The sequence below is a fragment of the Megalops cyprinoides genome, chromosome 2 (assembly GCF_013368585.1).
Source record: "Megalops cyprinoides isolate fMegCyp1 chromosome 2, fMegCyp1.pri, whole genome shotgun sequence".
NCBI classification, from domain to species: Eukaryota; Metazoa; Chordata; class Actinopteri; order Elopiformes; family Megalopidae; genus Megalops; species Megalops cyprinoides.
The window spans coordinates 55997875-56109427 of record NC_050584.1 but is presented as its reverse complement, the minus strand read 5'-3'; the positions used below and the strand labels follow the sequence as shown (position 1 = coordinate 56109427).

At 40.6% G+C, this 111553-nt stretch overlaps 5 protein-coding genes and 2 long non-coding RNA genes across 8 annotated transcripts; 4 read left to right on the top strand and 3 right to left on the bottom strand.

Moving 5' to 3' along the window:
• Positions 1–4596: 4596 nt before the first annotated feature.
• On the top strand, positions 4597–15996 carry zgc:163022 (putative ferric-chelate reductase 1). Its single transcript, XM_036555385.1, has 17 exons — positions 4597–4976; positions 5080–5198; positions 5441–5630; positions 6935–7068; positions 7432–7529; positions 9020–9152; positions 9779–9973; positions 10328–10429; positions 10888–11032; positions 11242–11346; positions 11746–11861; positions 12599–12685; positions 13266–13357; positions 13443–13501; positions 13952–14089; positions 14530–14555; positions 14708–15996. Exons 3-17 carry the CDS (start codon positions 5441–5443, stop codon positions 14795–14797), a joined length of 1710 nt encoding a protein of 569 aa, XP_036411278.1. The 5' UTR covers positions 4597–4976; positions 5080–5198; the 3' UTR covers positions 14798–15996.
• A 2945-nt stretch (positions 15997–18941) lies between these two features.
• Positions 18942–20369, top strand: LOC118796518. The gene is made up of 4 exons (XR_005005895.1): positions 18942–19141; positions 19622–19755; positions 19849–19937; positions 20253–20369. It is a non-coding gene; the product is annotated as an uncharacterized LOC118796518 (long non-coding RNA).
• Positions 20370–22954: 2585 nt separating this feature from the next.
• Positions 22955–23713, top strand: LOC118772386. Its single transcript, XR_005004697.1, has 3 exons — positions 22955–23019; positions 23404–23462; positions 23642–23713. It is a non-coding gene; the product is annotated as an uncharacterized LOC118772386 (long non-coding RNA).
• A 5832-nt stretch (positions 23714–29545) lies between these two features.
• si:dkeyp-82a1.6 (torsin-1A-interacting protein 2) lies at positions 29546–33763 on the bottom strand. Of its 2 annotated transcripts, XM_036522156.1 has the most exons (8): positions 33596–33763; positions 32549–32674; positions 31992–32213; positions 31688–31813; positions 31475–31591; positions 31159–31308; positions 30983–31033; positions 29546–30710 (listed from the first exon to the last, which is right to left on the bottom strand). In XM_036522156.1, the coding sequence occupies exons 1-8, from the start codon at positions 33663–33665 to the stop codon at positions 29941–29943; spliced, it is 1632 nt and encodes a 543-aa protein (XP_036378049.1). In that variant the 5' UTR covers positions 33666–33763; the 3' UTR covers positions 29546–29940. The 2 variants fall into 2 exon arrangements, with proteins under 2 accessions (XP_036378049.1, XP_036378048.1); XM_036522155.1 differs by having other exon boundaries at positions 31475–31813.
• Positions 33764–34136: 373 nt separating this feature from the next.
• On the bottom strand, positions 34137–37604 carry LOC118771888 (torsin-1A-interacting protein 2-like; the record flags this gene model as incomplete). Its single annotated transcript, XM_036520030.1, has 6 exons — positions 34137–34985; positions 35256–35739; positions 35856–36038; positions 36412–36639; positions 36967–37194; positions 37523–37604. Coding segments are annotated over 6 exons (1479 nt in total), but the record flags the coding sequence as incomplete, so codon positions are not given.
• A 3707-nt stretch (positions 37605–41311) lies between these two features.
• Positions 41312–48466, top strand: olfml2ba (olfactomedin-like 2Ba). Its single transcript, XM_036521406.1, has 8 exons — positions 41312–41736; positions 42179–42442; positions 42643–42750; positions 43691–43846; positions 44697–44898; positions 45670–46869; positions 47131–47307; positions 47394–48466. The coding sequence occupies exons 1-8, from the start codon at positions 41557–41559 to the stop codon at positions 47993–47995; spliced, it is 2889 nt and encodes a 962-aa protein (XP_036377299.1). The 5' UTR covers positions 41312–41556; the 3' UTR covers positions 47996–48466.
• Positions 48467–49081: 615 nt separating this feature from the next.
• Positions 49082–101184, bottom strand: atf6 (activating transcription factor 6). The gene is made up of 16 exons (XM_036522295.1): positions 100969–101184; positions 99162–99238; positions 97386–97473; positions 96650–96747; positions 95906–96026; positions 94575–94769; positions 90190–90404; positions 82162–82347; positions 81446–81537; positions 79461–79601; positions 77532–77648; positions 76783–76882; positions 69884–69951; positions 67942–68053; positions 62570–62654; positions 49082–51809 (listed from the first exon to the last, which is right to left on the bottom strand). The coding sequence occupies exons 1-16, from the start codon at positions 101072–101074 to the stop codon at positions 51613–51615; spliced, it is 1998 nt and encodes a 665-aa protein (XP_036378188.1). The 5' UTR covers positions 101075–101184; the 3' UTR covers positions 49082–51612.
• Between the last annotated feature and the right edge of the window lie 10369 nt (positions 101185–111553).

The window sequence follows — 111553 nt, the reverse complement described above, 5'->3', positions numbered from 1 at the left end:
GTCTCTGTGGCTCTGGGGTCACTGTCAGCAAGACTAAATCAGAGACTGTACAATCTGACTCAGAATTGAGGCACAGGTGGCACAATGTTAATGCTGACATTTTACCTGTGTTTGTACTGTTTGTGTTCAAAGTTCATTCCCTTAACCTCCTCACAGCCTCATATCCAGATTCACATCCCAAAAACATACAATTTGGACACACTTTTCTTTATTTTTAATAATAAAGATAATACATACATACACACACTGCCTTGAAAAAGTATTCAGCTCCCAACCCTTTTTTCACACAAAATGATTTCCACAACCTGAGATTGACTAATTAGACAGGTTTTTTTATTATTTGTGAATCACTCAACTGTGCAACAGTGCAGCCCAAAAAAAAGAAATTATAAACTATTAAAGAATTGAAGAACTGAAATGTCAACAATTAATAGGTATTCATCCCCATTCTTTATTATTTGGTTGAACAACCTTTTCACATAAGAACATAACAACATATTATGACAAGAACAGGCCATTCGGCCCAACTGAGCTCGCCATTACAATTAATGAGTATCCAAAACTGAATTAAGTCTGGACTTGACCACAGCAAGGGTCTCTGCTTCAACTACATGACCTGGCAACCTATTCCGTGTATTGATAACTCTTTGTGTATAATAATACTTCCTTATATCAGTGCAGAATTTACTCTTAACTAGTTTCCATTTATGTCCCTTTGTTCCACAAGCTGTACTCACCCTAAAAATGTATTGTAGTTAACCTTAACCTTGAGCCCTTTTATAAATTTAAAACCCTCCATTAGATTACCCTTAAGTCTCCTCACTAAATCTAAATAGGTTAAGTAACATGAGTCTTTCCTGATAGCTTTTATATTTCATGCCAGGAACTAATTTGGTTGCCCTTCTTTGAACTTTTTCAAGAACCTCAACATCTTTCTTATCGTGCAGTGCCCAGAACTGGACACAATATTCCAAGTGAGGTCTGACTAAAGTATTGTATAATTTCAATATAACCTCCCTAGATTTATAATCAATATTTTTGGCTATATATCCCAGCATGCCACTCAAGTATGTCAATTTTCTTCATTTCTCATTTCTTCAGCCAGTCCAGTGTTGCTCTAGCAGTGTGCGTTGGGTCATTATTCTGCTGAAACTCAAACTTCCTCCCTAGTTTACACATTCTGGCAAAGGAGAATAAGTTTTTAATCCAGAATCTCCATGTATTGTGCAGCATTCATCTTTCCATCAATCTTGACCAGATTGCCAGTCCCTGCTGCTGAAAAGCACCCCCATAATATGATGCTACAACCTGTGTATTTCACTGTGGGGCTGGTGTTTCCTGGCTAATGTGTAGTGTTAGCTTTACACCACATATACTACTTTGAGCCAGAAAGTTCCACTTTAGTTTCATCAGATCACAAGACCTTTTGCCATATCTCTGTAGTATCTTCCAAGTGACGTTTTGCAAAATCTTTACAGGCAAGCATGTGCCTTCTTTCGGCATTCTTCCTTGCCACTCTTCCATAAAGGCCCTTTTTTGTGCAACAGCTTGGAGACTGTTGACCCTTAGAAATCATTTTCAATTGCAGCCACTGACTTCTATAGCTCGGTTAAAGTGACAGTTTGCATCACAGTAGCCTCTCTGACAAGTGCTATTCTTGTTTAGTGGCTAAGTTAAGGGGGGCAGCCTGCCCTAGGCAGTGCAGCTGTAGTTCCATATTTCTTCCATTTTGTAAGATGGACTGTACTGAGCTCCAAGGTATATTTAGTGCCTTTGAAAAGTTCTTGTAACCTTCCCCAGATTTGTGCTTCTCCACAGTTATATCCCTCAGTTGTTTTGAATGCTCTTTTCTCTTCATTTTGGTTTGTTCAATGGAAATCCAACCATACACATCCCTTATAGAGAGGGAAAGTATTTATGCTCATGAAGTGATTCAAAGCAGGTGATCCACTACTTTCTTACATTGTTGGAGACCATCAACAAATTGTATGAGTTGATAAGACAATATCTTGCACCGGAGTAAGGTTAGCCTTATAATTAGAAAGTGTATGAATACATCTTAAATCTCAAGGTTTTAGTTTTTTTTTCTTCTATATTTTTCCCAAGCCCCTAGGGAGAATCAGTGGTGGCCAAAATCTCTATGGCTATACCATTTACAGGATACAGACATCAATTGGTGCTGACATCATACATACCGTGTAGGCACCCATCCCATCACTGAAATGGTGGCAACACACCATTTATCTGATCACTAGTTGTATCCCAGCACTTCTTTGAATGTCTCTGTGGCTCTGGGGTCACTGTCAGCAAGACTAAATCAGAGACTGTACAATCTGACTCAGAATTGAGGCACAGGTGGCACAATGTTAATGCTGACATTTTACCTGTGTTTGTACTGTTTGTGTTCAAAGTTCATTCCCTTAACCTCCTCACAGCCTCATATCCAGATTCACATCCCAAAAACATACAATTTGGACATACTTTTCTTTATTTTTAATAATAAAGATAATACATACATATACACACTGCCTTGAAAAAGTATTCAGCTCCCAACCCTTTTTAAGGTAAGTTAGAGTAAGGTTAGCCTTATAATTAGAAAGTGTATGAATACATCTTAAATCTCAAGGTTTTAGTTTTTTTTCTTCTATATTTTTGAAAGGTTTTGGACGTTTCTTCTGATCATAATGTCATGATGTACAATACTGTGTAGACCAGCTGGAAAGAAATCTTACTTTAATATATTTTAAATTTGGAATCTGAGACAATAAATTGTGAAAACAGTATTTGGGGCTGAATACATTTTCAAGGCACTTTATGTAGATACTGAAAACACTATGAAACCACACAAACAGAATTATGCAGTGACCAAAAAGTATTGGAAACAAATAAACAAACATCTAATATTTTAGATTCTTCAAAATAGCCAAAAAATATTTTTCAAAATTAAAAATTCTTTTGGAAAGACATTCATACATAGGCATCAGCGTGATGATTTATATTTGTCTTAGAAAAATTCAAGCATTTATGCATAAGTCTTTAGATCAAAATGTCTTTGAATGCTTGTTTCCTATTATCTTAATTGGGTGTGTTCAAACTTACTGTACTGTGTTCAAACTTACTGTACGGTACTGTATCTGAAAGAAATTTAACATAAGGAACCAAAACTGACACAAGACGGACACACATGCACAATACACCCTCTGTGAATCACTAGCAAAGAGTATTGCAGTGCAAAAGAGACAACAGGTGTGCACCAACTATACTAACAAGCACTAAGTGAAGATGATTATTCTGTTGGCACACCCAGTTTCTCTCCCAGCCATGTCCTCACACAGCCCCTGACAACCACATGAACAAAGTGAAAGCCTCCTTCCATTACTAGCATGTTACAGAGCTAGCCAGCTAGCCTTTATTGACCCTTGTCAATATAAACGGAGAACTTGAAAAAGGGGTCTCTTGACAAATACAGTCTGTTTGATGATGGTAAAATGACTGTGCATGGAAGGAGAAAAATAATCCTCAGGAAGGGAAGTGAGCTAAAAAAAACATAATGGCCCAATTTTGTTTTGCTGTTTTATGTTCTTTTTCCATTCACAAATCTACTTAATGAGAGAAGAATACATTTTCAAAGTCGCCATTATCAATTTATACATTTTTTTAATCTACATACAGTGTAATTGAACTTTACAAGTGTACATAATTCAAATCACTGAAACAAAGTGTTAATGTGAGGTGATCAAGTGGAACACAACTAATAAAGTCATTAGTTAACCTGTTAACAAGTTAACCCTGTGCGAAGTAGCCTATTCAAAATGTTAAGGCTTATCGAGGTTAATTATTTTTCGATAAAGTTAAGTTAAAGTTAACTATCGAAGTTAAGTTAGTTAAGTTAAAGTTTTCTATGAATACCCAAGTACTCAATTTTTTAAAAATGTGTATCTTATGAGAAATTCATTTTACTTAATGTATAAATTGTACAAAGATATGTTTTAAGATGTCTAACCTCAAGAAGAAAAAGCACATTGAGCTTTAAAACATTAAAATTAAATTAACATTGGTACAATCGATAAGCACTGCATAGTATATAAGGCATGTATTTTATTAAAGGTTCTCTAGGTATAGGTTATGCTTAGTACCTTACCTACAGTACCTTAGTACTGTAGATTCATTACCGAGCAGCTAAACCATGTGCCTTTGTTTAGCTGAGTCATTGTATCGCTCAGATTTCAGCTGAGTCATGGTGACTTGCGTTTCAGTGTAGCCTACCTGCGAATGTTTTTCCAAAAACAAAAAACAACCTCTAGCAATGTTACCTCTCATTAACGGGGAATTAAGGAAATCTTGTACACCCTGAAAACAAGGAAAAAATGAAAATGTTAAGAATGTACGACGGACTGGTGTAGTTTTAAACGAAAGATTTTTCAGATAACTCCTTCATTTATTACTTCGACCCGCTGAACAGGTTTTCTTCTCTCTGCATGTATAAAATATACCTATGCCATTTAAGGTGAGCTATTGTCGTTGTTCCGACTCCTCCCCAGCTTTTTTCCATGATACCCCACAGGAAATACCCTCGTCCTAATGTCATATACGATCTCGATCGGAGACTCCAAACTGGTTGAAATACGTACACGGATTAGTCACTTACCTGCTCTATTTAAATCCACAACGAAAGGCTACAATCTACCCACAATCTATTAGGCTAAGTTTAGACACGTCGGTATATTAGTTGCATTGCACGTTATATGTCTGCATTGTTCCAATAAAGCCAGTTGCAACGTTGAATGATTTAGTCGCCTTTCCGAGAGTGGCAAGTCATTATTATTACAGTAGCGCACCTGGATTTAGACAAGACAACCGTATGTCAAACGATTTGACACATTTTCGACACATTCGTTCTAAAATCGCTGCATTAATCTGCACAGTACAAAGAAGCCATTCTGTAATTCAACCTCGATCTCCTTTACATTAAGCAGGTAAGGTGAATACAGACCACACCTACGTAAACAGCTGCTGTTCGAGCAAATGCCAGCATCTTTCCGTTGTATTTACTTCACGTGTCATGATGCTTTTGAACAGACTGGCTTTGAAGCCGAAAGATACTGCCTCATTGAAGCAAGTAAGCAAAGTATAACGACATAAACGAAATCAACACACGAAGACTATTCATCTTTATCTATCAACCTTAAAAGGACACGGTATGTGCAACTAAACAATTAAGATGAAGTTAGTTTGTTATTGGTTGTAGTCTTCTGAATACACATGCAAATGTACAGAGTACGACGTATTTTATAAAACAAACACAAAATAGTCTTGACATTATAACCAAATGGAATGGAATCTGAAATACGTTAAAAAGTGGTGTCTCGTTTCAGTGTCCGCACTTTTTTATTCATTGCGCATTGCCAATCCTCTGTTTTGTTTTGTTTGTTTGTTTCAGATGTATACCTGCATATTACTCATAATTGCTTGTGTTGTTCGGATGGTGGAGTGTTACAGCTCAGGCCAAGTTACCGCCAGTTGTGGTAGTATGACACCCCAGCATTCGGGGGGCACCACACAGACGAGTGCCAGCCCCTACTCTGTCACCGCTAGTCAGAGTACTTACAAAGCAGGAGATACTATCACAGGTAAAAATATCATATTTAGTCTCAGTATAATATATGTAATTGTCATTTACACGTAGTTTGGTCTTTTTGATTTGTTTTGTCTAGTCTTGTTTTACGGTTGAGGTGATGTTTTTCTTGCTTGTGGGTCGGATATGTTACAAAGTTTGAATCAAGATAAGGCAGATGACAGAAATGTCATTAAAAAGACGTGGTTATGCCGTAGGATACAAATCATTGCAACGGCAGTAACAAAGTGACTGTAATCTTGGCTTTATTCCGTTTAAATTGCCTAAAGTAGGAGCGACAAAGTCCATGCTTCAACAAGAGCGATGAGGAACCACTTTTAAGGCAAAAGTAAATTCCCTTACTCGGATTTTACCTTGACAGAGGTAGCCTACCAGATAACGATTATTGGCGCAGGAAAATGCTTTTGGAACTTTGTATTTATGGTTCTCAAACCTTCATCCTGTCGGTTTTAATGTTTTACTAACGTTTACAGAAAGTTATGTTTTAGTCGTCTGAAAGTTAATTGCGGCTGTTTCATGAACGTGGTTGTGAAACGATTCCTTAGTATTATCCAAAATTCTTTATTAAACTCTTTAATTTAAGCTCTTACAGAATCGTTTTCATTGGGATCTCAGAATGTTATCTGTAAACTGTGGCAATGTTAACCTTACCTGATTACCTGAACAGAATGTTGCTGGATATGGGGTAGCAAGCTACACTGAGCATTTTTTCCCACTGAGGTAAATCTATGGTAGCTAATCCCTAGGCTGTGAGAATACTGTATGACAGTATTTAGGGAGACTTCACAACCCAGTGGGGAAATTCCCATCTGTAGGAGAAAACCGGAATACTGTGCAAAATCAGTATTGTTTAAATCCGCTACTACTTTATATGTGCGCTACAGTTGAGATTTATTTGTTGAAATCAAGTGGTGCTTTTCAGGCTCATAAGATTAAAATGCAACCCAGTTGCAGGTGTAGATCTCTTATGTAGGCTACCTGTCTGTGTGAAAACCACTGGGGAACATTCAAACGTCCTCCCTAGTACCAGCTCAACATACTTTTTTTAAATATTTGAACGAAAATACACTATATAAAACCAAACTACAACCATTAAGGAACGTTATGACTTTATTATAAAATGGATAGTTCCGACCATGCACTCTCATTGATCAACTTGGCATTCCATTCGGTAGGCCTATTCCTGTCAGAATTAGGTGTGATATATTAAATGTATTCTAAATTATATCAAAATATTCATTACTGATTTTTTTGTTGTTGTAGTGTTGCAATCTATATTATGTATTCTGTGGTTTACAGTGACTCTCCAGGGAGGCTCCACTGCATTCGCTGGTTTCTTGTTACAAGCTCGTGAGGTTGGAGGAAGTAGTCCTGTTGGATCTTTTACTGTGAGCACTGGACAGGCCCAGCTTCTGACCTGCAGTGGGTTGCTTGTGAGTACAGTCCCTTTACTTACTTAATCACCATTTATCAGTCTTCAATTATTGGAATGAAATCTTGCTGCCAGCTCTGTCCAGAGCTGGAATCCACTCCCTGCTGTGTAAAAGAAATTCTATTGGTCACCTGTGCTGCACGTGTTCAGCTGCATACAGAACAAAGATTCAGACACTTTTTAAATCCTGTACATTTCAAATGCCAAAAATGTTCAAACATGATGAAAGTACTGTAGGTTCCACTTCTCATCATTTCAGCTTTCCAGTTACGTACGTAAGCATTGACATGTTGTTCTTCATTTAATCATTCTCTTGAAAATGAACCATAAATGCTTGTGAGCTGATCCTCTCCTTTCCTCCCAGAATTCAGCAGTTAGTCACACCTCAGATGCAAGTAAAACACAAATCCAAGCATTGTGGAAGGCCCCATCATCAGGAACTCTCAAAGATATTGAGTTCAGGTAAATTTGCTGGTAATTGATATCTCTTCTGTGTACCCCCTGCTGTAATTGTGTATTTTTCTTCAGTTCTAAATAAGTGTTATATGAAACTGTTTAAATGCATCAAAATGGTAACTTCACAAACAATGTTACGTTCATGTTCAAAATAATTTATTATGCTTACTGATATAGCAATTCCAATATTTGGGCGAGTGTCTTGTTTTCACTATGTACACCCTTGGCTTACAACTGAAATAAGTACGCTTTAGTTGCCTTTATGTCGATTTCAAATGCACAAATGGAAATATTAATAATTTCTTTTTAATGTCCCATTAGAGGAAATGTCACTATACTGTATGTCCTGCCAACTGTAAATTTGGTATTACTATCCCTGTCACAGCATACCCTGTCTACACCAAAGCATTCTAAACCCTTTTTCACACCATTGCAATACATGCATGTGTCCCCACTATCGTATGTTCCTCCCGTGCAGGAATGTACCATAAAATTCTTGGTCCTGTAATTTATCTTACACAGTTTCACTGGGGCAGAGACCATAAGACCAGCATTAAAACCAACTTAATGACATCAAATACACTGATAGATGCACATTGTAGTCATTGTAAGTTTCTCCCACTGTGAAAAAAATGAATGACCATGCAAAAGAAATCAAATTGCTTTCAGACATTTTGGAAAAACCACACCCCCTACCATTTTAGCATACGCGCTAAACGGCTAATCACACCGGTGTGACCATACGTGCGAAGGGGTTAATAGATACCATGTCCTTAGCGAGGTAGTGCGTTACGGTGTTCGTTACCTCACGGTGCCTTCGTGAGCCCTTTTCATACGGAATAAAACAGTAGCAAACGACTCTGAGTATGAAATAATAGTTTGTTTACTAGACTGGGCTAGAGCATCACTTCTTTCACTTGATTTTTTGGCCGTACACTCGTCATATAGCTGCCTGTGGTGCTTTTTCAAGTGCTGATATCAGTTTGTGGTGTTGCCTTGTGATGTGGCGACTGTTCAAACCCGAAATACTCCCATACCACCGAAGTGCTGCTTTTCTCTGGGACTAAATTGTGCACCGTTGCTTCTGGCTCTGTGGAAGCCGTTTTTCCACACCACGAAAGTAACATTTTCCTTGGGTTTCACGAGTTTGTTGTTGGTGAGCATATACGCAGTCCCTTGGGCCACTTCTGATTGGTGAGCATGACTGTCACACAAGGGGGACAGCATGAATTTGTAAAACCATTGACACGACAGTTTAAACCCTGGGTCAGACGCGCTGCATAACGTATATCCTAAATCGCAGCCTTTGCGATTTGCTAATCACATTGTTTCAAACCGCGGTTTCGTGAAATCGATTAATCGTTCAGCCCTAACTCAGAGGTACACTGCTACAGGAAGTGTTAAAGTACTTTAAGATGTCTGTAGTAATTCTCCTGAATTTTGTTATGACTTTCCCGTTTAAATGAGATGAATGTGTTTCTCCACCTGTTTTATAGAGCAACATTTGTAAAAGTCTTCAGCACCTTTTGGGTTCAAGTTAAAAGTTCTGCAGTCACTTACAGTGGTGCACAGTCTTCTGGCAATACTCCTGTGTCCAGCACTACTGCAGCACCGTCGAATCCATCCACAGTAAGTAAACTGGGCTAATAATCATGAAATAAACCATCTTATGAATAATCGAACTGCTCAGTGGTATTGTACGTGTTTCCAGTCATGTTGAATGACCTGTCAGAGAAACTGTATTCAATCAGGATTTTTTTTTTTTTTTTTTGGGGGGGGGGGGGGGGGGGGGGGTGTTTCTCTGTACTTGGCTTGACCTCTGTGAAAATAACACATCTCTCAGTGGAATTTAAGCATCAAATCCAAGATGCTTTGTTGTCATGAAAAATGTATTGCAAAAGGACACACAAATTAGAAAGTATTTTGATAAAATACTATTATGATAAAATACGTTTCCTCTCCATGATATTTTTGACCGGATACATATTTTTTGACATGTATATAAAATTATTTTTGTAGCAGTGTTTGTATTTTTAGTGGATGCAATACCTATCCTTACAGCCCAAACACACTGGTACAGTGCAATCATTTTTGCAGTATCATGGAGTTGTACAGTTGTACAGTTGGAAGGATTATGAAGGAATACCCTGAGAAATTATAATACTTTTCAATTTGTAAAACGTAGTCTATATATTAAGCATAGAAATGTATAAACTTTGTGTTTAATGAAACTTTCCAATATCTCTGTTGAACAGGGGGGCATATCCAGCACTGGGTGTGGAAACAGTAAAGTCTGCTTCAGTAAGCCCAACAGCTGTGACCCTTCGACTACTACTAACTGTTACTTCATGTCAGCATTGACATCGTCCACTGATTCAAGCACTAAGTTTGAAATAGCTGGCCCCTCCAGTGGCTATGTCGCTATTGGCTTTTCAGATGATCAACGAATGGTAAGGATCTGATCATGATAGGGTCATGACAGTGACTCTCAAGTTAAAACTCTGTAAGCCATTACTCTATTGGGAAAATTCCAATGTATTTGTTATTTGATTTTCTTAAGCATTATGAATATATTAAACAACTGCAGAATACATTTTACATCTATTTAGTGAATGTTTCTCTATGTATGAATTCTTTTCTAGTATTTTTTGTCTTACGTCAATGAAATTGACTAAAGGGCAGGAGTGTGCATTTGATATAAAAAAAACTGAAATGAATATTATCTTTGGGATTAGTGAGGTTTTTTCTTTCCTTCTCAAGAGAAAGTGAAATATTTGTTTCATTAATCATTTTTGTCTTTTCAGGGAAATGATGATATTTATATCTGTGGGCTAGACAGTAACGGCAATATTCAAGTGCAACATGCCTATTCCACTGGAAGATATGCCCCAGAAATATTGCCCCCGGTACAGTACTTCCATTATTCCAACTTGCAAAGCATTCACTCCTGATTAAAAAGGTTTAAGTAATACTATGAGCTAATTACATGACATTGTACGTGAGGGCAGTTGTTGTTTGCAATAACTAATGAGAAACCATATTTAGCCCTTCATTTTGCTTGAGGTGAGGGGGGCGGGATTTGAATTGTTACTGTCATTTGATGTTGGTCTTAGTTAGAGAACATTTACTAACCTGTTTTTTAATTCTTTTATTCTTACTTTGAACTTAAAAAGAAGTAAACATTGAAGTTTTAGTAAACATCGACAGATCTGCAGTATCCATTTTATTTTTTGCGCACCTGGCAGCTTTCCATGTGTGGTCTCCTATTTCAATGTGTGATGCTCCTATGGTACTACATTAACTACTTTAGCAAATCACTTAAATGCTTAACACTACTGACAGAGGCATGTTTCGTTTATCACAGGGAAATATTTCTGTCACAGAAAACTCTTTCCAGAATGGAATCATTAGATGTTCTTTCACTTCTGGAAATGCCATTACAACTCAGCGAAGCGCCACATCGAGTCCTGTTTACTACATAATGTATGCTTATGGACCTTCTAGTAATGGTATGTAGTGTTTACTAAGGAACGAAGCTAATTGTTACTGTCAAACCTTCAATTATTGTACCTCCTGATTTATGAAATAGATTGGTTAGTTAACATTTTGTGTTGAACATATAATACACCGGTGTGCTTTAAAAAGAAATTCATATGAGTGAGTCTTTACATGGTTTTGTCTTTTACTGAATGGCATTTATTTCTTTGCTTTCCCATAGGTGATATTCTAGAACACACTGGAACATTTATCAGTGATTCAAAAGTGGACCTTTCAAGCCCTCTGTCGGTCAACACAAAAGTCCCTGACATTGTTAGAGCACATGGTAAGTGTTGTTGTTAACATTGTAAGAGTGTTGGTAATAGTTCATGTCATGACTGCAATCAAAATGGCAGAATTTCAAGGTAGCTCGTGGGACACCAAGCTACTGATATGGGTTACAGGTACCGAATAATGCACAAATGAAAGCATTGTACATCACCTTCCATAAGATCATGTAGTAATGTGAAGAAGAGTGGCGAAGTCACTATGACATTTGTGTTCTGGATTTTCACAATGCGTATACATTGTTTTAGCCAGCCATGCAGTTCAGCCAAGCCTGCCTCTGCAAATACCCCCAGAGGAACAGAGAACAGCCTCATGAACGTTGTGCATAAATGCCACAGTAAATTCATCCAGATGGAGGATTTCCAGTGTGGAACTTATGAGTGCTTTCACCCCGCAGGTGCTCTGATGCTCATTGCCTGGATGACCACTGGAAGCCTGGGCATGCTCATTGCCAGGTACCTCAAGTCAGTCACCAGAGGAGTAGGGTGCTGTGGTAAAGACCTCTGGTTTGTGGTAAGTTGCACCTGGAAGGCGAACAGCAGAACAAAAACAATTAGTCTCAAGAGATTCTTAATAGAGTGTAGATACTGTACTGCTTATTTATAGGCACTTTTGCAGATACTGCACCGAAAAACTAATAAAATTATCCAAAGCAATATGTGGGGTAACTCATTGCCAGTTTGTTGTAAGAATTTGGTGCAGAATAAAAGAGAACAGAACTGCATACCAACAGCAAGTTTATTAGGTGAACACAGTCATATGTCTCCAGTCACCTTCGTGTCTACAAGTGGTAAGGAGCAGGACTCGTAACCGAAAGGCTGCCGATTCGATCCCCTGCTGGGGCACTGCTGTTATGCCCTTGAGCAAGGCACTTAACCCAGAATTACCTCAATAAATATTCAGCTGTATAAATGGATGTAAAAATTGTAACCTATGTAAGTCCCTCTGGATAAGAGCACCTGATAAATGCCTGTAATGTAATGTATGTAATGTAATTACACAAAACGATTGTTGCAGTACAGTGGTGCCCAATTGACATCACTGCCATCTAGTGAAGTAAAGTTGCAAAGCACTGTAATAATAATGGAATGCAACTAAATGAATATGATGGAATAGAACACAACACCATGGTTGGGTGCATGACGTCTGACTTCTGGAGTGTGTCTTTAAGACCTAAATCTGAAAATCACATTTCCATGATAATTTCTCATGTCATACATTTTCTGCTCTTTATTTTGTGCTGTCTTTAGGCCCATGTGTTTCTTATGGCGATCACTGTAATTGCAACAAGTATTGCCTTCATTTTGATCTTCTCATATGCAAGGGACTGGAGTGGGGTAAGTATATTACTGATACTCAACATGCCAAGAAAGACTAATGTAGAGTTATAGACACCAGCTCCATTTGTAGCAGATTTAACTGAATCTTTTAAAAAGCATAAGGTAATAGGGGTGCATTTTTTAGAAATACTAAAAATAATTTCATCAGCAACTTAATAATCTGTTTTTTATGCTCCACAAATGCTTTGTGTTATTCATGTCCAAGCCTGGCTTATTTTATGTGTTTAGCCAGTTGACTGCCGAACTGCTTGATATACAAATGTGCCCCCTAGAGAGCATACCAGGTAATTGCAAGGCTGTTGTCCCTATCTTGTGCATATAATGCCAATCTAATCTGAATAAACTGCCATTATGAATCAGTTCACGCAGGGAAACAACCCAAAGGTCACAAAAGGGTACAATATTTACATAGGATATAAGGACCAATGTCATCATTAAGTGGGCCATTGTGTCAAGTGTTTGTCAGCGCAGTGGCTAAATGACCACTTACAAATACATTTACCCTTATATCCTATGCAAATACTTGCAGTACAGTGTAAGTTTGTTTGAGGTACCTAAACAAAGTTTGTGTTTGCAGGGAGCACATCCAGTTCTGGGCTGTATAGTTATGATTCTGGCCTTGGTCCAACCGATTGCAGCTGCCTTTCGATGTGGTCCAGACCATACCTGGTTAGTGAATTGTCATTGTAATTACATGTACCTTAAACCTGTTTCTATGATACAAACATGACTGTGTGACATTCCTCTCTCATAGGAGGTTCATTTTCAATTGGGCACACACTTTGAATGCTGTAGCCATTAAATGCCTGGCAGGTAAGAACAGTAATGATTTCAAATAATTCACATAAATGTTGCTGTATATGGGAAATATAACTTTTATCAGCATACTAGTCTAAATCATGCAACAGTTTCACAAAATGTAAAGCAGAACTGTTGAAACAGCTTACTGCAACTGCCCATTACCACACAGAGCTTTTAACAATTAGCTAACTATTCACACATATTTGTTGCACTGTAAATCTGTATTTTATACCTTATATATTATTTTACTGCTGAAACAATGTGATCCAAGGAATCTGTAACTTTTACAGCACATCACTCTAATCCTCTGATTTTAAGAGCATCCTTAAGATAAATTTCCTACTACACATTTTCCATGTGAATGTGACTCGGGTTCTTTTGAGGGTCTGTCTGTACATACAGAATAGATTTCCTGCCTCAGCAAGCTGGCACATGACTATGCCTATTCCCTTCTTTTTTTAGTGGCTGCCATATTTACTGGCCTGTCATTCATTGACAACACTCCAGACATGTGGATCCAGAAAGTGATGGGAGGCTTTGTCGCCTGGGAGGCCTTGCTTTTTGCACTCCAAGATTTACAGTTCAGGTGTAACCAGAAAGGTGCGTTGAATAGTAAACTAGATTTGTTACAAAAAGGGTACTTCTTGTGAATTCCTTCACTTTTAATCCTTGTTTATTTAACATGTACTATGACTGATATATTTGGCTTCCCTTGTGTAGTGAGAAGTTAACTTGTGGTCGGGCTTAAATAGTGTAATGCTCATACTCACTGGTCTGGGAGTGTTGTTAGCCTGGTCTGCCTCTGTTGCTCATTCAATTTGAATGGATACACATCTGTTCTTTTGTGCTAGAAGTCCTTCTGAATAAAAGTGTCTGCTAAATGAATGTAATGTAATTTAATTCAGCCCTTTATGCAGTCTCTAGAAAGTTACTCTGTGAGGTCATCTGCTAAACAACTGAATAAAGCCATTTCAGTAATCGATCCTATAATGAGCCTTGTGATCATACAGTATGTTTTCAGTTATTTTGTCTTTTTTTAGATGTACGGGAGACCAACCCAAACTCGGTAAGCATCCTTTGCCCCATGTCATCGTAAGCTCTATGAATTCCTTGTCCTAGCTCACATGACCCAGTTGACTGTATTTTTATCTAAAGGGTTTTGAAATGGAAGTAAGTGCATAATCTAAGTGTTTATCTTATATATCTTATTTTTCACAGATGAATGTGGAAGTGACACTTCTAATTGTGTTCTTACTTGGGAACCTGGCGTTTTTGGTGGCCATTCTTGCTGGAATCGGCACGTCATAAAGGTTTATAGAGGAAACGACAGTGAACATATTGTAGGAATGCCAAATTCATTACTTTGTAATGATTGTGGTCAACCAAAAAACAGCAATGATCTTCTGTCTTTATTTTTCATGTGGATTTACTTTATTTTGGGTCTATGGCTGTAAATATAAAATGGTGTTGGCAACAAATTGTATAAGGGTCTTTTTCATATTTTTATGAAAACATTTTTAGGTTTAAGAAACCGTCCAAAGAAACAACTCTTGCAAGGTTACTGCACTTTAAAAAATGCAAGGCCAAGAGGAAATGAGTCAACTTCCTATTGTTTTTTTTTTTTTACCCCTTATATAGGAAATAAATTCTTAAGGTGATGGCACCATCAAATACAAAATATGTGTGTGGCTTTGTCCATGGGGTGAAATGGGCCTCATTCCCAGTGTGTGGCAATGGCCACAATCTCATATTGAAATGCCATTATGCTTATCATCAAAAAGGTGTGTATCAGTAATCTTCAGTCTTTATAATATGGATTCATTCACTGGTAATGGATATTCCAGTTAACAGTGATATAGTGTAAAAACTCCCACTAGTTCCCTCTTCTGTTGTGAACTTTGCATTCATTGTTCTGACTCATATTGTTTTTGTCTGATATCGCTTCCTTATCTCCCCTGTATGCTACATATAAAGCTAAGCTAGTTATTTTTTAACATATCATACTTTAAGGCCTCCATTTACCTCTAGTTAAATAGGTCACTCAACATGTTTTTTTATTTGTACAAGTTGTATAGTTTAGCATAAGACCATTCTATAAGTTTGTTCATGCTGTTACTGATGATGGTAATGGTCTCAATTTTTTGTGACTAATAGCTGCATTTAAGCATACAAAGAAATCTTAAAGACTACATCATCAGTGGATATAACGCAGTTAAATTAATACAGGTCAAACAAACAAGAGTAAAAAATGAATGGGATATCAATAGGGAATATTGTGTATGCAATAAGTCTTTCATAAAGCCTTCCTTTACAATGAATGGAAAAAAATATGTACAAAATTCATTTTTCAGGTGTTTTCTTTGCTTAGAAAATAATAAATGTCTTATTCTTTACAAAAGCATTGTTATGTTTGGGTGTATTAACTCTGGTGTCCTCTTGGATATGTCCTACATGTTGTAGCATGGAGGACTGAGACGTGGACCCAGCACTCCCCACACTTGAAAGCATAACTGTGCTATAATTCATAGGGGAGGGGGGGGGGGGGGGGGGGCAACATTCAAACCTGTATCCTAATTTTTTTATCAAAAACATTAAAGAATCTCTTTAATCTCTTCATCATGTCACTGTTATTTTTGTGTGGTTGTTTGTACTTGAGTAATTTTAACCCATTAACAAATCTGGAGACTAAATTCAGGAATTCCTAACAGCTAATTATTTCAATATAAATACAATATGTCTAATACAAACAAAGGCTTGGTGTATTGTTTTAGGTCCTTATTTGGGGTGTCAGATGACTACAAGACATTGTAAGCTGAGATGTGGGACTTGGAGCTTGGTGACTGAATGGCTTGTGTAAGTTGGAGTTTAGTGCAACCCATCACTTACTTGCTCAGCTGTTTCATATCTCCAATATTGTGGAAGCATCTCCACTGATGTTTTATCACAGTGTCCCTGTTTTGCAGATAAACAAATTTTAGGTTACTTATGCCCGATGATGCTCAGTGTTCACATTTGCCAAATGCCCCAAAAAGTGTGGATTTCAAAGGGTGAAAATGTATTAGAGCACTTTATCCAAGTTATGCAATAGAATAAAAAAAATCCTAAAGGTTAACCAATCCTAAAAGCAGGTCATACACACTGATTTTAAAACAGCTCCCCATGCATGATTGAACATACTGAGGTACGTTTCATCTCAATGCATTGGAGAAGGGTGGTCACTGACCCCCTTCTCTCCTCCTTCTCACTCAACAAGGAAACAATTCTATAGGAATACATTACCCAACTAACCAGTTAGCATGGGACTGCACATGTGATTAATACTCTTTTATATTTCATCAAGAAGCTATAAAGCATTTTCCCTTTAACATTTTAAATATCATTAATGATTAATGTTTTTATTGCTTGTATTAATCAATGAACAAAGAACATCACAAACTGCTTGTGCTTCAGAAAGACTTCAATCCTTTTGCATCAGGTCCTTCCACAAAAGGGGAACATAATATCTGTCATGAACCGGGGACCATATCCAGCACTGGCTGTGGGAACAGCAAAGTTTAATTGCTTCAGTCAACCCAACAACTGTGACCCTGCTGCTACTGCTTACTGTTACTTCATGTCAGCATTGACATATTCCGCTGATTTGACCACTCAGTTTGAAATATCTGGCCCCTTCCAGTGACTACATTGCTACTGGCTTTGTCATTTCTACATTGCTACTGGCTTTGTCAGTTCTCTTTGTCAGGTATCCAGTTCTAATCTCAGATGAGATTAGAACTGGATACCTACAGCAAATTTACTGAGTTAAAACAAGGATATGTCACCGATTACCTCCACATCTACAAATCATCAACATAATCCTCATACATAGACAACAGCAAAATGGTGCCGTCTAGTGAAGTTAAGCAGTAATGTAGCCTATTGTAATAATAATGGAATGCAATTTAATGAACAGTTTCTTATATGAAAGACAGGAGTGGAGTAAGTATGTTACTGATACTCAACATGCAAAAAGCCCTAATACAGAGCTACAGAGACAAACTTTTTTTTGTGCTGTGATAGACAAAAATTGTGTGATACTCTTTACAAAAGCATTGTTATGTCTGGGTGTATGAACTATTTCTTCTTGGATACTGTATGCCCTACATGTTATAGTAATGGGTGGATGATGAATGCCTTTTGATCTAGGATGTGAAAGTGTGGAGGATTAAACCATGGAGCCAGCACTCCTCACACTTCCCATAATCAAGAATAGGAACACTCCTGAGATCATAATTGTGCTATAAATTATTATTTTAAATTTTGCAATGTCCACAATAGTCATAGAAGAGGTTGGGAGGGCAAAGTTCAAAGCTGTACATTCAAAATTGTTCACAAAGGTGACAAAGTTATAAAGGAAACTAGCCTATTTAACCTTCTCATTGTGTTACTGTTATTTTTATTGGATGTCATTTTAATCCAAAAACAAAAAATCAAGATTGTAATTTTCAGGTGTTATTATTCTTGTCGTTCTTTATTATAAATGACTACAAGACGTTGTAATCAGAGATGTGTGCCTTGGAGCTTGATGACAGATCTCTAACGACTCTCTCTAGTATAATACATTTTAAGTATATCTTTGCATCCTGTAGAAGGCATATTTAATTCAAGAAAATCTTGGCAATCTCAGTCTATTTTTAATCAACGCCCTTGTCTCAGCAGGTTTCCAATAGAATAGACTATTGGTCATTCAGAGGGTGGTACCGTTGTTAAGCATTTTTAACTTCCTTGAGTTTACATGTATGAGTTCCAACCTTGAGCGAGTCGTTTCGTCGTGCTTGGAAAGGTACGTATCCGTCTTTTAGTTTTAACATACTTACAGGATAGTACTTGTGGTCGTTTTCATTCCATATATATATATATATATATATTATGTGTTACATCAATTTAATCTGTATGTGTAAAATCTTGATGGCATCTTGTTGTTGCCTTCGACAAGAATGTTATTGAATCTGATAATCAAACAACTATAACTGTTCAACGCGGCTATCGGCATATTCGTAAAATCGTGAGAGATTTGAAGTACTCTTGGCTCTGTTAACTAGAAAGTGTACATTGGTGAGAATATAAGTGAAATACAATAATTTTAGAACACAGTGCAGAATGCTTAACTCTGTTTAACATAAAAAAGGTTAACCCTGCTGTATTGTGATCTGTTTGAGGAAGAGGCATTCAATGCTGTAACGTCATTTCAAAAACGCAACTCTAGATTTCGCACATCTGTTGGCAACTGTAGAGATGATTTTGCTATAAATACTCATTTTTTACTTCACATATATTTTTTCTTTTAAGAATTGCTGCTCACTTGTCTGCTATATTCTTTTTTGCAATAAATCGCACGTTTAGTGATCTATATGTGGAAGCATCTCCACTGATGTCTCAATTATAACAATGTCCCTGTTTTGCAGATGAACAAATTACGGTTTGTTTTCCTTGTTCTGACTGCGGCAAATTCATTTAAAGTCACTGTGTCCTTTTCTAATGGTTTGGTTACAATGGCCTGTGATTCCATGAAGCCCGATCATTTTGGCTTCTCACCTCAAACTGGTCAGCCACCATATGTAATCGATCCTAAAAGATATGATGTCTCCGGCTCCAACAGGGCAGAAATCACAGGTAAATATCACAAGACAAGCCGAGCACTACATTCAGTTTCTGTGTTTAAGGAATCAACTTCTATTTATCTTTTTATTTTTGAAAAGCGGCGAACAGTCTGAATGTATAAATGTTACAGAATGCAACACAGTTGCATATGCCTTATCATAGTAATTTCTGTGTATCTGCAATTAGATTGATACAACAGGATTTGGTAAGATTTTTGCATTTTTATTTAAGATCTCTTATGCCATGTGAAGCTTGACTAATATTGCCAAGAGACACCAGGATGTTTTGATGCTATAATCATTGTGTGGAAAGAAAGATTTCCTTAAAATTAATTTATTTCAGAAAAATGTATACAATGTGCTGTATTGGTTTGCTGACATAACTGAACTGAAATATTGTCTCCGTTTAGATTTGCAATGTCAACTAGTACAAACTGTAGAGATTGCTTTTAAGTCCTGCGTACGTTTACGTCTTTTTTTTTTCTTGGTACAGTGACACTTAGGGGCAATCCTGATGAATTCAGAGGTTTTCTGTTGAAGGCCTCAGACCAAAATGGAAATGACGCCGGCACTTTCACTTTAATAGATACTTCTGAGACTCGGCTCCTAGATTGCAACGGAGTGTCAGTATGTATGATCATTTGAAAACATCTTTGCCTTGATTGTCTTTAATATTTTCAGTCCTGTTGTAACTAATAAGACTGATACCCCTCCCTCAAGGGTTCAGCTGTTAGCCAAACACGCAACATTAACAAGAAAGAAATCAGTGTCAAATGGAAACCCTCAATGGATGGACATTACACATTCAGGTTCTTTAATAATCTATTTTTTTCTTTAATAATCTACTAATAATCTAATTACCAAATGAAAATTGGTTATAGGGTTAATTCAGATACAATTAGGCTATACAGGCTTATATGTAATAGGGCTTATGCTCTTCTGATTGCTGCTTTATTTTTAAATTCAACATTCATCATTGCCAATATTTACATAATTTTGAGTGATATATGTTATTGAATATTATTTTTAAATGCCATGTCAGTGCACAGTTTTAAAGTGCTGGTAAGCAGACTTAATTTTAGTGATCTAAAAACCAAAATTTTGCCTCTGAACATTTTTTTCAGAGCCACATTTATTCAGAAACTAGAAGTATTCTGGGTTGCAGAGCCCGTTACTCCTCTACCCACCACCTCTGCCCCTGCTAGCACTTCAACAACATCAGCATCAACATCTACCGGGTCTGGGTCCACCCCCGGCATTGCAACATCAGCATTGGTATCCACCAGGTCTGTGTCCACCAGCGGTACTACAACATCAGCATTGACATCTACCAGTTCTGCTTCCACCACTGGTATTGCAACATCAGCAGCAGTATCTACCAGTTCTGTTTCCACCAGTGGAACTACAACATCAGCATCGGCATCTACCAGTTCTGTTTCTACCACTGGCATCGCAACATCACCATTGATATCTACCAGTTCTGTTTCCACCAGTGGTACTAGAACATCAGCGTCTGCATTCCACAGTTCTGCTTCTACAATTTCTACAAACTCCACCACTAATGACAACATATCACCTTTTTCAAGGTGTCCAAATCATAAGGTATGCATGTATTTAATATTTATAAGAATATTGCATTACATTGCATTACATGCATTTCGCAGACACTCTTATCCAGATCAATTTCCATCACAATATAACATTAGTGTATCTGTTCAGTTAAATGAGCAACAGTCTCAGAGCAGGATAACAACACTCCCAGAACAGTCAGTGTGAGCATAATACTATGCCTTAATACTCAAGCCTTACCACAAGTTAACATGTGCAACCTGACGAGGCAACAGAAACCAAGTATACTATGATACATCAGTTACTAGAACACAAAATCCAAAATACATCACAATGCTGTGCGTAAAATGAACATCAAATGCAGTGTAACATACAGAGTAGATTGTTTAGAAAAAGAGTAGTATATCTACATTATCCTGGAGGCCTGTGAGATGGTTTGTTCACTGTATGGATCTGAAAGTTTTCTGGCTGAGTATACGGTAAAGGCTGTCAGCTCATGTACTGTGTTCAGGCTGCTGAGCCTTCACGACTCCCTTTCTTCTTCACAGTGGAGCACAGCAATGCAGCTGGTCAGTGGAGTCCTTGGGATGTATGGCTGTCTGGCCAAAATGGCATGCAATTTCTGCAAAGAAGTTTGGTTTCGGGTAGGTTTCTGCACATGATACAAAGTGGGACTCAGAATTGTCACTGGGGGCATTTAAACACAAACGGAGAAAAAGCAGACCAGTAGACCCATCATGGCCAGTTTGAATAAGTAATCTTTAAATTCTTTTTATATTCAGAGGGATGGATATGGTGTGGGATATGACTCGTACTTACAATCTTGTGTAATGTCAGGGTTACTGTAGTGTTGTAGTATCTCAGTTGCTCTAATGAAACATGCAGTTGAAAACAAGGCTGTTTACAGAGTAAATAAATCAGTTATGGTGCTATATATTCGAATATGATATATATTCATTGCATACTTGCTGTGACACAACAGATAGGGTGTGCTATAAAATGTCTATGAATCTGTTTTATGGGCATTTAAAGGGTTTTCAGTGTTTTAATGTGCTTTCCAAAATGTATTGGGTACTGCTTACTTTAATGATTTCTTCTTATCTTTTGTTCATTGTCTCAAAATTTCTATTGAACACAGTGTGTAACCCATTTGTACCATCAAACTGTACTGGAATCAAGAAAACGTATTTAACCTTGTGCCCCTCAGGTCCAGCTGATGAGTACTATTTAATAGAATGCATTACCAGTTCCTTTTACCTTTGTACTTTCCGTGACTTGTTCGTCAGTTGCTGTCTGTGTTTCTCCTCAGGTGCACGTGACTCTGGTATCACTGACTGCCACTGCGACTGCCATAGCCTTTATATTCCTGTTTATACCGTGCTGGCATGCTGTAAGTACGAAATTTCACTATGCAAAACATTTTTTTAGTGTTTGTGCGAGTGCTTACTCTAGGTTCACACACATTCTGCTGTTACTTATTTTGTACAAGGTCACTATTTTCCTTATGTGTCAATGAGTCATCTTGATGTGGTTATGAACCGCATGCAGGCAAATCATTTCCCATTTAATTTCTACAGCGTGTGATGTTACAGTGTCATTATTGTGCAACTAAAAAAAAAAACATTTTTACAGAAGTAAAGTAGAGGCATGTAGGATGGCCAAGATTTAAACATTCTAAAAATGAGTTGTAAGAAATGAATGATAATTAAATAATAATGTTGCATGGCTGTGTTAATTTTTCATTTACTTACCGTTTTCTTGGAAAATACTACAAGCTGGAAGCCCAAAACATGTGTACTGATATAAGACATGGACTTTTTCATGGGAACAAACCAACCATTCATATAAATTGTTTATGCTTGTCATTTTTCCTGTGCATTAAAACACTAATTACTCTATAAATGATTTACCATTTCAATATGCAAGCCTTTTTGTACCTTTGTGAGAGCTAAGTGTCTGTGTCCCTTTACATCACCAGCATTTGCTCATGCTTCCCTGATTGTCTCCATCTCACATCACAGAGGAAATGATGGTGCATTGTGGGTTATCTGAGAAGACAACACAATCATTCAGCTGTTCTAAAAGGCTGTTGTAAAAGGAGAAGTGGATTTTTCAGTTTTGCCATATGAACAACAATCATGTAGCAGGAGCTTCTACAACATATTAGCATATCAGTGTATCTTTCTCAGCTGCAATCTAATGTTTGTATGTGTGTGTGTGTTTTTTTCAGTGTACACATGCTGCTTTAGTCTGTGTAGTTATGATCTTGACCTTGATTCAAATCATCATAGCCGTCTCTCGCTGCGGTCCAAGTCATGAACTGTGAGTGCAACATGATATGAAAACTACCTCCTTTTCTACACTGAATTTGCACATATTAATCATGTCATGGCTGGAAAGATGTACTACTTTCCGTGCCTACCATGGCAGTAGATAAATGCCTATTGACCACCTGTGATAAATTTTAAAAGACATTTTTTCCACTCAAAACAGTATAATGCCCACATCCTCTTCTGTCACTTATTTGAGATGACTGCCTACATCTGACCAGTGATCATGAGCGCCAGCCATAGATTAAACCCAAGTCCCCAGATATCATTGTTATTTGCAGGTTTTATTATGTACATGATAATCCCACTGTGAGTGGAAGATACAGTCAAGAAAAACTGAAGGCCTTAATTGTCATAAATGTATTATCTCTTTTAGGAGATTCATTTTTCGTGGGTTTCACAGACTGAATGCCTTGGCAATTTGGTGTCTTACAGGTAAGGACTTGTCAGATGTTTATTTTTGAAACATATGAAAAAAAAAAAAAACTGCTATCAGTGAAAAGTCTGAGTAGTGTTAATATTTAATTAGAATTCAGTGCTTTTCATCAATATCTGCACTTTTCGTTCTACCCAGTTTTCCGAATAAGTAAGATGCTGTCCTCATTCTTTTTCAGTGGCTGCCGTATTTGCTGGTTTGACTTTCATTGAGCGTTCTCCCTCTCGTGTGCTTCAGAAAGTGATGGGAGGTTTTGTTGCCTGGGAGACATTATTTTTTTTACTGCAGCTCTTGCTCTCCCAGAGGAGAAAGAAAGGTAATTACAAAAGTCATAAAAAATTTATTATTTTTATGTATCATAAAAATTATAGAATGTGTAAAGTTCTATGAATTAGAAAATGCTCAATAAATGGATTATAATGTAAAGTTTTTAGAGTTCTACGAACTAAAATTGTATTTGTTTTATTTCTTTGACAGACTGGGATGAGATGTTAGACGAAAGGGTAAGCTAAAGCCTGTTGATATATCAGTTCAGGAAAAATAAATACAAAAGTTACTTTTGTTAAAATGCACCACGATTCTTCAATGTTCAAGTGACATTCTCCCTTGCAGGTACATGTTCAAGTATTGCTCCAAATTGGATTTCTGGTTGTTTTCACTCTGGGGAATACAGCATTTTTGGTGTTCCTTCTTGTTGGAATTGCTATGACATGAAAAACTATGATCAGAGGCATCAACATTTTGGTAACATCATACAGTATTGTATTTTATTAATGTACTTAATGCATGCACTTTATTTAGTATTGTTGGAGTTATGTTTTGATACTAGAAATAATTTTGCAATTTTATGTACACATTTTTACTGCACATCTCCATCAAATCAAAGTTGGCCTTTACTTGTTGAGTTGTGCAAGTTCTGCTTTGGTTTAGACTGGTAAAACTGTTATTATGTCAATAATTATTAACAATTTACTATCTTTTACTATCATTACTTTTCACTTCTCTTGACTAGTATACACTGTGCATTCTGTTATGAAAAAAATGTAGTGTTTACACAACGTAACTGCAAGGGTTAACAGTCACACCTAGTCAATATAGTGTTCCAGGGAACTGGCTTGTTTTGCTGTGCAGTTCCGTGACCTTATATTATCATCTAACCAATCACCAAGTTTGTTTGACAGCTTACCTTATTAGTCATTGTTTCTTTAGTGACACAGTGGGAAAATCAGCATCAGAGTTACTGTTCTGCCTTTTCTGAGTTACTGTAAATCAGTGGAGCTTCACAGAGAACAAGCCTCTGCTCTGAACACTGCCTCTCTCTGCACCAAGTCAGCCACCAAAGGGGCTGCAGGAAAACTGCAGTCAGCTTCAATTCAGTCATTTCAGTGAATGAACAGAAATTCAATCAAAGAATTGAATATTCTTCTTGGAAAATTAAGGGACATTTTTAAATGTATGTTTTGAATGTCAGTTCTTTTCTTGAATTGACAAGAATAAATATGGAATTGACCACAACTTTGGGCTTCAGTGCCAATCAACACCATCAACCCATTTGATTAGCTAGCTATGTTTTCACAGTAACTTGAAATAAGTACTTGAGTAAGGGAGGCTAAACTAGAGAGCAGGATAGAGCGCCAACATGGTTAGCAACAACATGGATATCCATTCCAATTAAAGGTTTTTTTGACTTCACCGACAAATACAGCCAAGGTGAAGAATGCTGCTAAGTTGCTCCACAACAAGGAGATAAACAATTAATGATGTGTCCAGGAAACGCAGTATATATTTTAACGGCTGAAATGAGAGACGAGTCCCATCATGCCTTTAAAGAGGCCACAAGAGGTGATGTGTTCTTGCCATCCTGAAAGGATTCACAAGAAATGACAATACAAAACATGCAACATGCAAATTACACTAGTTGGGAGTATTCCACCTGGCATAGACAGATAGCTTTGTAAAATACATAAAACGTTCTCATCCTCAAGGTCTTGTTAATTTTCCTTACTGAGGCTGACAGGCAATCCCGAAAAGTCTCAGATACAGCTGCTTGACAAACAAACAAGGTATCAAATCTACTCTTGCCAATACCCATGTTTTATTAATGACTTAATAGTTAAATTAATGACATCCAAAAACAAATACATGCTGTTGTGCCTACAATACAATAAATACAGTTTGTATGTCTCACAGTAGCACCACTTTCTCACCTGGGCCAGAACTATTTTTAAAATGTTGTCTGTGATAGACAGGATAGATAGGACTGTCCTGTATATGTGCATGTTTACTGGTTCCACTCCCTTTAAATTCCTTTAAAGGGACTTTAACTTGCTCCTTTCCACACTATTCTTAAAATATTCTATTCTCTTTTTTGAAAGACTATGTGTCCGGGTTACTTCAACACTGTTGCAGCAATGCCCTAAAAATCCAAATCTAAGAATTACAGCCCTATTGATAATCTTCCCTGTCTGCCAAAAATCCCAGGGAAAGTGGTGGCACACTTTTCACAAATATTCCATGACATTTGTGAAAAGATTCAGTCAGGCTTTTCTTCGGGTCATAGAATAGAAACTAGTCTTACACTGTCATTTTTTTACTGTCATTTTTTGTGTGAGTTGTTTCGAACTCCAGTGCTGCATTTGGCACAATTGATCACCAAATTAGATTTGGGAGTATTGTTGGCATAGCAGGAGCTGTGTAGATGATTTTCTCTAAGATATTAGTACTTGGGAGATCCACTGTGATACATTCTTGAACCTCTGCTTTTCTCAATATCCATCATACCCCTTTGTGTGATTGTGTGGAGAGAGAGGTGTCAGATTAAACTGTTCCTCAGAAGATATGTAACATTATGTGAAACTACCAGTATGTCTAAATGACATAAAATAGTCTTGAAGACATATTAGTAAACAGTAATAATATGATCGCTGGTGGCACCATAATAGAATACAACAATTCATTCAAAAAATGGATGAAAGCACAGTTCAGTTCACAGTTCAAGTGTCCTTCTGAAGCAGTCTGCAAAACTGGCTTCCCATTACATAATGTGCAAACTTTAAAATTCCGAGCCGGCACCATCACTCCTGAGAAAAGTCAAAAAATGATCATAAAAGATGCTTTTTTTGTCTCAGCAAGCAAGTAACGTGCTCATTCCCAAATTTCACAGGATGAAACAGGCACCGGGATAGTGTTCTAAAGGGTCTGAAACTGAGAGAATGTTTTACCCTGCCATTCTCTGAAATCACAGAATGAGTCAATACTCCAGAACAGTAAACCTTTTTATCTCAGGTCTGTTATGGATCAGAAAGGCTCTTCCCTGTAGTGCTCACTTTTTTGCCCATAGCAATTCATGCCACTTTGGTGTAGGCTGAATTTTCATACCATACAACTATCACGCCTGTACAATCAATCACTCACCGCACGGTGGCTTCTAACAATAACAGTAACAGTAATAGTCGTAGCTGCAACAGTAGTAACAGTAACTTTATTTATATAGCATCCACCATGCACACAGCTCAAAGTGCTTTACAGTCCAGATTAAATCAAGACAGTATAAAATAAAAACCACTGAAGTCACTGCATCCCAGGTAGGGTAATGCCTACTTTTATATGAGAATGGCTATTTATAAAAAGGCAAAGCCTCATCAAAATAATATTTTCAGCATTTGTATTTAAAGATACAGACATAATATATGCATAAAATCATACCAAGTTAATACTAACTAGAAAAGCATCAACTATATCTAAACAGCAGCCTCTAGTGGCAGGCAGTGGGCTTGCACACAGCAGATATGGAGGAGATTCATGTCTTTTCTCTTGACATGTTCATCTCTCTTCTGACATATTCTGGTTAACCACAACTGACTATTAGAGGAGGACTTGTGAATTAGTGACTTTTCCATTTGATATGTTAGAGTATAAAGTGATGCTGTTCCATATTTTGGACAGTCAGTCACATCACCTTGTTTGAAAGAAAAAGTTTTCTTGTTCAACAATATTTTGATTAAAAGTCAAAAACTGCTTGAGACAGATAATTAACTAATAATTTCACAGCACATTTATCACACAGAACTCACTGGACAATGCCATTAGGTATCCATATTACAAAGCCCTCTCTGCTATCTGCCTCCTCAAGATCTAAAACAACCATTAGTACATATGTACACGTAAAATATGTTGTGTGTATAGTCTAAAACCATAAAACTGCCAAAGCCTTTGGCACTGAGGGAGGAACATGGATGCCATTCAAAGAAGATTGCATTGCAGGACATGATTGGGAGAACAATCCAGAGACGGAAGGGAGAAAAAGTTTACATGACTCTTCAGTTCACTCAAACTGAAAGGACAGGACAGAAAAATAAGGACAGAATATCTTGTCTGTTAAATTACCAGTGCCATTATAATAATATTATGTTAATAATATGATTTTAGTTAATACGACATTTTGTTTTTGTTCTTATATAGAGGGGAAAAAGGAGCATCAGAGCTGAAACAACTAAAATATACTTTCAAAACATATTTCTTTATTCAGAAAAAAACTGTTTTACAAAACCTCTACAAGACTGTTGACTCAAAAGAGGACCTCCCCAGTGGAATTCTACAGGTTCAACTGTTGAAACAATTTCAAACAAACACAATCTGCATAGTTCATTTAATGGACCACATGAAGGTTTCACCATAGCTGCCATGAACAACTTCAGGAGACAGTTAAATGTATGACTGAAGCAAATTAAAAGCATGAACAGAGGTACCCAGGAGGTGATCCACTATGGTGGGGAAGCACCCCGTCTATGGTCACAAAAACACCAACCTTAGTTCAGTATGGTGGAAATTAAACTCAGAACACAGCAATACTAAACACAGAACAGTTGCAGTACCCATGGACCGCCACAAAGAACAAATGGGACAAAATACAGCTGATGTATGAAAAAGGAGCAAAGTGCTTTCACTGAAATGTTTTGACTTTGAATGGTATATAACAGCCACATGGAAGAGGCTTGTGATCAAACTGATGAATCCCAGGACAAACACATAGCGTAATTAAGACATCGAGATTTTCGAATGAAGACGTGAACTGAAGAATATTTGCAACCGTTTGCCAATATACAAGCAATTAATGCAATGCTGCATAATCATATTACGCATAGAAGGGCACGCCATGCAATCCAGTTAACTTACATGGCAAAATTGGCAGAAAGAATTACTGAATAGCAGTGTTAGCGCAACTTGATTTTGGCTCACAAAAAATGGCCAGATTACTGGTGATGCACATTTCTGTGTCTCTGCCGTTTCTACCACTGCAGCCTGCAGCAAAGACTTGCATGTCAGACTTCACTGTTTAACAGAGGAATCTGTAATTTATCATATTGTAACATAACGCCCATTCCTTTGGACTATAGTTGCAAACTTTTCTGACTGTATACTCTGAGCCCTTGAAGTGATTTTCTGATAATTCAAGCTCGAGTCTTCAGCTTGTTTTACTTGTCCTTCACATTTTATGGCAATTTCTGTGTTCCCTCAATGAGTTCTATAAGTGATTCTGTGCACTTAAGAATATAAATAGATTCACGTTCAACACAATTTAATACAGTGCCTGTACAATAATACCCATCATACCCCTTCTGTTTTACATAATTATATCAATGCAAAAAGCAAATACCACCAAATTCAGAAACCACTTCAGCGTCAAGCCTTTTTTATTATACAGCGCTGCTAAAAACTGTACACTTATGAGAAATCTTCAGCCATGTCACACATGTCATTCAGCACTAGCCTGCACAGCAAATAAAGCAAAAACACAAAAACAGCATTCAGAACGGCAATTACAAATTTTCTTCCATCGGGTATGCTGATAATATGCAGGCTAATGCCAAGTGGAAATAACTCCCCTCTCTATCCTAAGAAAATTAAAATTTATAGAATAAAAATACTTAATTTTTTTTTAAATCAATGGAATTAAAGGCAGTAAAAGTAAGGACACACATGCCAGACTGAGATTAAAACACATCAATAACATATATTACAAAGTTTATTTTGATAGTAAAAAAATATATATAAATTTGGAAAGCAATTTTTGAAGGGCATTTTCCAGTAGTACAATGTCATTTTTTTCCTGTCCCTCTAAGTGCTGTCCCTCAGGTAGAGAGTGCAACTGAAATATGTGACAACAGGTATGGTCGAGACATAGTAAAAGCATGTTATCAAATCTACCGCTTTAGAGAAAAAAGCTCAGAGGTTTTGTCTCCTACAGTACATTCAGCAACTCAGAACAGCAACAATGTGCTTGGCTGATGTGCAACCATGTGTGAATCTGCCTGAAACTCATGAGTAGGACCTGGTAGTTTTTATAGCAGTACCACACCTTTGCAGATATACTTCACCCATTCCGTAATCCAACATGTTTGAATTTAAACAGAGGAACAGAGTGAGTAAAATCAGGCACACATTGCTTCTCACTGTGAAGCTCGGGGGGGAACTCCCTCAGATCGCACAGCCTTGCTCCTCAATGCCCTGCTCTGCCACCACCGGCAGGATCAGATGTGAGATTCGACTCCAGAGTCCACCAAATTTATCGACATCCATGTGATTGAAGGAAACTGGCTGGGACGAGGAGAGGAACCTTTTCTGCAAGTAGTCCTGCACCACCTCCTCCACGGCCTTCAGACTAAGCTCAGCGCTGACCTCGTCCACTGGCAGCAAGATAGTGAAAACTAAGAACACCTTCTTGTAAGCTGCGTTCTCGTGGTCACAGTACCTGTAGAAAATAAGCGTGGACCCTGGGGGGAGCTCCTCGAACCGATGAATGACGGCTGCCCTCTTGTCCCCTTCAAAGGCGTCTTTAAGCTTGTTGTCAATGTCCAGCTTGGCCTGGTCACTGTCCAGCTTGGCCTCGCTGATCCCGTCTATGTGGAGGACGGTAGCATTGTGTGCCTGGGAGAAGGCAGCAGCCATTTGGCTGGCCAGGCACTGCAGAGTCCTTTCAGCCCTGTGACCCGAGGTCAGGATCATGCTGACCGGCTCCGTGGGCTGGGCCGTCTGGAGATGCTTCTCCACGTGGATTTTGCTCCGCTTCCACAGTTCAGCCCTCTGGCTGGGAAAGCGGGATTCCACAGCCAGAAAATTGGCCTCAAAGTCTTTTGTGTGAGTGTCTGCTCCACTCTCAGGCTGAGGGACTCTTTTGCCAATCAGAAGGAACAGAACAATGACACTGACCACAACCAGACCTAAACAACAGAGCTTCCAACAGCATCCTGTTAAGGGGAAAAAACAAAAACAACTATTATTTTATTATTATTATTTATATAAACTCTCTCTGTACATCTCAGTAAAGGCAATAATAAACCAAAGCCAGAACATACATGCAACTTACATATCACATGCTACAACAATAAGAACAATTAGGTTAAGGCACAGTATTGTTTTAGAATTAAGAGCAAATGCATTTCAGAACATGTACTTTATAGGCACATGTGAATTTAAATTGTATGCAATTATCTCCCTTAAAAAATCAAGACCAAAGTACCTGCAAAGGATGAGTACGACTTTGCCTTTATCGCAGTCTGTTCCCTTAACGCTTTACAAAAACAGAGATGAGCAGATTATCTTCAAGCAAATACTTAATGTTTATATAATACATATTTATTTACAAAAAAAATAACAATGTATGTATAAACTCCTATACATATTGCCATTTATTACCTTGTCTTCCTCCTTTGGCAGCTGGCTTCTGAGAAGGAACTTTGAAGTCATAAGACACCATTGGCTTCACATACTGTTGACTTGGACATGGTACCCTTGCTTCTGACGAAGGGTTCCATTTCCAGCTTTGATAGTTTTCTCTGGGTGACTCTAGAAAAAGAAAAAAAGTTTTTAATACAACTACACATTAGTACTATATTCTATCCTACATAACAATCATCCATTCTAGCACATCAAAAATAAACACAGAAGAAACATAATTTACAGTACACAACAGGTTTGTGCTGTAGCATGAACTCTGTGTCTATACCAGTACCTTTCTCCCGCCTGTACTGTCTAATGCTCTCCCTTGCTTTAAGTGCCCCCGCAGTCTGATGGCCCAGAGTGTACATATCTCTCTCCTTAAGGTATTCTTTGTGTCTTTGAAGAGTGTCTGAGGATGAAAGGAACATGATTAAAATGACATATTCATAGTTTAAAGTGTCACTTTGCCATACTACAGGCTTATGTTCTGTGATATATGCAGCACCATTATTCCCAGGATTTTCCAAATGAATGGGAGTTCGGCGACTCCTTAGGGAAGTGGGAGGTTGTTGAGTGTACTGGTAAGGGACACTTGTCCTCAACATATGTGCTCGAGGTTCTCCAGAGGAATCTAAAACAAAAAGAAAATGTGTCACACTCATATCTTCTACATACTGTGTGCTCACTAACATAATATACAACAAAAATGTAATCATGTTTAATCCATGTTTCAGACTTTATGAATTATTATGAACACAGTGAGGAAATATACCCAATTTGCAGAATGGTCCAAATAACTGGTCTCTTACATTTTTCTTGCTGATGTCTGTCACAGTTGCTTGAATCCCCCTCCTCCTCCTCCTCCTCCTCCTCCTCCTCCTCATCTTCTTCCTCCCCTGCCTCAAGCATCTCTTGGTCCTGGTCTTCAACCTTATCCTCACCCTGGTCTTTGAGCTCCATGTCCTCCACACTGTCATTGGTCTCCACTCCCCCACCAGACAGCTTCCTAATCTTGTTAGGGGAGTTTTCGTCTAAGACCATGAATAACGGTAAATTCTTTTATTAAAATGTCAAAATTACAATTAACAATAGCAAAAATACTCTTATTTTGCTTATTACAAGCGTTTTCTTGTTTTATTGCAATATCATTACTCAATCACGATCTACAGTGACAGTGGCAAAACATACGTCCTTTGGAAAAATTCAAAGCAAGTACTTAGGTCTGAAATGATCTGTGTTAAGTCGGGCAGACTAATTAAACATACGATAATGAAACAGAGCTGCATTTACGAGTCTCATTCCATGTCTCCCGATACACCCTTACATTTCACACACCCTGAATTTCAGCATTTGTCTTCTACTGTACCTTCATCGTTCTCGGTCGCCTCCGCCTGATCACCATTGGTATCTGCGGCTGGAATTTCATTTTCTGTCACTCTTCTCTTTCTCTTTTTCTTAGTGGTAGCTCTTTGATTTTTCTCAGCAGGGGCAACTGACGTTGAAACAAGGAACACGTTTGGCTAGCTGGACAAAGACTTCCTATTCCTTAATTTAGACAGAAGCTAATTTTCCACGTTGAAGACAAATGCACATGAAACATGTTTTTAAAAAGACTCGGACTACGGCTAGCTATTCTACCAAAACATCACATCACTATAACAACGGTTGTAGTGTTAACTAGCTGTTGTTGCGAATGAGCTCATTTCGGTGTCAAAATCTCATCCAACATTCTAACCTCCACTATTTCACTTTACTTCCCTACTAACAGCCCACCAGCGGAACGCGGGAGGATGTTTCAAATTTCCGGTTTAATTCTTCAGCTATTCTACCAACACTCTGCAATGTCTTTTACGTAAGATACCAAGGTAGTGGTGCTACATAACATGCACTGCAGTAACCTTAAAAATCAATTAGGCTAGCAGCTAGTAAATTAGCTAGCTAGGTACTCATCCTGAAACGACATAATCAGTAGCTATCGCGAACTTACTGAAATGTCTCGAGCAGGCTAGCTAGCTAACTCACTCACAAAAGTTTCGAGCCAGCAACCTTGCGATTTGAAAGTGAAACTAATCCTCAAGCCCGCAAATACTCAGGTAATACAGAGTGAAAGCGACTCCCACCAAATTAGGTGCCCACTTTATCTAAGTTAACTAGGTACTCACCACTGTACATTTCCTATATGACTTAGCTTGCTAGCTTCCTTAGCTATTAGCAACAGCTGATTAATCACCAATATAACGGTCTTATGCTTCTCTATCCAGCTAACTTAGATAGCAGTCTAGCCGTTTTCGGCGTAGATTGCTTGGATAGATAACTTGGGTCTTCTATCTTGTTGGAAGCGTTTGTTTTATCTTACTATAACAGCTAACAAGGTGGCTAACAAACCATTTCATTCATAATCACAATTACCGACCTTTTGCCGTTTGTCTTGTTACCCTCATAGTTGTTACATTTGCCATCTTTGTCAGTACAGCAGGATCCATTCAGTTATGCACTACGCTTACAAGATTCTTTGTGCCCGTTAATAAAACTTTTAGTTCCAGTTAACGTTAGTCATCAGACCTGAAAGACCTCTTCTTTGTTTCCACGGGTCTATTTTAGAAAACGCACCGACATCCGGACACCGGAAACATGCGCATGACGTACAGCATGGACACGCCTTTTAAAAATGCAAAGGCATAACATTCTACCGTTTGTTGACAATGACATGACAGCTGAGTTGGTGAATTTTGTTGTTTGAACAACGAACCAATAGCCATTAAATGTCAAAGTGCTGTACAGTCCATTCTAGAGCGAGAAGTCTCGCAAGTAGTTACCTTAGAAACGCTAAGCATTTAATGCAGCGCGATGTAGTTATTTTTTAGACACCAGTGTTACAAGATTATGGTTCCTATTTTTAAGATGGGTGACATCTTGCAAGCACTTACATCCAAAAACGGTGTTTGCACATCACACATTTTACATGTATTTAATTTAAGGCACAAATCGGTCAATGAAATAGGTAAAACAGACTGACAAGGTAAACCTCAGGTTACAACAATACAACTCCAGGTAGAAGACTGAGGAGATGTGAAGAGGTGTCAAAACAGTGTTGCAAAACAGGTATCTCCAGCCCTTACAGAGGAAACTGTTTATATGGAGTCCAGCTCTGGAGGTATTTTTATTGACTTTCTAAAGTATTATGACTTGGATTAATAAATACACAATTAAAGATTGGGAAATTAAACAGTATTTTCCCTCACCCAAACAAACATGTTATGACTTTTGTAGCTCCTGTAGTAACTTCACTTTGAACTGATTAAATTTTTCTGGGATAATCTCATTTCTTTTATTCTAAAAACTGTAAGAACAACAAGAAATATAATTTTCAAAAAAAGTGCAAATCTTATGCAAACTATAAGACATTTTCAGAAATGATCAATAAAACAGACTCTTAACCGATCAAATTATGTTCTGCTTCTGGATAGTTCAGTGTTGAGGATTTTTTGTTTTTTTGGAGTTGTATTTCCACTGTCAGAAAGTGCCGTTTTCAGATCGCGCAGCCTCGCCGCTCAATGGGCTCCTCTGCAGCCACGGGCAGGATCAGATGTGAGATTCGACTCCAAAGCCCACCAAATTTATCCATGTCCATTTGGTCAAAACTGGCCGGCAGGTCAGAGGAGACAAACTTGTCCTGAATGTGATCTTGCACAATCTCCTCCACGGCGCTTAGACTCAAATTTGACCTGAGTTCCTCCTCCTCCACCAGCACAGTGAAGATCAGAGAAGCCCCTTTGAAGGCTGCGTTCTCATGGTCGCAATACCTGTAGGAGGTTGAACAGAGGAACATAATGAGTGAAATCAGACATCAGACAGACATTGGTTCTGACTGTGATGCACAGCCTTGCTGCTCAATGCCCTGCTCTGTCAACACCAGCAGGATCACATGCGAGATTTGACTCCAGAGTCCATTCAGTTCATTGATGTCCATATGATTAAAGGAGGCTGACTGGGACAGGGAGAGGAACCTGAACTGCAAGCAGTCCTGAACTAAGAACACCTTCTTGTAAGCTGCGTTCTCGTGGTCACAGTACCTGTAGAAGATGAGCGTGGACCCTGGGGGGAGCTCCTCGAACCGATGAATGACGGCTGCCCTCTTGTCCCCTTCAAAGGCGTCTTTCAGCTTGTTGTCAATGTCCAGCTTGGCCTGGTCACTGTCCAGCTTGGCCTCGCTGATCCCGTCTATGTGGAGGACGGTAGCATTGTGTGCCTGGGAGAAGGCAGCAGCCATATGGCTGGCCAGGCACTGCAGAGTCCTTTCAGCCCTGCGACCCGAGGTCAGGATCATGCTGACCGGCTCCGTGGGCTGGGCCGTCTGGAGATGCTTCTCCACGTGGATTTTGCTCCGCTTCCACAGTTCAGCCCTCTGGCTGGGGAAGTGCGATTTCACCTTTTCAAATTCTCTGCGAAAGATGTCAATGCTTCCTTCCTCCTGTGGCTCAGGCTGAGGACTTGTGGATAACCAGTGAGCTATACAGACAGCTACCACTGTAACTACTAATGCTACAAATGTATATTCTGTGGATACAGAAAGAGAAAATCAGATGGGTTATCAAGTGTCAACACTATTATATGGTAGAAAATATTTCAGAAAACTATTCCAGAACTGATATGGTAGAAAGGGAGGGTCTTACTGAGCCAGTCTTTAGGTTTTGAGACATCTTCCTGCTGTACCTCTGCTGGGAGGGATGAACTTTGAACATGTTCCTCACCGTCCACCTTCTTTGAGTCTTTGACCTCCACTTCTTCCTCATTGTGTGGTTCTGCATGTGAAACAGTGCTTTCTGCAGAGGTCTCCTGCCGTCTATGTCTGAGACCTGAGAAGAGATGTTTAGCTGGGATTGTTTCTCTTGCATTGTCACACAAAAAACCCTGGTACAATTTTAAACTTAGACCATTAAAGCTTGTCTTAAAGAAAGACTTTACAAACTATGTCTTTAAAAGAGAATATACACAGTCACTGAGAAGAAAAGACTCCTCCACATACAATGGGGCGACACACTATTCACCTGCTGTTAAGCTGAATTATGCATTTCCCACTCTGATCATATATACAGTACTTAGTATGAAACATTTCACATTTACACTTCTATGTAGTAAAACAGAAAGAATTGCAAAGTAAAGTGATATGAAGCATCGATAAATACATGGAATTGATATGGCACACAAGATGAGTCGTTTTGAACAAACCTATAGGTGTTGTAGCATCGTGCTGAGTTGCCTCTGGTGTGGGGGACAAAGTATCAACATCTTCATTACTGTCCCACTTGCCCTCCTCTTCCTTCTTATTCAGCTGTTCAGCATCTGAAACATTGCTTCCATCTTGCACCCTCTGCTCATCATAGGAAACCAGAAAACCACCACCACTCCTATCTGGTGCTGAAGATGTTGAATCCTGGGTGTGCTGAACTTCCAAAGCTGTGTGTTAAGAAACATATAAAGTTAGAAGACTTAAATAAACATATAATATAGGATTCCAAAAACTCAGTGAAAACATTTTTTATTTCTCTTCTTAAATGTTCAGACAAAAGAATGTATGGTTAAAAGATAATTATTCAATTTATGCACCAGCTGTCAAAAACTATGTATTTCCCACTCTGATCATATACACAATGCTTCGTGTGTAGAATTTCTCATTTTCACTTCTACATAGGACAACAGAAAGAATTACAGAATAAAGCAATATGAAGCATGAATAAACAAAGCAACGGATATGGCACACAAGATGAGTCGTTTTGAACAAACCTATAGGTGTTGTAGCATCGTGCTGAGTTGCCTCTGCTGTGGGGGACAAAGTATCAACATCTTCATTACTGTCCCACTTGCCCTCCTCTTCCTTCTTATGCAGTTGTTCAGCATCTGAAACACTGCTTCCATCTTGCACCCTCTGCTCATCATAGGAAACCAGAAAACCACCACCACTCCTATCTGGTGCTGAAGATGTTGAATCCTGGGTGTGCTGAACTTCCAAAGCTGTGTGTTAAGAAACATATAAAGTTAGAAGACTTAAATAAACATATAATATAGGATTCCAAAAACTCAGTGAAAACATTTTTTATTTCTCTTCTTAAATGTTCAGACAAAAGAATGTATGGTTAAAAGATAATTATTCCAATTTATGCACCAGCTGTTAAAAACTATGTATTTCCCACTCTGATCATATACACAATGCTTAGTGTGTAGAATTTCTCATTTTCACTTCTACATAGGACAACAGAAAGAATTACAGAATAAAGCAATATGAAGCATGAATAAACAAAGCAACGGATATGGCAGAAAAGAAGGGTCTTACTGAACAAACCTATAGGTGTTGTAACATCGTGCTGAGTTGCCTCTGGTGTAGGGGACAAAGTATCAACATCTTCATTACTGTCCCACTTGTCCTCCTCTTCCTTCTTATTCAGCTGTTCAGCATCTGAAACATTGCTTCCATCTTGCACCCTCTGCTCATCATAGGAAACCAGAGAACCACCACCACTCCTATCTGGTGCTGAAGATGTTGAATCCTGGGTGTGCTGAACTTCCAAAGCTGTGTGTTGAGGGACATATAAAGTTAGAACACAAATAAAAACATGATTCCCAAAACTGAACAAAACCATTTTATTTCTCTTCTCAAATGTTCACACAAGAGTATGGTTAAAAGAGCAATATTCCATCTATGCACCAGCTGTTTAAAATGACATATTTCCCGCCCTAATCATATAAACAATGGTTATAGTGCAGCCTTTCTCATTTTCACTTCTACATAGTACAGCAGACAGAAATATATGATTAGCAAATATGAGAAGATAATTTATAAGAATATATAGTTAAAAGAGGAAAATTCTGTCTAATCAAAAATGTATCAGACAAGGATTGGATCTATCACTGTTTTACACTAATCACATGTACAGGCCTTACAACTTTATAACAAATAAATTTACAGCGTCGGCTAAGCTTGTCTGCCTAGAAAGACTGTCATCATATAAATGGTATGGTTTTTTAAAAGAACAATGTTAACGCTTCCAACTGCAAGGAGTTAATAGGGACATCGCACAGCGAATTGACAAATTTGCATAGATATTAGCTTGCAAAATGTGTTCATTTAAAAGAGAACATATTAACAAATAGTCACAGCACAAAGTACGACGGTAAACCTTCCAAAACCAACCGCATAAACAGTCAAATATATGCCACGTGTCTGTGAGTAAAATGACAGTGAACTTACTCTTCTCAGCTCCTTTTTCAGTCTTACTGCTGTTTGAGTTTACCTTCTGCTCATCAGAGGGTAACAAACAAGCCCCACCGTCACCATGGTTATGTGATGTTGAGGTAATATCGTAGGTCGACGATACGACTTGTTCTGCATTTCCTGTGTAGGAATATTAGAAAGCTATTTCTTTGTTTATTTGTGTAAATACAATAAATAAGGGTGTGGATGAGAATACTGATATTTACCATTTGCAGGGCAATTATTCGTTTCCATGTGAACTAACTGAAGAGCAGTCCGTGTCTGAGGAAAGGGAGATTATTCTTTGTACGTGGGCACCTCCTGCCCATAGAGCATTGATCGTTTTAAGCAGAATCTGTTGGCGGATATGTAGATATATGCCGTTAAGACGTTCAATTAGACACTGAGACATAAAAATCGGTTAGGACATTAATATACATCACTCAGGTATAACGTTAACTATATTCGACATTACATTTAACTGCGAGCTAAGGAAAAGCAATAGCAAGGTAGTAAAGTTAGCCAACCATGTAGATACATGGCTAGTCTAACAGTTCAACCGTTCAACTATCTATTTATCTAAATCTAGTCATTTAAAATGCTAAGTAGTTAGCCTAGTGTAATTTGTATTCCAGGTACCTTAAGGTCTCACTCATACAAACTGAAAAATACTTCTTGTTCGATAACTGGAGTATCTAAGGATGAACGTCAGTGACATTGCGTTCCAGTTTCAGACAGGCCAAAACCATTTTAATGATAACGACATATTTCCGTCACATGGACAATACAGTCGTTCTACCCCAAATGACTTTCCACCATGCTGTTCTGGAGTGGTTATCATAATAAATTTAATTCTTACCGACTGTCAGACACCACAAACGACTTTCTATAGGGAATTTCAGTCTTGAAACTGCCCTTTTGTACTTGTTCAAACGTTCATCCACATCATGACATCGGCATAGGAACATCACAATTCGTCTTGGATTAGGAATCGTTTCCCTCCGAACCGTGTGTAGAGTAACACCAGTGATCATGACGTCGTTCGATAATGGTTACAGAAATTAAAGGGGAATTGTAACCTGAAAAACGCATAACAAAGCTTAATGTACCAAAATTGCGAGTATTACAGACCAATTCTGTATTTTTATATGTGTACCGGATACTGTATATTCACATTGTAGGCTATATCTGTATTAATCTGTATCTTAAATTGTATTCAAAACCTTTATGTTGTATGTCAATAAAGATGCCGGCGTGATTTATGATTACAAATGTTGTGTCAATTCACAAATAAACACTCATACTCATAGTAAAATCTGAGTAGGTACATGTTACGCTTAATTATGAATTAAAGGGGGAAAAATTCAATGATGTCATTCTTCATGCCAATTCTGGAATGTGAAGATGGTATATCAACATGCAGTTAAACGCAGATTTCTCTGGGTATCTGTTAAAAACCTTGGACTGACAGCTTAGGTATACGAAATCATCATTCAGATGAAGATGCTGTGAGTATTATAATATGTTAATGAACTTAGATACTTGCTTAGTGTTACGACAGACATGCCATGTGTAACTACATATGTTGTGTAAGATGTGACACATGTGTCTACCCCTGTGTTAGGTATATAGTTATAACATAATATGAAAAAAAAAAAATCAAAGACAAACATACCTTTACAGTAGGGAAAATTCACACTAGCTAACCAGATAGTGGCTTTTGCCACTCTCCTGTTTTATGCCGGCACGGAATGGAGGTTCACATCTATTTCACAATGTTACTTAGTTAAGTGACATTCAGCTACAGAGCATTTAATTATACGTGATCGCTTATATAACTAAACACTTGATTACAAGGTTTTGTCATTTATATTGAACAATGATTTTTTTTAATTATTATTTTTAACAACAGAGTCAACTCGGCATACAGACTGATGTTCCAATATGCTTCCACAATATGTAAACGTTTTCAACATGCACGTGTAGAATTACAAACCAATTGGTGTTTCGATCAAGTAAAAATATTCTTTCACACCTTAAATCATGTGACGTCATCAGATGAAATTTGTCTATATCACAAGTGTCATAAAATCTTTGTGATGGTAAAACATCTTACACAGCAGGTTCAAATCATGTAACCTGGTAAAACACAGCTATAATTTGGACCCTTCTCCAATTGTCTGTTTTGCATACCCGGCCACTACAGGTACAGACACTTTGTTTTTATTTTAATGTGTAGGTCTGTGTGTTAAGTAAGCTATATGTTTCAAGCCAATTCACTTTCTAAAAAAGTTATCACTTGCGTACTGAATTCTAAAGATTCCTTGCACAGTTTAAAAAAGAAAATCACTATCGAACGAAATGGTGTCTAAAAAGAACTACAGATGTCGCTGTCGGATAAAGAGTTATCCACATTCTCGACACTGCGTTGAGAAGTACTATGTGACACAGCTGTTTCTATGTTATAAACGTTATTTAGTCTAACTTTTAATCTAGCTGTATATTAGCCTACTGCAATTCTTCAGAAATACACGAAACACATGAAAGTTCCCATACCATTGTCTTTTATTTTCCGCCTTAACAGTAGCCTTTAACTGTGATGCTCATTGTGGTTTAGTCTGGTGTTTAGCATGGCAAAGTAAATAAAATTATCTGTGTTATTTAGTTATTTCTCTCGTGGTTTTGGGTTTGTTATCAACGCTGTATCCAGCATCCTTGAAGCTGAGGGTGAGCCATGACAACATCCTTGGCTGACCCCTCCCCCTTACTTGATTAGATTAATCCAAACAGGTCCTTCCCACCTACTCACTTTCTCTCTAACATTGCAGCAGCTTTCATTTGTCCTGCAGTCATATACTGATCGGAGGGATTACAGTTACCGGGAACAGTACGTCAGATTGGTTCCTCATCAGACAAGAAAACACCCTTTCTCGTGTGCTTATTTTGGACTATGCAAGAAGTCAGTGGAGACTGATCTACAAAATGCAACTGGTGCAACTGGTGCATGAAAATACCAAGTATTAATACTGATACAATAATGCCAATTTAGGCTGACCACTGGAAGTGACAATTTCACTCCCACTTAAATACGTCCATTTCTCTTCCATTTTTTGCAAGAATCCATCATGTCTAAACTGGGTATTTTGTACATTTTGTGGTGCGTGGTCAGTTGCATTTTGGCCGCACCGAATGAGACCATGGATAATACACTCAAAGGTAGTACACCTGGAAATAAAGAGAAATTAAATGATCAAAATGAGACTCTTGAGGATGAGATGGATAACCAAGAGAACATTCTTACGCAGGTAATACACTATTTAAATGCATATTTAAGAGGCAGGTGTATGGTGCTTTAGTAATAAAAATTGTCCGCAATCAAAAAGCAACTGTTGTTTTGAAAGTTACACTAATTGAAGAGGATACATGCTGGCAGTAAATTATGAAGAGCGGTAACAGTATTTTCCTTGCTAATTTCACAGTGGGAAATTAAGTATGCTCAAACATAAGTAAAAGTAAAATAATTGTTAATAAAACAGTAAAAGTAATGTAATCGTTGATTCGGCAAGATGCATGGGCATTACCCACATGCCACATGTGTTGCTTCTCCTCTAAATGTACTTGTGCAATAATTACAATTTACGTTTTGTAAATTATATTTGTTCCAGTGAATATCAATTATGTTCACGTTGTGAAACTGTGCGCTGGTTATACGTGGTGGAAAACGCATTCATCTTCTTTCCGTTGTAGCTGCTGGGTGATTATGACAAAGTGAAAGCGCTTTCGGAAGGCTCTGACTGTCGCTGTAAATGTGTTGTCAGACCCCTGAGCAGGAGCGCCTGCCGGCGAATCGAGGAAGGCAGCGCCAAGGCTCAAGACTTTTACACAGTGGAGACTGTGACATCGGGGCCGGACTGCAAATGCGCATGCATTGCGCCTCCTTCGGCTCTGAACCCCTGTGAGGGGGATTACAGGCTGAAGAAGCTCCAGAACGCAGGAGAAAATGACGTTAAGGTAAAAGCGTAGTCTCTAACATAAAGTCATGCTTTATACAACGATTCCCCAATCATAAGAGTGTTGTCTAGGTGTCCACTTTTAATAGCGTAAGACACTTTTGGTGTATATTCAAATTTTGATTAGACCATTTCTACCATGGAGAAACAGTCAACACGACACAACCCGCCTAATCCTATATTTTAATCTATTTATTTTAGCTCTCAACAATTATGGAATTGCTCGAAGGCTCTTTTTACGGAATGGATCTGTTGAAGTTGCATTCAGTTACAACAAAACTCCTCGGTCGTGTTGAGAACATTGAAAAGGTATGTTTTACGGCATTTGAATTGCTGCTCTTGTCAACAACACTCAAGAAACAACATCCAGAAGGCCAGAGAATTTGAAATACAATGAACTTAATTGTTCCCACACACAGCCAGGCTGGCGCTGTATGAATTTTCTCTTGTTTAAATATGAAGCTATAGTCATAGTTTATTCTCTAATATAAGCACATTCTTTATACTGTAAAAGAGCAAATGTGATTCAGGCTTATAAAGCTCCTAGGGGAAATACTACACGGAGGCAAAAGGTTTATTTTATTAGTGTGTCAACTGTGGCTACAGGTAACAGCCCTTTAATGCATTCAGCACTATTTATTTCAATGTTGAAAAATTAAACTGTCTTTTAAAATTGCTGTGTGTTACAATTTTTTTAAAGAAAATTAACTCTGTATATAATGAAAAGGGTGAAGACAGTAAAATCTGAGACACTGTCCTTGCTGAATTCCCAAGAGGCTGTTGTGCCAAGAATATTTCATTCAAGTATCAATGATTGAATGATATTGCACATTTAAACTGGACTGAGCTCTTCATGCACACAGATATATGATACATTGCACTCCTTACTTACTCAGCAGGTGGCTGTATTCAGCCTGGCTGAGACAGCTTATATTTTACATCCAACTGAAAATTTGCCAAAATAGATCAGGTTCAATATCCTAATCAAGGGCACACCAGCAGTGTTCTGCCTGGGAGTTGAACCTGAAATATGCCACACAAACATTCAGTGCTTGCCCAAGACTTCACACTACTGCCCACTGAACACATTCAGAGCCACAGCGTGCACTGGGCACAGGGAAAGCTTCCTTGATGACTGCTGTCTATATGGGCTTCCTACACAGCTTTACAGTTAGTCTGGCCTGCCTTGTGAGTTCGTTCGTCTTGGTTCTGTATTCATGTATTTATTGGTTTCTTTGTTTTTGAACAGGCAGTCTCTCAAAATCACACCAAAGAGAGAGCCAGTCTTAAGAGCAGCTTTCCTGAGCAGGTGCAACCAAAGGAGAAACTGTCCCAGCAGCACATGGAGAAGAGGAAGCACCCAAGTGAGCTGGGAGATGCCGCTGCGGCCTATGCACATGCAGAGGTAATGCGGGTCCAGGTTCATGCTGCAGCGGTGCCACCCCTTGAGCTGATGTTTCTTATCCTTATTTCACCCCATTCATATAAAACACTGGACTCTCAATTGTTTTTACTTCATTGTTGGTGGTTCACAATCTCCAGGACACCATTAAAACATCATTCCTAATCAAGCTCACTATTATTCTATTCATGTCCATTCATTGCCTTGGACAGCTTGACACATGGATAAAATATATTTAAACAAGTCCATGGTGTTGTGTTTATGCTACTCTCAATGAGCAATACATATTTATATCAGGCTCTGCAAAACGTCTTTGGACATGTCACTGCAATTACAGAGAACTCTCATTTCTTAATTTGAAACTGGAAACAAATGACAATCTCAGCACGTACTGCTTCATCAAAGCCAAGTGACTGGATTGTGTTTTTTCCATTGCCATTTTTTCCTTATAAACTCAGTGTCTAAAAAATGGAAATGAAATGTTTAAATAATTACTGTGGTAATTTGGGATTTGGCAAATCAAACAGAAAATTTATGCAAAAATTAGCTTTTGGCCAAAATGGTCTTTTTAAGTGAGGAAAGTCTCTGGTGTGGATCATAGGCACAGCCCTTGATCTTTTTTGGTCTACCTGTAATCCAAGGTGGAAACGATGTCCCCCATTATTCATAAAATTGGCAAACCAGTTTTATATGGTTTTCATTAGAGCCAAGATTGTGTCCCTGAGGCAGGTTTTCAGGAGCCCCCCCACCCCCCCACCCCCCAATAGACTGAGCAACTATGAGTATGTTTATCAGAGCAGCTGTGATGCCTCTGTCCCCAATGTGAGACAACTTGTGCTTTATCCCATAACAGAAATTTGAAGAGAGGTTTGTTGGAAGCCAGGGATTCAGCCAGGGGTTCTCTAGACCCTTGCTGAAGAGAAGTCAGCCTGAAGCCCCCACAGTGGCCCAGAGGGCACCCAGCCGGGTGATGACTGGCCCTCGCGGGGCAGTCATCAGGGGGATAACATATTATAAATCCAATGCTGTGGAGGATGGGGACGAGGATGAGAGCTGTGAGTATAGGGGCCTTGGTATCCTAAATTGTTTTGACCCCATAATCTCACTTTGTGGTCATGAGGCCTATTGTCCCCTGTAATGTCCCTAAATTTTCCCACAGTAGTTTGAGGCCTCATTGTTTTGCTGTTTGTTATGACAACTTGTAGGCTCCACAGGAAAATGGGAAGTATGATCAGATTAACCATTTAAGGTCAAAGTAGTGAAATATGAACAAGCAAGAGAGGGTTAACACGCTTTTCAAAATCCTTTTGGTATGGCTACTCCCAAGACTTCAATAAAATAAAGATACTGTCCTTTCAAAGCAACTGTTCAATCAGATATTACAAAAACAGGAAGACAAGAATGGCAATAGATCTGTTTTAATCTGCTTTCTTATTGTGTGACCAACAGTCCACAGTGCTAGACCATCAAAAGGCAGGGTGTTGTTTTTACAAACCCTACTGTTAAACTTAAACCCCTATGATTTCTGTGGTTTTTATATGTTTCATGTAATTTGGCAAGTGAAACACAGCAGTGTCCTCTCCCCCCAAAAATATAAATTATAGTGCTATTACATAAGTGCAAGTGTCTTTCATTGTTACTTCATGAGCAATTTTGATTTGATGTTGATAGCTGTATTTCTTTACAGGGGTCTGACACTCAGACTCAGTCTCTAAGATTATATTGTCTACATAGATGAAACTTCCACATTGTACAGTGCCCATCAGATGTATGTCTCAGTACAGTTATGCGTTGAGGGTGATCCATTCTGTGTCCTATATATGCAGTAGCGGAGGATGAATTGCTGAGTGGTGATGGTTCCATCGATATGCTGATCGAAGATCAGCTCCTCAAGCACAGGCCCCCACCCACCAAGGCTAACAGGAGGGCGAAGCCAGTGGCTGTCCCACTCTCAGCTACTGCCACAGAGAGGGAGGGTACTCAGAGCACTCTGTTGACCCAGGCTCCCCAAATGAACCCTGCCACTCAGGTGGGTTCCACCACATCTGCGCCAGTTCTCACTGAGGGTTTCTCAGAGTCTGACACAATCAGCCCAGCCACGATGGAGAGAGCTACAGAGAATGCATATGAGGCCACTGAGGCACCCACCAGTACAAACGCCATTCTCAAGACCACATTGGTTATCCCTGAGACCACACAGATTATTGCTGAGAGTACACCAGCTATTTCTGAGACCACATCAGCCACTTCTGAGACCATGCCAGCCATTGTTGAGGATACCCCAGCCATTCCTAAATCCACACCATCTTTTTCTGACACCACACCACCGATTCCTGACATTACATCAGCCATTCCTGGGACCACACCAGCCATTCCTGGGACCACACCTGCCATTCCTGGGACCACACCAGCCATTCCTAGGACCACACCAGCCATTTCTGGGACCACACCTGCCATTCCTGGGACCACACCAGCCATTCCTGGGACCACACCAGCCATTCCTGGGACCACAGCTGCCATTTCTGGGACCACACCAACCGTTCCTGAGACCACACCAGCCATTCCCAACACAACAGTGGCCTCTCTCAAAACCACAGTTGTCATTGATGACGGCACAAAAGCTATCCCTGAAACCGAAACAGCAATTCCCAGCACAACGGTGGCCCCTCTTAAGACCGCAACAGCAATTCCTGAGACAACAACAGCCATCCCTGCACAAACGACAGAGGCAATTTCCAGCAGCACGTCTGCCGTTCCTACGACCACGGCAGACACCACGGTCGCCCCTACTACTGCCGCCACCTCTATGCCAACTGCTCCACCAACTACCACAAGGAAAACGGAATCATCCACCTTGTTCCTGCTGACCACGTCGCCAACGATGACGCAGAGACGGACATCCACCACCACTGTCACACAAACCAGGACCACACGCAGGACAGCGGCACCCAGACGCAAGTACCGCATCGACTGGACCGAGAGCTCATCCGAGGAGAACTTTGGGGAAGTGCCCCCAGTCCCTTCTGGTATGTCGGTACCCCTTATTCTCAGACCGTTTCAGTTTTTTTTCATGCAGTAGTGGTTTTACTTCAATTAACTTTTGAATTCAATTTTAAATGAGACACTGGGTCAGGTGTACGTATTGTATAAGTGTATCACTAAATAGATGTACTCTAAACAAGGGTTGTGTTTGTTTTCTGAGGAGAGATTCCATTCCCTATGTAACAGCCATGCATCAAAGGCAGAATCCTCAAGTGGTTATCACTATCTGGCTTTGTGGTTCACAGGAGAATGTAAAGACACTTTGGCCACAATAGCCGATCCTGTGACTCACAACACATATGGCCGAAATGAAGGGGCATGGATGAAGGACCCAAAGGCATCTGATGACAAGATTTATGTCACCAATTATCATTACGGAAACAATCTGCTGGAATTTCGGAATATGGATATTTTCAAGCAAGGTAACATAATGATGATCTTAACACGTTGAAGTGTATGTTCCTGTTCTTGTGTGTTTTAACCCTTTTTCCCCCCATCTCACCCCCAGGACGCTTTACCAACTCTTACAAACTCCCTTACAACTGGATTGGCACAGGTCACGTGGTGTACGACGGAGCATTTTACTACAACCGAGCATTCTCCCGTGACATCATCAAGTTTGACCTGCGAAGGAGGTACGTGGCGGCATGGACCATGCTTCACAATGCCGTGTTCGATGAAGCCAATCCCTGGAGGTGGAGGGGCCACTCCAACATCGATTTCGCCGTGGACGAGAGCGGGCTGTGGGTCGTCTACCCCGCGATAGACGAAGAGGCCTTCTACCAGGAAGTGATCATCCTCAGCAAGCTGAACCCGGCTGACCTGAGCATCCACAGGGAGACGTCCTGGAGGACCGGCCTGAGGAAGAACTTCTACGGCAATTGCTTCGTCATCTGTGGCGTCCTGTACGCCGTCAACACCCACAACCAGATGAACGCCAACATCCTGTATGCCTACGACACTCACACAAACACACAGATGGTCCCCAGGCTTCCGTTTGTGAACAACTACACTTACACCACGCAAATCGACTACAACCCCAAGGATCGAATTTTGTACGCATGGGACAATGGCCACCAGGTTACATATAATGTCATATTTGCCTACTGAGAAGGGCACCCAGAAAAAAATAGAGCAGTATAAAATGGTCTGACCGCATTTTTGTAAAAAAAAAAAAAATTAAAAAAGAATAAATTCTATTTGTGTAAGTGGATTGTAGATCAGTCTACGCAGCCATGTTTTCTGATATAGCAACCTTTTTATAGCTTACTGTTCTGCCGTACACGTTTTGTGTTTTTAATTTCTGTTTTTTGCACCAACTATTTAATGTTCACTTTTTACCTCCTGATGAGCTGGCAATTAAATCACTTACTGAGGTATGAGACGACTTCATGGTATTGGATCATAAAAATATACTTAATATACTGGAATTTAAAAGTAAAACATGCAATGGAACAAATGAATGTAGTCTAGCAGTACTTTCTAGTCATTTTGCACAAAATTCAGCAGTTACAGCACAACATGCATTGCTAACAGATTCTACTGCAATACGTTTGGTTAAAAATAAAAATAAAACAGCTACACGCAAACACATTTTAGATTATTTGAACATGTGCACACATAGCAACTCCAGTATTACCAACAAAAAATATTTAGCATATGAATATTAAACTTAGTTATAATGGTGTATCAATGTTTGAATCACAAGATAACTACTTTAGTACTATACTCCTTATATTCCTGTTTTTGTCTAGCTCTTAACATCGCTCCTAACATTGATATCACATTTCTGTCTAATTTGTTGGAAGCACTTACTCCTTTTTGCATTGGGTTACACTCTCAGATTGTTTGGAATGACTTGCATTAAAACTGCCTGAAACCTTTCCTTTGTAGTTTCTGGGCTCTTCTCTCAGAGAGGCTGTGACAACAAACATGCATTAATCAGCAGAGATTCAATTTCCCGGGGAAACACACCGCAAGGTAATCTGGATCCCAACACACTGAGAGCACTCTGCACCAAGCAAACAAACTAACAAAAAACCTGACGCTCATCACTGAGGAAAAAGGAATGACTTTTCTATGTCTGCGCTTGCATTTTTTAACTAATAATTTAATGAAAGTAAAGTATATACTAGCACCCGCCACCACACAACTTCACAAACACAGTAAACATGACACCTCTGAGTTCTTCCAGTGCTTTATTTGCTTCTGTATTTGATTAAAAAAGTGACACAGATTTACCTGTACTTTATTTCAGCATGTGCTATTTGTGTCTGAGTCCCTGAATGTTCAAAAGTATTGCAGATAATAATTCTGAATTTCAAACATAATCCATGTAATCAAACCTGTATGATTACACTGAAAATGCAAAAATAATACCTAATACCTAATAAGCGAAGGAAAATAAGAAATGACAATAAATAGCTACTGGTATTTATACATAAAACATCAGAGGGAACAATCACATTTCAAAGTAATATTTCTTACTTTTAGAATGCTGAACTGCTAAATGTTAATAATCTATGAACAAAAATGAACATGTCAACTGGGCAATTATCTTTTATGCCACATCCGTTATAAAGCACATTAAAAGGTTTTACCTCTTACTCAATATGAACCCTCAATTTCCCTGGCATATACAGTAGCATACTATGTGTATTACTACTCACAGATATTGTAGATCTACTGTACATTTAGATACTGTAAGATTTGTCAATTTTACAATGAAGTTTAACATTGAAATCTGAGTAAATACAGTAGATTTCAAAATGTTCTTACATACACATAGCACAAATTTTGCATTCCAATTTTTAAAAATCAGCAAAATAACAACATATTCTGGTTTGGACTCTATAATTTCTCACAAAAATACAGAAGGTTTATGCATGACTAAAAATGAAACAAACATCAGAGTTTGAATAAGCACCTGATTTCATCAAATTTTCATCCTTCTTTTTGAAATAGTGCTGTGTTCATTAGTAAGCAGCATTCTTAGAAAAATACAATCTTTAACACTACTCCACTCAAATACATCCCAACATACATGCATTATTACATAACCTTCATAGATCAAAACATGTCTGCAAATTTTGTTTTTTGTGTGCAAACTGTTTTGTTAATTTTGTTTTCTATTTAGAAGTCCATCAGCAAAAAGAAAGACAATCCTGTATCAACCTCAGTTTTGTACTTCTGTAGAAAACTTTTTCAAACAATAAAATTCACGTAGAATGTAGCAAAGATGATGGGGATGGTACTGCAGTATATATAATTTAATTCTTCATGACAATCCCTTTTCTTCACTTATGTTTCTTATGTCACATGGTGTGCCCTTTGAGATGGAAACTGAAAAACCAGGAATCAGGGATTTTTTTAAACTTTTTTTTTTATCTAGTGCAGTTCCAAATGGCAAGAAATAGACAGCAATATGACATAACATAATAAACAGTGGTCTTTTTAAGACATGATGTGTGATACCATAGCTTTTGTGGTTCTCACTTTATAAGGTCTCTAGTATTGTCAAATTTTACTGTTCTGTGTTTCAAGGCTTTCTTTGCAGAGGGTACACCATGTAACGTCATGAGGAGCGATCTCACTATCTCACTATTAAACCCTAAGTCATTATTCATCCGGATTTGGTAGAGGGTCTAACTTCTTCTATGGTAACATATTTAAATTTTTAAGTTTTTAAGTTGATTTAATGGGTCTATTATAGAATGGCTAACTATTATAAATGTGCTGCAAAATGCATGAATTCCAAAACAAGAGAGCAATTTCACCAAACAAGGAAAAAACAGATCATTCATAATAGAGCTGAACATCTATAGGAACATGTCCCGTAGGAGCGGGAACTGCTTCAATAAATAGAGGCAACTGTAAATATTTTCTTTCATTAGCAAAACACAGTGCAAAGGGCTGAGGCAAGCGGTCAATCTCTGCTCAAAACAGCTAGAAAAATTGTAATCTTTCAAGACATTTGATTTAGTGGTCTGACAATGTGGCCCATCTTAAGGATGTTACCGTTCACCACAATACTGTTTTGTGGTGATAGATTCTATACGATAATCCATTATAAATTCAATGAGGAACACCCCTCCAATATATTATGCCAACCAGTCATTTATGACCCTGGTCTCTGCGACCCTTTGCCATGTTTTTTAAGTGTAGACTGGCGCATAAACCTCTGGAATGCTCAGAGTGACAGTATGAACAGGAAACGAGGGGGGGGCATAAAACTGACATTATTTGTGTTATGAAGGGGTTACTCAGGGTTCAGGTCTGGGACCCCCTGTTGATATTTACCAATTACCCTGATGAGGAGAGCCTGGGGAGGGGGTCGCGCTATCAGAGAACAACCTGCCACACACGGTGTAGACGTGTCCTTCCCATGACAGTGATGACAACAGGATCTGAAAGGGGCACGTCGAGCTGACACTGACCATTTCAGCTACTTTAATATCAAAAGGCAGCCTTCAGGTTTTCCTGTAGCCAACCAGGAATCCTAATTAATTAACCCTCATTAGTGAAGAGACACCCGAAACTGGGTTCTGATGTTTGGTGACAACCAACCAACCGAAAAGGCAAAGAGGAAAGTTGATCAGTTGATCAGTTGTCGGCTGATCAGAACAGTGTTTCAATTAAAAGGTGGGCAGAGATATACATTTTTTACTGTGTCTTTACAGAGAACCATCTGAGCACCCTGTGCTCACTTGTATACTTGTCGGCTGAGTTTAGGCAGACCCCGTGAGTACTCCTACGGGAGGTGCGGCCTGGCCGTTGGCCGGGGCTGAGTGGTAGAAGGAGTTGGTGTGGTTAACGCGCAGAAACGGCGGGATGCTGGACGACTTGATGCGGAGGATCCTGGTGTCCACGACTTCGCAGTCGATCTGCATCATCACCTCATACTCTTCGTCTTTTATCACGCTGTCTGTAATGAGAAACGGTCGTTTCAGATACGTATGAACACGACTGGCAATGAAAAGTGACACAGGATTGGAGTGACATTCATGTTAAACAACTGCAGGCCATTTTGCACTGGTCCCAAACACCATTGCTGCCCCTCAGACATTCAACTCTTCAATATTGAGAGACAGATCAAAAAATAAAAATAAGCAAGCGCAAAATGGCACAGAAATAAAAAAAAAGGTATTAAGGTAAATAAGCCTGTGGAGAAAGCTGGCTTTGTGAGGCCGCTGCACAGGTCAGAAGGGAGTACAGCATTTGACTGAACATCACCGAATCCACTGTGCTGTGGATTATAAGGCGTTAAACAGCGCTGGTGCAGAAGCAGATGGCGAACAGAGGTGAATCACGAGTTGGAATTCCTCCATTCAGATAAACAGAGATGCATATTTCACAAAAACCAGGCCTCATAATAGTTTGCGCTGATTAATGGTAGCAGGTCAGGTTATTAAACTGATCACAGGCCTGATGGTCAACTCAGCCTCCGGAAACACACTAACTTACAGCTCTGCTTGTCAAGCTCATAAATCTGTGAAATTCACTACAAATGTAAATGGAAACCAAACTGAAAATGTTTTTTTCCACTTCTGAGGAAGAAACAAAGACATGCTAATTTGCTGCTCTTTTTAACTCCTATTCCCTCATCAGACAGCTGGCCATAAATCTATTGTGTGACCAACAGGATGCAGCATGCTGGGGTACTGTGTAGCTCGCGTGTTCAGCGTGGTGAGGGATGTCCGCCATTACCTGCGACTGCTCCTCCCCTTCTCATAAAACCCAACTAGTAAAAACAAATTCCTGACAGCATGCATTTCTGCACAGACCCTCAAAAATGTGTAACTTTTACAAGCAGAGCGCCAGTGACAATTCACAGACAATCTCCTATTATGGCTTTCCCTGTGGAGCGCACAGCATCCTCGTAATGTCTGACATAATGACAGGCTGAATGCATTAAAATGCACGCTATCTAGTTTTACTGCTGTCATGAATAACCTGACATGCCTGGAGATTGCTAAAAAAAATAAAGCAAGTTAGGAAGCTGCTGCAGGGTAAGGGGTGTAGCATGTAGCATAGTGGTCAAGGAGCAGGACAAGGAACCGGAAACCAAAAGGTTTCCGGTTCAATTCCCTGCTGGGACACTGCTGCTGTACCCTTGGGCAGTGTACTTAACCCACAATTGCCTCAGTAAATATCCACCTGTATAAATGGATAACATTGTAAATAACTAACTCACGGATAAGAGCATCTGCTAAACGCCAGTAATGTAATGTAATGGGCAAGGAATGTCTTATGAAACACTTGCTGACAGCCAATCACTCCCTCGATTTAGGATAATACAATAATCAACGAATCACCAATAAGCCACTGTCCCACTGTCTTTCCGGTGCTCAACTCCTGTGGAAATAAGCTAAATAACACAGTATGTAAACTAATAACTGCTGGCACACACTAAGTATGCGACAGGCTGATTCAAAAGGCATCCTGATTTCAATAAATATCCAACATATATAAATAGCATTCTAGCATTTCTATATTAAGTGGGTTTTAGAAAGGCTAAATTAATAAAAGCTGTGATGCTACAGTTGAGGACTAGGTTTTGACACACTTTTTGACACAAGGCCTCTCCTCTCAAACAGACAGCAGTCAAGTAGATGGAGGGTCTTTCAGAGCTCATGTAGGTCATGCCAAAAGCACACTGACATGTCTGCTGGAACTGTATTATTATGATTAAGGCCGAGTTAAAACTGCAGTGGATTGCGGCTCTGAATCCATAATGTGCAGTTAATTTTAATGGAAACAAACTTTCGACGTGATTGGGTTTGTCAAACTCCATCAAATAGAATTGTCTGGCCAACTATTGAAACTTGGTCATGCCGTGCTTCTAATATTGTTGACTCCGTATGTGGCTTTTTGCTTGTGTTGTACTCACTTGCCTCACTTGTAAGTCACTTTGGATAAAAACATCTGCCAAATGAAAAAATGTAAATATAAATGTAGACTCACACTGGCCACGAACTCCATTAAAAGAATAGATTAGATAGTGTAGAGAACAGATGCAGTGCTTTAGGTTTCATTTTTGCCAAATGAGTAGCCCAGTAACTGTAACAACATTTTCATTCACAAGGTAGATATAATGATAAAAATTAATTTGATGAATATGACAAATTATCATCCAAAATCTGTCCAAGGTTTGAAAGGGATCCTTGACCTCGCATGACTCTTCCAGCTCAATGGGCCAAAATGTTGACAGTGTTTTCATAAAATAACAAATCATAAACTATTTGGACAATTTATCTTTTCCCCAATACTGCGAAAATTAGATACAGCCCTAAACAGTGCACTCCTCATTAGTCAGCAATTCCTCATCAGAGAGGGATTTATCCGTATAGTTGCAAAACCTTTACGAGATGATGCAATCAAAATACAACAAAACAGAACATTTAATTGTTAGCTGGATGCAAAAGTCTAATTCATACCATGAATAGCTAGAGTTTCATATGAAAACTGATGGTTAAGAGACCTGGTTAGGAAACACTGGTGCTTAAAGAGCTCAGGCTATACCTTACAGTCCCTGACTGGTGCCCGTGTCAGGAGTTTCAACAGGTCTCCCAGTGGGATGCTTTCATTCACCCTGACACGTGAATGTCATCCGTCAGAATCAACTGCTTCCACAGCTGACAAATCACTAATCACCACGTGAACCTTGGGCAGCCTTACTGTAGCTCATTAATAACAGCAAAACCTGACTGATGATGTAAACACTGGGATGAGCCTGACTTTGAGATACCTGCCAGCTCCAAAAATGATAAAAGCCTTAAGCCCCGTGTTTGCCAGAGGTTTTGCTTTTCGCATGTGGAAACGTTCCATCAAGTTATTGGCATGCGGCTGCAGGTCTAATTCTAGTCTGTGTCTTTTAATCATATCTCTGCGCGTAACAATGCAGCCATGGGGGAACACTCCAGGATGATGTTTAAAAGTGCATCCTAATAAAGCATGTTCTGCCATGCATTCTGGTGGACCGCTTTGGTGATGTATTCATTACTCAGCGGGGGGCAGTGTATTAAGATGCATTAAAGCTGAAAAGCTGAAAATCTTCCAAATGCGTGAGATCTGAACCTATTTACACAGGATCAACAATGTGTCAAAACGCAGACAACACAGCTACATTAATAATGTAGGGACATATGGTTGAAGTTGAAACATGGTTAATTTACTCCTGTGGTACAGAAGTATTAAAGTGTTAAAAGATACAATTGACCTGAAACTTTGGTTATTTACCCACAACGTTACTTAGTTAGTAGGCGCCACAAATTGTCCTCCTACAGAATAAAAACTAAAATCCAAAATTACTTTTAAAAAAAAGTGCATTTTTGAAGGGAAAGTCATTCCTAAATCTTTTAAGTCCTTGGCTTGGGTTTAGCTGGAACAAAGGAGAACAAGGGCTTTTTTGTTTTGATTCCAATCTCGGTGTCACTGGTAAATTTTAATAAACGAACCACCCTCCTCAAATGATGTTCGCTGTGCTGCAAATTATCATCGGTGTGGTGGACACAGGGGGCAGCAGGGCTGACTGACCACATGGAGAACAGGGAAGGCTCTGGCCTTCTTCTGACTGCTCATGGATGTTAACTGCCAAGGGGGAAAATAAGAACAGTGTGTGTTGTGTTTTTGAGAGGAACAAATTAGTCTGGGCCAAAGCAGAATACCCAAAAGGTCCCCATGGCACGCTATTGATGAAAACGCATTCATTTAATTTAATTTAATTCTATTTTTTTTTTCTTTTGACACAACCCGAAACAACCCAACTATCACTTTTTTCATGACTGAATGCACAGAAAGTTCACGGGGTGCATGCACGTGTGCACGCTGAACATCTGCGGCTCCTGCATGTCAATGGCCAGGCTTGGGCCAGTCGTCACTTTGGTGACCACAGCTAACATCTGTTTAGAGGAGGTTAGACTATCTACACTGCTTCAGATTATGCCTTCAGAGTCTTTAAAAGAGCCACTGAAACAGTCTGTATAGCAATAGGAAGAGGAATATGGAGCAGAGACATACGATTTTACACCTCCAGATGCTGTCTGTATGCAGCCAGTAACAGTTTCTACTGTCAGGAGCAATGATTTGACACATGAATCTTTCTACTAATCCAAGCAAATCCAGAACTACAAGCCCATGCAGTTGTGCTACACATACTAGCTACTCCATACTTCTACAGATGTAATTGAATGGATTTCCTCTTTCCAAACATAATTTCCCACTCTACACTCAAGCCTGAATCCCCCAAAGGTCACCCTGCAAGACTAAGAGAAATGACCACACATTTATGACACAACACTTACATGATATGGAAATGCAGTGATTAATTTCGTACTTGCTTTCAATTTCTACGCTATAACTGATTAAGTCTCTTTAAATCAGCCAAATCAAAACATCAAAGCTTACTTTTTCTATAAGTTCAACATGCTCTCTAACTATTCACTCAAACAGAACCACAGAAGTACAAACATCCACTCACCTACATCAAAGCTCTGAGCTCTTTAATGCACTGTTCAGAACAGCAAACATGTTCTATTAGAAATACCAAATAAACTTGTCCAGATGGATCCCATTGGCAAATAGACGATATTTCCAAATGAGCACAAGATGGAGCTGGGAACTCCAAGACCTCATTCTGGAATCACCTGCCCACCATGAACTCAAATACTCTCAAAATGTAATTCAATTTCTTATGAATTCATGCTTTTGGCAAGGTGTCATCTATTGACCTATGTTATCCATTAAACTTGCCCACAAACTAACAGGAGCATTGTATGGTTTACAGCATTTCCCTCGCTCCAAAAGAGACAGAGGGACAGAGAGAGACATTTTTCTTTAGTTTCAACCTCCCTTTATTAAAAATGATTTTGCTTTATCTGTGCAACCAACATGGCCCCTGTTGCAACCTTAATATAACCACACAGCACAACTTTCAGACAAAAGACATGATTACGTAACTGCATGGTTACTCGCATGAGGTTATAGTGGAATTCCTCTCTTGACTCCAGGGGGGTGATGTCACTGACTGTATCAGACAGAGCTGAACTACACAAGGAAGATTATATCATCACCATTCAAAACTTATCTGCTCAACAGTACAAGTATATCAATATATGTGTGGGGCATCAGTAAGGTGTAGTGGTAAGGAGTGGGGCTCATAACCAAAAGGTTGCTGGTTCAATTCCTCGCTGGGGCACTGCTGTTTTACCCTTAGGCAAGGTACTTAATTGTAAATATCCAGATGTATGAATGGATAACATGAAAAACTGTAACCTGTGTAAGTTGCTCTGGATAAGAGCGCCTGCTAAATGACAAAAATGTAAATGTTCAAGAAAACTGATAGGCAGAGAGATCAGTACAGGGGCACAAGCAATGAGAGAGATGGATATACAGGAAGGGTATATGGAGAAAGAATAAGAGGCAGAGACAGGAAGGGGTTCTGTCACACATGGTGTTTGGTGGATGTCAACACCGTGGAATGAAAGGCTGTGTTTAATTTCAGTGATTTCCCCAATTTGACGAGGCTTTCAACAGAGGAAAAGCACAACTGCAACAGACCTTCACATTAGCTATTAATCAAATGCACGTTAACAGCATCAAGTAATAACTACATGCCAACGGTCTGCTCCACTGCCAGGAAATCAGTACAAGTATTTATATCTCAAACAAAAATGATATGACTGAAATACAAGATTAATATTAAGTATTGAACAGACCAAAGTTATAACTGTATGAAAACTGTATGAAAAAGTGTACACTCTCTCACAGTAACAAAGCAGGGCGATGCAGCAAGACTATATCATTTCATGCTTCATCATATCCTCTTATTCCAGAAAACACTCATTGGTTGATTTTCCTGAAATACAGGAGGGCTTTAAGGCCAATCCCCTCAATATTAAAAGGCTTGTGTACATTTAACTGCAGTGCTGAATAAAAAGAACAACCTCATCAATCTTTAATGCTACAGGACACAAATACATGTTTACAAGCTGGAGGGTGGGCGCGGCTGCAGTTTCTGCAATTCAGGACGGCAGGTCTCATGGGTTTGTGGGAAGCATTTACTGAGGCACGGTTTTGTCTTTGTGCACAGGCTCAGCATATTGGCACACCCTAACCACCAAACCAAGTTTGAAATGACTGCATCACAGAAAAAAGTGATATGACAGCTATGTCTGATGAAATGTTCATCTGGGTGGAGATATCGTCTTATTCATATTTTAATGTACTCTTTGTTTTGACAGTTGAAAGTAAACTGGAAAAAAAGGGAAGGGAACCAGTTGTCCAAAATATGCAAGGCAATGCAAACCCCTGATCTTTTCTTAAGTGGGACAGTATGTACAAATGAATCGGTTTCAAGGATATCTCCACTCTATCAATTCCTGAATAAAACCATTGTTTGGGATTCAAGACTGATTAGTCAAACACAGATATGGGACTTGAGTGTTTAGTTAACACGACTCCATCCTTTCACAAACACAAACTGAACATTCTTTAGAATGAGCCTGAGAACAGCGTTCATCTATCCCCAGAATAGACCAAAAACATCCCAGCTTTCAACAATGCCCTATTCTTTCCTGCCTCCTGAAAGAATCGTAGTTGACCTAGTCATTTTGCCAGGCTCAAGGCAAACCTAATCTGATGTCCTAACGAGAGGTGAAAGAGAGAATCAGCGGAGTATCAGTGTGGAGGACCCCAGAGGCTCAGGCAAAACACACCCAGCGTTTATACAACTCCACAATGCGTCTCCACATCACAGTTCACAGACCTCTGGCCCTCTCTGCAGCACAATTCTATTAGCGCAGAGGAACAACGACTCCCCCTAACCTTAACTACACACTGCAGATCACATCCAAGACAAACCTTTTGCTCCTCTTAAGCTGTCATTATTTGGACAAGCGAACAACCCTGAAGTCTTTACTCTTACAGGGCACACTGTGAAAGATGGAACACAAACACAGACAAACAGTCTCCTGTTCTCCTTGGAAACACACAGGCTTCAGAGCGGGACAAGCAAATGCGGTATGCTGGCCTAATTAATAATATGACAGGATGTATTTTCAAGAGGTGTAACATTCAACACTTGCAAGTCATAACTCTTCACGATATGCCATCAACAAAAACTGTGGTTATATTTTCAAAATGGTATACTTTCACCAAATTCTGGCCTTCTGCAAGCCAAGTAGTTGTGTTTAGGTCTTTGGACCCAGAATACAACTTTTTAATGCTGAATCCTTGCATTTAGAAAAAGTCTTCTCTGTCATAATGTTGAAAACCCATGAAGTCAGATCTTCAAAAGGTTATCCGTTTATATTTGTTTATGGGTGCGGTATGAGTGACAGGGACCTATCCAAAACATACTGTAATTCAGCTGCTAAGGACTCTACTTAAATCCCAGATGTGGTTACAGACTATAACATGGATGATATCAAAGTAAGGTTTTGAAACTGAATAGAAAGGAAACACCTGTGTGGGTTTACATAGGTCTCATGATGCTTTATACTGATCCTCCAAGCACTGCTTTGAAACTCCACATCCATGTGCACAGGAATAGCTTACACTCTTTCTGGAAAAAAAATCATATCCTATTCATATACACTGACATATGCAAAAACACACATTCAAGCTCCCTAAATCAACCATCTTCACCTTCACATTCACTACCAATGACATACCATTTTAGTCGCCAGACAGATGATAAAGTGATCATGATTCAATACCAACAACAAAGGGATGTAAATCAGTTGGAAATACATTCAGGCAATCAAGCGTTAAGGCTTTCCCGTTAATCTTTAATAATAACAATTTATTCCAGTACTCAAGTTTGAACAAAATTGTTCTCACAAACAATTAATTTCATATAATTCATACCAGGCTCTCCATGCAGCAGCCACAGAACCTTGTAGCTTCTCCTGCCATATGACTGTAGTTGAAGTGCAGCAGGGCTCATTTAATACGTGGGTGGGAGCTCTGAAAACTTTCTGTCTTTCTGAAAACTGGGTATCTGGATGTTGCTGGTGGTGGAATTGGTGGGGTAGTTGGGTGCGGCCTAATCACCTGCAAGTTTACCTGATAAAATAAATCCCTACCTTTCACCTCAGCCAATGCGTGGTTTATGTTAAGGTACGAAATCGCTGCTGTACATCACCTGGGCGGCACAAAACTGCACTGACTTACCCCCTTTCACTGTTAAGCACATTGAGCTCTACACAGTGTTTCCCCCCTGACCCCAAAACTGACTTCCCCAAATAGATAGTGACTCATCAAATATCATCAATCAGACCATAAAAGGAAATTTTATGCTAATTAAATAGTCTCTTTGCAGCAAAAATCCACTCTCCAGCAGTTGGCGTTGGTGATTGTTGGCATTTTTTGAACACACGTCACTTAAAAACCTATTTTCTCACTTTTCAAATCAATTGTGCTGTTCAGGTAAAAAACACTTGCACATTATAGGCATTCAGGTCTACAAATGGTGCCAGTGTGCAACCATCGTAATGGACATAACAAGAACAGAGGGACCAATCCCGTGGATGTGTTCAATGCACTGAGTCACCTTCCTTCTTGTGATTCATTAGTTCATCAATTGCCTGGTTGCGATTTTCTCAATGCCAATTTTTAAATGAGCTTTAAGTCCTTTCAACTTTGGAGCCATCAAGCCTGAATTCAGCCCAGATTTAAAAAGCTTTGAAGTTCCCTGAAAACTGGTTCCCCCTGGTTAACAAGTCACTACAAACTCACAGCAACAAAATGAAACATCTAATCAGAAGCCATAACAGCCATGCTGGAAACGGAAAGAGTCCCAGTTTTGAGAAAGGGAAGCCCATACAAACACCATACCATGTGTTTCATGGTTGAAAAAAATAAATTGCATGAATCCACATGGAATCTAGAGGTAACCCTGCACCACCATTTTCTAAATTCAGGATAAAATTCATCTGCTTCCTATTACGACAGCATCAATTTTCAAACTTGTAATTAAAGGAATGTAAATACCACCAGTTATGAGGTTAGCAAACTGTTGTGTTAAGTATCTTTGAGGGGCGAGCCACTTTGTAACAACTCAAAGAGGTGCCTAGGATACAGCCACACTAAATAATATGTGTGTATAAAATTGATATCATTTCTAAGATGAACAGCACAACATTTTCAACAATTTTACCCTAATTTTTCCCAGCGTATCAGCAGATGAGGATGTTTGAGGGATGGATGTCAACTACTTCTGGATGGCTGAATCACTATTCACATTACTAGCTTCAGCATTAGCTACATTTATCTTGCAAGAAATGAGAAAGTGACCCCTGTATTTGTGCTGTGCCTTTCTCACTGTGACCTGAGCTGATGAGGACCCTACAGCTCAGGTGAGAGGGAAGGTGAAAGCCGATGTTCATCCATAAGGACGTAAGGACAAGATCCCTGTCTGCACTGGTCCCTCAGTAGTAGAATGAGCTCCCCACAGAGGTCAGGACAGTGGAATCACTGGCCACCTTCGGATTTAGACTGAAGACCCGCCTCTTCAGACCACATCTCAGTTCAACCTCAACCCCGCCCCCTAACACCTGCTACTTCTAGTACTTTTATTTTACGGTTTATTTTACATGTATCACAATGTGTTCTGGATTCTGTCATCTAGTGACTGATACACAGAAGTATACTTGGCTTCCCTTGTGTGGTTAGGTTGCACGAGTTAACTTGGGGTAGGGCTTGAATAGTGTTATGCTCACAATCACTGGTCTGGGAGTGTTGTTAGCCTGGTCTGACACTGTTGGTCATTCAACTTGAGCGGATACACTTATGTTCTATTATGCTGGAAGGCGCTCCAGATAAAAGCATCTGCTAAATCAATGTAATGTAAAGGACATCCATAAGGACAGGAGCAGAGAGTGGTGATTAAAGCGCTAAGGGTAGTGGGCGGCAGTGTAGCATAGTGGTTAAGGAGCAGGACTCGTAACTGAAAGGTTGCCGGTTCAATCCCTGCTGGGACACTGCTGCTGTACCCTTGGGCAAGGTACTTAACCCACAATTGTCTCAGTAAATATCCAGCTGTATAAATGGATAACATTGTAAAGAACTGTAACCTATGTAAGTCGCTTTGGATAAAAGCGTCTGCTAAATGAATAAATGTAAATGTATGGGTAGAGGGGGTTTTCCCTGAGCTTGGTAAATGCTTAGGGAAAGCGAATGGGCTGTTAAGCAACATAACAGGCCTCTGGGTTTGATAATCCATCTGAATCAATGAGGCCAAGCATGTGAAGGGAGAAATATTCATAGGAATGCGAATGATTACAACTGCAGTGATTGATTGTTGAACGTGTCTAACCACGAGTCCTGCAAGCACACTGTCACCACTCTTCATCACAGCGCAAGACTTCATACATTATCTGTTAATTAGGTTTAGGTGCTGATGCCTTGATGGAATATTTAAAAACATACCTCAGACATCAAACTGCTTGCTGATAAAAGATCGCCTTTTATGTACAAAGACATTTTTAGCTCCATCTGTCTGAGACAATGGCTTGTACTAATATTTGGGAGCAGCTTCAAGTCCATTAAACCTGATTTATTTAACCTGCTCTCGGGGGAGTTTGTAACTCCACAGACATAATAAATAATGTGAATGGCCTGGAGCTGCTTAACCTGCATCAGACAATAAAACGGACAATAAAAACATGTAAAACTTTGACTTGCCATTTCTGTTCATTGCTGGCAGCACCACCGACATCTTGGGTCTGCTTCCTTTGTTGTGGTTTGTAGCAGGAAGGAGAAGGTGATCCTAAAAGGAAACAGATTGAGAGGAATTAGCCCCTTACACAAGGGCATATCTATGTTTACCATTCCCCAGTCCATAAGTGTACAGCACCTTGATCAAGGGGTCAATGTCACTTAAAGTAACAGACATAACTATAAAGGAGCAAATTATTAAGGAAATCTGCAACCCTACAGAGGGCCCTTGAGATGAACCAAATGTGAATAATGCCTTTTTATGCTGTTATAATAACAAGAATAAAAGCAAACACTCGTAGTGCCTCATAGGTCTTGGCTGTTGTATTATTCCCTGCTCAGCTTTTAGGTTATGCCAATAGGTTTTGACATAGCCTAAAAGTAACATGTGGACAGGTTCGCCACAAAACACTACGCTGGGTAGTAACTGATGAATACACAACCAAATGAAAACAATAACAGAGAAGAGAAGTTCAAAGTAACAGCATCAACAAGCATGAATGTTCCCTGAATGAAACATGACTACTGTTCCTGGCCGGGACTCCCACCAGTTAGGTTAATCTCTTTACCTGGGGGAAAAAAATTTAACTCAACACCCGTGGCTGCAAATGAGAGGATCACATGGTAACATTAAACCAAAGTCTGTCTGACAAAATGAAGAACACCAGGTTCATAGGGCCAAGCACAACATGAATTTTCAACTACCCTCACTGGAAGGTCTCTTCAACTTTCCATAGATCCTTTTTGTGGGAGCAATAGGTAGACAGTCCATTGTAAGGCTTTTCACCATTAGACATACTGTGAATCCATTCTGAGTGAAACCATTTCACTTGGAACTCAGCAGAGTGCATACCTGAACCACCCTTAGTGGCTGTGGAATCTGCTGAAAATCTGAAGAAAATCACTTAACCTCTACAAAACTCATACCATTTTCAATGATCCAATTCACAGGCCGACAAACATGCCACAGTGATCACATAGTCTCTCTTTCCACCCACCTGTGACAGAAATCAACATGCGATACACATGATTGCATTTCCTAACAGCATACATGAAACTGAGAATAGCACAGGCTGTATTTATGAGGTATGTGCTTCCTCGGGGGGGAGGTTAACAACACCAGGGGGACCAAGCACAAAGAGGACGCTGGTTCCAATTCCGCCCTACAAATAGCACAGCTCAGAAGAAGCTGACGTAGGAGGAATCGGTGTATAAGCATGTGCGATGCAGCACTCGTAGCTTGAGAAAGACGTGGCTCCTCCAGAGTCATTTCAGGACACGCAGGGCTTCGGTAAGCATTAATTGACTAAGGCTGCTTTGCAACATCTGGGGAGCTGTTGTGAAGATGCACCCCATGCCAGCTGCTGAAAAGCAGCCATTGTCAGTCTTTCTGACAAAAGTGATACAATGAGGAAAGTCAAACAGCAATAACAAGCTTTTATGAGTGATCAGCCTTTTAGCCTTCCAAAGGCTTGGATATGCATTCACAGATATGGTTTGGATGAATGAGCTCTCCAAACAGATGGAAAATACTGTAGGCTTTCTAATATCACTTGAGCGACTAACAATGAGACCGAGGCCTGGTCCAAAGGATATAGGCACATCCCTGATGGTGTTCGCCTATAAAACCTTTAGGTCCAGGTTTCCAGTCCTAGAGCGGAGACGTCTGCAGACAGCTCACAGCCGGTCTGCTGTTTCTATCACCTCCCGCTGCCAAAGTGCGTGGAGTACAGTGAAACCGGAAGCTGGCTCTGTTCCTTGCGTTAACTGCAGGAGAGCTCATGGAGACTCCGGCCACTGCGTCTGCATGGCTGACCTCTGGCTCACCCACTCGTCCTCCACATTCAGTATTGTGACCCAGTCTCTGCGTGCTTCTGCATGGCCCTCATTGGTGCCAGCTGGACACCTCTGATGGACAGCCATCTCTCCACATCTCTTATGCTCATGGATCTCCAGGTGCGGATCAGCTTGGAGAGCAGGACTCAGACCCCTGTCCCCTTCACTGAGCAACAGTGGACTGTGTATGTCACAAAAGCTACCCATGCTGTGACCTGTGGAACACTGTGATGCATTTCAGGAACCGCTTTTCTGACTGATGGGGATCCAAGCGGCCTTTGGGGTTCCTGAGTTCAGCAGTGAAACGAGAGCCAGGCAATGCTTAAAAATCACAAATGAAATCCGGAACCAATCAGGGCCCTTGGCAGGCTCAACACCGCATCACATTCAAGCGCTCCGCAACACACGCCCTGAAACCGAGGAAACAAAACAGACAAATAAATGGGTCGACAAACAAATAAGCCACCCGCAACGATTAAAAAATTGTCACCTCCAAATCCACAGCAAAAAAAATGTGCACAGGCAACGTATTATGCGACTTCAACAACAGCAGGGACATTTTCTTTCAAAGCCAAAGGAAAATCTATCATCCTGTTTGTGCCCCGTAAGCCTTTTTGAAACACTAGACGGTTTGTGTGCTTGAGGAATTCGGGGCGTAAGGCATTTCTTGGTCCAGAGGAGCTGGACAGCTATTGGAGCAGGAGGTCTGGATCAGGGCCCGGCGAAAAGCACTGCGGAGGGAACACCCTGCAAGAAGAAGCAAGCCAGGGCGGATACGTGATCCCTGGGACACACGACAGCACGGGGAGCAGGGCAGACAGCTGTACAAAAAGAGCCTTATCGGAGCAGGCAGGAGTTGATGGTCCACATGAGGTGAGCGGGGAGACTGGGATCGGCGGCGCCCTCGCACGCTGGCACCGCATCAGAGGCACAGGACCTGCGCTCTCATTAGTCCGCGGGCTGGAGCGACACTCAAAACGAGCGCTGAAACTTCAGAAGCGTCCGTCTGAGAGGACGACAGGCTGAAAGGTAGATGGGTCCTGATAGGGAACGAGAGACTTTTTCAGTGTGGAATGGAAGAAACAGAGAGAAATGTGGTGCTTGGATCACCAGTTCTTCAGGCTGGTTTCATCTCAGCAGAAAAGAAAAGTACTTTTTAAGAACTAGTTTGGCCTAAATGAATCAGCTGCTTTGAAGCCAAAGAGAAAGAGGCATGTGAATAGGATAGAGGAGCCCCACAATGGCACAGCTCTCTGGTCAGAGCCCTTGTGGTCTGATGGATTAGGACTTGACCTTTGAAAGAGGCAGCATTGTCACAAAAGGTCCTGCGCTAACAATGCCAACATTTAGAGGGATGTGTGGGCAGCCTGAGTGAGTGACAGGAAATCAGGGTCAGAGTAGGGGCAGTGACATGACAAGTGACTGCCAGCTCTGACCTTGCCCTCAGAAAACAGACTGTGTTTTTCACCACACCTTTCCACAAAGCAATACTGCATTCCCTGTAATCTAAGATTTAACCATTAACCCATTAACTGCCAGAAATTTCTTTTTTTTGGATCCCTGAGACTGAGTACCCCACTGGTATGGACTAGGGCACAGTAAGTTTTTTTTTTACCCCCAGTTAAAATACAATAAAACAGTCATGCAAATGCATTTGTCAGGCAATAGTGAAATACCACATATGGTGAACACAGGAAAGAGTGTCCATAAAAATGTTCAAGTATGTTCCAACAACCTTTGGCCTGTATGTGAGATTACCATTGAAAGCATTCACACTGTACTGTCACACTCAAAGTGTAATGGGTGCAACAGCTGATAATTCTGCTTAAAAGCATTCCACATTATTGTAGCAAACTACAATACTTAACATTACTGAATCCTGTAGACAGTTTAGGATGATTACAGATTTCCAGCTTTCCAGACACTCTTTCACTGAGCGACAGCTAATAGTTCAGGTACCTTACAACAGCAGTGGCCCACCTGGGAACTGAACTGGCAACCTTTGGGTAATGATCCCTGCTCCTTACCACTACATCACACTGCTGCCCCTTGCGCCTTGACTTTCATCCATCCAAACATCCATTGTATATTAACACAAAACATTAGCCATACCCTATTGTCACTCCAAGGGATGACCGCTGATATTGGTAAATTAATTCAGAAAGTGAGTGGTAGTGTGCCCATGGAACTGTTGTCATCATGGATCAAGATCAGGTTGTGTGGTTGGTGGTTCAACCCTCCCTCACCCCCACCAACCTCTCTCTTCTCCCACTGCAGATGACTGTGTGGTCCTGACAGGAAAGCTGACAAGAAAGCTGCTCATGGCCACAATGTGGTCACATACCTTCTTACAGCACTGTGTGATGTGTTAACAGATGATGTCAGATGTTATCTGATGATTTCTGTATGAACTGTTGTTCATGTGGCTGCTGCTTTGTAAGTGGCTCTGGATGACTGAGAGCATCAAAAGACTAAATGTAAAATGATGGTGAATTACATTAACTATGCGTAGTCTAACTCTGGGGTTAATCTGTGAATATTAGGAAATAAAACTTTTAGAAGGAATTGCCACCTGGACTAGCTTTTTGTTATATCAAGGAAACTATGTGCTAGTCAGCTAAAACTGCACAGTTCTCACTCAAAATGACACACTTTATCAGTAAGTCATTGGAAAACTAGGACCATGCACCTAGCCAGCACAGTCTTGTTGCCAGTTCAGCTAGCTGCTTCAGCAGGTACCACTGCCTACTGCAGTGTACGATGTGTACCTTTCTAACTTTTCTCCACAGCAGCCAAGCCAAGGAAAACGCACACTGCAGCATATTAATAAATCTATTACTCATTATTTAGCACTGAAGGGCATTCTCTGACAAGCGGAGGGAATGAATTCCCACTAAATACCTTCCCAATCTGTACCAACATACTGAAAATATGATCTCAAATCCCTCGAGCTGCAAAAATCCCAGAGCTGCTCTTTTTCACTTGTACAACATCTGGATCTCGAGTATTGAATGTGCTGAGTCAATAATATAGACATTAACTAAATTCCAGACAGCAAACTGTTCAGGCTGATCATAGGGCCTTCATATCTAATCCCCTTCTGCAGCAACTAACCACGCATCCCAGCAGTGGAGTAAAATACCAAGCAATAACCTGTGATAACTTTCTAAAATGTCATTCCTGCATGTTATTACATTATTGTCATTTAGCAGACACTCTTATCCAGAGTGACTTACATCAGTTACAGTTTTTATTATTATCATTTTTAGAATGCTATCCATTTATAGAGATGGATATTTACTGAGGCAATTGTGGGTTAATTACCTTGCCCAAGGGTACAGTAGCAGTCTCCCAGCAGGGAATGGAAGACGGCAACCTTTCAGTCACAAGTCCACCTCCTTAACCACTATACTACACTGCCCCCCATTATGCACATAAATCTTTCACAGACAACTGTAAGGTACAATACATGTGTTAAGCTTTAATTAATGTGCTTTGCTCACCCTGCGAAAGGACACCACGTAGAAGGTGTCTCCCCTGCGATGGATCGCCTCGAAGAAATCATAGTGGCTGCGGTGCGGGGCGTGGTACACCTGAAGTTCAATACCCGGACTCCTGTGGCAGAAGGGAAAATGTCAACATATTTCTTGAATGCCAAGCCTCTAGCCACAAACCTCTGCAGAATTTATAATGAAACTGAGCAGGCTCACAATGCACGGGAACTGGAAGCTGACACTCATTTTTATTGCTGTCAGGTTGGATAGAACAGGAATAAACTTCATGAAATCTACGTGTTCAATGCTACGGATTGGGCCTGTGTAACACTGTAAAACCTTTACTCTAATTAATGTTTTGTTTTCACTAAAACGATTGAAACTCTACCTCATGACCATTTCATTTTTTCCCCTGTTGGTTTCATAATATTGTCTCTCATTTGTTCCACTGCCCACGGTGAATAAGAAAAATGTTACAGGAGTTAGTAATAAACAGGGTTTATTTTTGCATGCATATATAGCAGGGGCTGATTCAGACTTAGGAGCTCTGAGCACTTTTTCAATGCAGCTAATGCTACTTATACAGATTTTAGCTTTCAGTAGTCAAACTTAACCTGTGTAGGTGGATGATTCTTAAAATAGGAGGCGCAAAGTTGCAACCACCTCCATTCCCTGCCCTGTGGACAGCACACGTTCTCACAGTTCCTTTACAGTCATGTGTCCTAATTGCAGCAGACAGCCACCAACAGGCTAGTTGATTCAAAGTTTTTGCTTGCTTTAGTTAAAGGGTATGTAATTAACACAGGAAATTCATACATACATGGCAATCATACTAAAGGTATCTGTGATGCAAAGTATCCCACTCAGTAACTGACTGACGCCCCAAGACACTGATGTCTGTGAGATGTCTGGATCAACCCCCAACTGAAATTTTGGGCCAAATTATCAAATCAAATCAAATAAAACAAAATCTTATTTATATAATGTAAGTGTCACAGCACACTTCACTGAGACAATAATCGTCAGATAAAGGCCCAGTTCTCTTTCTGAATGTCTAAATGCAGACAATGGTGACATTAAACACTATCACCATGGCGGTACACATTTTATTCAACCTTTTCACAAGCCCAATGATTCTAGAGAGAAAACTGACAGCTGTTAGGTCAGAATGTGCATATCTTGACAATAAATGAGACACGCCCTCATTTCAAGCAAACTCTGTCCCAAATACACATCTTCTGCTTAAGTTCCCAGTCTGAATTCACGTAGTGATTACAGAGCCGAGGAACTCTCCTGGGAAACACTAAAGCAGGGCTTACACACGCGTATTTCATGTCCACATTGGCCCCATAATAAATAACATTATTGTTCCTGAGTGTGAAATGTAACAGGACCATAAGAAAGCCATAGCAGGAGTCTGGGGTGTTAATGACTTTAGCAGGAATTAGCAAAGAACTTGTTCACCCAACAGCAAAATGGCACCATTGTGGGCCTGCTGCAGAATCACAGCAGGAAATGTTTGGCATGTTACACTTTTCAAGAAGTAAATGAATCTATGTAGAAACTATTTAGAGGGCAGACTTTTAGAGCACTCCACATGTTCTGTAAGACTGTAGAGAGTTAAAAGCAAACACATATCTATAAATATGAAAACAACCCACGGCTACTGAATGCAAATCCAAATGATAAAATTGCAGAGCTTACATCAAACGTATTTAAAAAAAAAACACAGCCAAAGGGTCATTACAATGTGAGAGGTGGACGGTTAATCACATAAGAGTATGTACATTACCACAGAAGTTAATATTGCAGAGGAAAGTTAACCTGCTTCAAAAATCCAAAAAGCTTCAGCTCAGTATTTATGAGCTTGGCCTCACCGACATGGTTCAATGAAGAGAAGCCAGTGTTACACAGGGAACAGAGAGAGAAAGGGAGGGAAGGAAAGACTCACTTTTCAGACATATCGGTGTACTGGACCGTCACAATCTGGGAAACTTCAGCCTCCTTGTCCGGTGATTTCTGCAGAGAACGAGAAAGAAAGAACAGGAAAGGGTTAATAAACACTGAGGGTGGCCTCCTCCCGGGGCGATGAAGACGCCCTTGCACCATGCAGTTCTGTTCCTGCACTCTTCCCTGGCTTTGGCTTTGGACCTCATCCATGTGTCTGTAAGATATCATGCCACCGACCCCAGCCTAAGACCGAAATCTTTACCCAGTTACTTAGATTAAAATGTGACTTTATGAGTGGGTACAAAGAGCCTCTCATTTCATAAAAGAGTCACAAATGACATGCCCTGGCCTGTTTCAAATAAACTGCACAACGTGATTAAGCCAGCGCTATATGCATATGTATGCCATGCTGTGCGTATCGCTGAAGAAATGCTTGGCCCACTTCCTCACTCACACTCAAAACATTCTCCTCATTTCCCCATACATCAGGGCAACAAAATCTTCAACGTAAGGCAAAATGAAGAAAAAACCGTTGCCACGCTGAACTTGTTTCAGTGCTAAAAACATTTCTAACGAAGGTAAGCATTTAAATAGGCATATTCCGTGACGATTAAGCACATTATAGAAAGTATACATTTTGATTTCCACGGTCTGACAAAACTGGTCATGGGAATCTTATGTTGAAAAAAGAAAACAAAGTGATACAATATCTTACATTCTTCAGAATTTTGTAGCAGCTGTGAAGCTATGATCACAAAGCAAGCTGGCAAATTATACAGATCCTTGTCTATGAAGCTGACCATTGCTAGTCTATGTGTGACTGGAGAACAGCTGAATACACACAGCCAGGCTACCTTCCAAACCTCGACTACTTTTCTTTGTAAGACAAGGGATTATCTCATCTGTCTTATAATACATTCCATGAAGGTTACCATATCTTTGCTTTGGTAATTCACTGACATACAATGCGTGAAAAGCCCCGCCCTAGGCTGCCAGTGTCTCATCAATCCTAGCTCCACGTACAAAGTGTAAACCCATCCTGAATGAAGGCCACAAACACACGTGCTTGTCTGGGTGAGAAAAGAAATGCCTTCGGGAAGAACAAGGATCAGAGAGAAGTGACATCGAGTACTGCTTCAGCATTGGCTAGGCACTAAGCAGGAGAGTGGGTGGCTTCAGAGAGTGGATGGTACTGTGGCTGGGAAGGACCGGCACAGGAAGAGGAAACCATCCTCAGAGAGATCACCAGAACAAGGAGAAAAAGGAGTGCGAGGAAGAACTCCACCCAAGCCAAGTCCCAGCTGGAGAGCAAGGAGCAAAATGAGTCAGACTGTGTTTGATCCACCTGCTCCCCATTCTCTCCGAGAGCTCACATCCTCTCACAAACACATTACACAAAACGGCGGAAATGTGTGACAGAAACGAAGCCACATCATCCCCTCTGCCATGACGAGAGCCCAATGGAATCTTCCCATGTCGCTCGGGCAACAACATTTCAAAGAGGGAGGACACAATGGCGCTGCCAGTCGGACGGAGGTGATAATGGTGTCACACACCAATCAACCGTGAAGTCCCACTGCACGCTTCCAATCTGCACACCTACAAGAATGTGACAAAGATAAAACACGGAAGCTTCACACAGTCTTAAAAGTAACACCTGTTTCTGTGAAAAACAACACCCACTAGAATGTTTCCCTAGCTAAATGCTCCTTCCAAACAAGGTTTTCCTGCCTTTTTATCTGGAGAATAGCGATTTCTCTTCTACCTTCTACCCTCTGGGAAGATCCCTGCTATTCGGTCATTATAAGTTTACAACTGTCCACTGTGCAGTCATTTTATATGAAGTGAATGCATGTGTCCGGGGCAGTGTGTTGCACGACACTTAAAGGGTGTGAGGAAGAAAATGCTGATTTTGTTATGCTTAAATCATTCAGCTTGTAAGAACTTGAAATTACATCTCTTACAGTGGACTCCTAGACACAATCGCTCTTTTTTTGGTCAGCACCGCAAACATTACCTCATATTTATTTGGAAAGAGAAGTGTGACAGATGTGCAACTAGAAATTTTTGATTTTCACTTGGACGCCCTTAAGCAATGGAAAGAAAACAATAAAGGCTTGAACAAAATTTTTTGTCCTGAGAGTTCACCATCCAGATCATCTAGCTTGCAAATGGAATCAATATTTTAATATGCATTGAAAAACTCAGTTAGATTTGCCTCTGTCAAATGTCCAAAAGCTTAAGCTATTCAGCAAAACAGATCATCAGTCAACCAGAGGAGGACTGTTACTTTTCTATCACTTTATTTTTTGTAATGCAACAAAAATTATTTGTTTTTAAACGATCTTCTTGATTTGGGGTCAAAGCAACAAAGTCTCAAAGTCCACTCACAGGAGGGCCACACCTCCCCCCTCCACTGGCCCTGAAAGAGAGGCCTCAACACTTCGTGCTCTAAAACCCAGTGAAAACCCTGCCACAGACAAATAGGAGCCTGGAATTCTTCTCTTACCGTATGGAGTTCTCTTCACACCTGTACTTTTCATTTTTTTCACCACACATTACTGTCAAATGCGGATTGCTGGTCTGATGACAGAGATGTTTTTCAACACTTGCTCTGCAGAGTGTGTGTGTGTGTGTATACTTCTGCAGCTATCTACTCTCCAACAGTGTCATGGGATACAAATGAACTCAAGCTTATCAGAGCTCAAGATGTTAGAGTCGAAAACAGCAGCACCTACAGAGTCAAATCTTCAATTTAGCTGAAGATTCAGCTAGCCTGTTGAAGGTGTGCATGTGATTTTGTGGGACGTGGCACTTTAAGCTGGACAGCAATATACCTGAGCTTGGTAAACCTGTAACCGATTAGCATAATTAGTGCAAGATGTCTGGAGACTCTGCAGAAGAAAAAACAAGATATGACGGCATTGACTGAAACATTTTCACTGTTGAGAAGACACAAACACACAAGTGAAATCACTTCCCAATAAAACTGATTAGTGTGGGAAATATACTCCAAGTAAGCACTGTTTAAACATGAAGCCATGTGTTTGCTTACTCTAATCCTACTGAGGTACAAATCTCCTCTAAGATAGTGAAAATACTATTCCCTGGAGTTGTCTGGAGGAAATTCATACTTCATTTCAAGCATTTCATCTCACAAAAACAGTTTTAATTTCACTTGTCTTTCATAACCTGGAATAACACCCAATACTATTTCCTTGTTGTCAGAAACCACAGTTTCCCCCATACTAACATCAGTGTACATTACAAGCTGTGAAAAGTAGACTTCAAATCTGCAGTGGCAGACTCTATCCTCTGCTGCCATGGGGAATACTATGGACATGAAAGGATGAAGGAGAGAATGCCTGTTCATAATCGGGATCAAAAACACGGCCAGCAGAGTGTTTACATATGTTTTTAAAAAAGCTTTTGCCTTTGAGCTCAAAAGCCACTTAATTCCACTGAAACAAAATATACAGAACAAACCGTAGTCAGAGAGCATATTGTAGTTATTATTCAATCTATCTTGGCCATCCCGTTTGCTGAAAAAGCCCTTGAAGTTTAGGGGCCCTATAGTGCCACTATCGACTCTGGACCAAATGACTCTCCAAATAACTTACTTCCTTTCAGAGCACTTTGACAGGAAACCAGAGGGCTTAAGAGCAGGAACTGCATCACAGATCAAAGCTTTCCTGAACAAAGCTCATGGAACTCTCAGGACAGCTTGCAGGTTCCCTTTTTCAGGCAAACCTGGAGAGCTGCATTCCACTTACTGCCTTGTAACCCGACAATTGGGAGGTCCTATCACAGAGACCGACCTTGGACATTAGATAGTGACAATTTGTCCTTTTCACAAAAGGATTCACACACTTTGACACCTTCCCGATTCACAGTGTGACCGTCAGAGCGCGATTCATGTCAGAACACCACATTCCTAGAAGAGCTGGGACCGATCCGATCCAATATTGGTATCGGGTGCTGATACTGACGTGATTCACTCGTCGGATACCGGACTGACGTTACCGATCCACGTACCAATCCAGATTCCATAGTCTGATGTTTTTATGAATTATAAAATGCATTATTAGGCTACATATTTAAGCCCATAGCCAAAATGGTGTAGCACAAAAATTAATTAAACAGTTGGCTATCAGCTCAACATGTCCTTAGATTGGAGATATTTTAGTCCCAAAACACAGAAAAGCAAGACAGCAACTTGTAATTAGTGTAAAGCCAACATTCTGAGAGGTGGAAGTTGTGCTGCATTGTATAATACTAGGGCTGTACCCGACTCAGAATTTTGTCAGTCGAATCAGATTTGGCTGTTCAGTATGAAGATTCGACTATTCATTCCTTTTTTTCATATATACTATCTGGCAATCAGAAAAATCCATTGCATGAGTTTCAGTGATGATTTTGACCACATTAACATAGTCAAATGCAACAGAGTCATGGGAACATATTTTTGAGCATTTAAGCCTTTTGCGCATACAGTCACACCGGTGTGATTAGCCATTTAGCGCGTATGCTAAAGCCGGTGCGATTAGAAAACTAGACTGGAAAAATTCTAGCTAATTTTAGCTTTGAGGAAACAGCGATTTAACATTAAAAATATATCAAATGCTAACTGAAAGCTATGAGAAGCTTAATAACGCTAATGAAAACAATAAACCATGTAATGTAACACGCGTGCTACACAGCATAAAAAATACACTATATGGTATTCATTCTGTAGAGCATTTATGAGGTCAGGTACTGATGTTGGACGACAAGGCCTGGCTCGCAATCTCTGTTCCAGTTCATCCCAAAAGTGCTCGATGGGGTTGTGGTCAGGGCTCTGTGCGGGCCAGTCAAGTTCTTCCACACCGAACTCATCAAACCATGTCTTTATAGTCCTTGCTTTGTGCACTGGGGCACAGTCATGTTGGAATAGAAAAGGGCCTTCCCCAAACTGTTGCCCCAAAGTTGGAAGCATAGCATTGTCCAAAACGTCTTGGTATGCTGAAGCATTAAGATTGCCCTTCACTGGAGATAAGGGGCCTAGCCCAAACCCTGAAAAACAGGTGTGGCCAAATACTTTTGTCAATGTAGTTCAAATAATCTCTACATCTCTGCGGATCTCTCCTGGACATCCAACACCAAGGCCTTAGTGAAGAAGGCTCAGCAGCGGCTGCACTTCCTGCGTGTCCTCAGGAAGAACAACCTGGACAAGAAGCTGCTGCTGGCCTTCTATCACTCCTCTGTGGAGAGCATATTAACATACTCTCTGGGGGTGTGGTATGCAGGTTCCACAGCTGAGGACAGGAAGATTGTGTAGAGGGTTATTAACACCGCCCAAAAAAATTATCGGCTGCCCTCTGCCCTCCGTGGACGACATATCCAGGTCCCATTGCCTCAGTAAAATTAAGGCCATCACAGGAGACCCCTCACATCCCACCTATCACCTGTGTGACCTGTTGGCTTCTGGACGGCACTTCAGGTCAATCAAGTCTCACACCACCAGACTAACCAACAGCTTCTTCCCCTGGGCCATACGGACTGCTAACAAACACTGACCCCCCACCCACCCTCTACCTCAATACAACTGTGCAATTCCACTGTGCACTTTATGTAGCTTTTAAAAGACCATATTTATTGCACAAGCTCTTCTTTATATTTACAAATGTGTGCTTTCTTTTTAAATTTGTATTTTATTGTATTTTATACTTAATGTCGTGTGCCTTATTTGTATTGTGTTAATATAAATGTCCCACAGTGCACTGTTGTTGCAGACCACCCGCAATTTCGTTGTACCCCCACCGTGCAATGACAATAAAGTCTGTTCTATTCTGAAGTGCTTTGAAATACATTTAAATTTAATGCATTTTGTATATTTTTTGCTCTTTTAATAGGAAGTGCTGTATGGTTTACTACTGCCTCACGTAACCTTACACATAATACCAACAACAGCAACAATAATAGTAATGATAATAACGATAATAATAATATTCAAGAAAAAAGAGCTCTGGTATCGGATCTGTATCGGTATCGGCAGATATCCAAATTCAGGTATCGGAATCGGATCAGAACTGAAAAAAGTGGATTGGTGCATCTCTAATACCTAGTGTACAGGCCGCAGTCCTCCTGGCTTACTTCCACCACTAGATACAAGGCAAACGGAGCTCGTAAAGCAACTTCACTGACTGGAAACGCTAGTATTTACTGCTCTGTAAAAATTTTAAAATGCTGAAAACATACCAGCTTTGGCATATCAACACTCCGCAAAAATCAGAACAACTCAAGTCAAATGAATTAACACCATATGGGCACTCACAGAAAGCCTTTAGCAACAAATTAGGTTTGAGAAATTATTAAACAACACAGACAAATCCTCTCTTTAAAAAGCACATCTGCATCATTCTTCAGCTGAAATTGAACAGAACCCAGGAGAGATATCCTTATGAAAAATATTCTAAGGCTCGCCATTAGTGTAAGAGGTTGATCTGTCAGTGTCACAGCAGATGTGCTGAAAGCTTCCAGTCTATTCTGGGCCAAAGAGACGCAAAACAGGAGAAGCTAAAGGCAAAAACGCGAAAAGCCCTTTCACTGTCAAGAGAGTTTACACGTTCCCAGGACAGCTGGATTACTTCCAGCACTGAAAGCTATCTGTATACTGACCATTCACTGTCAAGGAAATGTAAACGTGCCCATTCCAAGTCTGTTCAAAGACACTAAACGGTGCAAAGGCCTCAGGAGTTTTGTATACTTTGCAAGGATCATTAAATGAATATAAAGAAGTATCAAATAATGCTTCAGTAGTCTGAAAGTCACATGTTTAGATCAGACCAAGCAACATTTTCTACTGTAACAAAACACCACGTTTTCAGCAGATATGTTGACTGATGTTTTCATATCGCGTACCAGGATTGTTTTGGCTTTGTGCTGACTGTTGGTCATCCGTCTGGACTTCGTCCTCTCCACCTCGTGTCGATGCACCCAGCCTCGGAGCTCATGGGCCATCCTGCAGAGGCAGTTGGTGAGAACCGTCAGTCAAAAAGCCCTAGGCCCAACTGATTTTCATCAAGCTTTCACAACAGACGAGGCTGTTCATATATGCAATCAAGCAAAACCTTTCTGTATATGAAAACATACCACTTAGATTTCAGCACTTAATGTGAATGGATATCTTTAGGGGATCTGGCTTCTCTCTGTGTTATAACAAGGGCTTAATAATGGTGGAGACATGAAGGTCACTGGGAGCAGGAAGTTAAACCCACCAAAACTAAACATCATTTCAAACGATGAACTGAGGGGCCAAAGAATATGTTTAACACACCCAGCGTTAAAACTGAGTGAATCAAGGGAAGTCAATGCACCTTTCCAAACATCATTCTTCCATTTTGTTTTCCAACCCTGTCAAAGGGAGCCAGACTGTGATGTGAGAACTGAACTGTAGATGAAATAAGTCATAATCATAAATTACTCCTAAGAAGGCCTTGATGTCACTGTAGGCCACAAGGCTTTGATGTACAGTAATGTGACATGTGTGTGCCAGCTGATGGGCTCTGAGCTGATGCTGAGGAACGATGTAAAGAGTGATTGACAGACAGTGGGGAAGGAAGGAGGCAGACAGGCTAACAGTGGACTGAATGAGCCTGCGTTCTACTGACTTGATGGACTTGGTCCTGTTGATGGACGGCTGGCAGGGCGGTGGGGGCCCGAAGAGGAGAGGTTCTTTCTTTACTACCATCAGTGCCTTCTCCTCCCGGACAAGGTCCTGCGGGGATCTGGGGTAAAAAGAGAAAGATGGAGGGGCAGCAAGGGAGGGAGTGAGAGAGAGAGAGACCACACATCACATCACTCACCTGAAGCAACAAAATCCATTCATTCCAGGCCCAGAGAGGAGCCATTGTGAGGTGCACTGTTTTACCATTTTCCTATGTTACTGCATCAAATGAGCGTTTTCAGTGCTTCTGCTGAAGGCAGGTTACCAGCACTGCTCCTGCTGAACTTTTGAACACACAGATCCCAGACCCTATTATTGCACATAGGGCTGGGCCAACATGAGTCGGGGTGTCAGTGCATTCACAGTTCACAACAAAGGAGTTTCAGTGTGTCACAGGTTAAAGCAATGTCATGGCCCCTATGAGACCCTCTTTTCCAAACTGCAGGCCTGCTTCGTCTTCAGAAAACAGCTGTTCTTATGGGCCTCCTTATGGGCGCCAACCCCAGGAAGCTGGATGCCATAAACAGAGTCAAAGCCAGTCTACTACAGATGGCCAACTTTCAATATGGAGGCAATTAAATGTGTTAATTCTCCGCTCGCCATCGGCAACATCAATAGGACACCAGACACGTGGAGCTCCGGCGAGTTCATCTTGCCGATTTGGACCAAAGATGCTTCCACATACTAAAGCAAATGCTCTGGCCTAAAAACAGTGTACAGTACAGCTCCTTTGTGAAGAAAATCAACATTAACTCTTGGATATTTTAACACTTTGCAACAGGGATATACATATGAGCCCAAAATGAAAGCCTGACAGCAGAGGTTTAACGGTGTGTGAGCGGAGTCTAAATAAGGGAAGCGAAAAGGGGCCTCAGACTAAACGCTGAGCAAATATTATCGCCATATAACACGGGGATATTGGAAACAGATGCTTTGTTAAACTAACAGAAAAGGAGACGAACCTGGGACCTGTAAAAACGTGCTGCTTCAGAGATTCAGAACCGATCCTGTGTGCACTTGTTGTAGCGTACCACGCAATGCTTGCATGAGTCTCTCCTGCTCTCCACCGACTCACCATGGCCGTTTCAGGTGGCATTGTTAAATACATACAGGTGCTACATACACTAAAATGGCTTTTTATCCCTGGCTTTGAGATTCAGAACTACATTTTGTAATCTCAGTTAAAGTTTTCATTTTTTCCAGCAAGGCTTATTTCTACAGTATCTGCTGTAAAGCACTGCAAACTCTGAGCACTTTGCAACCAGCGTATGAGTGGATCTGGCTGCAAAATCTCGTCAGAGTTACGTCAAGACACAAAATCAGATAACATCATCAGAATCTGCGTATACTGCGCAGAAGTGATCAGGTGACTAAAGCACCGCATGGTAGTCTGTAAACAGTTCCCTGAAATGGCGTCTGCTGGGAAACAGGGACGGAATCATCACTCCCATGGACAAAACACAAAGAATGGTTACAGTTACAAAACATCCCACCCAGTTTAGTCACCCTGCATGATTAAGCCTCTGTTTCCAGCTGTACCAACTTAACAGGTCCTTCGCAACGCAATGCCATAAATTCAACCGAAACGAACTGATACTTAGCAGCTGACAAAACACAGCAACACACAGCTAAGGGTAAAAACTTGAAAACATATCTTTTTTGATTGTGGCAGAAATCAAACCAATACTTCTGTAGTCTTTCCAAAAAACAAAAACAATAACCAAATATGACAGGTTGAGCAACCACATCCCCCTGCCAAAAGCCCTTCCCCCACCCCCTTCACAAGGATTTAATGCCTTGCTCAAAAGGAACATGTGGCTTTTCAGTGAGCCAGACAACCACACAGGCCCACACTGATGTATAGTGTAATTACCTGTCAGGGTTTTGATGGATGACAGTTTCAGGTGTTTCCAGGCCTATGAGGTTCTCGTTGTCGGGGGAGAAGCCCAGCAGATGTCTGCCACTGTGCATGGTCTCGGCTGACAGCTTGGAGCTGGTGTCTCCATCAAACAGGCTGTTGGACAAGAAAACAAATTGTCCAGGTTGGATCTTAACCAGCTTCTACTCTACCTAATCTTTATGAAAAGCCCCAAATCCACCGCTCCGTTCCTTCTTCTGCTTGTGCAAATTACATTTGAAAATCACACGCAGATTAAGTCAACTATAGATACAGTCTGCTCTTTTGTGCATTCAGCTGGTTTATGTCATACAGTGTGGAAATTGAATTTATACCCCTTTTAGCAGACTATTAGCCCCCTGCTAACAAGCAGAGGATTGTGATCAGCTCTACAGTGTTCTGCAATGGAGAATGAAGTCAGATATGTTTTATGACAAGTTACAAATCCAATGTTAAGGGATATCATCATTTTACTGAAAAAGAAATAAACATCCCTGATATGATTCATGACATTCATGCACTAAAAGGTCAAGCTGATATCAGAAAAAAACTGACTTCAGAGACAGAATTCAAGTGCCCCTTCATCACCTATGCATTAAAGAGGGGGAATGTCACACACTGACCTTTGAGTGTGGACTCTCAGATATTACATTTTTGTCAAAGGAATTGGACTTGTTGTGAATCCTGTTCCTTCGTTTGCATCATCATGCATTCTTCAATTGTAAGGTAAGGAATGATCCATTCCATTTTTGCTTAAGTTGCCACTGAAGAAACCCAAGACTCAGAGAGAACTACCGTGGTCACAGCAGGGAAAAACTGACATAACTGACATATCAACAGCTTGTAGTCTTTGGCATATATACCAAAATGTTACTAATGCTAATAAACATTCCACATAAAACTGAAATCAGAAATACAGAGAGGGAGCTAGAAAGTGAAAGACAGACACAGTTGGACAAAAAAAGACTGAGGAAGAGTAAAACCAAGAATAAGGTAAATTGCAGATAGTGGGTAGTACTGAGTTTCAAAAAACTGAATGCAGATGTAGTAACATTAAAGGTATATTTTACATTCAAACCCCTGAGCAGTAAAATAACTTAGGACCTCTACAGATTTGACTTAGGGCTCAGAAGAATCTCAAAGCATGTGTACCCAAGGATACACCCACTAGAACATTCAAACAAACACAAGGTCCTGAACTATTATCAAACTACCATCATGCTTTGAAACATTTACACAGGGCACAGCTGACTTAGGGCTTTATTAAGCACGCAACAGGGAAACACATCCACTTCATCTTGAGAAAATAAATGAATGTATTTCTTCAGTTCGACAGTAAAGCCGAACATTTGAGGTCTTTCAAAGACTGAGAGGATGGAAAAGTCAGGGCTGCCCCTGCTCTCATCCAACTTTCCACTCCTTCGGTTAATCAGCTCCATTCGGACAAAGATTGAGTGGAAAGGCAAAGCATACAACATGTAGGGGGGAAACTCTTTGACAGCTGCAAGGTCACTCCACATAAGTAATACTAGATGGAGAAACCCTGTCACTAATTTGGATCATTATCAAAGGAGTTATTCCACTGAGAGGAACCTGAAGACAGTTGCCTCAGAACCTGCATGCGTGTGCAGAAACTCAAGGTGAGCATGAGTTAATGACTAATCTGGCATTACATTAAAATGACACACTGGTTCCTTCTTGAGGCATTTCCAAAGGACCTAACCACCACAAATACATTCATCTTACAATTAAGTGTGTCCAGAACTGCCACGCTGCCTGCGGTTCACGAGACACAAGAGGGAATGGCTCTTAGGATGTGGAACATGGACCCTCGTTATGTTTCATCACCACAAGGCGGTCCGCGGAGAGGAAGCGGTGGGTGGTCATGATCATACGATTTGTGTACGCCCTCATCTAGTCAATTCAATGATTACTCATGAGTGCACATGATTCAGTCTTACCTCCGTGGACCAACATTCAGAATGAGGAATGCCAAGACCACCAGGAGACAAACAGTTCGCCTTTTGGGGGCTGTTGCTGTCAGCACGTTATTCTTAGAGGAAAGAAAAGAAAATTACATTTCTTTATTTTTGCTTGTGACTGCCTAGAGACACAAACCCTCCACAAACCTTTACAGCACAGTTATTTTTTGCATATACATTACAGGTTTCTGCTTATATTTCATGCTCTGCTCATCCCTCTAGTCAAACTGACTGTCATCTATACTACTTAATTGCCTAATAAGGAAATAAGATGCTTCTCCGTCATGAAATCATCATGGGCAGCAGTGTGGTGTAGCAGTAAGGAGCAAGGGTTGTAGCCGAAAGGCTGCAGGTTCAATTCCTTGCTGGGGCACTGCTTGGGCAAGGTACTCGAGTTGTATATCCAGCTGTATAAATAGATAAAATTGTAACTTACCTGTATGTAAGCCGCTCTGGATTGAAATGTAATATTACAATTCACTATTGCTCATTCAATTTGAATGGATACACTTATGTTCTATCATGCATGAAGCTGCTCTGGATAAGAGTGTCTGCTAAATGAATGTAAGGTAATGTAATGTAATGTGTTAAGAGCGTCTGCTAAATGACAATAAGGTAGTGTAATGAAATCAGCGTAACTGTGGTGAACCAAACTGCCAGGCCCTGCCAGGCCCTGCCAGGTGCTGCACGCTCACCTCACTCATCAGACCCTCCAGCTGCTTCTTCAGGGAGCCGTTCTCGTTCTTCAGCTTCTCGTTCTCGGACAGGGCCACCTTAAGCCTGGCCTCAAGGGTCAGCAGGTACTCCTTCTTCTTCTTCCGGGACAGGGAGGCCGACTCCCGATTCTTTATCATGCGCTGCTGTCTCCTCATGCCATTCGACTGGAGGAATGGAAAGGGGGCGTCATATGGATTTACAAAGGTCACAACATTTTTTTTTTTTTTACTAAACTGGGACAAGGACTGGCTCATGTTTTCTAAAGGGTACTGAAGCCAGTGATTACAAAACATTAGAAATGGAAAATTCTCCATAAGTTTCATCTGCCTGACAATCACGAAAAATAATAAAAAAAAAATAACATGGAAAAAAATTAATTTCTTAACTTTGAGCTAATGGCCAGACACGCAGTAACACTCACCGCAGAACTAATGTGGATTTACTCATGGGACACAGGATTAAAAGCCAGATCTTTATAAATAAGCGGAACTGCAAGCATCTCCAGAGACGCCACTGCCGTGGCCCTTAGCCGGCGCTGGGCAGTTTAGCAAGACGTGGGAATCTGAGAGATATTCCGATCTAGATCTTTCTCTGGCACTGTGGTACCACCCCCCTCTGCGCAGATGTGGCCATCTTTGGCATCCGCAGCCCCGGCCAGCCCAGCTGTAACCCAACAGGTGCAGCTGCTGAGGTGAGAAGAATGGCACGCAGTGAGAGACGCGCACCGAAAAAGACCATGAGCTAATAATAACTGCAGCCTGTGTCTAAATACCTCTTAGTGAAAAGCCTAAATTTCCTTCCCCATCCTCAGCTCACTTCTACAGTCTGACTTGAGGCTGGAGGCAACGAAATGGAAAACAAAAACATAAAACTTGAAAACACAGTCTGTCCCTGCAAACTAAAAACAAAAGTAAAAAAAAATACGGTACACAAAGTACCACAAGTAAACAAAGACTGAATTTGTGCCATATGCCTTATGATACGTTCGAGATCCATGATAAAAAAAAAAATAAAAAAAAAACTCACAATGACAGAGTGACTTTAATATTTGGCAAAGGGCTGTAATCAAAAAATAAAACCCGCTCAATGGGAGGTGTGCATGAGTACCTGCTTGGCCCAGAATGCATTGTTAAAAATTTTACAGGTCACTGCCGTGACATGAGCGTGCACAGTTGTCGGTGGAGATGGTGACTGCACAGGCTGGCCTGTCTGGGTCTAATGAAGGAATGGCGCGAGTGGCACAGCGGGAAAACAGCTCCTTCTCCCCCTTGCAACAAAGACTCCTTTCCAAGAGACTGAGACAACAAAAAAAACAAAAAAAAAATCCAGGGATCTGGCAAAGGACATCCATGAATAGCATTAAGGACTCGGAGGCACACTAAAGACAAAGGGAAGAAGTCATGCTCTAATTATCTTTTGGGCTCTGTGAATTTCAGATTCTGTGTCGTCCATTGTACCGTTTAAAACATGCTTCCCTTCTTCCTTTCTCAGGAAACCACCACACTGTACACTGAAGCAGTATGAGAATACGCTAAAAACACTAATACACATAACAAACAAGACAAAAACCATTCTTAAAAAGGCAATGTGGCTTAATTCATCAAACATATTAGGAATACCTCCTTAGGCCATGAAAAATAGTACTGCACGTACATAAGATAAATTTCACAGTCGTCCTGCAGCACTACACGAATTTTTAGCTTTAAAAGAGGCAGCATATGCACCAAAGGTTGTAAGATGGTCTCTGCTTTGAGGGTTAATCAATCATCTTTGGATTCAACGGAATCCTTTTATATATTTGTAGTAGGGCACCTTTTTTGGAATCCGGCTTTACCCGGTTTTCGAGGGCAGGCCCTGTAGGAAGAGTTTAAGACATGTAATAGCTCCAGCGATTAAGTTATTTGGATTCTGACCACAGTGTTTTACTCGGTTTCCTAAGAAACCTTTCTCATTCTGGGAGCCCTGCCATTGTGAGGTCCTGGGAACACGAGGACTGTTTAGTTACCAGACTCGGGAGGTTTACGGGTAGCGGGGTCCCACAATGGGAAAGTGGCACCTTACGCAACCGCAGGGAAACATCCCACACTACGTGAAAGCATCGATGATCAGGATGGGATTCCGCAAAACCCAACACAATAGAACTTTCAGAGCATTTTCCTAATTTGCAGGATCTCAAAGATCTCTGGCTCTCTCCCCGCCTACCCCCCCACTCCAAACATTACTGCTGTGTTGAAGTGTGCTGACATGGTAAACTCCTATGGGGCCGGATTCAGTCTAAACAATTAATCCTGATATAAAAAAAAACAAACAAAACTCTGATGCTTCAGAGTGAATACAGAGATTGAAATCGATCAGAAACTATCGAAAATAAAAACCCCTTGCTATATCACACACTCTACACACTCCATCTCAGTTCCTTTTGCACAACACCGATTTACACCCCAGAGCAGGACACGCTTGGACACGCTTACATCCGGAGGTCCTCTCAAGATTCCTCTGACACCTGTTCAAACCTAGCTACATTTTACACCTCCCCTGTGTGCTGTAGACACGCCGAGCCAGTCCTCGCCAACCACAGCTGGCCTTCAGTGGATGCTCTCCGTGATCTAATGACCTTTCAATGATCTCACAAACAACTGGATTATAACTGAAGTAAAAGAACAGCAAATCAGCTTCAGAAACAAACTAATCATGATGCCTGCAGTCACTACCACCCAGCCAATTCTGCGTGCCATGGGCAAAAACACTCAGTTTAAACAAACTGTTAGTCAACGTCCCTGATGAAATACTGTCATCTTGCAGAAAGAGAAAACATAACAAATGAGGAGCTTTGGGCCTATTCATCTTTCTTGAGCATTTGCTCTTTAGCTCCCTCCTGCATGGTGTGCCCTGGAGGCTAACTGATCCAACCTGTGCTGGCAGGATTACTCCTGTAATACTCTACATCATTTTTATGATCTCAGCACAAGTGCACATCTGATGTGCTGCATTCAGAACAACACGATGATATCCGATGATGCCAGGAGATGTGAAATGAACAGAGGTGCTCTTGGATGGTGGAGTGAAGCCATTGAATTCACCACGGAGCCCAGGTTCGAGCCCTCAAGCACTGCCACATTTCACTCCTGAGGTTTTTCGGCCCACCCCTAACTGCTTCTTCTTTCCCACCAACAACAGGCCGACGTTGGACAATGCTGTCATGTTTTCATTTATTTCCAGGCTTTCTGAAAGGTTACACATCATATTTATTTTGGCATCGCCTTAACCACGTTAGCCAATGTTCATGAAATCTGGCACAAATAATCTTTCATCGGGCTTCATCACACCCATGACAATTCAGCAATTTGATTTTTTACTGATCGTTGTTTAGGCCCGGGTTCAAAGTTCATAAAACATCATAAAACAGTGTTTACCCAATCATGACTCATGCATTCCTCACAGGCAAATGATGATGATGAACTATGGCAAAAAGTTGCTTCTATTGACCCAATGAAATAATTAAGCCATTTTCCCAGTCAGTTCTGAAGGACCAATTCAACCAAAGTATACATTTTTCTTCCAGTTGTTTAATCTTACTAATCCAGTATCACAACACACAGATTTAAACTAATTCCGCAGCTCAGTAACCCGCATTGAGCACAGGTCAAAGGTCAAGCATCTCAAACTCATTCAGACTTCAGTTCCCTTGTAGGAGAAGGTGGGCGATGACAGTATGCTTGTTCTTCTGATTGTGAGCCTTTTAAATAAACTCTGACATCCAGCTGCTCGAGTCTTTGAGCCACACCAACACGCAACGAGAATTTGTCCTCCCTGTCTCCTTTCCCCATTCCAATACAGCTCTATTTTCACATCTACCATCATATGATGTGCTTTACTGCCACGTAAGCACAGAAACAACTACTGTACGACTGCCACAACACTCAGCATGCACTTCTAAAAGGCAACAGCAAGAACATCCTGTGGAAAACACGAGGAGGCCACTTGACACACAACAGAGACGACATATGTTCCAAACTGCCAGTTGGGACGAGGTAGTGGAAGATGCATTTTCTCTGGAACTAATCAGAGAAAAGAGTAAGCCATGCAATCCGGAGGTCGAATGACAGAATTTATCATCTAAAAATGCTTAGGGTTTGATTTAACCAAACCTGGAGATGACCTTGGATCAATACAATTTCAGATATCAACCTTAAAACACACTTAACAAGACATCAAAGCAATGATACCGAGAGATACCATGTATACAAACAATAATAAATACAGAAATAATGGAAATGCATCCAAAAGAAACTCTGGTCAGCGGTCTTTGAATTTAACTATGATTCATCTGGAGCCTGATGGACAGAAAATTCTGGATTCTGCTTACAATATACAAACATGAGTCGTGTCTTTTTTTTCAGTTTCCAATCCATAAACATGCATATCATTGTAATTTCAATTCTGTTTGGTAACAAAATGCAACAAATATCCACTCCACAAACAAAAACAGATTGCTCACAAGTGCATTTCGTACTTTCTCAGTTCTTTACGAAGGACAATAAAACTTCCTTTAAAAAAAAAAAAAAAAAGGCCAGGGCACTCCAAAGTTCTGAGCATTTGTCCGAGAAACCACTGACTCGAGAAAACAAAACATCTACCCCTAATTGGGACTGGGTTTTTTCAAACCTGGTTTTGCTTTTCACTTTCTTTGTTTTTTTGGACGGTAAATGTGAGTTATATAATCATTTCTCAGACACTATCGCACCGGTTTGGTTCACGCCATTACGTTACTACTATTATGTAAGCCCAATAGACAAATGAGAAGAGGGGGGGGGGGGGGGGCAATAAGGACTAAAAAACATACCAGGCATGGCTGAGACATCAGTCACTGCATCTGTCCTTACATCACCCTAGCAGAGAGCTGCAGGCACACCACCCATTCTGTCACTTCAACTTCCCTTCAGAATGAGTGCACATCATCACTTGACCTCCAGAGAAATGGGGTGTCGTATCTAAGGTAAATACATTTCCCGCCATCAAAACACCAGGGTCAAAAGAAAAAAGGAGCCAAACCTGTTCAAACCAAGGCGTCATAACTCTAGAATGTGAGTGATGTATCTAACGCTCAATATTATAACAATGTAACTTAAGTCACAAAGTGCAGAAGGTGTTGCTTTAATGCAAGCCTGCCTGTGTGGATGATGTGTGCAACCTGGCTCACACTCTGCAATCCCGATATAAATCCTCAGGCTTTGGTTTTCCTCTGGATACATTTCATTCCTGAGGACTGAAAGCACCACCCCACCCCCGGAACCCCGGTATCCGCGTTTACGTTCTGTCGATCGGCGGAGTCCGCTATGCAGAGTGACTTTCAAAGCAACGTCTCATGCATAAATCACGCAACCCTGCGATCTCTTGGAATCTCACTGATTGGCCAGCACCCAGCCGGTGGCCGACTGGGTTTAAATTCCTCTTTCTGTAGCTTCCTATACAAAACAAAACACCAGCGGGGATGTCATTATGCACCTCATTAGTTTTTTCTCTACAAGTCGACTTGTACGACAAGCAGGACAAATGAAAAATCCCTTTGGGAAAGCTACTACTCTCCAACCTACATACTTGCATCCATTAGCACTCCATCACATGCGCTCTAGAGGGTGCTTAAGCAAAGATGCAAGGGCAGTGAGAGCACATGAAAACTGACATTCAGAACACACCCAAATGTCATCATTCAGCACCATTAACAAACCTTACAAGGCACATATCTGATTTTGAATGTATATACTGCCTGTATACTGACACAGTATATACGCAACCAGTTTAGAAACTAGCAGTTGCCATATTTTAGCTGATTCTGTATTTTTGTATTTTTTACATATGTATACAAGCATGACCTATGTCACAAGAAATCATCATTTTATCACAGTATGCTTATGTATAGTGTGGCTGGTGTTATAGTACAAAAGAAGCCTGACCACATGGTTTACAGTAAGGCTCAAGAGCAATATTAACATTCCAATTTTATCTGAGTAAATTTTTACTTGCAACCCTAGACTCTCTGGGTGATGGGCGTTCTTTCAAGATGAATCGGAAATACTGCATGCAAAAATGTAAGATAAGATTCTGCCAATAATATGAAAAAAATGGCAGCACTTCATATCAAGATATGTTTTTTTGGCTGTTTTTTCCCAGCAGGACAAAAATGCCAGCTTTCTACAAAGGCACATTTTATAGGGTGGGTCAGTAATTTTAAATAGTCTCCCAAAACTGATGTATGAAAGAGAACAAACTGTGTCAAAAGTTATTTACAGCTCATGAGGTCATAACCTGACTGGTTCAGCATATATAATGTTTGCATACACTCTTTCTTCAAGAAGAAAAAATGACTCTTAGTACTTTAAATAATAGGAGTACATGTTTTTCCTTCCTATGTTATTTCACCCAAATACAAAATCCAATCGTTCATGCAATGTTGAGCACCAATGGAAAGGATGAGGGAGTGTTTGGATCAAACAAATGAGATGGTAACTACAACATTGCTCCCAGCCAGTGGGGTGTCCTGTTTCTCTGTGAGGACATGTAAAGGGAATGCAACTGCTTTTTATTAGGACAGTGTTTGATGAACATCAGCTATCAAACAGGGAATTCATTGGCTCTTGTTTGGCAGCCGCTAAAGTACACTAAGCTGCTATTGTACAGTTAATGCTGCACAATAAGCTCTCGCCTAGAAGCGGAATGCTTGAGAGGAGAGCAGAATCAAAACTTGCGAGGGTGATCAAACACAAGAGTAATCGCTTAATACACTTATATCAGTTTCAAAAATATGGTGTTCAAAATATTGACAACTCAAGGGGTGAAAGTGATCAGAATGCATACCCACAGAAAGATGGTAAAAGCACTTCGTAACATTAATATTCATATTAATAGTCTTCAGGCAGCTGTCCAATTGAAACAGAACAGGTATTTAATTCATGACTTATGGATGTCTAGTATACCCAACCAGCCTACATCTGGCATCCAGGTCTACGCAGCCCCGAGAGCTTGCGGAGGCATGGTTTGTGAATTTTTACATCTTAAACTAATTCCAGATGGACTGCCCTGACAGACTGGATTGAACCGCCTCAGTTTGAGGGCTGCGATAGCCCTGATTAGCGATGACATTAAATGAGGAAGCCGTTCCGCTGCCTGTTAACCGTGACAGACGTTTCAAGGAGCCCCGCCGCACCCACCCGCATCCTGAAACACGCCGGCCGCGTTACCCGCGCGGTGAGGCCGCGAGTTGGTTTTCACTCCCCTGCAGCCCGCTGGCTGGGTGCGTCAAATAGATATGAATGACTTTTACACATGAGATTGACAGACACATTTAAAGGTATTATTGCCCGGCATCACGCAATCATTGCTCTCAATAAAATGAGCTAATTAACATGTTAAACGAGTATATTTTCATCTCCACAGAGCTGCTTAGCTTTCTAATTAGACTGGGGAGCTGTGGAGGTATTTCCCTGCAGGACACAACTCTCCCATGCACCCGGCTCCTAACTCCCAGTCACACACTGACTGTCCCATGTGCACTGCTCCTAACTCTGTCACACACTGACTGTCCCATGCACCCTGCTCCTAACTCTGTCACACACTGACTGTCCCATGCACCCTGCTCCTAACTCTGTCACACACTGACTGTCCCATGTGCACTGCTCCTAACTCCCAGTCACACACTGACTCAATCGTGTGCTCTACTGTTTGGGCCCTGTTGTGCACTGAATGAACTGACTCTCCAATGCACTATGCAATGAGACTCATAAACCATTTACACTTGCCAAGTCTGTACAACATGTTCCTAGCAGTGGTATGGTGGATTGATGGCAGGCTCTATGGGCTGACTGAACAGACTCTGTGTGGGGTTACACTTCCCCTAAAGCGGCCTTATGTCACTGGCACTTCACGGCACATCACGGTGCTGTGGGGAGCATGCTCTAAGGGCACACCAAACACCTTCCCTAGAGTAGCCATACATCACTCACACTTACATCTCCATCCGCCGCGCTGTTCTGGAGGGCCGCGGCCACCATGGGCTGAGTGACAGCGGGGAAGGCCCCGGCAACCGCAGGGGCGCGGCTATCCTGAGAGAGCGTCGGCACGGTGACCATGCGTTCCGGGAGTGGGAGGATGGGTGGGCCCGGCAACACCTGGGGGCTGCGCAGCTGGACCACACGGGCCAGCGGGGACAGCATCACCTGGGGTCCTAAAAGACAGGAAGAGGACACATTCATCTCCGCGCCCACAATGCACCCCTGCTGGAAGGCCCTTTCAGCTGTAATAATACAGTACATACAAAGGTTACATGCCTCAGTCAAGGTTACACGAGTTCACCTCCCAGAGAGAACCTTCCACCTCCCTCCTGGAGTATCTGAACCACTATTCAATAGAGATTTATCATCCCCTCAGCAAACCACAAAAACATTTCCTCCAGATGTACACAGTGCCAGCTGAAGTAGTAGTCCCTTGGCAGCTGCCACATTACCCTCCTGAATAAGCCTGCAGCTGGAAAATGTACACTTGGTGAGGCCTTGAACAGGTGGGACCTTAATTCCTATAAAGTATATATCAAGGTTAAAAATATCTATGTTTGCACTGTGTAGAAATACAAAGACAACACAAGAATAAACTGCACAGACAGGGGACAACAGCAGTTTCATTAGCTCACAATGCTAGTAATCTACAACTAGAAACTACAGACAGTTGAGATGAGCAGTTAGCAAGTAATCCCAAATGAAACACTGTAGCATAGTCTCCTCTTAACACAGCTCACTGCAGCTACCTCCTGTCCACTTGCAAAGTTACAGGCAGATAAATAAAAATACATTTTTTTTCCGCCAACATTTTGAGCTGAAATTCAAATGCTGCTCCTCTTCACATTTTCAACATGACGTCTGCACCACAAACAGCTGCGTCCCTTGGCTCTCGGTGAGTGAAAACCTGAGTATTCCCCTGGTGCGCTGGCATGCACAATTTCCTGCGACAGCTGTTTCCACACACCAATACGAGCGCGGACAGAGAACGCAAGATAGATGCACGCTGGCGACAGGAAAATTAGACGGCGGATTTGGACCAATGAAATGCACATCCATCTGCGAGACGATCAAGGCAGAAGATGGATTATCATGGGGGAAGACCACCATTGGTGCCAGTGTACACAATTCATAAATAACCTTTAAAAGCTGCAACTGATGAGGGACTACAGCGCTCGCATTCACGATTACAACAAAGTAAGACAAACAGTGTTCCGCTTTGAACGTAGGCAGGGTGTCTATTATTGTATAGATATCACAAGAGAAAGACGTCAAACAAACAAATGTGACAGGCATTGTGGCCTTGATGTTGCCCGCTGCATGGCACACAAGCACAGTCAAGTTCAGGCCGACGGGAGCACCATGGCGCTGAATGGGACCATCCCGTCTCCCCTCGATGGGAACGCGTGAGGCTCAGGCAGTCGGGACAAAGGGCGCAGCTCAGAGAGACCGGCAGCGGTCCCCATGGCGATGGAAGGCATGTCAGCTCCCAGAAGGCCTGGAGTGAAGCTGCCGTTGCTGAGAAAGTTTCCTTGGAAAGGGAGCAGAGATTCCTTTCTGACCAGAGAGAATAGGAGGCTGACAGCACGCACGGAGTCATGGCACGGAGTAGCAGGGAGGAGTCCTTTCTGGCCAGGGAGAACGGCTAACAACGCTGACTGAGTCAGGGGATATTGGCAGAGCTGGGCTGTTCCCGTGTACTTACCGCCACAGGCTGCTCAAGCAGTCTAAAATCCTCCCAGGCTTATCATCATAGTGGAGTCGCTGGGTTTCACCCAGGCACGACAACAGCCACAACTTCCCTCTTGTGTCACGGTCCTGCTATGAATGCGACACTAATGTGAAATCGTTGCAGCAGTGTGACGTAGCGGTAAGGAACAGGGCTCGTAACCCGAAATGCTGCTGCTTTTATTCCCCGCTGGGGCACTTCTGTTGTACCCTTGGGCAAGGTAATTAACTCACTGTTACTTCAGGAATAATCCAGCTACATAAATGGATACAATTGTAACCAACCGTAAGTCACTCTGGAGAAGAGCGTCTGCTAAATGACAACAAAGTACGGTAATGCAAAGCTACAGGTTCTATTGCTGTTGCCAGTCAGCTCAGTGTCTGAACACTGCAAGTCTGTCCATCTCACACACAGAACACCCGCATTCTCACTGGGGCGCCTGGCTGCTCCTGCCTCCCTCCCTCCCCCCTCCCCCCTTCCCTCTTCTCTGCTGTGCTTGCCCAGAGCGCTGCCTGACTGCTTGCATTTTGGGGTGCTGAAAAGAAAAAAAAACATCACCGAAAACCTGACAGATGTTAATGTGAAGGTCACCGCTGTTATTTAAGCACGGCCCAGATTCCTTACCACCCACCCTCTTAAACCTGTCTTCCCTTAACCACGGCGAGCCCCAAGACAGATGACGGCCTTTAACATACCACAGATCAGGCCTGCTTCTTTACACTTCCCCTGCTATGCTGGCATAAACACAGACATCACAGCCCCCAAGCTAAACTAAATGTCAATATTCATAGGATCCTGCCAGAGTAATATGTCGTCCACCCTGGACCTGCTCCATACATCACTCCAAGCTGCACAGCTGTGCCTCCTGGGGTCCTATTAACATCCCTTTTCCCTGTGAAACAACGTGTTTGGTCACCTCTACTATTCTCCCCTCGGTGACCAGGAGCTTGCCAAGGATGGCCTCAGGAAAGCCCTGAGAGAGCAGCACTTTAGCACAAGGACGTGCTAAACATTCAAACTTACTGTGAGAATCCAACCACTTCACGCTTAACTATGTGGCTCTCCTCTCGTTGGCATTGACCAGAGAAAGCACCTTTGAATGAATTAACAGCAACATATAATGGATTATCCCTGTTCAAGAGCATGCTGTTTGCTTCTAGATATTAAAGGCATCCAGAATTATAGATGGATAACTTCCCCATGTAATACCAAAGCACAATACACAGTGACCTGTCTTCATAAATTAAAGTGGTCCTACTCTGATATAATTACTCTCTACATTTGCATGTTTGGAATGTCTGTGTCAAGAAGTTTATGTGTCTTTAAGCCACATAATGACTCACTTGCAATGCCATATTGCTTTACAGACGACGTCAGTATTTAAAGTCACATAAACGGAGTACACAGGAGTGGTGAACCGGTTAGATTCTGATGTAATCAGATTCTCCATCAAGTCAGAGAGTAGCTGGCTCCTACAAGCACACAAAAGGCACACTTGGCCAAAAGCTTTGATATATTAATGTCAGGCATCGAGAACAAGAGCTGGAAGAGAGCGCCTAACGGGAAATGGACACAGAATGCAGCAGGGCGCAGAACAGTAAAGTGCATCGCTTTCACTTTAGTCGTTTTGACAGTTTCAGAAGAGAAACACACCTGCAGTATGTCTTATGAATGTTTAATGGCAAGTACCCTGACAGCACATGAGCGCTCTCTCCAGAGTAAAGGCGTCCAGCACCATTTGTGAGAGCAGTTCTGGGACTGTGGGGATGCCGTGTTAAAACACCCTTTCCTGACGTCCCGAAACCGAGTCCACTGTGGAAAGGGGCTGCACCCAATCTTCATGCCAAGAGTGGTGCTCTCAGATCTCGCTCGGATCACAGACTCTATTTAACATTATTTGACATTTATAAGAGCTCTGTGAGGAGAATTCATTCTGCTGAGAGCAATATAATCTACAGAGCAGATCCCCAGGGAGAGAAATGGACCAAGACCAAAACTCAGAGTGCCTTCAAGGGAAGTTACAGGCATATTTATACCGGATGCCTCCATGAAACTACACTTACCCAATTACTTTAAGAAATAAAAATATAATAGACTCAGCCTGTATAGGGGTGCTACAACTTTAATTGTTTTATTACATCTGTAAATCCCATCAATGTCTACAGGGTATAATGTTTATGGCATTTTTTTAACTGGGCAACACATGTTTTTCAATGGTAAGGGATAACAAAGACTCAAATGAATTCATGGGAAGATACAGCCCTGTACCACCCAAAAATAGTGGTTGGGTGACATCTTCTGGCCATGACACACATGTGCATCTGTCACACTGTTCATTAACTCCCACTACCACTAGGTGGCGTACAGACTGTCATGTCACCCGTTTGTACTTATTTACATCTGTCCTTCAACAAGAGAGCAAAAAAAAAGGACTGTGCACAGATTTGGAGAAAATTGGATAAAACATTTACATTTGCTCGATCAAATCAGAACACTGTTGAGAAAACAGATTGCATTAAATCAATATGTCTAAAACTCTAAATCCCACACAACCCAAAAGCTTTCAAGCACAGACCGGCTGACAGCAAAGAGCAGTGCAGGTGTGAGCTCTTACCAGTGGGGGGCGCTGGCTGGATGGTCACAGGTGGTGGCTTAGCAACAGGAAGCACAGTCTGAAGAGGCTGAATGATGATGGTTTTGGCCTGGAGAGGGGCAGTGGGGATGGGAACAGCAGTGATGACCGGCTTGGGCTGGATGGACACTTTCGGGGTCAGTGGTACAGGGCGCTTCAGAGGCTGGGAGGACTTGGCTGTAGAAGCAAGTTTTAAAGTTTTAAAAAAATTGTAAAATTCAAAACAATATTATGAATCCAGTCTGTGCCTCTAGAAAATCAAAGCATCCATACATGAAATCTACCCTGGGAATCACTGCAGAATCACTGGCCACTGGACAGCGGAATCACTGGCCATCTTCCGACGCTGACTGAAGACCCACCTCTTCGGACTGCATCTTAGTCCCACTTCAATCCCCGCCCCCTAACACCTGCTACCTCTGGTATTTTATTTTATGTGTAGTATTGTGATGTATTTTGATTCTGCGTTCCAGGGACCGTTGTAACATTGTGTACTTGGCATCTGTGCAAGCTAAGTTGTGGTAAGGCTTGAACAGTGTTAAGCTCACACTTACTGGTCTGGAAGTGTTGTTAGCCTGGTCTGACACTGTTGCTCGTTTAAATCTGAATGGATACATTTATGTTCTATTGTGATGGAAGTCACTCTGGTTAAGAGCATCTGCTAAATGTGTGTAATGTAATGTAATATGAAAACTGAAACACCCACCCAGAGATGAAAGGCATGTATTCACACACTACAGCATACTTCCTTCAACCAAACAAAACTATCTGTATCAACATTCAACTACCAACCTGCATACTGCATTCATATTTTATGAGAATGTATAATAATATTACTGAGGTGATCATGGTTCAGGAATAACAGGCCAGTGTAAAATCATGGTGGTGTGCGATTGTAACGGTCAGCCTTTTATTGTTCCCTGCCTCTTTGAGAGTTCTTATAAACTTTGCTGTACATTTGGTCAGAGAGTGACGTAAAACTTGCTGGGAAACTGTACTGCTTTTCCTTTGAGATGTTGCCTGATGATTTATCCCTGCACGTACAAAAGAACTATGACAGAACTACAAAGCGGGCTGTTGTTTGTAAGTCCAGAAATATATTTACTAAACACTGAGATGCACGACCACTTTACAGAGGTCTCGTCATTTTTTTATTGTCTTAACGCCCACTTACAAGCTAGCGGAGTCACATGTTTTCCCAATCTTCCCCGCTACTATTACTGTGGGGGTAGTGAGGGGTCTCTAGCTAACAAAGACTGTCACATGGTCAGACTGGACTTCAGAAGTGAACAGAAAAACGTCATGTCTCTCACCTCTGGTGGCCTGGGGGGTTTTTCTCGGTGGCTTCGTCTCCAAGGTGACATCCATGGAGCCGCTGGACTCGGAGCAGAGAGAAGCAGGGGACAGCTGGGACAGAGGCGACAGCGCTTCATCCTGCACGCGGTCAGGATGAAGAAGAGGCCACAGAGGGTGAGGAGAGGTCGCCGCCTCCACAGCACTGTTCAAACAGCTTTACTTCAAACGGATTCACTCAGTCCGAACACACAAATTACACCGCAACATGCTGCACTCCTAAATCGCATTTAGATACTATTAGGGACCGTTGATACTGTTTACTATTTTGTGTCCATCATCTGCATTTCCACTATGTGTACGTGTGTGTGTGCATGTGTGCCTGATACACTGGCTTGGGACCTCAGGAAGACTGCAAGTCTATACTTTTTTTGACAGGCTGTGAACCCAGTTGATTGCCAAATTATGCTAATATCAGCCGAGTTGTCCGCGGTCCTTTAATAATGAGGAGGCACATCTCAAATGGCTTGTGGTTAATTAGCTTGACGATATGTTGAGGAGATATTAAGACGTTAATCAACACGCAAGGCTTTTAATTACCCACCCCGGCCAAGTGGGTATTGTAACAGATTCTGCCGGCATTCAAAGAGGAGGAACAGCTGGCAGCGGCCTGCAAAGCCTGGGCAGACTCCACTTGGGAGCGCTGCTGATGGATGCCATCCTCCTGAATGTACGCTAACGCGCACACGGCGGGCTCCACTTACTGACAGGCTGTAGGGGGACAGGGCTTCCACAGAGCCAGGAGAAGGGGCCGAGCTTATGGTGGGGTTCGGAGAGAGAGAGTCCAGGCTCATGTCTGCATCTGCCATAACAAGACCAGGAAAAAAATCCTGTGATGAACCACTTTATCTGAGATTGACACATTTTTGTTCCATACTTCAAAATTAGGGTTATTCACATTGATTGCAATACATTCTGTATTTGTTGTTGTTGTAAATTGTTTCCAATGCAAACAATATGTACCTAAAACAAAATAATTCTCATCATATTCAGCACACTGAGTCTCCATGGGTTCAGTCAATTAATGTTTCCCATGTTCCAAATACCGCTGTCGACTTTAAACTACAAAGTAAAGCTTTATATCAAACAACTAATCTAGAAATCTGAGAACAGACAGACTATACACAATACAGTTATTATGCTATAGAATAATCAAACGATAACACAAAGACTGAAAGTGCACAGCACAGAGCTGCCTCTTTGAAGAAATTCAACAACCGCACCATCTGTGAACAAGTGCAACGGCGGTATTACATTACGGATCGCCTTTCCGTGCCTTCCTCCTGGGTCACACTAACAGGTTGCTTATAAAACACTGGACAATAGACTACATGTCTATCCACACAGGTGCAGCTCTGTGTGTCTGAGACAGGTGCATGGAGCCAGGTGGAGCACGCACTACTAGGCTGCTCAGATTCCACACGGGTGGGGTTGGGTTACCTGTGCAGCTGCTGCTGGTGTCTCCACAACTGTCCGAGCTCCAGGGAGGCAAGCTGATGTCGAAGTCCAGATCGGGGACCTCTCCAACCTAGGTGGGGGGGAGCAAGCAGATCGCCTTCCTAAATACCTCCCCAACACGAGACGCGGTCACACGAAAAAGAAGTGCTGCCAGCTAATGCCGAACGGATATCACAAGACATCTGCTTATTCAACTGTCTCCTCCACAGAGGGTGAAAGTGAAAACTTAGTGTAATGGGCCATCTTTATGGAGGGTTTACTCATTATTAAATGGTAAAATGACATGAAAACAATTATCCCTGAACCAAATATGACATGTTGTCACACACATTTGTTAATCAAGGGATTGCAGAGGGAAACTCAACAATCTGATTCACACTGTAACTTTTAAAACCGCTAGTAGATCTCCCTCTGGAGTCAATGTAGTATTGCTATGTATCTTCAATAACAGGATGATTGATATAACTCATTCTATTTATCAGTCTGTCATTCCTTGCTAATAAACCCCAATTCCATACAGAAAGGCAATACTTCAACAATAGACTAAAAAGCAGCTTGAAGGGGAATATGTTTTTCCTCACCTTCACTACATTAGGTATAGACATGGTAAATGTTTTCAGAAGTAATGCCAAAAGCCATGCTGACATCTGTTTGTGGTTTCTTAACCTACTTCAAGCCTACAAAAGCCCCTTCATACAAAGCCCACAATGCACTGCACTGCATCATTCTCTCAATACAGCAAATACATTTGAGTTAAATGAGAGCCTCAGTAAATATAAAGTATGCATCTCCATTCATGTAATTTTCACCACTATATCAAACTGAACCATGCAGCAGTTTGCTTGTAGGCAGGCAGCCTCCATTTCATTACGATGCACTTTATTTTGATCCCATTTATGAAATTTAAAAAAGGTTGATTAATGAGTAAAAAGAAGAAGAAAAAGAGAAAAAGCAAGTAAAGCAGTGACAAAGATTCAATCCATTCTGGGGTCTTTGTTCAGTCTGTTGTGTTGAGTTTCTTATTTTAATTTGTTATTTTCATCCAGTAAACCTCTGAGGGGAACCTGAAGAGGTTTTTTTTTTTCCCTTGGATTGCGTGCCCTGGTTTTCCAGCGCTTTGAATAAACACCTGCCTGAAGGCCATGCTTTGCACCTTGCTGTGCTCCACGTCATCTTTTTCAAGCTGTCACACAGGGCATGTCAAAATATGGAATATTAATGCCGTACTTCATGTGTCAGTGTACTTAAATGTTAAAATATGTATACTGTATTAATATGTTATGAATATCTGATAAAACCTTTGATGTTTATGTAGTATTTTGTGAAAAATTCAATTTCCACTCTGTTCAGAAACATAAACATTTGTAATATTGCATCTACAAAAAAACAATTAAATTCCCAATGATGCAGTGTGCAACAGCATTACCAGGAACACACTATGTCAGAGAAGCAGGGGCTACAGGTGTTATGTATCACTGATGATCGCAACCTCACAGCAAGACTGTTTTGTTTGTCCCCTAGCTGGCTGACCGGCTGGCTGGCTTCCCTGGCAACCACATAAAGCACACTCAAGTCTCATCTCTGAGAGAAGCTCGTACACGCTCTTTGAAAGATACTCTTATGGTCATTGTGTATAAACTCCTGAGGGAAATATTTAAGTAAGTATTCTTTCTGTAGGTTAAGTCTAGACTTAAGAAAGGTATACGTGTCTTTAGTGAATGAAAGCCCATATTGGTTTCAGTGGCTGGGTAAACTCACATAGGTGACATCCTCCAAGGCCCTCAGCAGTTCATCAGCATCCCCCATGTCCTCCAGCTCATCAAACAGGCTGATGTCTGTAAAAGGGAAATACAAGCAGAAATCACACTTAGCAGTGCCTTAGCACATTACTAATGGCATGATACAGCATGCATCACAGTACAAAGGTTTTGTTGCATATCACGATATGACACATATCAACATACTCTACATTTCACCATAAATGTTCTTGATACAGAGGCCTCTCAAACTGTTTTAGTGACACCCCCATATCACTAATAATTAAATAAAACATAAAGTTAAAAAAAATACAAAAGAGGGTGAAAATAGAGGCAGGTGAGTACCATAACAAATCGACACAGCCCTAAATCACACTATAAACATTCTATTAACACTCTCCTGACATTTCTTCTGTGAACCTCTCCCAACAGTCTATACGTATAGTTTACCATCAGCCTATGTACTGAGACAGTCTCCTGCATGGACCCAGCTCTCTATACATGTAAGTGTGACACCTGTGTCTGTGCCAGCTGAGCTACATGAATAAACTTGTTATAACAAGGGAGCTTGGACTATAAAATGTTTTGATATGCAGCTTACTCACATGCTAGATCCCATTTTCCCAGTACTTGTAAAAGTAGTAAGTTTCCCCAAATATTATCAGATTCAGAAAAAACCTGTTCGACAAAAATCAATATTTTCCAGAAATATCCCCGAAAATTTGCAATGGTGCAACCCTAATAGTCCTAATAGTCTATTTGCCTCCTGCCTTGCCTGGCGCATTGTACTTTAATGGTACGAGCACAGGCACCGTCACCTCATCACCATGACAGCAACATATACATAACAGTATTCCTTCTGTACGCTTAGTTTTTCATCTTGTGTGCATTAATTATGTCAGTAGGTTTTTTATTTAATCTAACTGGGACCATATTTCTAGCAGACATGGATATTGATTCTAAATACAGAAAACTACTTTCAATGCGTTAAAAAAAACTTCTAGATAAATAACACAAATGTGGTTCGCAAACAGCGATTAACCCTGGGGCACCTTCGATAAGGGAGTTAGTGCAACTAGCTGGCTAGCAACAGTCTGACACCCATTTAATCACGGGAATCAATTCAAGCCATCAAATCTGCTCACACCTTACACGCGACTAGTCGTGTAACGTTACAAATTAAACAGACACCCTTAAATGAAGAGAAATTTACACGACTGAATTTTCTAGCAATTCACATGGCAGTTCGCTGGACGTTAGGCTGCAAGGTAGCGAACTAGCTAGCTCGACTACTTGGGAATTTCATTAGTGTGCGCAATATTAGGTCGTGAACAGCGAGTACGGGCTATCTACAGGACAGGCTAGCTAGCAACATGATTACGTACGATTTCATCATGCTGCCAAAGCATCCCACCTCATCACGGACGGCCCTCAACAAGACAGTCATGCCGCTTGCTGTTTGCTACCAGGGAAGCTTGCTGGCAAGCAAGGGTAATGTTGATATTCAAAGATTCGGCTATGCGAAATTTGGTTTTTAGCAAAAGTGGGTATGATTAAGTAGCTAGTTCACACTAAATTAGTTTGGTAGTTACCCAGGTCTTTATGGTTGGCTAAGCAGCTATGACATCTTAAAAGCATCAGCTAGCTAGCAACATAGCTAGCCAGATGACTGTGTACTGCGTTTATTCTTGAAGCCTACAAGAACCTGACTTGGTAGTTGTCGGGGTAGATATCTCCAAGATATATCCAACAGTCTAGATAGCTGGCTGGCTGCCTATTATGTAACCAGAACATAGGCATCGACTTACCCCATTCGCCACCCTGGTCGATACAAATGTCTCCAGTATCGCTATTCATCCCAGTGTTCCGTTCGTTTAAGTGGTGTTCGAAGTCTAACATTAAATCTGATGCCATTCTCTCTTGAATACATTAGTTACAAAGAAAAGCGGTAAGTTTTTGTGATTTATTCAGTTCAATTTCATCTGATCTACACCATCTGTCACACCGGCCTTCCTGTTTCTGATGAAAATATCAACACGTCATGAATTACCGTAAAACTACGGAGCCCGTACGAGGACAACCAGTGAGCATTTTTGTCGATGCTAAATAGTCGAAACGCTGACGGATCCGCAAATCTGTTCTGCATGGTTTGAAAGATATCCAAATTAACGACTGTAAACAACTCCCTGCTGGTTTTGCTATGAGGAAGAACAAACTGGTTTGCGATTGTTATTAATTTTGAACTTGCCTTAAGATAACTTTTTATAACGTTTTTTACCCTTAACAATTTTCTGCCAACTATTAACGATATTAACGCAGATAGGCTGTCAATTGGAATTTTATGATAGACTTCGGTAATATGTTCCTGCAGCAATTCACAAATCTCATAAATAAAGAGTGAAATATTAAACGAAAGTCTCGTTTGAATACCCAACGAACAGGAGTGTATTGATGAGTTTTGATTAGTTTCGATGACCTTCACTCAGTTGCTGCGTGGAGGTGTCATTCCAGGGCGCAAAGGCTTTGCGCTCCGCTTTGAACATCGGAGCAGTACAAGAATGGAGCAGGCGTGAATTCCAACTCTCTGTTATACTATTCAGCATTACATCAGGAGTGAGACTGGTTTGAACACTTAAATAATTATTATCCCTGGAGCATTTTCACCTGCAACTTTCCTATCTGATTGACAGCCGTTATTTGTTTGTTTGTCGGAATCCCTTTCCCAGGTTATCTTATGTATCGTACCTTTTGGACAACAACTATTAAGATTTCTATAAATAACTTGCATAAGGGAACACCAACAGTCTAGTCACAAACCAAGGTCACTAATTACTATATTATATACTACAACAATACTGTTTCCCCCAGTGCGAACAAAGACTGGTTGAGAACCAACAATGTATTAGATAACTGGAGAAGTAAAACAGCATGTTCAATATTAAAATTATGAATTTTTTGTCATGATTCAATATTACAGAAGCACCTTCTCCCTCTTTATCTGAGCTGTATTTGGGCTTGATAGTATGGGACATGAAGCGAAGTATATAAGGCAGACACTCGTTCAAACTCCATGCTCAAATCTCCTGTCTGTGGTGGAAGGAGTTACCCATAGCAGTCAAGGCAGCAGAGTCACTGGATATCTCGCACCACAGACTAGAAATCCAACTCTTAATACTGCACCTCGGTTCCCCTACCTAATCATAACTTCAGTTGATTGACACATGCCCATTACACCATTGTCAGTTAGCAGATGCTCTTGTCCAGAATGACTGTATTGTATCTAGTGCATCTAATAAAGTGGCATGAAAAGTTGCACAAACAGGACACCACTAACCACACATGAACCAACATCAATGCCATAGTGGTGTGATCACAGATGTGTGCCTAAATTGATATGTAAGTGCAAAGCAATAACTTAAGCATTATACCATTGCAGATATTATGCTAACACATACCACATACAAGCAAGTAAACCTCCGCATACTCATTCACATAAAACTCTGAAATACATTTACACATACATAATTGCACATCAGAGGGAAAAAAGATCATGTTTGGGTAAAGAGGTTGAGGTGTAGCCTGAAGAGGTGGGTCTTCTGTCTGCAATGAAAGGTGACCAGTATTTCAGCTGTTCTGACTGAAAAAGGAACCCCATTCCACCATGTGAGGTTGCGAGAGGGGGGAAGAGCCATGCATTCTGAAGAAATTGAGCACAGCGGCGGTGTCTAGGGTTCAGCGATCCAGGGAGCTATTCCTCTTACTGCTCAGCAGGCTAACACCAGCGTTTTGAAGTGGATGCATGCCATCACCAGTAGTCACCGAAGGAAGATCAGGAATGGTGAGATACAGGAGAATCTGGGGACATCATGGACCAATCAAGCAGCAGCATTCTCATCGCACATGCAAGGAGGGCAGCAAGGATGTCCAGATGTGATCTGTCAAGTTTTATATGTAGCAATGTTCTTAATTACATGCACTTTTGTACCATTGCTCTGTACATTGCTCTGTAAGTTGCTCTGGATAAGAACCATATGATGACATCACTTACTGGTAACTCTGATCTCTCCACTCAGGAAGGCCATGTTTCTGTTTGGGCTGAATACCTAAAGAGCATGTGAAATAATCCTCAGCAGGAGGCGATGTAGAAGTTCCCACAACCACAAAATGGATGTTGTACAATAACTCAGCAATCACAATATCAGTTGGAGCTTGATTTTATTTTGATTCATTTATTTTCATTTCATATTATTCCTGTTGTGGGTGCTAGTAACACCTTTCTGCTTCTTAATAGGGTCTGTCTCAAAAGTATGTGTGATTTACAGTACCAGTCAATTTGGACACACCTGATTAAGACAATGGGAAACATACATTCAAAGACATTTTGATCTAAAGACTCAAGCCTAAAGGCTTGAAATTTGTTTCTTAGACAAAAATAAATAGTGAAGGTGATGCCTATCTATGAATTTCTTTCCAAAAAAAAATTAAAAAAAAAAAAATTTTTTGGCTGCCCTGAAGAATCTAAAATATAAGATAGTTTTGATTTGTTTAATACTTTTTTGGTCAGTGCACAATTTAATTTGTGTTATTTCATGGCTTTGATGTCTTTGCTATTATTCTAAAATGTGGAAAGTGGTAAAAATAAAGAATGAAAGTTGTGTCCAAACATTTGACTGGTACTGTATACACCCACACACAAAGGCACACCAGTGGGCTTGAAAGTGGCCTTACTTCATTTGACCTCTACTTTCCTGTCCTCATGAGTTTGTGCAACTTGAGTTTGAGAATGACGCTAGACCACTGCAGCCCAGATGCTGTGCACCTTCGAAGCCCTTGAATATAACTGGTGTGTCTGTTAAAAAGGGTCGCCGAAAGAGCCTTAGTTAACAGAGTTGACGTAAGGGTAGGTGCACCCTGCCACGGCAGCTGGCGTGTCGATGCCGATAAGCGGACAAGCTGTGAAGATACAGAACTGCTAATTAAGTCTGGAGAGCGAATGCCTATCGGTTGCAAACGTGCAAAGTCCCTGAGATGCGTTCCGGACAGATGGCAAGAACGTGGCTCCCAGCTGAATCCCTGCTGTGCTCAGATTGGGCAGGTACTGAGCTGTGTGATGTTACCAGCTCAATTTAAGCAGTTTGGTTTAGCTGGAGGTAAAGTATGGGCTGATATGATTCCAGATGGCTCTGGAGAGAAATGTTTCAATCACAGTGACAATTTGACAGGATGGCATTATTTGCAAACTAGCTGCGTCCAAAGTATGAGCTAACTGTCATTTTCGTCCCCAGTTGGGACCAAAGACCAAAAGTCATACTCAAACTTATTGTAGTGGATATTACATTTGCAGAGATTTTGATTTTAGTTATATTATGATGCTTGTACAGATGTAAGAATTATTTGTAACTACATGGCATTGCACAGTTGTGATGACAATTGCAAAGGTTTGTATCAAAAACTGATACACGCTTACTGACAATTAGAGATGATAGTGATGACATGGCCCACAGTGGAATGTTTCACCTCTGTAGCTTAAGGTATGTCAGGTGCTGTGGAGGCTTATCTGGTCCTGATAAAAATATTAGCATACTGTATAACATGTATAACATGTCCTCAGTAATTCTGAAATGTTAACAGTAATGTAGTTAGCAGCCTCGGTAAATAATTGTGTCTCCTAATTGAAAAAAGGATTACAGAGATCCTGGCAGTTACTCTGGTTGCTTAGAAGCAAACATGATGCTCATTAGTCACATGAAGACCATTAACCAATTAAGTCCATTTTCAACTACCACATTCATCAAAGCAGGGATTATCTTCTTTTTCTACAGCAAATTCACATTCAAAGCCTAAAGTTATTTCAGGTCTAATTCTATATTGACTGTCCTTGGCTGACTTGTCTGATTTTATAATTGATTTGGGAATTTGGCCAAAATGCCAACTGAGTATTGGCTAAATTTGGAATTCAGCACTCCACACACAGACACTAGTATTAGCAGGACACATGACTCTGACTCTGTTTGACCAAATTTTGATATGAAATATTTCCATTTTAAAATAATGGAGATGAAGATGCCGAGAAAAAAAAAACAATCACACATTTGTATAACAAATAGAACAATGTGAGTACTGCAGATTACTTTATCAGTTGACCCCTGGTTCCCACTAGGTGGCAGCAAACTGTCTACCATCTCCCTAAGGCTGCCTGGGAAAGCTGGTTTGCTGGGAAGAGAAATACAATTTTTTTTTCAAGGACTTCTCTTGCTTTGAGTAGTTAACTCGGCTTAAAATAGATAAAAATCATAATAATGCATGCATGATAGTGTAAAGTTAGAAATTAAGAAGTGCTTTTGCAATGAATAAAGATCAGAAATAAATGCAATGCAATGTATATTTATTTTTATCAGTTGACCTCTGCCTGTACTGAACACCTTAAACAATTCAGGTTATCATTACATTTCTTTCCATTTGCTGGCTTTAAAATGATCAACATTTTTTGAAAATGGTTCTGGAATGGTGTTTTAGAGTAAACAAAATAAATTTGGAACTTGAATTATATGGAACATTACTTGGTCCCTGTAGGGTCATGAATTTAAAACTGCAGCTAATTGTGACCACAATTTGTATATGATGCATGACCATCTAAGTAGGATTGTACAGAGGAGCCATAAATGAGTCATAATTACGATCACCTTTTATTCTATGGACTATAGGAAAAATACATATAATACAAATAATCACATTACCAACAGATAATTTCTGAAATTTTATTTGAGAAATTTTATAATATATATGATTATAACGTGGCTCATTAACATGGCTCATTAACTAAGTAGAAGTTCATGATGTTAGTCCTGCTTTTCTGTTTAAAAATTGAGGAGTGTTCTCCCACGCAGCAGTGATATTGCAGTTTTGGATTGGTTTTTTCCGATGTAATGTGAAAGATGACACTGTGACATTTTAATAAGTGTGAGTCACTCATTCTGGACTGAAGCAGTCTTGGCTGTTATTTAAAGCAACTGCATCTCTCAAGCATGGCTAAATTCAGATTAATCTAATTTGTGAAATAGGTAAACCAAGAGCATAAAAATAACCAAACTACCTAAACCTAACCCCTGACTTATATAAAGTTCCCATGCCACCTTAAGGATGCATTCAAATACTGAGACTAGAGGGCACTGATACCACGTAATCACAAAAGATGCTACACAAGGTGCCTTTACACATGCTGTAGCTCTACTCCTAGTATTGTCTACATCATGACTGCAAAATGGCCTGTAGATGTGTGGGTCCACAACACCTGTTCTCAGCTGTGGACTAGACTATGTGCATTCCAAGAATTGACACCTTTTAAGAAAACTGATTTCCTTCCATCTTCTACGTTGCATCCAGCCATTCTGGGTGGCAGTCTGCTGGTTCAAATTAGCTTTTCGGGCTGAACACCCGCTCACCCCCCACTCTGAATTCAGCGTGGTTGGTTGCCTATGTTCTTATGACCTCTTCTATTTCTTAGGCCTCCGATTATGTCACTCCCACGTCTGGGCCATGTCTTTTTAAACATTTCACAACACTGTAGTACACAGACAATGCAGGACGCATTGCAAGTCATCAAAACATACATCCTGTTCTTGCTGTCATTGCAATAACAATAGACATTACAAAATACACCCCACAGTGAAGACATCACAGGCTTGTCAAGATGTGTCCCCATTTTGTGCACCCCAGTGCTACCTTTGGAATCATGCCAGGCTGGTGTGATCCACTGCATGGACTGTGCTCATGCATGACCAGCTGCACAGAGCTCTGAAGCACTCTAATAGGGTGTATGTGAAAGCATCCATAAAAAGCAGTTCACAGACTAAAACCTCTGCATGCAATGCATGCAGCCATTAATATTTATGCCAGCACTACTTGCGATTAACGACATAGCTATATTTATGTTTACAGAATAAACCTCTACTTATGAGTCATTTTTCAGATACATTACTGCATGTTGCAGCTGTAATATACCACCGTAAAAAAGGCCAGCATTTACATTCTTACCACGGACTTGGTTATGATTCTTAAGTGGCAATTAGACATGTCACATTGGAGCTTGAAGATCAAGAGCAGGTGATTAAAGTGTAATCTCTGTTCTGTTTCCTCGGGACAGGTTCAGATTAACCTCAGGTGGTCTCTCAGAATCCCTTACAGACCTGATCCACTAAATTATTCTGCGAATGTTTCTTCAACTCAGTCCTTGGAATTGGAAATTAGAAGGCATTTAGAATTTAGAAGGCACAAGTGCAATATTGTCACATGTCTGTATTTTCCATTGACGTATTCTCCAAACATACGAACCAGTTCCACTGGTTTTATGCTTCTGGCAAAGCGACAGGAATAACCTGAAAGCACCTTGCAAGACCGCCCTCGTTTCTGTCTACACCGTCATAGTGTTTTACGTAATCCACATGGCGCAGCAATGACATTTTTAATCATAGCATAAATCCAGTTAAAATGAACGTACCATTGTTTTGTCCCCCACACTCATTTCAGGGGCCACAAATGGACCTAATCACAATCACATGAGGCCCTATGGCTGAGTGTGACCACCACCCCCTAATATTCATGAATAGTGAACATTCTACTTTCTACATTGTTACCAGACTTGGAAACATCAATTCCAAACCACTTGGTATATTCAGATCAAAACAGCCCATTTGGAACAAAAATTGACAGTGATGTCATACAGTATGATTCAATAATTAAGCAATCAACTCCTGATTGCCTGTTGGGAGCTACAAAAATAAATCCTCCCTAGAGAATTAAAGGAAGCCCAGAATAAATCTGATTGAAGGACATATGGACTATAATTTGAAGTTTATTTCCAATATGTTGAATAGGTCTAAGCCTGCCAGACACAAACAAGGGATTATCACAATGTAGAGGCCATGTTTTCGTAAAGCTAACATCTGTGCAAAATGGATTAAGGCTCAGTGAAGTCAAATATTGCCAAAGGAACTGCCGTGGCTAAATAGCTTTGAGTTTTTGACTTGCAGATCTTTATCTTGTAGTAACTATTGTATTAAATGTGACATGGTGCAGTGGCATCATCTTTGTTTTACTTGTTTTGAATACAAAAGGACTGGGCTCTTCAATGGTCCAAGGATAAAACACTCAAACAATCAAAATTCAATTCCACAATTTCATGAAATTAAATGCTGTTAGTACAGATAATATGCACACGTCCATTTGAGTGTGTATAAAATAAGATGTAGTAGTAGGATTTATGCAGAATTAATCTTACATCTCCAGGTACACTCTTCGCTAGGGTTTTTTTTTTGCAACATGGCAACAGTTGATCAAAGAACCTATTAAGCCCCTTAAGGAATTATACACAAAATAACTAGCATTAACCAATAACCAGCCATAACCACTGAGAAGATCCCATTACAATGCTAAACTCAGTGTTATGTGTTTTAGCATTGTAATGGGATCTTCTCACTGATTGTATCTGAAGAAGGAAAAATATTTAGGAAAATATGAGTATGAGTCCATGTGAATGTGTTTGGCAAACTAACATAATTCAAAGCCTGAAGCTGGGAACATATAATGTTAAAAGAAATTTGAACATGAGGCTCTTCATATCACCCAGCTGTTTCAGTTATGAAGGTGATGGCACTTTTTGTTCACAATTCCTTCTTTGTTGGGGTTGGCCATTGGGCTCCTACGGATTGCTGACGATCTGATCAGAATGCAGGAGGTCAAGTCCCAAGAGCTTGACTGTCAGTTCTGTGGAGTATGATTTACGATTCACTTCCTGTGCCAATAAACCAATGAGATACGAGTGAGTTACTGCTGCAGATCTTCCTGTTGAGTCACTTTTTGTTCCCCAGCTTTTTAAAGTATTCCATGAGAAAAGCAAACCACTTGTCCTTAGATAACAGGAGCAACCAATACATGTTTATTTTCTTTTCCAATCCAATTAATTTCAACAGCATTTCAACTGACCATTTTTTCCATAAAAGACATAATTTTCTTAATGGTGTTCTGTGTATTTTCCGATTCAAAAAATCTGCCTTATTAATGTGATTCTATAAGTTTGATGGAATTAGAAAATTAATTCTACAAATTAATGAAGAGGTTCCAGAATCAATAACATTAAGTCATAGACAAAAAACGAGAAGTTTGCATCTGACAATAGCTATCGTGCATACACTGAAACGTTTAAAATTGGTCAGCACCAACACAGAACAGGAATAATCCAAAATCTTTAAGAATTCTCAGAGGAGGGCTCTTACCAAAATGTTGCATGGGTATAATTCCAATCTTACAACCCCGTTCTGTTTGAGATCAGTCAATGTTTAACTACGGTCTGTTCTTTTGGGGATAATCCCCTAATTGTTCTGTGTTCCACTGAAAAGAGAATCCTGCTCAGCCAACCCAGCCAACAAGGCCATGCTGGTGAATGACGCCTCAAGAGGAATGCTGTCAGGTCTCAAATGAAGGATATGTTCTCTTCACAGGAGAAGATGGGAACCAGAATGGCACTGGAGTCTGAACCCGCCTGTCAACATAATTCCATGAGAACGCTCTACACTGTAACATGCTCTCATTTCCACAGAGGGTCCAGAGGGCTCTTTTGTCCTCTTTGACCATCCATGAGAAAAAAAAAATCAGAAAGAAAAAAAAATGTATATGAGCAAACAAAGATCCCCTTAGCATGTTTCATCTTTTGTGCTCAAGACTGATGACTTGGGAGATTGATGATTCACAACATCGTTGTGCCGTGTGTCTCATCCCAGGGACTAGAAAGCGGAGATTCACTTATCATCTTGGCTTTTGCAGGGGCTTGATAATGCATGACGAGCCTAAATAATGAGCGGATGGCAGATGGAGAAAATGGTTTCTGTTCAGGGCCAACCTCACCCTCATCTACATGAGAGAGAGAGCTAAGTCGAGTATCCGGCCTTCACATACCATGAACTCCATGCATTTATACATTGGTTCAATAAATTAAAAACTGCCAACAGACAGTTATTTTATAATGAGAAAACAATGAAATGGGAACTAGAATCAGCAGTAAAAATATGTATATATAGTGCTATAAGTTCATAGTGGGGAACAAGTATAATCCTCTGTGAATTTTAAAAGCAGGTTATACACATAATAGCACTTCATAGCACTATTGTGTCTGACTTTGTGAAAACAGACCATTCTCCTGAATCTCCAAAGTGCTCAACATAATCCTCTAGTTTAATAGTGGCCAAATATCCAGGTTCTGTACACTTGCCTTCCCTGGCTATTATTTTAAGTAACAAAGTGGTCGTGTCAGAACAAAAAATGTGAAAGGACCTCCGCCTCAAACAGAGCAGGTTAACAATAAAACACAGCAGAAAATGTATGAGAAAAAAAAAAACGATCCTGTATAATAAAGGAGGAAATACATCAAAGAAACAGAGCATATATTACTTGTATCATTTCCCCCCCCTCTTTTCTAAGATGCACGCAGATGAGCTCCAGGCAGGGTGGGGGGTGTTTAGCGGGAGACAGTCCCAGGCAGCCCCTGAGATTGCGCATGTATGAGTGGAGAGTGCAGTGCCACACAGGCTCCTTCAGACAGGTGGTTCAGGTTTGTTGTGCTGGATGAGGGATTAGGGTTGCGGTCATTGTTTGTCGGGGATGGTGTTGTGAATACAAAGGGATTACTGCAGGAGGTTTGCCCCATTGACTGCGGTGTGGGGGAGGGTCTTTGGGATTTTAGGTGATGATGGATGTTGTGAGGGAGTGGTTAAAATAAACACTGTATTGAATGATTCATCAGCTATTGTTATAGTCAAATGGTAAAGTTATTTTCAATTTTTATCAACCATTTCCTTTTATAACTTTTTTTAATGTTGTAGCTACTGGCTAATGGTATTCATCTTTCCATATGTAGATATATATTTTATGTTGTATTTGTATACTTGTATACTTTTAAAGACGATTTTATTCATTTTATCTTTCAATGTGGCACATGTACGTCATCAGTAAAAAATATAAAACAACTTTGTCATTGTGGTTTGCGTATCTTGTGTATTTTCTCGGCGCTCTACTTCTTCACTTTGGCAAAGGAATGACTGTGTCATATATACACTTAAAAAAACTTTTTCATTCAAAAGTTTAAAAAGTTTCTTGACATTCACTCAACTTCTAAAAAGATTCAAAGATTTATATATATATATATATTATATATATATATATATATATAATATATATATATAGAGAGAGAGAGAGAGAGAAAATTAAAACAATGCTAATACCCTAAACCATGTGTCTCCATTAAGAAGATACAAAGAAGAGGTTGATAAATTGCCATTTTAGTCCTTTTCTTTGACTTTAATGAATTTACATTATCTAATGGGGAGGGCAAATGAAAAGCTC

Bases quoted from the DNA above. Each gene is read 5' to 3' on its own strand.
- zgc:163022 (XM_036555385.1), top strand. From the start codon at position 5,441: ATGTATACCTGCATATTACTCATAATTGCTTGTGTTGTTCGGATGGTG. The intron at 11,033-11,241 runs GTATGTAGTGTT...GCTTTCCCATAG, and splicing joins TTATGGACCTTCTAGTAATG to GTGATATTCTAGAACACACT. The intron at 13,358-13,442 runs GTTAGTGAATTG...CCTCTCTCATAG, and splicing joins TGTGGTCCAGACCATACCTG to GAGGTTCATTTTCAATTGGG.
- olfml2ba (XM_036521406.1), top strand. From the start codon at position 41,557: ATGTCTAAACTGGGTATTTTGTACATTTTGTGGTGCGTGGTCAGTTGC. The intron at 43,847-44,696 runs GTAATGCGGGTC...ATCCCATAACAG, and splicing joins CGGCCTATGCACATGCAGAG to AAATTTGAAGAGAGGTTTGT. The intron at 44,899-45,669 runs GTGAGTATAGGG...CTATATATGCAG, and splicing joins TGGGGACGAGGATGAGAGCT to TAGCGGAGGATGAATTGCTG.
- si:dkeyp-82a1.6 (XM_036522155.1), bottom strand. From the start codon at position 33,665: ATGGATCCTGCTGTACTGACAAAGATGGCAAATGTAACAACTATGAGG. The intron at 31,309-31,474 runs GTACTGGTATAG...TTCTTTTTCTAG, and splicing joins ACAGTACAGGCGGGAGAAAG to AGTCACCCAGAGAAAACTAT. The intron at 31,034-31,158 runs GTAATAAATGGC...GTTTTTGTAAAG, and splicing joins TGCCAAAGGAGGAAGACAAG to CGTTAAGGGAACAGACTGCG.
- atf6 (XM_036522295.1), bottom strand. From the start codon at position 101,074: ATGGCATCAGATTTAATGTTAGACTTCGAACACCACTTAAACGAACGG. The intron at 99,239-100,968 runs GTAAGTCGATGC...TCCCTTTTACAG, and splicing joins CGACCAGGGTGGCGAATGGG to ACATCAGCCTGTTTGATGAG. The intron at 68,054-69,883 runs GTGAGTCTTTCC...CTTCTGCCACAG, and splicing joins TACACCGATATGTCTGAAAA to GAGTCCGGGTATTGAACTTC.